The 144,179-nt window shown below is 46.2% G+C and overlaps 5 long non-coding RNA genes, 2 other non-coding genes and 3 pseudogenes across 8 annotated transcripts; 3 read left to right on the plus strand and 7 right to left on the minus strand.

The window, feature by feature from the left end:
- Positions 1-34,407: 34,407 nt before the first annotated feature.
- TRNAD-GUC lies at positions 34,408-34,479 on the minus strand. Its single transcript has one exon. It is a non-coding gene; the product is annotated as a tRNA-Asp (tRNA).
- Positions 34,480-36,176: 1,697 nt separating this feature from the next.
- On the plus strand, positions 36,177-38,028 carry LOC124664717 (annotated as a pseudogene).
- Positions 38,029-53,003: 14,975 nt separating this feature from the next.
- On the minus strand, positions 53,004-62,966 carry LOC124660280. Its single transcript, XR_006989831.1, has 9 exons — positions 62,915-62,966; positions 61,991-62,182; positions 61,623-61,833; positions 59,499-59,592; positions 58,853-59,091; positions 55,812-56,006; positions 53,763-54,163; positions 53,572-53,639; positions 53,004-53,387 (listed from the first exon to the last, which is right to left on the minus strand). It is a non-coding gene; the product is annotated as an uncharacterized LOC124660280 (long non-coding RNA).
- Positions 62,967-64,327: 1,361 nt separating this feature from the next.
- Positions 64,328-66,215, plus strand: LOC124664718 (annotated as a pseudogene).
- Positions 66,216-72,636: 6,421 nt separating this feature from the next.
- LOC124660276 lies at positions 72,637-116,990 on the minus strand (annotated as a pseudogene).
- LOC124660281 lies at positions 74,059-97,817 on the minus strand. Of its 2 annotated transcripts, none has more exons than XR_006989832.1 (5): positions 97,632-97,817; positions 95,946-96,039; positions 95,310-95,547; positions 83,984-84,117; positions 74,059-74,315 (listed from the first exon to the last, which is right to left on the minus strand). It is a non-coding gene; the product is annotated as an uncharacterized LOC124660281 (long non-coding RNA). The 2 variants fall into 2 exon arrangements; XR_006989833.1 differs by having other exon boundaries at positions 74,060-74,315; positions 95,310-95,544.
- LOC124660279 lies at positions 84,323-91,811 on the minus strand. The gene is made up of 4 exons (XR_006989830.1): positions 91,515-91,811; positions 90,855-90,957; positions 85,123-85,229; positions 84,323-84,559 (listed from the first exon to the last, which is right to left on the minus strand). It is a non-coding gene; the product is annotated as an uncharacterized LOC124660279 (long non-coding RNA).
- A 1,837-nt stretch (positions 116,991-118,827) lies between the features above and the next one.
- TRNAD-GUC lies at positions 118,828-118,899 on the plus strand. The gene has a single exon. It is a non-coding gene; the product is annotated as a tRNA-Asp (tRNA).
- Positions 118,900-125,736: 6,837 nt separating this feature from the next.
- Positions 125,737-127,108, minus strand: LOC124659433. The gene is made up of 4 exons (XR_006989580.1): positions 126,991-127,108; positions 126,408-126,515; positions 126,189-126,300; positions 125,737-125,957 (listed from the first exon to the last, which is right to left on the minus strand). It is a non-coding gene; the product is annotated as an uncharacterized LOC124659433 (long non-coding RNA).
- A 110-nt stretch (positions 127,109-127,218) lies between these two features.
- Positions 127,219-128,618, minus strand: LOC124668066. Its single transcript, XR_006991543.1, has 4 exons — positions 128,572-128,618; positions 128,069-128,128; positions 127,892-127,967; positions 127,219-127,340 (listed from the first exon to the last, which is right to left on the minus strand). It is a non-coding gene; the product is annotated as an uncharacterized LOC124668066 (long non-coding RNA).
- Between the last annotated feature and the right edge of the window lie 15,561 nt (positions 128,619-144,179).

Raw genomic sequence — 144,179 nt, forward strand, 5'->3', positions numbered from 1 at the left:
GTCCACCCCATCCTGTACGCCAAGATTCGCGCCCAAATTGGTGCCGAAGTCACCGCGGCATCGTGACCGCTACCGCCGGCGGGAGAGCGTTGGAGACCACCTCCAGGACTATAAAAACGTCGGGAGCATCTTCATTCCCTCCTTGTTCATCTCCACCAGCTCATTTTCCCTCGCACGCTCTCTAGCTCACACCATTCTCATAGTCTGGCCGCCGGAGTCGGAGAAGAAGCCGACGACTGGAGCCGCCCCGGCAACCGTGCGGTGGTCCAGCGGGTCCGCCTCGACGTGTAGATCCTTTGGGAGAAGGCACGCATCCGGGGAAGCTAGGGAGAGGCCCAATTTCACCAGCCCCTTCTGCAGCACCTCGCCGGAAATGGCGATTTCCTGGCCGCCTCCGTCAACGATCGACGCCATCAACCATACCTTGAGAACCAGGGTGAGCATGCGCGTTCATAGACATCTTATTTAGGCATTTTCATCAACCGTAGCTCGGATTCGAGATCCTACCGGAGCGCACCACCGCGGAGCTCATCACCGGAGCTAGCTCCGGTGGTCCTTTCGCACAAACAACACCACCACCAGCCTCAGTGCATAGAGACGGTTCGGAAAAGCCTACTCCCACGTCCCGGGGAACCTTAAAACGGCGGCGCCGTCTGCTCCTGCCCGCCGGCGTTGAGCCGCCGGCAAGGCCGACGTGGCAGTAGGGCCAACGCAGGTTCTTTGACCGGTCGTTGCCTGCGTGGCAACTGACCTGGTCAATGACCCCACCTGTCTGCGTCTGGGTACAAAACAAACCGGTACCTTTAGTATTTATAGCTATTTCAATATTCCTGAAAATAGTAGAAACTTTAGAAATTCATATCTAATTCATAAAAACTCAGAAAAATATAAATAAGACATCAAAATTCTTAGAAAAGTAAACTCTATCAAATAAAAATATAATATGAAATTTTTATTTTTAATAAAAATTCAATTACTTAATACTTGTTAATTAAGCCTTTTCCTTTAATTCAAAATGCAATTAAAACTCAATAATTAGAAAAACTTTCCAAATTAAATAAAAAACCAGTAAATAAATAACGAAAACATTAAAATTAATTTTCTTTATGTGTTAATTTGTTAAATCCTTATTAGAAGGATTTAAACCCTAATTAATAATTACCTTAATTATTAAATTCATTAAAAATAATAAAATGTAAAATCCAATATTATTTTTATTTCAAACTCATTAATAACTTCAACTTGATAATTAAGTTATTAATCCAAGAATTATAGGGTAATTAGAAAACCCTAGTTCCATATGGTAGAAAACTAGGAACTCATCATTTCATGTGTAATCCTAAACCCTAGGTTCATTTCGAAACCTAGCTTTATTATTACATGAGAACCTTAATTTGCCTCCAACCTAAACCCTAGGTTGGAACTTATGATCATAATACTTACTTTGTATCCGAGTGCTACATAGTAGCAACTAAATACTTGCCTTGCCACATAAAATGTAGAAGACCTAACACTAATATATGGGTATCCCATGTGTTCATCAGACCTAAATAATCAAGTAGGGTTAACCAAGTGAAAACCCTAGATCCTATTACCAAAGCCATCATCATTGTTTATCCCTATTTAGCATCACACCATTGTGATGAACCCTAATAGCAACCATACCTACTATTTGACATTACATAACCCTGTTCCACTAAACCCTACTAGTGTGAGATACTTGTGAACCATCCTATTTAGGAACCAACCATTCTCTACTCAGAGATCCAATAGCTAATACAAGACAACCTCAACCTTAATTGTAATACTCCTTATTCCTTAAGAAGTATGTTCTTCAAAAGTTATTCTTTTGAAGAAAGTAAAGAGTAGCCATCAACCCTGCCTTATAGGACCTGTAAACCCTAGCCAGCTATCACCATAAGATATACCAACCTTGATAGCAACCATGTATAAATAATTGCATAGAGTACATAGGCTTAACTCCACCCTACAAGCCCTAGGTGTTGATGAATCCAACATTATTGTGATCCATCTAATACTTACTTCGAGAGACCAAGCTGGAATTAAAGGAAAACATAGAACCTCACAAACCCAACTGTCATACTTATCTTATATTAAAGAACATGTTCTTCAAAAGTTATTCTTTTGAAGAAGATAATAAGAAATCATTAACCATGACATATAGTACTAAAACTGACAACTGTTCTTTATATATGAACAATATGCTGATTATAATTCCTTGTGTGCTCAATTGATTATTATGCTGTATTATATAACTTGTACATGATACCAAATAATCACACCTGAATAAGAACCTTGTTTGTGGAAACACTCTAAAAGTGCAACACACTTTGAACTAATCATTACAACTCACTAATCTAAAATCATCGGGGTTAGGTCACGCTTAGAGCGATTGCATCTCATACTTATGCATTATTGCATCCTTGCCAATCTTTTAAACATCGTCCTTACCGGACGATGACAGAATTTGGAGTATTGCGTATCGAAGACCTTGACTGCATAATCTTGCAGTCAAGAAAGGCAAGTTCATCGCTTGCTCATGTCATTTGAGTATTTTTACCAAATTACTTGCAAAGTACTATGTTTATCACTATTGCATAAAATGACAAAACCACTATTTTCATAACTATGAATATGACTATGTGGTGGGCAATGGAACCATGGATTGTGTTGATATGGTGGAGGTGTTGGAGATATGCCAAAGAGGCAATAATAAAATGGTTATTATAATATATCTTTGTGTTTATGATAATGTTTACATACCATGCTATAATTGTATTAACCGAAACATTGATACATGTGTGTTATGTAGACAACAAGAAGTCCCTAGTATGCCTCTTAAACTAGCTTGTTGATTAATGGATGATTAGTTTCATAATCATGAACATTGGATGTTATTAATAACAAGGTTATATCATTATATGAATGATGTAATGGACACACCCAATTAAGCGTAGCATAAGATCTCGTCATTAAGTTATTTGCTATAAGCTTTCGATACATAGTTACCTAGTCCTTATGACCATGAGATCATATAAATCACTTATGCTTGGAAAGGTACTTTGATTACATCAAACGCCACTCGCGTAAATGGGTGGTTATAAAGGTGGGATTAAGTATCCGGAAAGTATGAGTTGAGGCATATGGATCAACGAGTGGGATTTGTCCATCCCGATGAAGGATAGATATACTCTGGGCCCTCTCGGTGGAATGTCGTCTAATGTCTTGCAAGCATATGAATAAGTTCATAAGAGACCACATACCACGGTACGAGTAAAGAGTACTTGTCGAGAGACGAGGTTGAACAAGGTATAGAGTGATACCGAAGATCAAACCTCGGACAAGTAAAATATCGCGAGACAAAGGGAATTGGTATTGTATGTGAATGGTTCATTCGATCACTAAAGTCATCGTTGAATATGTGGGAGCCATTATGGATCTCCGGATCCCGCTATTGGTTATTGGTCGGAGTGAGTACTCAACCATGTCCGCATAGTTCACGAACCGTAGGGTGACACACTTAAAGTTGGATGTTGAAATGGTAGTACTTGAATATGGAATGGAGTTCGAATATTTGTTCGGAGTCCCGGATGAGATCCCGGACATCACGAGGAGTTCCGGAATGGTCCGGAGAATAAGATTCATATATGGGAAGTCATTTTATGTGAATTAAAATGATCCAGAAGGTTCTACGGAAGGTTCTAGAAGGTTCTAGAAAAGTCCGGAAGAAATAAGGATGGAAGGTGGAGTCCTGGGACTCCACCCACCTTGGCCGGCCAACCTAAGGGAGGAGGAGTCCCAAGTGGACTCCCCACCATAGTGGCCGGCCACCCCACCAAGGAAAGGGGGGAGTCCCACTTCCCCTTGGTTTGGACACTTGGAAGGTTTTGGTTGGGGTCTTATTCGGACTCTTTGACCTAAGCCTTGGGGCTTCCACCTATATAAAGAGGGGGAGAGAGGGGCTGGCCGGCCACTCAAGCCACCACCATGGCCGCACCCCTCAAGGGTGCTCTAGCCAGCGCCCTCTCCCCAAACCCTAGCGGTCTCTCTCTCCTCCACCATATCCCGCACGCTTAAGCGAAGCTCCGCCGGATTTCTCCACCGCCACCGACACCACGCCGTCGTGCTTGTCGGATTCAAGAGGAGCTACTACTTCCGCTGCCCGCTGGAACGGGGAGGTGGACGTCGTCTTCATCAACAACCGAACGTGTGACCGAGTACGGAGGTGCTGCCCGTTCGTGGCGCCGGAACCGATCGTGATCAAGATCTTCTACGCGCTTTTGCAAGCGGCAAGTGATCGTCTACCGCAGCAATAAGAGCCTACTCTTATAGGCTTTGGAATCTCTTCAAGGGTTAGTCTTGATCATCCCCTCGTTGCTACCGTCTTCTAGATTGCATCTTGGCTTGGATTGCGTGTTCGCGATAGGAAATTTTTTGTTTTCTATGTCTGCGTTATCCTACGAGTGGTATCGAGCCGTGTCTATGCATAGATGGTTGCACGAGTAGAACACAATGGTTTGTGGGCGTTGATGCTCTTGTTATCTTTAGTTGAGTACTTTGCATCTTTATGGCATAGTGGGATGAAGCGGCTCGGGCTAACTTTACATGACCGCGTTCATGAGATTTGCTCCACGCTTGACATGCAACTTGTATTGCATAAGTGGCTTTGCGGGTGTCTCGTCTCTCCTACTATAGTGAAGATTCAATTTACTCTTCTATTGACAACACTAGTATCACCGTTGTGGTTGATGTTCGTAGGTAGATTGGATCTTGCTCGAAAACCCTAAACCACGTAAAATATGCAAACCAAATTAGAGAACGTCTAACTTGTTTTTGCAGGGGTTTGGTGATGTGATATGGCCATAATGTGATGATGAATATGTATGAGATGATCATTATTGTATTGTGGCAACCGGCAGGAGCCTTATGGTTGTCTTTAAATTTCATGTTGAGTAGTATTTCAAAGTAGTTGTAATAGTTGCTACATGGAGGACGATCATGAAGACGGCGCCATTGACCTTGGTGCTTCGCCGACGATGATGGAGATCATGCCCGTTGATGATGGAGATCATGTCCGTGCTTTGGAGATGAAGATCAAAGGCGCAAAGACAAAAGGGCCATATCATATCACATATGAACTGCATGTGATGTTAATCCTTTATGCATCTTATTTTGCTTAGATCGCGACGGTAGCATTATAAGATGATCCCTCACATTAATATCAAGATAATAAAGTGTTCTCCCCTCGTATGCACCGTTGTACGGTTCGTCGTTTCGAAGCATCTCGTGATGATCGGATGTGATAGATTCAACGTTCACATACAACGGGTGTAAGCCATGTTGCACACGCGGAATACTTGGGTTTGCTTGACGAGCCTAGCATGTACGGACATGGCCTCGGGACAACGGAAACCGAAAGGTTGAACACGAGTCATATGGATGATATGATCAACATGTTGATGTTCACCATTGAAGCTACATCATCTCACGTGATGATCGGTTTTGGTGTAGTGGATTTGGATCGTGTACCACTTAACAACTATGAGGGATGTTGTATTAAGTGGGAGTTCATTAGTAATTAGATTAAAACATGAACTAATTATCATAAACATAGTCCGAGTAGTATTTTGAATTAATTTGTAGTATTGGCATCCGTTTTTCTACCAAGCGCTAGTCTTGTTATTGAGATAGAAATACTTGTTAAAATCTGAAAATAAACTTTACGGATCGGTACCGTATTGTTAAAGAATCAAGAAATGATTAAGTCCTATTGCAAACTTTTAGTAAACCTCACATTGTTGATTCAAAGAGCTATGGTTTAAATTAGTACCTACAATTATCTTGTCTCCGTGAAACTTGATGTTCAAATTCGTTTGAAAAGTAAGGAGCTGAAAAGTTTGTTTTCGAAATAAGCGAGGTATGAGATATATGCGATATCTAAGACCTTACCGCAAGATGATAGAATATAATCTAGTGAGACTACATAAACTCATAAGTTTTATGGGAATGTACGAAGGTTGAAGACGCCCGGCGTCCCAATCCTCCAACTATTGGGGCACTAACGATATTCGCATATCCATGAAGTGATCGTCCTTAGTATGCACCGTTGCTAAGACTCGTCGTTTCGAAGCATCTCGTGATAATCGGGTGTTATCGATTCTACGTGTGCATACAACGGGTGCAAGCCAGATTTGCACATGCGAATACTAAGGTTAAACTTTACAAGCCTAGCATGTACAGACATGGTCTTGGAAAGTCATCATGAATTGATGGATAAAATTATGAGTGAAATTGTTCATCATATTACATAGTTACTAATAGTGAAATCCGGAACACTTGTCATATGATGATCAACTTCAAAGAAACTCAAGGTTATTGGTATTTGACCAAAAAACCTAGAAGTTATTGATGTTGAAGTGTTTTTATGAATAATGAGGAAAGCTAAAAGAGAAACTACAAAGGATATTTTGGCAGAAAGAAAAGAAAAGACTAGAAAGTCTAGCTCAGGTGTATATAAATGATATACATGTTATGGTTGTATTTCTAGTTTGATCACACAATGAAATTCTTGGGTATTAGTACCATATTGGTTGGTATGAAGTGTCATACAAAACAACACAATACAAGAATACAATGGCCTAAGTGACTGACAAGAAATATGATAGAAATGCACGTCAAGAACAAAAATAAAGTGTTATTATGTTCGTCGTTGGCATTCTATCTAGCCCTTAGAATTTATAATAAAGAACTTAATAATTGTTATTTTGCTCTGGTCAAATGAAAACAATGAGTTGTTCAAATTATGACATTACTCCATGTACGATGGATAAGTTATTATAAATCTTAATGGTGAAAACACACATACATAAACACTGACGCTAAAATGCCATAAGGCAAATGATTTGAATTCCACTTATTTGTGGAACCGCCATTTAGGTCATGTTAGAAAGGAACGCATGAAGGAACTCCATGAAAATGGATTTTTGGAGTCATTTGATTTTTGAATCGGTTGACACTTGCAAATCTTTTCTAAAGAGAATGACTAAAATACCGTTCATAGGCCAAGAGTTGAACGGGCAACTAACTTAGTGGAAAAATACATGATGATGTATGTGGTTCACTGGGCATAGTTGTGTGCGAGAGATTCTTCTACTTCATGAAAACTTCCAACAATGAATTGAGTATATATGTATATATTTGATAAGGAAGAAGTTTGAAACATTTGAATGGATTCAAATAAATTTCAGCATGAGGTGGAAATCATCGTAATAGAAAAGTCAAATATCTATGATTGGATCATAGTGGAAATATTTGAATTACGAGTTTTAGCGAACATCTAAGAGAGTTATGAAGTTGTTCTACAACTCACGTTTCTTGGAGTATCATAGTGATGATGGAGTATCCGAGAGATGTATCCAAACCTTGTTGGGTCAATGATGATATAAAATATTGATGCCATTATATTTTTGTGGATTATGCTTTAGTGACTACCGCTTTTACACTGAATAGAGCGTCATCATGATCCGTTGAAATGACACCATACAAGTTATGGTATGGGTATAAACCCTAATAGTCTTTTCTTTAAATTTTGGTCTAAGAGTTTACAACCAAAATCGGATAAATGTCTTTGTTGGTTATCCCAAAGATTTAATTGGGAATTCTTCCCACAAGACAAAGACAAAAGTGTTTGTCAATGTTTCTTATTTCCGAGAAATTGTTTCTAGTGAAGTATTTGGGTGGGAGGACAATATAATTTGATAAGGTTTATGAACCTGAGCATAATGATCAGAGTAGCGCAGACATCGGAATTGGTTTCGGAAGCGGCCATAACGATCATGGCTCCCATGACTACAAAGTGTTTTAGCCATGGAGATCGAAATACATATTGAATCTTGTAGGTATGGTTTACTTTGTGATCAAATAAATGATTTGTGAACAAAGGATTGATTTTGAACAATGATAAACCAACTACAAACAAAGAAGTTATGATGGGCCCTGACTCCGTTAAAATGGCTATATACCATGAAATCCAAGATAGATAAATACTTTTTGAAAGTAAATGGATCTATAAAATTGATGGACTTGGATGCAATATCCTTGAATAAGCACGATTTGTCGAAAAGTGGTTTACGACAAAGTTCAAAGAGTTGACTACGATAAGATTAGATCTTTCGTAGCAATGCTTATAGTCTATGTGGATTATTCTAGTAATCACTACATATTTCTTTATGAGATATGCTAGTAGGATGGCAAAATATATTACTTAACAGAAGTGTGTATTAAAGGTGTATACAAGATACAACCAAGAGTTTTGCCTGTCCGTAGAATACTAGATAGGTATACAAACTTCAATTGGATGAAGTGAGTATCGCGGAGTTGGAATCTTCACCAGATGAAATAGTCAAAAGAGTTTTTGATTTCATCAAGAGACGATGAAGAGGCTTGTATTTGCAAGAAATTAAGTGGGAGCGCTGAGACATATTTATAATACTTTATGTAGGTGACATATAGTTGGTTTTAAATGATGTAATTATATACTTGATTAAAAAGGTTTCATTGAGAAATTAATTTCAATGAAAGGATATGGACTCGAAACATATTTAGTGTCAAGATCTATGAAGATAGATTGAAACACATAATAAGTTTAAGTCAAAGTACATAGAATGGATATTGAAGTAGTTCAATATATAAATATTAAGAAAATGTTCTTGTCATGTTAAGTTTTAACAAGACTTGAATGTATCCGACACTCAATGAGTAAAAACACATGAGTGATTATAGATCACGAATAATATGTACACAATCGGATGCCATGTGCTATAAAGTGTTATGAGCATATACCAGAATGATTCATATGATGATCATTGGACGACAGTAAGAATATCCTTGAGTACTTTAGAAGAACTAAGGATATATATATATAGTTTTGTATGAGGAAATGACAAACAAATCGCTGTAAGGTGTTACACCGATATTGATTTTGTCACATATAAAATATAATTTCAATCTCAAATTAGACTAAGTGCTTGTTTAAAAGGTAGCACAATGAGCTAGAAGTTGTCTATGCTAGATTTAGAAGAGTTCTAAAATATTGTGACAGATTCTACAAAAGAAGGCAGAGTATGTCATTGTTTTGACAATGACAAAGGATGTTAAGTCAAGAGGTTCTTTGAGAACTTGGTGTAGTTCCGACGAGTCGAACTTTGAAGCTATATTGTGTGTGACAATATTAGTGACATATTTCAAACCGCGGAATTAAGGTTCCACCGGAAGACCAAACATATTTAATACCGACTCATTTGGAAATGAGTGATGCGTTGAGACGCAAATGAATTACAAAATACATACGTTTCGAGCATGTCGGATCCGTTGACTAAAACCTCTCCCGTGAGCAAAACATGATAAAGCACCGGAAGGCCAAGGTGTTATATCTTTACAAATGTAAACTAGATTATTGACTCTAGTGCAAGTGGGAGACTGTTGGAGATATGCCCAAGAGGCAATAATAAAATGGTTATTATAATATATCTTTGTGTTTATGATAATGTTTACATACCATGCTATAATTGTATTAACCGAAACATTGATACATGTGTGTTATGTAGACAACAAGAAGTCCCTAGTATGCCTCTTAAACTAGCTTGTTGATTAATGGATGATTAGTTTCATAATCATGAACATTGGATGTTATTAATAACAAGGTTATATCATTATATGAATGATGTAATGGACACACCCAATTAAGCGTAGCATAAGATCTCGTCATTAAGTTATTTGCTATAAGCTTTCGATACATAGTTACCTAGTCCTTATGACCATGAGATCATATAAATCACTTATGCTTGGAAAGGTACTTTGATTACATCAAACGCCACTGCGTAAATGGGTGGTTATAAAGGTGGGATTAAGTATCCGGAAAGTATGAGTTGAGGCATATGGATCAACGAGTGGGATTTGTCCATCCCGATGACGGATAGATATACTCCGGGCCCTCTCGGTGGAATGTCGTCTAATGTCTTGCAAGCATATGAATAAGTTCATAAGAGACCACATACCACGGTACGAGTAAAGAGTACTTGTCAGGAGACGAGGTTGAACAAGGTATAGAGTGATACCGAAGATCAAACCTCGGACAAGTAAAATATCACGAGACAAAGGGAATTGGTATTGTATGTGAATGGTTCATTCGATCACTAAAGTCATCGTTGAATATGTGGGAGCCATTATGGATCTCCAGATCCCGCTATTGGTTATTGGTCGGAGTGAGTACTCAACCATGTCCGCATAGTTCACGAACCGTAGGGTGACACACTTAAAGTTGGATGTTGAAATGGTAGTACTTGAATATGGAATGGAGTTCGAATATTTGTTCGGAGTCCCGGATGAGATCCCGGACATCACGAGGAGTTCCGGAATGGTCCGGAGAATAAGATTCATATATGGGAAGTCATTTTATGTGAATTAAAATGATCCGGAAGGTTCTACGGAAGGTTCTAGAAGGTTCTAGAAAAGTCCGGAAGAAATAAGGATGGAAGGTGGAGTCCCAAAGGGACTCCACCCACCTTGGCCGGTGATGTCTACGTTCCCCCTCCTTTCCTGTAGACAGTGTTGGGCCTCCAAGTGCAGAGGTTTGTAGAACAGCAGCAAGTTTTCCCTTAAGTGGATCACCCAAGGTTTATCGAACTCAGGGAGGAAGAGGTCAAAGATATCCCTCTCATGCAACCCTGCAACCACAAAGCAAGAAGTCTCTTGTGTCCCCAACACACCTAATAGGTGCACTAGTTCGGCGAAGAGATAGTGAAATACGGGTGGTATGAATATATATGAGCGAGTAGCAATGGTGCCGGAAAATAGCTTGCTGGCGTGTAGTTGATGGTGGTAGTATTGCAGCGAGTAGTAACACGATAAAACAATAAACAAGCAGTAGTAACTCAGCAGGTATTTAGGAACAAGGCCTAGGGATTACACTTTCACTAGTGGACACTCTCAACATTGATCACATAACAGAATAGATAAATGCATACTCTACACTTTTGTTGGATGATGAACACATTGCGTAGGATTACACGAACCCTCAATGCCGGAGTTAACAAGCTCCACAATAATGCTCATGTTTAAGTAACCTTAAGTGTAAGATAGATCAAAACGACTAAACCAAGTACTAGCATAGCATGCACACCTGTCACCTTCATGCATATGTAGGAGGAATAGATCACATCAATATTATCATAGCAATAGTTAACTTCGCAATCTACAAGAGATCATGATCATAGCATAAACCAAGTACTAACACGGTGCACGCACTGTCACCTTTGCACACATGCGGGAGGAATAAAACTACTTTAATAACACATCACTAGAGTAGCACATAGATAAATTGTGATACGATGCACATTGCAATCATAAAGAGATATAAATAAGCACTTCACTACGCTCTTCAACAGTGAATAAGTACTTCGTGAAATATAGCCTAAGAGACCCACACGGTGCACACACTCGTCACCTTTACACACGTGGGACAAGGAGTCTCCGGAGATCACATAAGTAAAACCCACTTGACTAGCATAATGACATCTAGATTACAAGCATCATCATATGAATCTCAATCATGTAAGGCAGCTCATGAGATTATTGTATTGAACTACATAGGAGAGAGATGAACCACATAGCTACCGGTACAGCCCCGAGCCTCGATGGAGAACTACTCCCTCCTCATGGGAGCAGCGAGCGGTGATGAAGATGGCGGTGGAGATGGCAGCGGTGTCGATGGAGAAGCCTTCCGGGGCACTTCCCCGCTCCGGCAGGGTGCCGGAACAGAGACTCTGTCCCCAGATCTTGGCTTCGCGATGACGGCGGCTCTGGAAGGTTTCTGTGGGTTTCGTCGTATGCCATAGGGTTTTCGCGACGGAGGCTTTATATAGGCGAAGAGGCGGCGCAGGAGGGCTGACAGGGGGGCCACACCATAGGGCGGCGCGGCCCCCCCTCTGGCCGCGCCAAGGTATCATCTGGGGCCCCGTGGCCCCTCTCCGGCGGTTCTCGTGTGTTCGGATGGTTCCGGGAAAAATAGGAATCCGGGTCTTGATTTCGTCCGATTCCGAGAATATTTCGTTACTAGGATTTACGAAACCAAAAACAGCGGAAAACGAGAACCGGCACTTCGGCATCTTGTTAATAGGTTAGTTCCAGTAAAATGCATAAATATGACATATAATGTGTATAAAACATGTAGGTATCATCAATAAAGTGGCATGGAACATAAGAAATTATCGATACGTTGGAGACGTATCAGCATCCCCAAGCTTAGTTCTCGCTCGTCCCGAGCAGGTAAAACGATAACAAAGATAATTTCTGAAGTGACATGCCATCATAATCTTGATCATACTATTTGTAAACATATGTAATGAATGCAGCGATCAAAACAATGGTAATGACATGAGTAAACAAGCTGAATCATAAAGCAAAGACTTTTCATGAATAGTACTTCAAGACAAGCATCAATAAGTCTTGCATAAAAGTTAACTCATAAAGCAATAATTCAAAGTAGTGGTATTGAAGCAACACAAAGGAAGATTAAGTTTCAGCGGTTGCTTTCAACTTATAACATGTATATCTCATGGATATTGTCAACATAAAGTAATATAACAAGTGCAATATGCAAGTATGTAGGAATCAACGCACAGTTCACACAAGTGTTTGCTTCTTAAGGTGGAGGGAGATAGGTAAACTGACTCAACAATAAAAGTAAAAGAATGGTCCTTCAAAGAGGAAAGCATCGATTGCTGTATTTGTGCTAGAGCTTTGGTTTTGAAAACATAAAGAGAGCATAAAAGTAAAATTTTGTGAGGTGTTTGTTGTTGTCAACGAATGGTAGCGGGCACTCTAACTACCTCATCAACCGGACTTTCAAGAGCGGCTCCCATTTTATTTTATTTTTGGGTGGCACTCCTTCCAACCTTTCTTTCACAAACCATGGCTAACCGAATCCTCGGGTGCCTGCCAACAATCTCATACCACGAAGGAGTGCCTTTTTATTTTAATTTTGTTATGATGACACTCCTCCCCACCTTTGCTTTCTCAAGCCATGGCTAACCGAATCCTTCGGGTGCCGTCCAACAATCACATACCATGGAGGAGTGTCTATTTTTGTTAATTAATTTGGGACTGGGAATCCCATTGCCAGCTCTTTTTGCAAAATTATTGGATAAGCGGATGAAGCCACTAGTCCATTGGTGAAAGTTGCCCAACAAGATTGAAAGATAAACACCACATACTTCCTCATGAGCTATAAAACATTGACACAAATAAGAGGTAATAACTTTTGAATTGTTTAAAGGTAGCACTCAAGCAATTTACTTTGGAATGACGGAGAAATACCATGTAGTAGGTAGGTGTATGGTGGACACAAATGGCATAGTAGTTGGCTCAAGGATTTTGGATGCATGAGAAGTATTCCCTCTCGATACAAGGTTTAGGCTAGCAAGGTTATTTGAAGCAAACACAAGGATGAACCGGTGCAGCAAAACTCACATAAAAGACATATTGTAAACATTATAAAACTTTACACCGTCTTCCTTGTTGTTCAACCCAATACTAGAAATTATCTAGATCTTAGAGAGACCAATTATGCAAACCAAATTTTAGCATGCTCTATGTATTTCTTCATTAATAGGTGCAAAGTATATGATGCAAGAGCTTAAACATGAGCACAACAATTGCCAAGTATCACATTATCCAAGACATTTTAGCAATTACTACATGTAACATTTTCCAATTCCAACCATATAACAATTTAACGAAGAAGAAATTTCGCCATGAATATTATGAGCTAAGAACACATGTGTTCATACGAACCAGCGGAGCGTGTCTCTCTCCCAAACAATCATTTATTCAAACAACAACAAAAACAAAAACATACAGACGCTCCAAGTAAAGAACACAAGATGTGATTGAATAAAAATATAGTTTCAGGGGAGGAACCTGATGATGTTGTCGATGAAGAAGGGGATGCCTTGGGCATCCCCAAGCTTAGACGCTTGAGTCTTCTTAAAATATGCAGGGGTGAACCACGGGGCATCCCCAAGCTTAGAGCTTTCACTCCTCTTGATCATAGTATATCATACTCCTCTCTTGACCCTTGAAAACTTCCTTCACACCAAACTTCAAGCAAACTCATTAGAGGGTTAGTGCACAATTAATAATTCACACATTCAGAGGTGACACAATCATTATTTTCACTTCTGGACATTGCATAATGCTACTGGACATTAGTGGATCAAAGAAATAAATCCAACACAGCAAAAGAGGCAATGCGAAATAAAAGGCAGAATCTGTCAAAAACAGAACAGTCCGTAAAGACGAATTTAAAGCTGGCACCAGACTTGCTCAAATGGAAAAACTCAAAACTAATGAAAGTTGCGTACATATCTGAGGATCACGCTCGTAAATTGGCAGATTTTTTCGAATTTTCTACAGAGAACTGTGCCCAGATTCGTGACAGACAGCAATGCTGTTTCTGCGCAGCGATCCCAAATATAACATCAACTTTGACATAGAAACTTTACTTGGCACAAAAACATGATAAGGAGAGGTTGCTACAGTAGTAAACAACTTCCAAGACACAAATATAAAACAAAGTACTGTAGCAAAATAACACATGGGTTATCTCCCAAGAAGTTCTTTCTTTATAGCCGTTAAGATGGGCTCAACAGTTTTAATGATGCACTCGCAAGAAATAGTAGTTGAAGCAAAAGAGAGCATCAAGAGGCAAATTCAAAACACATTTAAGTCTAACATGCTTCCTATGCATAGGAATCTTGTAAATAAACAAGTTCATGAAGAGCAAAGTAACAAGCATAGGAAGATAAAACAAGTGTAGCTTCAAAAATTTCAGCACATAGAGAGGTGTTTTAGTAACATGAAAATTTCTACAACCATATTTTCCTCTCTCATAATAACTTTCAGTAGCATCATGAGCAAACTCAACAATATAACTATCACATAAAGCATTCTTATCATGAGTCTCATGCATAAAATAATTACTACTCCCATCATAAGCATAGTCATTCTTATTAATTGTAGTGGGAGCAAATTCAACAAAGTAGCTATCAAATATAGGAGGTATATTGTAATCATAATCAAATTTATCCTCCATAACAGGTGGTAACAAAAGACTACTATCATTATAATCATCATAAATAGGAGGCAAAGTATCATCAAAGTAAATTTTCTCCTCAATGCTTGGGGGACTAAAAATATCATGCTCATCAAAGCCAGCTTCCCCAAGCTTAGAATTTTCCATAGCATTAGCAACAATGATGTTCAAAGCATTCATAGTAATAACATTCCCATTATCATGCATATAAAGTTCCATGGGTTTTTTAATTCTCTCTTCAAACACATCATGTCCTAATTCAAGATAAAGTTCATAAAGATCTCTCATATTTTTGTTGTTTTCCATTATGCCTAACTAGTGTAAACAAGAAACCAAATGCCGCAATTGCAGAGTCTAAAGGAAATAGCTTCGAGTACTTACAATGGCGCCGGAAAATAGCTTAGTAGCCGAGGTCCGGAGTGTGAGTACCTTTTACCTTTCCTCCCCGGCAACGGCGCCAGAAAATTGCTTGATGTCTACGTTCCCCCTCCTTTCCTGTAGACAGTGTTGGGCCTCCAAGTGCAGATGTTTGTAGAACAGCAGCAAGTTTTCCCTTAAGTGGATCACCCAAGGTTTATCGAACTCAGGGAGGAAGAGGTCAAAGATATCCCTCTCATGCAACCCCGCAACCACAAAGCAAGAAGTCTCTTGTGTCCCCAACACACCTAATAGGTGCACTAGTTCGGCGAAGAGATAGTGAAATACAGGTGGTATGAATATATATGAGCAAGTAGCAATGGTGCCGGAAAATAGCTTGTCGGCGTGTAGTTGATGGTGGTAGTATTGCAGCGATAGTAACACGAGTAAAACAAGTAAACAAGCAGTAGTAACTCAGCAGTATTTAGGAACAAGGCCTAGGGATTACACTTTCACTAGTGGACACTCTCAACATTGATCACATAACGAGAATAGATAAATGCATACTCTACACTTTTGTTGGATGATGAACACATTGCGTAGGATTACACGAACCCTCAATGCCGGAGTTAACAAGCTCCACAATAATGCTCATGTTTAAGTAACCTTAAGTGTAAGATAGATCAAAACGACTAAACCAAGTACTAGCATAGCATGCACACTGTCACCTTCATGCATATGTAGGAGGAATAGATCACATCAATATTATCATAGCAATAGTTAACTTCGCAATCTACAAGAGATCATGATCATAGCATAAACCAAGTACTAACACGGTGCACGCATCGTCACCTTTGCACACATGCAGGAGGAATAAAACTACTTTAATAACACATCACTAGAGTAGCACATAGATAAATTGTGATACGATGCACATTGCAATCATAAAGAGATATAAATAAGCACTTCACTACGCTCTTCAACGAGTGAATAAGTACTTCGTGAAATATAGCCTAAGAGACCCACACGGTGCACACACTGTCACCTTTACACACGTGGGACAAGGAGTCTCCGGAGATCACATAAGTAAAACCCACTTGACTAGCATAATGACATCTAGATTACAAGCATCATCATATGAATCTCAATCATGTAAGGCAGCTCATGAGATTATTGTATTGAACTACATAGGAGAGAGATGAACCACATAGCTACCGGTACAGCCCCGAGCCTCGATGGAGAACTACTCCTCCTCATGGGAGCAGCAGCGGTGATGAAGATGGCGGTGGAGATGGCAGCGGTGTCGATGGAGAAGCCTTCCGGGGCACTTCCCCGCTCCGGCAGGGTGCCGGAACAGAGACTCCTGTCCCCCAGATCTTGGCTTCGCGATGACGGCGGCTCTGGAAGGTTTCTGTGGGTTTCGTCGTATGCCATAGGGTTTTCGCGACGGAGGCTTTATATAGGCGAAGAGGCGGCGCAGGAGGGCTGACAGGGGGCACACCATAGGGCGGCGCGGCCCCTCTCGGCCGCGCCAAGGTATCATCCGGGGCCCCGTGGCCCTCTCTCGCGGTTCTCGTGTGTTCCGGATGGTTCCGGGAAAAATAGGAATCCGGGTCTTGATTTCGTCCGATTCCGAGAATATTTCGTTACTAGGATTTCGAAACCAAAAACAGCAGAAAACGAGAACCGGCACTTCGGCATCTTGTTAATAGGTTAGTTCCGTAAAATGCATAAATATGACATATAATGTGTATAAAACATGTAGGTATCATCAATAAAGTGGCATGGAACATAAGAAATTATCGATACGTTGGAGACGTATCAGCCGGCCAACCTAAGGGAGGAGGAGTCCCAAGTGGACTCCCCACCATAGTGGCCGGCCACCCCACCAAGGAAAGGGGGGAGTCCCACTTCCCCTAGGTTTGGACACTTGGAAGGTTTTGGTTGGGGTCTTATTCGGACTCTTTGACCTAAGCCTTGGGGCTTCCACCTATATAAAGAGGGGAGAGAGGGGCTGGCCGGCCACTCAAGCCACCACCATGGCCGCACCCTCAAGGGTGCTCTAGCCAGCGCCCCTCTCCCCAAACCCTAGCGGTCTCTCTCTCCTCCACCATATCCCGCACGCTTAAGCGAAGCTCCGCCGGATTTCTCCACCGCCACCGACACCACGCAGGCGTGCTGTCGGATTCAAGAGGAGCTACTACTTCCGCTGCCCGCTGGAACGGGGAGGTGGACGTCGTCTTCATCAACAACCGAACGTGTGACCGAGTACGGAGGTGCTGCCCGTTCGTGGCGCCGGAACCGATCGTGATCAAGATCTTCTACGCGCTTTTGCAAGCGGCAAGTGATCGTCTACCGCAGCAATAAGAGCCTACTCTTATAGGCTTTGGAATCTCTTCAAGGGTTAGTCTTGATCATCCCCTCGTTGCTACCGTCTTCTAGATTGCATCTTGGCTTGGATTGCGTGTTCGCGATAGGAAAATTTTTGTTTTCTATGCTGCGTTATCCTACAGGAGGTTCCATTGCAAGGGTTTATATCCATCTAGGATTAAACAACAAATGTCGTCCAGTGATTCTTGTGCCGTAATACCCGTGTTAACCATAAGATCTGGAATGGGACGGAGTAGTCAAAAGTGTTTCCACCTCTCGTTCATCAACGGATGCGCTTTACCGTAGACACTTGCATCTGTCGGGGGCAAGCGGTAGGCTGGGGAAGCCTTAAGTTCCCCACGGCATAGTCCGTAGACACTTGTCGCCCGAAGAACAAGCGGTAGGCTGGGGAAGCCTTAAGTTCCCCACGGTATTGCGGTCTATGATGGGTTGCAGCTACCGGCGAAGGAGTTTGGTTCGATCCCAAACTGTTGTCGTGGTCGGGGTCCACCCGTGAGTGGGAATAATGGGACCGACGAGGACCCAGGGTCGGGGTATGCAACAAAGGGTGGGTGTTCGAGGTAGCGGAGGAACATGATTGACTAGGACCTTATACCGGGCCTCACACCAAAGGAAGTGTGGACGAGCCCGCGGCTCGGTTGGCACCAAGGTTAAGATCTCTTATGGGTAAAGCAACACACCTCTGCAGAGTGTAACGAACTGTGACCCAGTCACTCCCTGTTCCGGGATATGGAACTGCGAACGCTGCCGGAAAGGAACTCCATGAAGTTCTAGTCAACCGGTGAAGGCTGACGGACATAGTTCTTCTGAATAAAAGCAACCTTTTGAAGAAATGATTATGAAAACCTGCAATGGGATTAGACTTTCTGGTCTAATACCGTAGCTAGTGCATTAAACACCTCTTTCCTATAATGAACTTGTTGAGTACGCTCGTACTCATCCCACTCTTAAATCCTCTGCTTAGATATGGAGGCATCAAAGGAGGATCTACAGTGCAACTCGAAGGCCGAGGAGTCAACAACTACTTCAAGAGACAAGACCATGTCAGGAGAGTCAAATACCACATCCAACAAGGAGAAAACCTAGATTAGCAATAGAAAGGAACTAGCTTCCTAAACCTAACTCCTATTTAGCTAGAATCTATTCTCAGCCTCTATAGCTAGTAAATACTCTACAAATAGAGTTCGTGATAGGGTTAGAATACGAGTCGTTCTTCTCGGAGCTTATTTGAAGTTTTATCTCATTGTAAAGTACGAGACTATGCTAATCTTTTGTAACGAGTCCGTATGTAATTCTATAGACATGCCTTGGACCCGCATATGTTTCGTTGTACCACTCGAGCGATATAATACTAGTGGAACGGTGTTTCATTGGTGTTATATCAGACTTGCATACTACACCATGCAGTGGTATGTTGGGTCACCACAGTTGGTATCAGAGCAAATGCTTTAACCCTAGGATTAAAACCCTTTAAAGGAGACCTATAGGATTGGTAGTGTCTATAGGAAGTTGTCTTAGTTAAACCAAATCTTCTTATGACTTGAGATGGATATTCACTTGAGAATAATCCTGACACACTTGAGTCAAACCTTCTTACCTACCTTTCTTAAGTGAAATTAGTTAGCTAATCCCAAACAGGTAGCACACCATTGAAGTTTTAAAACAATAGATGAGTAGACCACAGTTGGTATACAATACCTGGTAGTCCAAAGAGAGGATACAACCATAAGGAAGATATCCTATTGGAAGATGTGTACCAATGCATGTTATGGTTAAGTAAGAGTTATCCAGACCTATAATAGGAGTAATATCAAGTGATGAAGATAAGTAAGATATCTTACTAGAAGATGTATAGCAAGACAAGAAATGGTAAGTAAAATTTATCTAAACTTGTGAAACATTGATAGTAAAGGATAAATATGAGTTATATTAGGTAGTATAGACCATGATGAGTCAATCATGGGGGGTAAGGAAGAGAGATAGGAATAAAGTATGTCTACTTACATAGTAGAATTAGTAGTCATATAAGATTCAATTAAGGATCATTATGTGATGAACTAGAATATCATAAGTACTTAAGATGAGTACAATAGGAAGTCAGTTGTTCAACGATAGTTCAAGATTATATTCTAAAACCTTGGCAACTGTGCCAAGTATGCCAGAACCATAGTTTATAGTCTGAAGTAGGCTTTATAGAGCATAGCTTATGGAGAAACCCTGGAATTATAGGTGATATACTCTAATAGTTATGAGTTTAGAGTAGCTATATTAGAATCTAGTGATAGTATGTGTAGTAGTCCTCAACCAAATGGAAGCTAAGTTAGCACTTCCAAAGGGAAATTAGGTTAACCTTAACTATCCTAGACCACTTCGTTTCAAGTTTATCTCATTGCAAATGTGCAATGAAGGTAAAGGTTGAGACAAATAGTAGAAATCCACATATTTGTGCTAAGTACCACGATACAAACCTATCTTATGTGGTGTTATATACTACACATCAGAGCCTGATGTTTAGAGATGTCTTAGTCAACTATTATATTCAGGCTTATGATGGTGTGTATTATATGCACAAAGCTGAATCTTCTTGGATTTTATTGGATTTTCATTGTTTGACTAGATCCATACATGAAGTTTGACTTCGATATGCAAATGCATGTTGCAATATCAAGTTCTTACTTGATGCTATAGATCTAGAGGGTAATGGTATCCGTGTGAGGAAGTGACGAATTCTAAAGATTCTGAAGACCAGATGAAGGATCGTCAGAAAAAGGAAGCGGAGTTTTGGGAAGTAACCACAATACTCTAATGGAAGTACCAATTAAAACTCATGCTTTACCTCAACATAGGAGTACTTTGGTACATAAGAAGCATGAAGGTGAGAAATCTGGTGATTATGGTGAAGCTGAAGCAGATCCATAATTAATATAGAAGAGGGAATGCATGGGAAATCACTTTGGATACTATATTCATAGTGGTTTTCTTGCAAAATAAACCCTGAAGAAAGGAAGATGATATAGGAAATCATAGCAGATATAAGAAGACCATAGTTGATACCAGAAGACCATAGTTGATATAGGATCAATACTGCGAGATAAAGTAGAAGGTGTCTCGCCCAGTTAATCAGAACCTGTAAAAGAATCCATTTTTTAGATATCAAATAGCCACAATTGGTATCAAATAGTCCAAAAATTGGATTATTCGTACCAAGGAGTTGTGAACAAATAAAATTTTGTCAGCCAAATAACCATGACCTATAATCATTTAGTCGAAGAATTAACATTGGATGTCCACAATTGAGTGGATGTACCACAGATATTCTTCACAAGACCTAGAAGAGTACAAACCATAAGCTATACTTAGACCAATATTCCAACCATCAATCCAATGGTTGGAAGAAAAGGAGTTGAAGACCATAAGAAAACTCTAAGGGGTAGAGTAAAGATTGAATTGGATGTACAATGACTCAATACTTTGAGTAAGATAGAAGAAGAAGGTCTGAACTGAGGGGAAGTTCGATCTTATTTTCATAAGAATAATGAACACTACTTTCAGAAGGATGTCAGACCAGAAGCCGAGGTTCATACCTCGAGGATGTAAGAAGTGGACTATAACTTGAGAAAGTGAGTAGTATTTACTCAGAAGTACGAAAGCTCAAGTAAGTTAAGCATAAAGAAGTTGGACGAAGAAAATACCATAGACTAAATACAGTTCAAGAAGGCCAAAGACCGAAGGAAATTGACGATACCGGAACCACGAAGTTAATAGAATGATTCCTTTGATGGAACCTAAATAACCCAAAATAGTTATAGGTATCAACTATAAACCATGATTGGATAGGCTAAATGAGTCTAACCTTCTTAGTAAAAGAAACCGTCAAAATCATTTCTATGGTAAGTACCTTACTAAGTACCATTATTGCAGTTTTGGTAGTAAGGGAAAACAAAGACCTATTTTTACCAATTAGGAGTTTATTATCAAATTAGCCTTCAAATAAGACTAGCAGCACCAGAAGAAGTCTCAATCATTGAATCTTCAATGAGAAAGGAAACAAGATTATAATAATGAAAGCAATCATGTAATTGAAGTAAGAAGCCATGGTTCAGAGACAAACCCTAATGGATTCCAGGAAGAATCTGGACAAGGGATATACTCAATTATATCCAGTAAGATCACCACGGAGTTCAAGAAAAGATGTAGTCTGCACAAGTCAGATTCACACTCCGAAACGTGAGAGAGTTCAAACTTCGAGGACGAAGTTTAGTTTAAGGGGTAGAGACTGTAATATCCCAGGGTTTGGGGTTACAAAAATAGAGGGAACAGATGTGTGTATTGCATTCATGCATAGAAAATCCGGGGAATTTTCGCGCTTTAAAGTAAAACAGTCACAGTAAGTGAAGTTTCACTTGACCTTGGTGGAATTGAAGTAGCTCATCAAGTCAAGCGCTATAAACCTCAATGTGACTTTGTTAAAACCTTGTTTTGGGAAAAGATGATTTGATCTATGGGGTTAGATCAAATGAAATTAAAACCAACACAAGAACATATGAATCAAGGATCAACTACTTGATCTTATTTAAAGATCACAACATGGTATTCTTTGCCATAACATATGAACACCCATTTAATTGGAAACCAAGTAACAATAAGATGGAGAAACCATTCTTGACTATCTTCTCCATGTCTTAAAACTAATCCATGATCCTACCATGAAACCTCATGGTATTCAATCCACTTCAACATTGGAAGTATAACAAGAAGTTCCATTCCAGAGATAGGTATTCTTCTCCATTCCAAATTATTACACATCAAACCTAGAGAGGTGAGAGTTCTATAGTATTTATTAGAGAAGCAATGGGAAATCTTAAGCTAAAACCTTGGATATACATACATGTATTCCAACCATCATTCCTTGAGAAAAACCCTAAGTAATTATCTCAGGCAATCTCCTGGGATATAAACTTAAGAGGTAACCATAGTAGTTCTATTCAAGAAAGTAAGATAGAAGTGATATATCCTAGTTGATCAAGACAATGCTTGATCATTGGAGTGAGAAACCAAATTCATCAGAGATACATTAGGAAGTTAAACCTTGATCATTATAAACTGAGTGATGATCATAAACCCTAAGATCTTGAGGTAAAGATATCAAGAACAAGTGGATCATGTCAAACCATGATCATGCTCTTGAAGTATGTGAGGATAAGTTAAACCCTACTAGAATAAATAGATTTCATTCCCACATGAAATTATAGGAAGATACCTAGTAAGCAACCCTAGGTTTATATCTTATCTTTTACTTGTGAACCATTTGGTGATCATAAGTAGAATCCTACCATACCTATATTTCATAAAGCAAAGAACCTAAGAAAACCTTAGAGTAAAACTCCATATTTAATATGGTGAGAAACCATTCATCCATAAGACCAAAGTTAACTATAAAAAGAACTATAACCAATGTAGTTAACTTAATGATAAATTAAGGATAATAATTGTAGTTATTGGTAGAAGATAAAACCAATTCTCAAATCCTTAGTAATTAAATGAGCACAGAAGCAATTAAGAAAGTACCATACCATCTTGGTTAGGGGGGATTAACCCTAGCACATGCAATATGGTGTCATCCCATCTCACAACCAAGAATTAAACCTCAACCCTAGTTTATGTATCGCTATGGTGATCATAATACAAACCAGGCTATGGATGAGATTCAAACCAATTGCCATTAGGTGAATCTCATTAGAACCCTAGAAATTTCTCACAAACTATATCTTTGGATTCAATTATGAACCAAAGATTAACCTTGTGCTATATTTAACAATTAAAACCCATAAGTGGTAATCAACCACTTATCATTATGACCAAGACCAAACCCCGATGAGAGTAATACCTACTCTAAGTATTTCAAGGTGTTATTAAAATAATAGTACAAGTAATAAACTTGAAATAGAAATTAAGATAAACCTCACAAGACTTTAACAAGCAAGTGCTCACATAAATTCCTGTGTAAGTGACCAACAATCTCAAATGAGAGATCAAGTCCCTAGTGACATTTTAGCACATGAAATTATGCCATCCAAATCACTCTCTTATTTTAAATTCATAAATAAACATTACTTTGGAATTGTTTCTTGCAAGATAAAAAAACCAAATAAAACTCTATATATCATTAAGTAAGATCAACAACCATTGGGAAAGTAATTTGGATAATTCCAAGGGCAATATTCAAACTAATGCATATATGGTTATTTGATTCAAATCCCAATAGTAATTAATAAATCAATGCTCTAGTATTCCTATTGAATTTTTATAATACACCACCATAATCTTTAAAGCAGCTGTAGTGTCTTGTACTAAGAATTATATGAATCAAATAAGCAAGATCTGCAAAATAGAAAGGAATTCAAATTAGAATTCAAAACAGAATTATAAAACAGAAAAAGAAAACAGAAAAGAAAATAAGAAAAAGAGGAGGCTTACCTATCGCGCCACCCCGATCCAGCGAGTAGCCTGCATAGCAGATCCAGCACGGCAGCCCAACAACCGGCCCGAGCAGGGAGTCCACTAACCGGCCCAAACCGCAGCCCAACGCTAGCCCGAGACACCGATTCGTGGGGCGTCGTCTTCGTTCTTCCTCCTGCGCATGGACAACACGGCGAAGGCGTACACCACTTCGCCGGCCACCTCACCGTCGCCGATAAGGACGAGTGCGGACGCCAACGACCACGCCAGAGCTGCCTACAATCTCTCTCGCGTCCACCCCATCCTGTACGCCAAGATTCGAGCCCAAATTGGTGCCGAAGTCACCGCGGCATCGTGACCGCTACCGCCGGCGGGAGAGCGTTGGAGACCACCTCCAGGACTATAAAAACGTCGGGAGCATCTTCATTCCCTCCTTGTTCATCTCCACCAGCTCATTTTCCCTCGCACGCTCTCTAGCTCACACCATTCTCATAGTCGGCCGCCGGAGTCGGAGAAGAAGCCGACGACTGGAGCCGCCCCGGCAACCGTGCGGTGGTCCAGTGGGTGCGCCTCGACGTGTAGATCCTTTGGGAGAAGGCACGCATCCGGGGAAGCTAGGGAGAGGCCCAATTTCACCAGCCCCTTCTGCAGCACCTCGCCGGAAATGGCGATTTCCTGGCCGCCTCCGTCAACGATCGACGCCATCAACCATACCTTGAGAACCAGGGTGAGCATGCGCGTTCATAGACATCTTATTTAGGCATTTTCATCAACCGTAGCTCGGATTCGAGATCCTACCGGAGCGCACCACCGCGGAGCTCATCACCGGAGCTAGCTCCGGTGGTCCTTTCGCACAAACAACACCACCACCGACCTCGGTGCATAGAGACGGTTCGGAAAAGCCTACTCCCACGTCCCGGGGAACCTTAAAACGGCGGCGCCGTCTCATCCTGCCCGCCGGCGTTGAGCCGCCGGCAAGGCCGACGTGGCAGTAGGGCCAACGCAGGTTCTTTGACCGGTCATTGCCTGCGTGGCAACTGACCTGGTCAATGACCCCACCTGTCTGCGTCTGGGTACAAAACAAACCGGTACCTTTAGTATTTATAGCTATTTCAATATTCCTGAAAATAGTAGAAACTTTAGAAATTCATATCTAATTCATAAAAACTCAGAAAAATATAAATAAGACATCAAAATTCTTAGAAAAGTAAACTCTATCAAATAAAAATATAATATGAAATTTTTATTTTTAATAAAAATTCAATTACTTAATACTTGTTAATTAAGCCTTTTCCTTTAATTCAAAATGCAATTAAAACTCAATAATTAGAAAAACTTTCCAAATTAAATAAAAAACCTGTAAATAAATAACGAAAACATTAAAATTAATTTTCTTTATGTGTTAATTTGTTAAATCCTTATTAGAAGGATTTAAACCCTAATTAATAATTACCTTAATTATTAAATTCATTAAAAATAATAAAATGTAAAATCCAATATTATTTTTATTTCAAACTCATTAATAACTTCAACTTGATAATTAAGTTATTAATCCAAGAATTATAGGGTAATTAGAAAACCCTAGTTCCATATGGTAGAAAACTAGGAACTCATCATTTCATGTGTAATCCTAAACCCTAGGTTCATTTCGAAACCTAGCTTTATTATTACATGAGAACCTTAATTTGCCTCCAACCTAAACCCTAGGTTGGAACTTATGATCATAATACTTACTTTGTATCCAGTGCTACATAGTAGCAACTAAATACTTGCCTTGCCACATAAAATGTAGAAGACCTAACACTAATATATGGGTATCCCATGTGTTCATCAGACCTAAATAATCAAGTAGGGTTAACCAAGTGAAAACCCTAGATCCTATTACCAAAGCCATCACCATTGTTTATCCCTATTTAGCATCACACCATTGTGATGAATCCTAATAGCAACCATACCTACTATTTGACATTACATAACCCTGTTCCACTAAACCCTACTAGTGTGAGATACTTGTGAACCATCCTATTTAGGAACCAACCATTCTCTACTCAGAGATCCAATAGCTAATACAAGACAACCTCAACCTTAATTGTAATACTCCTTATTCCTTAAGAAGTATGTTCTTCAAAAGTTATTCTTTTGAAGAAAGTAAAGAGTAGCCATCAACCCTGCCTTATAGGACCTGTAAACCCTAGCCAGCTATCACCATAAGATATACCAACCTTGATAGCAACCATGTATAAATAATTGCATAGAGTGCATAGGCTTAACTCCACCCTACAAGCCCTAGGTGTTGATGAATCCAACATTATTGTGATCCATCTAATACTTACTTCAGAGACCAACTGGAATTAAAGGAAAACATAGAACCTCACAAACCCAACTGTCATACTTATCTTATATTAAAGAACATGTTCTTCAAAAGTTATTCTTTTGAAGAAGATAATAAGAAATCATTAACCATGACATATAGTACTAAAACTGACAACTGTTCTTTATATATGAACAGTATGCTGATTATAATTCCTTGTGTGCTCAATTGATTATTATGCTGTATTATATAACTTGTACATGATACCAAATAATCACACCTGAATAAGAACCTTGTTTGTGGAAACACTCTAAAAGTGCAACACACTTTGAACTAATCATTACAACTCACTAATCTTAAATTATCGGGGTTAGGTCACGCTTAGAGCGATTGCATCTCATACTTATGCATTATTGCATCCTTGCCAATCTTTTAAACATCGTCCTTACCGGACGATGATGCTATTTCAGAATTTGGAGTTATTGCGTATCGAAGACCTTGACTGCATAATCTTGCAATCAAGAAAGGCAAGTTCATCGCTTGCTCATGTCATTTGAGTATTTTTACCAAATTACTTGCAAAGTACTATGTTTATCACTATTGCATAAAATGACAAAACCACTATTTTCATAACTATGAATATGACTATGTGGTGGGCAATGGAACCATGGATTGTGTTGATATGGTGGAGGTTCCATTGCAAGGGTTTATATCCATCTAGGATTAAACAACAAATGTCGTCCAGTGATTCTTGTGCCGTAATACCCGTGTTAACCATACGATCTGGAATGGGACGGAGTAGTCAAAAGTGTTTCCACCTCTCGTTCATCAACGGATGCGCTTTACCGTAGACACTTGTATCTGTCGGGGGCAAGCGGTAGGCTGGGGAAGCCTTAAGTTCCCCACGGCATAGTCCGTAGACACTTGTCGCCCGAAGAACAAGCGGTAGGCTGGGGAAGCCTTAAGTTCCCCACGGTATTGCGGTCTATGATGGGTTGCAGCTACCGGCGAAGGAGTTTGGTTTGATCCCAAACCGTTGTCGTGGTCGGGGTCCACCCGTGAGTGGGAATAATGGGACCGACGAGGACCCAGGGTCGGGGTATGCAACAAAGGGTGGGTGTTCGAGGTAGCGGAGGAACATGATTGACTAGGACCTTATACCGGGCCTCACACCAAAGGAAGTGTGGACGAGCCCGCGGCTCGGTTGGCACCAAGGTTAAGATCTCTTATGGGTAAAGCAACACACCTCTGCAGAGTGTAACGAACTGTGACCGAGCCACTCCCTGTTCCGGGATATGGAACTGCGAACGCTGCCGGAAAGGAACTCCATGAAGTTCTAGTCAACCGGTGAAGGCTGACGGACATAGTTCTTCTGAATAAAAGCAACCTTTTGAAGAAATGATTATGAAAACCTGCAATGGGATTAGACTTTCTGGTCTAATACCGTAGCTAGTGCATTAAACACCTCTTTCCTATAATGAACTTGTTGAGTACGCTCGTACTCATCCCACTCTTAAATCCTCTCGCTTAGATATGGAGGCATCAAAGGAGGATCTACGATGGCAACTCGAAGGCCGAGGAGTCAACAACTACTTCAAGAGACAAGACCATGTCGAGAGAGTCAAATACCACATCCAACAAGGAGAAAACCTAGATTAGCAATAGAAAGGAACTAGCTTCCTAAACCTAACTCCTATTTAGCTAGAATCTATTCTCAGCCTCTATAGCTAGTAAATACTCTACAAATAGAGTTCGTGATAGGGTTAGAATACGAGTCGTTCTTCTGGAGCTTATTTGAAGTTTTACCTCATTGTAAAGTAGGAGGCTATGCTAATCTTTTGTAACAGAGTCTGTATGTAATTCTATAGACATGCCTTGGACCCGCATATGTTTCTGTTGTACCACTCTGAGCGATATAATACTAGTGGAACGGTGTTTCATTGGTGTTATATCAGACTTGCATACTACACCATGCAGTGGTATGTTGGGTCACCACACCTCAGCAAACTCAAGACGTTCTAGCAACAAGAAAATGGTCCTTTAATTTCCATGTTCTCCTTATTTTTCTTACTATCCGATGAAAAGATGATTCCACACTGCACCCAATTTTTTTTACCGGAGCATGATTAATGTTACTCCATTCTAGATGACCAAAAATTCAGGCAGACGTATTTTTGTGCACAAAAATAAGAAGATCAGGGTATGGCTTAGCTTAGCTCTAAATTCGCTGCATTTTGATTATTATTTTATGAACTCCTTTATTACAACAAATTCGTCACTTTATTTATAGTCGCTTTATTCTAACAACACTTGAGAACGAAATAGTTCATGCTAAGAAATCAATCAATGATCAATCCATGCCAGATTTGTATTTCCCCAACATTACACACAGCCACATAGGTTCATTCATTTTGCTTGATTCAATCCACACAAACCTGTAGACGTGGATCGCGTCATGCATGATCTTCTTTTCCTGCGGGCCTCGTCTCTCACTCTCTCTAGAGGTGTGGTGAGTTTTGCGAAAGAAAACCTGTGTGTCCCAGGGTGGTATCCTTGTCCATGATCCCGTCCAGCCTCGCTACCATGGCCTCATGTGCTTACTCAAGGCGAAGGTCGATCTTTCAGCGGCACAGTTTTGTGTGGACGGTACTGTACGTTGTACGACAGTCCAGCGATCTCACGTAGACGTAGGAAGGAAAGCAATCCGGCTACCTAGAAAGTTTTGCTAGGCTGGCCCATACTGTGCTCACCGTCACAGTGAACGGCACACGGACGGATCCAATCGGGAGAGGGATGAAACCGGGTCACATACGGCAACGGGCGACCGGCTTTGAGGAAAGACTAGGAAAAAATCCGTGCGTTGCTACGGATTGATTTTAAAAAAAAATACAACATGAAAACAAATAAATAATTAAATAAAATGATCAGTACTAATAATCAAGTCAGACATAAGCAAATAATTTAATATACTTGATCATAGGTATACGTAGATTTAATGCTGAAGATGTGTCATCTCAAATGTCATCACGAGAGACAATACAACTTGCACACGCACACTTTATTTGTTTGTAAAATCCCCTTTTTTTAGTGAAGTGTTGTTTATCATAAATTTCTTACATTGCAAGAACTTGCTAGGTCCATAAGTTGAGGAAGCAAAATAGAATTCGTCAGGACTCAGGAACCTCCGTCCCAAGGAATAAGGCGCACGCGTATTCCAAGGCGAACTTTGACCACAAAAATTAAGCAACAAAATCTTGGTTATATTATATGTAATTAGTATCGTTGAATTCGTATTGAAAAACACTTTCTAATGGTGTTAATTTCATACAAACAATCTTTATATATTTGACATAATTCTTAGTCAAACGAAAAGCACGTAAAACGAGGGCGCCTTATTCCTTGAATCGGAGGTAGTATCTGGCATGAAACTCACAAATCAATGGGGCTCATAGAATATTATAGATACATGATGGTAGTCTCTCTCGCATGTTAATAAGGTAATAAAGTTCTACACCAAATTCAAAGTAGCAATCAACTGTCAGAAATCCTCATTTTGTAGCACACAACCATACTTTGTAACTGAATAGTTGCTTTCTTATTGCTAGATATTGAGTTCCATTAGAATTTCCATGCACTCCGTCATCTTTAAGTGAAGCATGTTCCATCTTTGAGGAATGATCACTTGAGCCTCCTGAGTCCTGACATCCAATAAGCATAGTACTGTATACTGTAGTAGCATCTGGTGCCCTGAAGACCATCGATGAGAAGTATCAACTGATGCTATTTTTTGTAGAGAAGCCAATTCTGACAGCCATACCCCCAAAGTGAACTCTCAAATGTAAGTTCAATGTCAGATACAATACAATCTGTACGATCCTCAAGTCTCAATTAAGATAAGGAGCCAATAACACCCAGGTTTTGGCGTCTGATCTCCACCCTCCTCTAAACTTCACGGCATGCTCCTCTCCCTTGCCCTGCACGTCCCGTACGTGGTGCTTCACTTAATCACTTCTCCAACGCTGCCGCTCCCCGTTGCTGCTATGGTGTCCCGCTCCTCCTTCTCAAGTGAGGCGTCGGCGATGAAGCACCACGTGGCCGACAGCCTCGAAACCGCTGCTGCTCAGATGAGGCTTCGCCGATGAAGAAGGCGCGCCCGACGACCTGTGACGCCGCTGCTCAGGTGAGGTGCCGACGATGCACTTGGCCGATCGTATTATTACGATCATGGTTGGGACGATCAGATCACTGGTCTCTGCCGGCATTGACTTAGAAGCATGCCGCCAAGGCCTTGTGGTCCGCCACCACTTTATGTCACTTGGACGCCGGCGAGCTAGACCCGGACATTGTCATTGGGGACTGCCGACGGGATATCCATGTTAGAATACGTATAGGATATAGAGATAGACTAGGACTCTAGAGATATCATCTTGTACTCCAAGTCTGCTCCCTCCTGTACTTCTATATATACCCCACGAGGGTCACCGAAATAAACAACGAAACAAAAACAAATATTAGGGTTCTACAACTTTCTACATGGTATCAGAGCGGTTAGCCTCGCGGCGCCGATCCTAGGTCCTTCCACCGTTTCCGCATCGCGCCGCCCCCGGGGAGATCTCTCCTCGGGGGCGCGGCACCCGGTTTTGATCAAAGATCTGATCGGTTCTTAGTTTAGTTTAGATCTAAATTTCGAATTCCCAAATTTTATAGATTAGATCCGATTTAGCCAAATAAAATCCCTATATACACGATCCTCAGATCCGGTGAAAATTCAGTGCAGAAATCTGTACGCCACCATCCGGCGTGAGATTGCCTTACTCTAGTTTCTGGTGTGAGATCGCTGTGTCAGGGCCATGGTTGTCCGCCGTCAAAGCGGCTGTCCTCGTCCAGATGCGCGGCCTCGAGGCCGCCATGCAATCTCTGCCGATCTACTCCGTACAAGAAGTCGCAGCTGTTTACGGTGCTTCTACGAAAGCACCAACGGAGGACAGAAGAATCTGGAACACGCGCAGGCACGTCCACGCGCGCGACACGGTCATCGTTCAGGAGTGCAAAGCACACACTAATCTACATGCAGGTTGGTGCACCTCCTCCGTTTATGCAGCAGCAATGACCCGAGGCTCTACTTCGACTACTCCTGTACATCACGCGGCATGCCGACGACCGATCTACACTGCAGCTGCAAGAAAGCAATCTGGATCAAGCAAACGAGAATCTACACCGCGACACCTTCGCCGACCTGTACGACTACGCCAGACTTCATCCACGAGACACGACATCTCCATCCACACGCCAGGCCGGTGTGGATTCATGCCGACTTCTCACGGGCAACACGACATCGACATCATCATCGCCACGAGGGACGCCTCCAAGCGACACACACCGTCGACACGCTTGCTGCTCCGACATTGCCGAGACATCATCGCCAAGGTCTACATCACCGTGGTCCTCATCAACATCGTCGTCCACACCACGCCGCCGCCACACAACATCGTCCACATTGTGGACATACAAGATACAACTACGACGCCCTCTGACAGTACAACTGCAAGGCACGACGCCGGCACTGACCGCGTCCCACGACATGACACTGACGGCGGCATTAACCGCGTCTGACGGATAAGACTGCATCGACAACCCGGTATCACTATTGTGATAGCCCCTACAACCGCGCGCACGGTTCTGGCAAAACCGTTGTGTGCTTGGTGGGCTTCCTCCAGTCCTGGCAAAACTGGTGGTCTCACCTACGACCGCGTCCTCTGACATCTGCAAGACGCCCGCGACGGTACCCCTCAGGGTGCAAAACGTCGCCCCCGACGGTACCTTTGAAGGTGCAAAACGTCGGCCTCGACTGCAGCTCCGTCCAAACAGAAAAAAAAAGGAAAAAAACCGCGCAATTTTTTGCGCCTCCGGCGAAGGCGGCTACACCACATACGACGACTACATCATCGACCACGACTACCTCGACCACGGCTACACCACGATCGGCTACCTCGACATCGACATCAAGGCTACGTCTACAGTGACACATTGGCAACAACTCCAGTCGACAGCGTCCGCATCGTCACTTGCGTCCACGACACTCCCGCTGTGACTGCGGGAGGGAAGAGAAGGAACCAGAAGGGGACGCCGATGATGACAAGGAGGAGAAGATGACGGAAGCACTGGACTTCAAATTCAGTCGCAATCGTCCGCTTCACTCCCGCTACGACTGAGGGGGAATGTTAGAATACGTATAGAACATAGAGATAGACTAGGACTCTAGAGATATCATCTTGTACTCCAAGTCTGCTCCCTCCTGTACTTCTATATATACCCCACGAGGGTCACCGAAATAAACAACGAAACAAAAACAAATATTAGGGTTCTACAACTTTCTACAATCCAACCATCATCGCCCCTTTATCCTTTTCCTCCATCGGTGTCCATTGTCGTCGCGCCGAGTTGTCGAGGGCTGGAGTCCTAATTGATCAATCCTCTCCTTGGATGCGATGGGACGACCTGATCTGGGGGATGCGGTACAAATTGATCAATCCTGTCCCTGGATGCGATGGGACGACCTGATCTGGAGGGGCGACCTGACCTGGAGGGACGAGCAAATATATAAAGAGACGACGCAGGGCGCCAAGCCCTCGCTAGATATGGTGTTTCAATCCAACACGATGCAGGGTTGCAGGCCAAGCCTGGCTTGCTACAGCGTTTCGGGTCGAATCAAACTCTGATTGAGGAGCATATTTGAGGTTGGACTCTTATTTGAGGTTGGACTCATACCTGATCGATCTAGAGTTTTTATCCTTCACGGTAGCCTAAACTGACTTGACGACATGGAGTACTTTTGGAAACGGACGAAAACGCATTATGAACGGACGAAAGCGCCTTCCGACGGACAAAACCAAGGAAACGTTAGCTCCTTTATTATTAGGTATATAGAGATGACTTTCGGGTTTTTTTAGCGATCGTTTGAAGAAACCACAGACGTACCACGGTCGCATCGCCATTTTATTAGTACAGATTTAAATTTCAAATGATAAATTTTAGTATTTCATTATCATATCTTCAACTACGAGTCCTTTAAATATTTGGTTGTTTTCCAAATGGCAACCAAGGATCATATCTTTCTGATTGCAAAAATATTTTATGTTGATGAACGCATTGAGCGTATATGTAGTTATGACTATGTGCACAGCTGGTTTTGCAGAAACCGCGCTGAAAAGCTGGTTTTGTAAATTAAAAAAAATCCGCCTCAAAGGACTCATAAATGGAATTAAAGATATGATAAAAAATCAAATTTTCCATTTGAAATTCGAATGATTTAAGTTTATAAAAATTTGTGACTAAGGGTGTTGTTGTATTCTATTCTTCTAATGGTTTCTAGGAAGGTAGAATTTATAAATTTTGGATAGACAAAATAAGATCCCAACAAACACATATTAAGATTGTGGGGTTTGGGTATACCATCAATTTTTTAGGAAGATTTGGGCCAGAGAATTGTACACATCACAAGCTAGGCACTAGACGAAAAGAAAGAAAACATAGGGGAACATAGGTTGCCCATCGATCATATGGCGGTGATTAGGATTTAGATGTTACAGCACAAAGGAAGAGATTAGCAGCTCGGTGCCAACACGATAAAAAAATAGCGGAGAAACACAGGTTGCAGCCCAAGATAAAAACATATCAGCAGGTTGCTGCGAGGAGGACGACGTGCAAAAAGATAAAACGCCGTTGCCGGGGATCGAACCCGGGTCACCCGCGTGACAGGCGGGAATACTTACCACTATACTACAACGACTTGATGGTAATTTCTCGTACTACAGCTATTTGTTGCGTACCACCTCAAATAAAGTTGCCGTGCGCGCATCCTAGAATGGTAGCACCTAGATCATTCCCCTGAAAAATAATGAAATATGTGCTCCTTTGCAAGTTTCACTCTTATTTTTCATTTGAATTGAGATCCAACCGTGCATCATGATCATGGCGTTACACCAGGGATTTCATAAAAATGGAACTTATGTACGTCTGGCACCTTGCTTACCATGCATTATTCCACTTCCCCAACAATAATTTGTCCATTGCTTAATTACCATGCAGCTAGAATCCACGACGCAGGGGTTGTATTTAATCAGACGATCAACCGATTGGAATAGATATGTAAGTAGGATCCCACTTAACTCGTCTCACTTATAGTTCATTTTGTGTTTTGTAGTGTTAAAATTTAAAAATTTACACCAAGAAACACAAAATGAACAATAACTAGGACTTAATTAGGTGGGATTTCATTTGATATCTTATATTAGAAGATTTCCCCTGAAGTTTAGAATAATTTAACACGATAAAAATAGTGTCGGCCTCCATGTGCATGGGCCACTTGACAAAAATGACATAGTGCGGCAGAGTACATCGTGGCCACAACAACGGCATGCCGGGGCATCTGGCTCTCTCGTCTACTTGTAGATCTTACCGGAGTGGAAGTAGCTCCGATGATACTCAAGGTGGACAACAAATCTGCAATTTCACTCTGCAGGGTGTATACCTTGATCGTAGGACACATGTCGAGGTACACTACCACTGCATCATGCAGTACGTCCACAAAGGCAAGGTCATCGTCGAGTTCACTAGCACGATGGAGCAACTCGCAAATACCGTGACGAATCCCCTTGGGCGTGTTCGATTCTAGGAGTTGCGCGACAAGATTGGCATTGTTAAAATAAAGTAGAGTAGCTGAGTTTACGGGGTGATTGATGATAAACCCCGCTGCTAGGTTTTAGGCGTTGTATTATGTCAGTATATACTTGCCGTTTCTAGACGTTTTCAGTTAGTGTTTAGCTATGGTTCTTTGTAACAACCTAGAGCGAGTCGTGCGGATCACGATCCGCACGTGGGATGGCACGAGCACCGCGGATCATGGGCCACGTTTTTTTTTCCTTTGTACTGAGAATAAAAGGAAATAAGAGATCGAAGAAAAGTTGCAGAAGTTTTAGCAACACAAAACCCCTGTCTATGTTCGTTGTTCATCAGAGTTGTTCGACCGTTGATCCTAGCTCTAGGGCGACAAAGTTTATACTGATTTAACACGGTAAAAAAATGGTGCCGGCCTCCATGTGCGCGCGTGGGCCATTCGACAAGTTAGCAAAAAAAAGGCAAAACATGATATATTGATGTAAGATTCAGTGAGTAATCTGTACGTGTAGCTATTTTGCGTGCATGGCGACGCTCAGTGTGGCTGGCCCGCGTGGGAAAGAACGGCTGGGAGAGCTTTGCCCGCGTGGCTACGTACATTTCGCAATTAAGTTTGCAGCTGAGCGCCCGTGATCCATTAACGCGCGCGAAGGACGCCACGGCGCGGTGTGTCCTCATCGGCGAGCTCAATCTCCCCCTAGATATAAAGGCGTTGCACAGGACACATAATATCAAGTAGCACTCACGAATATTTCTTCAGCTACTAGCTCTAGCTAAGCTCGCATTTGGTCAGTGTTCCGGATCGAGCCAATGGCGGCCACTCTCGGGAGCGCGGTCTCATCGCCGGCGGCCGCGGAGGAGGCGAACGCGAAGGACGCCGAGAAGCTCCGGTGCATCGAGGAGATGACCTCTGACGTGGACTCGGTGCAGGAGCGCGTCTTGGCCGAGATCCTCGCCCGGAACGCCGGCACGGAGTACCTCAGCAACTGCGGCCTCGACGGCCACACCGACCGCGCCGCGTTTCGGGCCAAGGTGCCGGTGGTGTCGTACGACGCCCTGCAGCCGTACATCCAACGCATTGCCAACGGAGACCGATCGCCCGTCCTGTCGACGCGCCCCGTCTCCGAGTTCTTCACCAGCTCCGGCACTTCCGCCGGCGAGTGCAAGCTGATGCCCACCGTCGACGACGAGCACGACCGCCGCCAGATGCTCTCCAGTCTCTTCATGGCAGTTATGAACTTGTACGTCCACTAAGTAATGAGCACACTCATTTCCATTAAGCAATTATATCAGCTGTGATGCCCTATTGCTTCGTACTCCCGTAGGTACATGCCTGGGCTTCACAAGGGGAAGGGGCTCTACTTCTTTTTCGTTAAGCCGGAGACGACGACGCCGAGTGGCCTCATGGCGCGCCCTGTCCTCACGAGTTACTACAAGAACGAGCAGCTCAAGAAGCGGCCGTACCGCAGCTACACCAGCCCGACGGCGGCCTTCCTATGCGCGGACGTGTTCCAGAGCATGTACGCGCAGATGCTGTGCGGCCTGTGCCAGCGCCACGACGTGCTCCTCCTCGGTGCCATCTTCGCCGCCGGCCTCCTGCGAGCCATCCGCTTCCTCCAGCTCAACTGGGAGCAGCTCGCCGCCGACATCGAGGCCAGCACTCTCACCCCACGCGTCACCGACGCATCCGTGCGCCAGGCGGTAGCCGGCATCATCCGGCCGGACCCCGAGCTGTCCCGGTTCGTACGGGACGAGTGCTGCAACGGCGACTGGGCCGGCATCGTCACCCGCGTTTGGCCCAACACCAAGTACGTCGACGTCATAGTCACCGGCGCCATGGCGCAGTACATCCCGATCCTGCCACACTACTGCGGCAACCTGCCGCTGGTGAGCGGCACGTACGGATCCTCGGAATGCTACTTCGGCATCAACCTCCGCCCGCTCTGCGACCCGTCCGAGGTGGCGTACACCGTCATGCCCAACATGGGCTACTTCGAGTTCCTCCCAGTGGAGGCCGCCGGCGACGGCGAGGCGGCGTCCAGAAAGCTCGTGGACCTCGCCCGCGTGGAGGACGGGAGCGAGTACGAGCTGGTGATCACCACCTACGCCGGGCTAAACCGGTACCGCGTCGGCGACGTGCTCCGCGTGGCGGGGTTCCACAACGCGGCGCCGCAGTTCCAGGTCGTGCGCCGCAAGAACGTGCTGCTGTCCATCGAGCTCGACAAGACGGACGAGGCGGAGCTGCAGCGCGCCGTGGAGCGGGCGTCGGCGCTGCTCCGCCCGCGCGGCGCGTCCGTGGCGGAGTACACCAGCCACGCGTGCACCAGGCGCATCCCGGGGCACTACATCATCTACTGGGAGCTGCTCGTCACCGGCGCCGCGGTGGACAAGGAGACCCTCGACGGGTGCTGCCTCGAGATGGAGGAGGCCCTGAGCATAGTGTATAGGCAGAGCCGGGTGGTGGACGGCTCCATTGGGCCGCTCGAGATCCGCGTCGTCCGGCCCGGCACCTTCGAGGAGCTCATGGACGATGCTATCTCACGCGGCGCCTCCATTAACCAGTACAAGGTGCCCCGCTGCACCACGCTCCCGCACATCGTGCATCGTGTCCAGCCACTCCAGCCCTGCCCTGCCGCACTGGACACCGGTGCGGCGTTCCTGATAAATAAAAATGAACTCCCAATGTGAAGCATCCTGAATAATTTGGGATTTTCTCTACTAGGATGAAGAAGAACCCTAGCTAAGATATTGTAAGAACAAGACAATAATTTTGGGTATTATGGCCTTCTATTGCTTTCCTTCACAACTCAGTTGGCTCATATAGTGTGATAGCTTTTTTTTTTTTGCGGGTAATATAGTGTGATAGCTTATAGAGCGGGTAAACTTATAACTTATCAAAGTGTCGTCCAGCGCTTAAACCCTAATCACTAACCGGTGTCATGTCAGCTAGAGATTTGAGGTGAGAGTTGACTGGCTGTCACCACTCATGGATGCGTGCCAATGATCACTGGTAAGTGTCAGGCTGTCACCACTCAGGCGCTCCTCCGCCATCTTATCCTTGGCGATCTTCTTCGGCTTCACCTTCTTCTTCCCGACGGTGACCGTGGCAGGCGTGTCGGCGGAATTCATCGCTACTTTCCACACCATTTTCATCATGCAATTGTGCGTCGCTCCGAAGAATTGGGCGTTGTAAGCCGAGGTCGTAGAGTATTCTCCACTAGAAGTTAGGTTTCAAACAATGGAGTATTCATTCTACTCAAGTTGTTGAGCTCCTTCCAAAGGCGGAGGTACTCCTGAATGTGAGTAACGGTCAAGTTGGCATCCATCTTGATTTTCGCGATCCAAGCGTTATTATGTAAGGCTTGCTTGACACTCCATTTTTTCCTCGCGGAAACCGTATAAACGAGGGGTGCAATATCTTTGGGGGCCTTGTTATATCCATGTTTTACAATGATTTATGTGGATTTACCAATGATCCTCTTTATCTAGGTTATAATGCTTCATCCCAAGCCTACCTACCCGGCGATGAGCCTCGCTCGGCTCGTTACAAGTTAGCCTTCCTTTAATATAAATTTGAAGCACAATATAACATAATCGATCAACAACAGTTGTGTTATGGCTGTGTTATGGCGGTGACCAATCCCATAAGACATGCCAAGGTCACAAGCACGTGTAGCTAAAATGATCCATCGGGGATGGAGTGCCTAAGAACATCTCTAGCAGACACCGCATCAGACTTCCATCCGCATAATAACCGGCGTTTTACTAGTTTGGATGAAAAAGGGTCAGTCCAGACACCGCATCAGACCCCCGTACCAAAAAAAAATTCCGGGCCATCTAGTTTCACGCCGCGGAAATCTCAAGTTCCCGGTTTCGTGAGGCTTTGCGAGCGCGAACCCCATCTCCTCCCCCGCGTTGGCGCGAAGGAACATTCAGCTCCTCCCTTTCCCGCTTCCGCCCCACCACCCGCCCTCGATTCCGCCGCCTCCACCCATCTTTGGTCTCTGCAGCAACGCACTCGCACCAAGATGGAAGCCCTCAACCCGCCGCCCCTCGCGGACTTGGCCTCGCCGCGCGGATTGACCACACCCACCGATGCTGGATCTAGCGCCGTCGCAATAGCCGCCACTGAGAAACTCGTGGTTGACAACGCACAATAAGCTGTCCTCCCTAATAGCAACCGTAAGCGGCTGGGGCAGCACATCGTCGCCTCCCCACCCGCTGTTGCTACTCCTCCCGCTCCGACCAAGCGGATGAAGAGGTCGGGAAACAAGCTGCCGGTGCAGAAGAAGTCGGTGCCAAAGAAGCCCGGTGCGAAGAAGCCAGCCGATGCTAAGATGCCATCGTTGACAGCTTTGACGGTGACGATGGCCAAGGCGCCGTTGGCATCGGATGTTGCGCACAAGGTGGTCGACAAAAGTCCCGTTGTTGATGTTGCGCCGGAGTCATACGTTGACATGCTCAACGACACGTCCATCGACATCGATTCGCCGTCGCTCATGGATTATAAATTGCAACAACGACATAGAGGAGGGACTCGAGGGCGATGAGTTTGGGGAAGATGAAGACGAGGAAGGTGACTTGGAAGAGATAGAAGAGGGGGTGTTCGATGGGGCGGTGACCAAGGCGAAGGGGAGAGCGATCTGGACCGGCAACTACATCGAATTTGAGGACGTGATCTTGATCAGGGCTTGGGAGGTGGTTTTGATGGATGTCGTGACCGCCACCGATCAAACCGGCAAAAGGTATTGTCAACGCATCGAGGACAAGTTCTTCCAATGACACCTCTCTCTTCTACTCCAACTCGCTCCTACCGTTCACTCCAAGGCCGATGGGATAGACAGCGTGCATCCGGTGGGCCGGTTGCATCGAGGCCGTGAGGAATTCACCACCGAGCGGCATGCGCCGAGGAGAGCCGGGCCATGGCGGAGCTCATCGTGGCGGAGAATTGACGATGATGATGAACCCGACTCACATGGATGCGTTCCATCTTGAGTGGTGGAATATGCGAAGATGGAGAGCTTGACACGAAGGAGGGAAGCTGCACGTGCTGCCATGTCTACCATGAGTGGTGCCCGAGGTGATGATGCTACGGCGAGTGGTGGCAGTCATGTGGATGCGCCGGCAACCGATGGTGATGCTTGATGATGTGATGTTTGATCCTCTTTTGGTGTCGTGTTTCATGTATGATTGAGTACTTTGAACAATTTGTTTGCATGATTATGTTGCTACATTTGAATAGTATCGGATGATTTGCATAAACCATGTGTTTCCGGTTTTAGTTTGCGGGCTGACAAACCGTCGCGCAGCCCAGACACCTACAGCTAGCAAAACGCGTTTAGGATAACCTGGATACGCATTGTGGTTTGGGGTGTGTGCTAGAGATGGTCTAGAGCAAACCTCTCGTGAGCTGAAGTAGCAAAGAGGTAATGGCTGGGAAATCAAATCCTGGCCGTGGGACGTTCAGCAGTGTGTCCGATTCGTATTGAAATCCAAAAGATACCGATTCGTGTTCATGTGGAACTGTATATGTGATCGACAGAATACGGTCTCTCTCCCCTGACCGAATCAGACAGCTTGTGTTATTTCATCCTTAAAAACTTACGAGTTGGCATTATTTCTGTGCGCAACGCTGATTTTTGACCTAGGGTGGGTCAGATTATAGTGCATAGCTTCTCCTTCCTGCCGCCAGACGACGTGGATACGGCAGCGCCATCATGTCCGGAGACACGTTGTCATCGTCCAGCGAATTCCAGATGCCGGAGCGAACTTCTCAGTCTGCGACACAGGACTGCAAGCAGCCGTCGGAGCCTCCATGGGCGTCGCTGCAACACGATTTGGTTCGTCTGGTGGCGTCTCGCTTGCTGGCCCAAGACTGGTTCGACTACGTAGGCTTCCGATGCGTCTGCGCGCAATGGCGCTCTGCCACGGACTGCCCGCGTGGCCGCGGCGTGGCCGACGTGCGGTTCCACCCACGGCGCTGGATGATGTTCCCGGAGGGCCGCGGCCTCTACCCCGGCCACCCCGACCTTGGAGACCACATCCGTTTCTTCAACCTAGACTCCGGGGCGTTCGTCCGGGCCAGGCTTCCGCTGTTCGAGGACCACAGCGTTCTCGACTCGATCAATGGCCTTCTCCTCCTCCAGCGGGACGACGACACGGCGATCCGGCTCCTCAACCCTTTCACGCACGACATCGTCGACTTCCCACCGCTCAACACCCTTGCTACCGTGCTGGGGCTACAGAGCTTGAGGTCTGTATCTACTTCGGCTACTTTCTTGCCACAGGGCATCACTGTCATGCTTGCCTTCAATAACTCAGTTTACGCCGCCGTTGCTACACCCCAAGATGAACAATGGACTATGGTAAGCTGGATGGCCCCGATTCCACAATCGTATGGGCCAGTGCAGATACAAGATAGACTATACGTGGCTAGTAACGTTCTTATCTATGGGAGCGATACGAATATTTACGAGATGGGGACACACCTGCTGGACGGGTCAAAGCTGATCACCGTTTGCCCCAGACAAAAACTTTACAGTCCTCTCTACCTGGTAGAGTATGACTCGGAGATCATAGTGATCGGATACACTGACGCGTATTCATCGAGCCTTGTGGCTTACAAGCTCACGGATATTGTCATGGGAGTGTTCACTACTCCTTTAACAAGCATCGGAGACAAGACTATCTTCCTAGGAGGAGGAAGGAATTTGTGTGTCTCTTCCAAGGCGCTGCCTACTGCCGTGGGTGACACTATTGTCTGCTACCGTCCAAGTCACCGTTGTTTTGGGCAATTCCACCTTGGTAGTACAACAATTGCCAAGTATCAAATTATTCAAGACATTTTAGAATTACTACATTTAGCATTTCCCGATTCCAACCATATAACAATTTAACGAAGAAGATTCAACCTTCGCCATGAATACTATGAGTAAAGCCTAAGAACATATTTGTCCATATGCAACAGCGGAGCGTGTCTCTCTCCCACACAATGAATGCTAGGATCCATTTTATTCAAACAAAAACAAAAACAAAAACAAAAACAAACCGACGCTCCAAGCAAAGTACATAAGATGTGATGGAATAAAAATATAGTTTCAGGGGAGGAACCTGATAATGTTGTCGATGAAGAAGGGGATGCCTTGGGCATCCCCAAGCTTAGACGCTTGAGTCTTCTTAGAATATGCAGGGGTGAACCACCGGGGCATCCCCAAGCTTAGAGCTTTCACTCTCCTTGATCATATTGTATCATCTCCCTCTCTTGATCCTTGAAAACTTCCTCCACACCAAACTCGAAACAACTCATTAGAGGGTTAGTGCACAATAAAAATTAACATGTTCAGAGGTGACACAATCATTCTTTAACACTTCTGGACATTGCATAAAGCTACTGGACATTAATGGAACAAAGAAATTCATCCACCATAGCAAAAGAGGCAATGCGAAATAAAAGGCAGAATCTGTCAAAACAGAACAGTCCGTAAAGATGGATTTTATTGAGGCACCAGACTTGCTCAAATGAAAATGCCCAAATTGAATGAAAATTGCGTACATATCTGAGGATCACGCACGTAAATTGGCATATTTTTTTGAGCTACCTACAGAGAGGCAGGTCGAAATTCGTGACAGCAAAGAAATCTGTTACTGCGCAGTAATCCAAATCTAGTATGAACCTTACTATCAACGACTTTACTTGGCACAACAATGCACAAAACTAAGATAAGTAGAGGTTGCTACAGTAGTAAACAACTTCCAAGACTCAAATATAAAATAAAAATACTGTAGTAAAAACATGGGTTGTCTCCCATAAGCGCTTTTCTTTAACGCCTTTCAGCTAGGCGCAGAAAGTGTGTATCAAGTATTATCAAGAGCTTGGTGAGCTGGGCAGCGACCTCGGCGCTGCCGTTTTCCCCTTCATCTGACGGCGAGCCAGCGCGCAAGGTATCCGGCACCACCTTGCCGGTATCCACGGCGCGCGCTCAACTGGCCCCTCTCCTCCGTCACCATCTCGCCGGTCTCCACGGATCCAGGAGCGCAGGCATTCGGGCGACCTGCGGGAGCGGCGCTCCACTACTAACGGTTTGGCTATTCCGCACTCCGATACGGATGAATATTACAACCTATGAACCAATTCGTTTGAACAGCATGAGGGGAATATCAAATAACTACCCGAAAGGGCACGACCCGAGCGCTCGAGGAACCACGCGAAGAGGCCGAGCGGGATCGGGAGGGGAGCAATGGCTGCTCCACCATGACCTGGTTGAAGAACTCCGGTGCGTCCTTGGCGTGCAGCTTCTTCATCCTCCTCTCGCCGCCGAGCGCTTCCTCCACGAGGCGTACACCTGGGCATCGTCGAGGAAAGATCGACCTCGCGGACGACCCGTCTAGGGCGGCAGGGGCACCGATGCAGCAGGTCAGCCTCCTCTCCTCCCCTCGCCGACGCCAAAGTCCAAAGTCACAAGTCACGCGATAGCCGACACGCGGCAGGGTGACCATGGACTTGTATAAATAGAGGTTGTCTGGAGGGACAACCGCTGAGCGGGAAGTTTTCCGTTTTCGATCCTCGCTGCTAGTTTGGTTCCTCGTTGTGATGTGCCTGTTGGGGAGTTGATGGGCGATGGTGATGCTAAGTGCCACGGATCGCTGAGGCGGATCACCAATTTCCTTGCTTGGGGATCGAGGGGATCGAGGTCTTGTGGAAAAGTGGGCAACCAACCATTTACTCCGCCTCCTAAAGTTACTCCCTAATTACTTTAACCAACCATTTACTCCACCCCCTAAACTTCCTCCCTGATTACTTTCCTTGTAGGTTATTGACAGTCCAGAAGCAGTGTGGCGTGTGTTTGTTTTGGAGATCTGCTGGGGCATTGTTGTTGATCGGTGTATTTCCTACTATTGTCCTTCATTTGATACCAAAATAATCTAGATGGATCCTTGCTGGTACCAAAATAATCTTTATGGATGGACCAACTCAACCGGGAAATCAATATTGGTGATCCAAAAGGTATAAAAAAAATAGTAGATTTAATAAGGATGTTTTGTGTCTGTGTGGGCGAGAGGAGAGGAGGAAGACGGATCGATGGGGGCTAATCAACACCATGTGGGCAAATGAGTTCAGGTATCGGAGTAGTACCTAGCTAACTACTCAATATTCTCCAGCTCCATCGGTTTTGCAGGGAATAAATAGCTTGTACCTTGCACGCAATGTTTGCTCCAGATCAGTTGCAAATTTTCCATAGCCTAACATCCCCAGCTGAACATAGTCTGTCTGCATACATACCAGGAGGTGGCATCACTTTCTGCTGCTAAAGCTCAACTATCGTTTAGGTTTAGGCAAGATAGACTATATAGGTTGTTTTTCTCCTAGCAGCAAATTCCTAAGAAAACCCATGGCAAATTTTGAAAAATGACACTAGTCAACAAATACATTGTTAAGCTAGTTAAGGAATAAAAAAGTTGAAATTCTGGCATGAACATAAGCATTTTCGGATGTTTATATCACAACATAATTATTGAACGGTACTGTAATAACTAGAATTGTAAAGACAAGAGGCAATGAACAAATAGTCCGAAGTGTGTTCTTTATTAATTGTTACCAAGCCTTATATACAAGGCGAACGGTCACCTTCAAAGGAGGCAACGGTTCAGAAGAATCGCTTCAAGATCAATCAACTAAAGGAGCAGGGATTATCCCCTAATTAACTGCTAGGATTAATTATTTTTACAATCGCTTCAGGATCAATCAATCAACTCAGACATCACGATGCCAAAAGCTAACAAGAGTGTCTGAATTTTATTGGCAGCACATGTATGACTCAGCCAACATATCGAACCAAACAGAGCACCCAATATGCATCACGTACAACACAAATATGACCAGGTTCTCAACATGCAGCCATAGCAAAAACGTCACCAGCAGAACAAAATCAATGGCACTTCCTCTGTCCAAAAACAAAGTCACAGCAAGACACCACCACCCGCCACCACCACCTCCGACAGTGGAAGTAGGCTGCAGCCAGCACAGACGGACCCAGCGACAAGGTCAGTGAGGCTCCATGCCATCTTTCGGCTGAAACGCCAGGCCCTCCACCTGGTTATATATCTTCCGATGGTTGGTTCCTGAAATGCACATAGCATATATAAGCAACACAAATATCAATTTATTTCCAAGGAAATACAAGTAGACTCAAGGCAACCAAAGCAAGTGTATTTATAACAAATCATATATAGAGAGAGGGGAACACGTACATTATGCTTTTAATTCAAAAATCTGGAGATCCCCAACTTAACATTAGGAGGCATAACCAAAGAAAGCTTCAGTTTTTAACTCCTGAGAATGAGAAAAATGAGGAGTGCATCATGGACGAACAACTTGGGTTGCACATCATAACAAAAAATGTTTATCAGATTCTGGTATGATCCTAAGTGAGCACATTGTTCCATCAGATCAGACTGCTACTAGATTCTGTCATCACGTTCACCAGAACAAGGACTCATGCAAATTTAATCTCAGCCTAACTTTTTGTTGCTCATCACTGCATCTCACTAGATGCTAATGAAGCAAATGAAGGAGAAAACTCAAGGAATGGAAGTTGAAGAGGACTCACGTTCTGCCAGTTCTTGAGGAGGGAAACAAAGAGGTTGACACTCATCAGGGTGTTCTGCGGGATCTGCCTCTCCTCCATCGGCAGGTTGCCCACAGCGACACCAATGCATAGGACCTTATCTAGCTAGAACTTGATTCTAGCTTTCATCTCGTTCAGGCTCCCATAGATTCCTGGTGAGAAACCAGAGCCGGGAGTTTGCCTGTAATTCCATCAAAACACGGTGATTAATTTGCTGGGCCAGGGTTCAGAAAAAGGATACTGAGAGGTGTTAATGCTACACAGAACAAGCATATATGCAGGGTAAAGAGTGCGATATAATGAGGCTAGGCTCTAAAAAATGTCGATAAACACAAATCCCAGTGAAAATGGATGGGGTTGCGTGCATGGTCAAATCACACATCTTGCAAAACGACATTTATCCATCTATATTGGGAATGAACTCTAAACAACATGCGTACGGGGTTCATCCAGCTGGCAGTTGTTAACAGAAACGATAAACACATCACTATATCAATGAATTAATCAACTAGACATAAGGCAGACATCTACATTGAGTCATGAGCGATGCAAGTTCTCATATGTGCCACAGAAATGTAAATAGGAAGGACCAGAGTTCAGAGTTCAGTAGCCTACAAATTCTCAAAACGGAAATTTATACTGCATTTACAAAAGCACATAAGTCTGAAAGTACGCTGAGAAACAGCATTGATGGTCTTATACTAGTCAAATTAAAGCATCAAGTATCAGCATTGATGGTCTTATACTAGTCAAATTAAAGCATCAAGTATCAGGTGTATGCAATGAAAAGAAAGGGCAGTGGAAGTTATTATCATAAATAAATAGTAGCAAAAGGATTTTACATCATTGTTAGAAGAAAAAGAAAAAAAGGGTACAGGAAATTATTATTAAAAGCTATTTCAGTTTGGTAAATTTGAAGGCCCCCAGTAGTGTAATATTTTCTCATGATATCAGTTTTCTAAAAAGGAGCTCAAGGGAGCACGCAGGATAAATCATCACGACAAGCATAGAAAACCATGTGTGGGCTGTGTTTAATTCTAACAACTAACCAGAATGCATTTCTTAATGCCATTTATAGAACCACTATAATTTTGCTTTCGATTTGGTTACTTTCACATAGAACCAACCTGAGCATTACATAATCAAGATTCGTTTTTTTTGCAGCAACAAATTACATAGAGTAAAACTGAAGCATATTTAGGATACAGATTCATACAGGAAACAAGACCTCCATAGCATAGTTCTTTTTTGAAGCAAACTTCCATTCCATGGCATGATAAAATTTGTAATAGACTATCAAGGAAAATAGGTTGGACAACAAATCTTCTTTTTTTACTCCCAATACAATAAGCCAAGATTAAATGTACTGATATTCTCTTCTAATCCATGCCATCTTAAGAATCAAATCAAAGCAAATAAAGGAGCTATTCTCTCTAAACAAAATGATGGAGATTACACAGTAATAACAAGAAAAGGCATTTTGACAGAAAATTTATGAATCAAAAAAAATTTAAAGAACCATCCCAGCATTTTCTAAGCAGCAACATAGAAAGTAGCAAAAAAAATTAACAAACAGGCTCAGCTCTCTGGTCGGAACACACAGGTAGTTCCAAAATCCTCGAGCTGCATATAAACAAAAGTTGTTAATCAATGCCTAAATTAAATTAAAACCACCAAGTTGAGTTGCAAATTTAAGGCTTTTACTACCTCCGATTCAAGGAATAAGGCGTCCTCGTTTTACGTGCTTTTTGTTTGACTAAGAATTACTTCAAATATATAAAGATTGTTTATATGAAATTAACATCATTAGAAAGTGTTTTTCAATACGAATCCAACGATACTAATTATATATAATATAACCAAGATTTTGTTGCTCAATTTTTATGGTCAAAATTTGCTTTGGAATACGCGTGCGCCTTATTCCTTGGGACGGAGGTAGTACATAAAAAAGACAAAAATACTTTTATAAAACTCATGAGATCTTGCAAGGGCAGAGGAGCGACAACAGTCAAAGACTCCAAGTCCCTGAATCAAAAGGTTCCTTTAGTTTTGAACTAGTCAATCATCAAGGAGAAACATCGCTTAAAAGAGATAACTAAATGAGGACATCGCCGGAATAATGGCGGCTGCATATAAGGAAGTCAAACATACTACGAACATTGAGATACTGCGAAAACCATAGAGTCAATGTTGTTCACAAGAAATAACTTAATCCGTGCAGGATCCTTTTCATGCATTTACACTTCCAAAATTAAACAGCAATATCCATAAAAAGTTAAAAGCATGTTCAATATAAGTGTCATCCTTATATCAGCAATGCATCACTAGATAGTATTCTCCCAATAAAAACATGCCAAGACAAAAAAAAATGACAACTACATCACACATCTCAGGAAGGTGTTGGATTGTTAATTATTCTTACATGCTGATGAAGAAAATGAATGGAAAATTCAGGGAACGAAAGTTCAAGAGGACTCACGTTCAGCCAGTTCTTCTTGAGCAAGGAAACCAGTAAGTTGACGCTCATTGAAATGTTCTGCTGGGTCAGCTTCTCCATCGACAGGTTGCCCACAGTGACATCAATGCAGAGGACCTTGTTCAGCTGGAACATGATTGTAACTTGCCTTCTAGAGATTCCTAGTGAGAAACCAGATTCAGGAACTAGCCTGTAGTGCCATAAAAGAATACGATGATTAATTTGCAGAGTCAGGTAGAGAACAAGGATAATAAGAGGTGTTTATTCTATTTGCACAACAAGCAGATATGCAGGGCATAGAGTGCGATATAATGCAGCAAGGCTCTAAAAACTATTGATGCTAGTGAAAATGAATTGGTGTAGTGTGCATGATCAAATAACATACATATCTGGCAAACGACATTTTCCATCAATATTTGGAATGAACTGTAAGTAAAGAACATACTTAAAAGGTTCAGTCGACATGCACTTGTTAACAGAAACAATAAAACTATATACATGCCGGAGATATGGCACACATCTAGATGAAGCCATGAAGAAAGAAAGGTTGTTCCAAGTTGTAATATGCCATCAAAACACAAGTTGTAATGTAAACAATCATTTCCTGCCACTATCAAACTCAAATGGCCATAGCATTGCAACAAGCAGGCATACATTATTTTTTTTCATCTTCAAGATATAAAACCAGCCGCTGACTAACCAAAGGGTGGGATGCCTAAATGATCAGAATAAAGACTCACCAGCCAGTGCCAGCCTCCAAGACCAGCAACCATCTTCACAACACTCCGCAGGACGACTGTCCAGTTGTCACAACTGACCATGACCTTAGTGAGCCAGGGTATTACCATGAGCTCCTCATCGCTACTCTCATACCAGTGCAGAAACAACATCCATGAAGAACACACGTCTGTTCCCATTATCATGCCACTTCGCTGGATTAATACCTCCCTGGAAATGGCACCATCAATAAATGGAGTAGGTCATGATCAAAACAATAAATGGCACCATCAATAAATGGAGTAGGTCATGATCAAAACAATAAATGGCACCATCAATAAATGGAGTAGGTCATGATCAAAACAATAAATGGCACCATCAACCTAGTGCCAGAGAAAACAAGTCCTACCGGTAGGAAATATTGAATTAACAGCAACAATACTACAAATACGTAATGACACAGCACATAAGCGATATAAGGTTCAAGCATAAAAGAAAATCATCAGATATCATGCAATTACTAAATTTGACAATAATTAAGTTCGTACACCATCATGGTAAATATTAGGAATTTGTTTCCTAATCCAATACCGCATACAGGAATAAACACTCACGTAGAGAGAGAGAGAGAGAGAGAGAGAGAGTTTCACATGTGTCACCGCCACCGAAGACCCGTTGGAGTGACCAACAGTTCTGCGCTAAGACTGGTAAGTGGTAACAACAAGGATGCGCCAGACCTAGCTGAGCCTTCTACAGGTCAGATGGCAGCAACCAAATAACTAAAAGGAATAAATAAACAAACAATAATCAAAGCAACACCGTTGATAAATCTATTATGCATAGTGCATACAGAAGTAGTTGCATCCAATGAACATGCCATAAATAAAAGAATCAAATAACCCAACTGCAAATATTAAAATTCAAAGTATATAGGCACACACTTACACTACAAAATGCTGTGTCAAGCAACAAGAAATGTGATCAAAGCCATGAAAAATCGTAGTTTTAAGATACAAACACATAGTGCTGTTTCAGCGGGTCTACATACTTCTCCACTGCAATGGAAACCTTTAGTACAAATAGACTTGTGTTGCATGGGAGCACACACAAGATAGAAACCCTGAAAAGATCTGCAATTTCCACAGCAGTAGAGAAGTCTGTACTCTGTAGTAGGCGAACTGTATGTACAATGCTTTCATGTATTATAAACCTTTTAATCTAATAATAATACTGGTCTGAAACTTAAAATTGCTTGACTAGCTACATTCTGAAAAGAAAAGTCATGAGATATAATTCTTTTCACTTGCATTGCAATTTTCAAGATATGGAACCAGCTACTAGGCAAAGCCTCAAAAGTTGATCAGAAATATAACAACAGTGAGAATGGGTATTCAGGTTTTAGAATACACAAATCATGACTTTGAGAAGCACCCGTACACATTTCTCTCTGAAAGTTCTAACACGCTGTGATTGCAATGGGACAAGTTTGTGCATTTCTCTCTATCCATCTACTACTAGGACCACACAGAAATGAAGAGTGAAATAGTTAGTTTCATAAAAAGACCAAATGGTCCTTTACCAGCATCCGGCCTGAACTATCTATATTCAACCGAGATCGAATAACAATGGTCTGTTTGCAGGGTTTCTGTCCAAACAAGCACTACCATCTACCACTCGCACATGGGGAAGCATTTGAATACTTTCAGTGCAACTTGGAGACAATACAATGATCATTTAAGATTTCATCAGCTTATTTGTTCTCAAACAAAATTGGTTACTCCAGCTTCAATGCAACAAAGACATGTAAGCGAGACATACTACCCTCCTAAAGACGGCATGATTACCTCTCTAGTAGCCATGAAGTACAGAGCAGCACCATGCAACAAGCCCATCTCAATGAATCATGCTCCTTAACATGGGAAGAAATTGTGAACAGAGTACTACAAGCATGCTCTTGGGCTTGGAAAGTTCCATTCACCTACAAAAACAGAATGGAGTATAAAGTACTTGCAGTGTTCAAGCAGACTTCAATCAACATATATATGTAGAAGCACATCAGATTGAGCAAAATCAGATTGAAGAGGTTTCATAACTAGAAGAGACAGCGCCGGCCCTCCACCCTCCACCACCGTCCCCCTCCCTCTCCCTCTCCTCCCTCCCCACCCGATCTTCGCCCCGGGTCGTCTTGTGCGAGGCGGCTTTGGGCGACGACCCAAACCCTAGAAAAGGCAGTTGATCTTCCTCTTCCCGGCCACTGCTGCCGTCGGGGTCGATGGTGGTGGCCGCGCCCGGCTGCCAAAGGCATCGTGCGAGACAGATACTTTATAATAGAAATCAACTCAATCTCATAATTATTCTTTTCCATGTGAAGAAAAAAAATTGGTTTACGGTGACACATAACTGTGAGGAAGAAAAACCATGCCACTTATTTTTAGGCACTACCTAAACACACTCAGGTCCTGAGCACAATGTTCCTAAACATCATGGAAAGCTAGGCATCAACGGGAATCTAGATAAGACCTATTTTTAGGCAAGAGACAGTGGCCTTCCACAGTCAGAAACCTTAATAGTAGAAGCTTGTATAAACAAAGAGAAGAAAAAGACATAAGCAGATGATCGCTGCTGCAATCCGACCCAACAGCGATCTAATACACATCAGCAATAGTACTTAATAAACTTCTAAATCCACAAATAAAGACAACATTACTAACGCACTGTAGTAACCCACAACTTCAGGGATATTGGTGGGTTCTTTTACTTACACATAGCTTGTAAGAAATTAAAACCTGTTGCATTCCTTGAAATAATCCAATTAACAGCAGTAATATATCAGGGTACCATGAAAATGTAGCCAAATCATGGAAGAAAACTAGCAGGCTAGTAACCAGCTAAAAGCATTAACATTTGGTTCCTATAAACAATTAAACGCTCTGTGTTGCCGATAGGAAGAGGTCCCCTGTCACCACATGTTCAAGCACCACGATGATTAATATTAGTTCCCAAACATTTTCTAGGAAAACCAATTGGATGTCTATCATACAGCCAAAAAAAAAAGCTACTGTAACTGAGAAATTTCTGAGAGCATGTTCTTTTGCCAACTGCAAAAACATATAGGCATTCTAGTCTTAGTAATTGCACACCGATTGTTTATCATGGCAATTAAATTTTGAATCCTACTGAACCTAGTCCAGACCACAGATTTCTTATCCTACTAGTACCAGATTTCCTCAACAAGCACACATCCATAATAAAGCAACTGCAACTGAGCAAATTCCTAAGAGCGCATAGTGGCTACTCAAACATATATGTGCATTCTACAATTACATCATTAGAGATTGAATGCTTATCGTGGCAATCAACCAAGCATCCCGCAACTTCAGGAATATTGGTGGGTTCCTTTTTACTTACACAACGTAGCCCCTTGAAATCAACCAATTAACAGCAGTAATATAACACGGAACCATGAAAATGTAGCGAACTCACGAAAAAAAACAAGCAGACTAGTAACCAGCAAAAAGCATTCACTTTTGGTTCCTAGAAATGTGACATTTTAGCATCTAAACATAGGAAGGTCTACAGCATTTTAATGTCTCAAACAAATAACCAACAGATCGTTTTATATTCATGAAGTACAAGTGTACAACAGTTGGAAATATTTCATCAAGCTAAGAACCAAGCCTACATTTGAAAGACAGTTTAAGCTCCAGATAACCCAAATGTAGCATTACAGATAGCTCAGGTGTTTTCAAAGACCAATGATAATAACAGAATATATATTTTGCATGCTGAAACAAGCAAAGCTCCAGCCAAACTATGCCATCATCAACACTAAATATTTTGAATACTTGGCCAGAACAAGGCCTTGGGTACATGTACATATAGACCACAGGAGTGGTTTGATTTAACTATACATCAATGCCTCAAAACTCATATAAAACACTGGTGATGTGATGTGAGAATGGTAGCAGTGGTAACCTTGCAATTGAGGGCCTCGTAGACTGGCAGGAACCAATGGCATATACCTCGTAGTCAATCCACAGCAGAAACTGGAGCACCTCCCCGCAGCGCTTGCAGATGCGCCTGCCTCCTCCCGCTTGAGCTCCTCCTCGTCCCTCAGCCGTCCGCCGTGCTAGGCAAGGTATCACGAATGGAAACATCGGCTTAGGTTTCTTCATCTAATTGAGCACTTGCATATTCTGGCTGCTGCACGTAAGCACAAGGACCAGCACAAGTTAGGTAGCCACATGAGAAGCAACAAGGAAGCTAGCTATTTTCTGTACAGTAACTAAGCTGCAACTGGATCAAGAGATGATGTGAAAACTTGTCTAGAATAGAGCACATCAGAACATGGGGAAAAAGAGGACCTTTACATGGGGAAAAAGAGGACCTTTTTGCGGAGCGTCATGGTGGTCGGGCACAACAGGATCTCTTCATTGAAGAACAATGGAACAGTGCCTGCATTGCAAAGACAGTTTAAGCTCCAGGTAACCCAAATGTAGCATTACAGATAGCTCAAGTGTTTCAAAGACCAATGATAATAGCGAAGTATATTTTACAACAAAACAATGCATTGCGCACCTTGAACTGGCCCAGCTGTAGAAGTCAGCGTTGATGCAGGTGCCACCATCCAGCACCCATGCCCAGGCGTTGATGACACCATCGGTGGAGACGCATAGCCAGTAAAAGCTGTGCAAGATGGTATTCTTTTACACTCGGGCAGCATCATGCAGAGGAGACTGTGAGGACAGAGCCCATGGGCTGCGTCAGCCTGTTGCGGCAGAGGACACAGGGAAGTAGAGCGCCAAGTTGTCTCTGGATCTTCCAGCCGCCCAGAACCTGATGGATAGAGCGACCCCGAGCTTCCCAGGGGCAAAGAAGATGAATGGGTAGTAGCACTCTGTGGCTCGTGTCGCCGTCATCGAGTTCTGCTGGTTGATGCTGCATCGCAGGCGAGCAGAACCCTCCCACGGCCAACCTCCCTGGTGAAAGGCAGTAAGAGCATGTCTAACAGGCCCCTTATTTCTCTGCCCCGTATAACGCTATTTTTTCGCCCCGTATCCCAAAAGTGCGTCTTGCTCAACCATTCCGTCTAGCAGACCCCGTATTTGGCCCCGTATTTTTAAAAATTAAAACCCCGGGAAAATGAAACCATAGTTCTTCTTCATTGATCATACATTGGATCATACATATACATAGCGATCCTAGCTACTCGAGGATGATGTATGGCACGAAATCAACGGTGGCGGCAGCCTCCTCCTCCGCCCTGGCGGCAGCCTCCTCCTCCGCCCGGGCGGCGGCCTCCTTCGCCTGGAATTCAGCCACGGCGGCGACGGCCGCCGCCTCTTCCTCTGCCTCCGCCCGCGCCTTCTCGGCGGCCTCCACCTCCGACTCGGCCAACGCCCGCAGTAATGCCGCGTCCTCCTCGCCGGCCTCCGCTTCCTCCTCGCCGGCCTCCGCTTCCTCCTCGCCTCCGCCTCCTCCGCCGCTGGTGCTGCCGATGCGCACAGCCCATGCCGCCTTCGCCGCGCGATCACGCTCCCACTCAGCGCGCCACGCCTCGAAGTCGGCGCCGCTCATAGGCTTGAGCGGCGGATCCTGTCGGTACCACCGCCCACCGGCCGCGAAGTCCCGGAGCTTCTCCGGCATGTAGTACGCGCCGGCGTACTTGCAGGCCGCACGACGGCTACCCGCGGCGGAGCGCTTGCACTTCAAGCGCCACGCGTCCACCACGTTGTCCGGCGAGCGGGATCGCTTCGATCCGCTCGCCGGAGAGCGCTACTGCGGCCGCGGGCGTCCATGGCGGAGCTGGGGTCGAATGCGGCGCGGGGGAGAAAGTAATTGCTCGCCGGAGCAGGGTGGAGGCGGCGGCGGCGCACGGCGGAGCTAGGGTAGCGAGTGAGGGGTTAACCCCTCACTCGCACCTGCGGCCAGTATAAATAGTGGGCGGAGGGGCCGATATCCTGGGCCCCGTATTCCGCCGAAACGGGGCGGCCCGAATACGGGGCCTGCTAGACGGCCCAAACCGCGCCTGCCCCGTATGTCGCCGGAATTTTACGGGGTGGGCGGGTTATAAGGGGCCTGTTAGACCTGCTCTAATATCCAATCAGTACACAACCAGCTCAGTTAAATTGATTCTAATCAGGGCAATATTAACTCTGTAGTCTGAACGGCAGAAACAACAAATGTCAGCAACAACCCAGCGCTAGAAAAATGTTCTCAAAATTAGCATGATGTTCAAGGTTTTTATAATCTTAACACAACACAAACAAAATCATCCTTACTCCTCATCTGGTGAATTCACTATGCACATAAAGCAAACATGCAGTATTGTGCGAATAGAAAGAAGCTACAGTAGCATGTCACGAGTCATTGCATACCCAAAAAAGTAAAATTATTTTCAATTCCTAAAGCGATTACTGCGAGGAATGCATTTAGAAACTAAGCTACTATGAAGATAGAACTCAATGCTGAATCAAAAAAAAATATCTAGATCAAGATATTGCTGAATAGAAAAATGGAAAGCAGAGCTTCAAGAGAATCGCAACAACATTTCCAGTAGTAGGCAGAATCGAATCAGCTGATGTACTAGGTTAGACTAAATCGAACTAGTAGGTTGATTGCACCCACCTGCTCATGAATGGGTCCGAATCGACCGGCAATGGATGGCTGCCAGACCAGGGAGCAGGGATCAGGGGAAAACGTTGAAGATTTCCAGCACTCATACAACAAGCACATCTCAATGAACCATGCTCTTCAACATGGGGAAGAAGTTGTCAACAGAGTACTACCAGCATGCTCTTGGGCTTGGAAAGTTCCATTCACCTACAAAAATAGAATGGAGCATAAAGTACTTGCGGTGTTCAAGCAGACTTCAACAACATATATATGTAAAAGCACATCAGGAAAGACAATGGAGCAAATCAGATTAAGGGGTTTCATAACTAGAAGATACAGATTCTTTATAACAGGTTCAACTCAATCTCATGATTATTATTTTAATGTGAAGCAAAACGAAATCGGTTTATGGGGAATTGGGGATACATCCCTGTGAAGAAAAAAAAAGCATGCCACTTTGCTTTTATTAGGCATATACCTCAACACACTCAGGTCCTGAGTACAATGTTCCTAAACACATGGAAACTAACTGAGGCATCAATGGGAATCTAGATAAGACTGATTTTTAAGCAATAGACAGTGGCCTTCCACTCTCAGAAACCTGAGTAGTAGAAGTTCGTATAGACAAACAGAAGAAATAGATAAACATAAGCAGCTGCTGCAATCTGACCCAGCAGCGACATAGGAGTTAATAACATTCTAAATCCACAAATAAAGACAGCATCACTAACACACAGTAACCCACAACATTAAGGATGTTGGTGGGTTCTTTTACTTACATATAGCTTGTAAGAAACTTGAACCAATTGTAGTTCCTTGAAATAATCCAAGTAACAGCAGTAATATATCGGGGTACCATGAAAATGTAGCCAATTCACGGGAGAAAATTAGCACGCTAGTAGCCATCTAAAATCATTAACATTTGGTTCCTATAAACGCTCTATGTTGCCTATAGGAAGAGGTCCCCTGCCACCACCAGCAAAGCAACACAATGATTAATAGGATGTCTATTATACACCCAAAAAAAAGCTACTGTAATCGAGCAATTTCGTAGAGCATGTTGTTCAGCCAACTGCAAACACATATGGGCATTCTACTCTTAGGCATTGCACACTGATTGTTTATCATGGCAACTAAATTTCCAAACATACTGGACCTAGTCCAAATCACAGATTTATGATCTTCCTGGTACCAGATTTCCTCAACAAACACACATCCATAATAAAGCAATTGCAACTGAGCAAATTCTTAAGAGCGCATACTGGCTACAAACATATATATATGCATTCTACAGTTACATCATTAGAGATCGAATGCTTATCATGGCAATCCACCAAGTATCATGGTAATCGAGCAACTTAAAGAATATTGGTGGGTTCTTTTACTTACACATAGGTTGTAAGCTTTTACGAAATTTAGACCTGTTGTGGTTCTTGAAATCAACCAATTAACAGCAGTAATAAATCAGGGTACCATGAAAATGTAGCCAATTCAAGAAAAAGAAGCAGCCTAGCGACATTTTATTAGTACCTAAAAATAGGAACGTCTACTGCATTTTAATGTCTCAAACAAAGAACCAACAGATCCTTTCATATTCATGAACCAGACCTGCAACTTTTTAGTGTGAAAATAATTCATATGCAAGTGAGACCAATGGGGCAGCATGCTTGAACAGAAGCACATATATCACAGGAAGAGTTATTGCCAAAGTATTCCCGCATGCATCAAAAAATGTTTAGAGCTGCTAATTAGAGCTAAAATAATATTAAGGATTAAGGAAAGAAGATAGAAGATAATACAGGATTTCAAGTAAATTAAGCTGCCATGAGTAGACATCTGCTTAGTGTCGTAGAATAATATGTTCATGATTAAAACATATTGAGATGAAAAAAATAGGCAGGTTGGCACTGTATAGGAAGGTATGAAAATTCAAGAAAGAGCACACATAGCATCTAAACATGGTTTTAAAGGCGTCCAGGCGTCCCAAGGCGAGGGGGGGGCGCCTCAACGCCTAGGCGTTCAAGGCGCGTTGCAAGGCGACGCCTTTGAGGCTTGCCAAGGCGAGGGGGGGGAAGCAAGGCACCAGCTAGGTAGGGATGGGCAGATGAACTAACCTGGAATTTGCTGGCCACATAGCATCCATATTTTCCATCCTTTTCCCCATTTCTTCTTTCCACAACAGAAATCTGCATAAAACATGCAATCTGCCGGAGTTGGGGAGGCCGGCAGATGGGGGAGCAGCAGCAGATCTGGCCGGAGCTGAGGAGGACGTGTGAGAGGAGCTCACTCCTCTCTCTCTTCTCTCCAGATAGTTTTTCCTGGTCAGTTCCCCTCTCTCTTCCCTCTCTTTTCCCTTTAGATGGCATCTTTCCCTCCCAGCCAGCCAGATTCCAGTTTTCCTTCCCGCCAAAATTTTCGTTTCCCGCCAAAAGGACATAGGCGTCCAGAATCATGAAAAGCGGCCATTTTTGCGCCTAGGCGACGCCTTTGGACGCCTCAGAGACGCCTCTGGACGCCTTTGACAGAAAACAAAGGCGACTTCGACGCCTTGCCCTTCTGGCACGCCTGGACGCTTAAGCGTCGCCTAGGCGACGCCTAGGCGACGCCTTTAAAACCATGCATCTAAAGAATGTGTTATACTTGTAAATTTTGTTTATTCAACCAAAACTTGTTTATGCTGGCATCATATAGTCCAAAAGAAAGGAAAGCAACCAAATTGTGTACAACCCATCTGGCTGGTACTACTCATTTATAAAGAACAATGGAACAGTGCCTGCATTTGAAAGATGGTTTAAGCTCCAGGTAACCAGTAGCAGTACAGATAGCTCAGGTGTTTTCAACAGCCAATGATAATATAGTAACTGAATAAATTTTCACGTGTTGAAACAAGCAAAGCTCCAGCAAGCACTAAACGTTTCAAATATGTGGCCAGATGAAAGCTTTCGGTACATATACACACGCAAAGAGAAGTGGTTCAATTTAAGTATACATCAATGCCTCAAAACTCATATCAAATACTGGTGATATGATGCGAGAATGGAGGCAGTGGTAACCTTGCAATTGAGGGCCTCGTAGGCTGGCAGGAACCGATGACATATAGCAGCTTCTAGTTGATCTGCAGCAAGCAACCGGAGCCCTCCCCGCAGCGCTTCCGAATGCACCCGCCTCCTCCCGCTTTAGCTCTTCCTCGTCCCTCATCCCTCAGCCATCCACCGTGCTAGGCAAGGTATCACGGATGGCAGCAACAACTATAGATTTCTTCATCTAATTGAGCACATGCATACTCTGGCTGCTGCACAGAAGCACAATTATCAGCACAAGTCAGGTAGCCATGGGAAGTAACACAAGGAAGCTAGCTATTTTCTGTACAGTAGCCAAGCTCTAACCTGATCAAGAGATGATGTGAAAAGTAATCTAGAATAATGGAACATTGCATGCATTACAAAGAAGGTTTTAAGCTCCAGGTAACCCCGAACATAGCATTACATATTGCTCAAGTGTTTCAAAGACCAATGATGATAGCGGAGTATATTTATGCGTGTTGAAACAAGCAAAGCTTCAGCCAAATTATGACATGGGCACTAAACACGTGTACATACACACGCACGCAGCAGTGGTTCGATTTGTACAACATTTTGAACATGTCATGGAACAGATGAGATACAGGTGTTGTGATGTGTGAATGGTGGCGATGGTAACCTGGCAATAGAGGGGCCTCAGAGACTTGCAGGAAGAAACGACTGTGTAGACCCTGTAGTGGATCCGCGGCAGCAACCAGAGCGCCTCCCCGCCACTGGTGAAAGGAATGACACCAAAATTCAATCACTACACAGCCAACTCAATTAATCTCTACTAATCACGGAATGATTAACTCTGAACAGCAGAAACAACCCAGTACTAGAGAAGTGTTCTCAAAATTAGCACGATGTTCGATATTTATTTAGTCTTTAACACGCAAAACAAACAAAATCAACCTTACAACTCATCTGGTGAATGCACTATGCACATAAAGCGAACATGAAGTATTGTTTGCGCATACTGAAGCTACAATAGCATGTCAAAATGCATTGCATACCCCAAGAAAGTAAAATTATTTTCAATTTCTAAAGCAATTCCTGGGAGGAATGCATTGAGGAACTAAGCTACTATGAAGATATAACTCAATGCTGAATCAAAAAAAAAATCCAGATCAAGATATTGCTGATTCGAAATTGGAGGGCAGAGTGAAAGAGAAACACGCTCAGGTCCTAAATACAGTGCTCCTAAACATCCTGGGTAGCAAACTGAGGCATCAATGGGAATCAAGAGACGGTGGTCTTCCACTGGTAGTAGAAGTTTGTATAAACAATCATACGAAGCATATAAAACATAAGCAGATGATCACTACTGCGATCCGCCCCAGTAGCGATCTAATACACATCAGAAATAGTTAATACCATTCTAGATCCGTGAATAAAGATAGCAACAGTAACCAATAGTGCACAAGTTCAAGAATATTGGTGGGTTCTTTTAGTACACATAGCTTGTAAGAAATTCAAACCTATTGCAGTTCCTGGAAATCATCCAAACAGCAGTAATATCATGGTACCATGAAAATGTAGGCAACTAACAAAAAAAAAACAAGGCAGACAAGTAACCAGCTAATCGTTTGATTCCTATAATTAGCATCTAAACAAAGAAAGGTCTACATCATTTTAATGTCTGAAACAAAGAACCAACAGATGGTTTCATATTTTAATGTTTAGACCATCGTGATCACCACATTGAACGAATTAAGGCCATGTACAAAAGAAGCACAAGTCAGGTAGCCATATTGGAGCAGGCAGATGCAGTAACACAAGGAAGCTAATAATTTCTTGTAGATTATCTAACTTTGCAAGTTGATGAGTGATTTGGAGATCATGTAGAAGAACCAGCTATTATGGTCACAGTGAACAATTAAGATGATGCTTTGAGCAATAAATGCAACCTAAAGTTAGTGATGTAGAACATGCAAAAGGAACTCGTATTTGTTCACTTCCAACTCAAAGCTAAATTATATTCTCTGAAAGAACACATATGGAGGCAGAGGCAAGCTGCTCCGTCCAATTTCATTGTTCTGCTTAATTTACAGTCCAAAAGAAAGAAAGGAAAGCACCCAAATTTTTAGGCAACCCATAAGATAGCTACTAGTTGCTCATTTTAAAGAAGAATGGATCAGTGCCTGCATTTGAAAGACAGATTTAAGGTACAGGTAACCAGAGTGTAACATTAGAGATAGCGATCAAATTAGTGTTTTCCTGGGAATGAGCACCTAAAGTTAGTGATGTAGAACATGCAAAAGGAACTCGTATCAATTCACTTCCAACTGGAAGCTAAATTATATTCTCTCCAAAAAAAACACAAATAAATGCAGAGGTGAACAGCTACGTACAACTTCTTTGTGCTGCAATATTATAGTCCAAAAGAAAGAAAGGAAAGCAACCAATATTTGTACCACCCATCAGATTGCTATGAGTTGCTCACCAAAGAAAAATGGGTTAGTGCCTGTATTTGAAAGACAGTTTTAAGCTCCAGGTAACCCGAATGTAAACATTGGAGATAGCCAAATTGGTGTTTTCAAAGACCAATGATAATAACTGAATATATTTTGCATCAAAGCTCCACCCAAATTATGCCATTATCAGCAATAAACATTTTAAATGTGTGGCCGGATGAAAGCTCTTTCCCGGTACATACACACATACACACAACAGGAAACGGTTTGATTTGATAATACAACAAAGCCTCAAAACTTGTATCAAATATTGGTGATATGATGCGAGGATGGTGGAGGTGGTTAACCTTGCAATTGGGGGCCTCGTAGACTGGCAGGAACAGATGGGGTATAGCAGCTTGTAGTCGACAACCAGAGCCCTCCCGCAGCGCTAGCGGATGCGCCTGCCTCATCCCGCTTCACCTCCTGCTCCTCCCTGAGCCATCTGCGGTGCTAGGCTAGGTTACGGATGGCAGCAGCAGTTGTCTTGATCTAAATGAGCACAAGGTATGCTGGCGTCTGCACAGAAGCACAAGGATTAGCACACACCACACAAGAAGTAAAACAAGGAAGCTAGACAATTTATGTACAGTAGCTAAGCTGCAACTGGATCATGAGATCAGTGGGAAAACAAGTGTAGAATAGAACACATCAGAACATGGGGATAAATGAGGACCTTTTTGCAGGGCATCAGGCTGGTCAGGCTCGAGATGCCCTAATGTCTTGGTCGTCTTCCCCATCGCCGTCCAGGTCGGCAAAGCTCATCCAACCTCACAGAAGCTCTGAGCCGTCAGGCTAGGTTTCACGTATGGTAGCAGCATCAGCAGTTTTGCTCATGTAAATGAGCAGCAGGTGCATACGTGTGGTGCTGCACAAAAGAAGCACAATGATCTGCACAAGTCAGGTAGCCATATTGGAGCAAGCAGATGCAGTAACACAAGGAAGCTAATAATTTCTTGTAGATTATAGTTAACTTGCAAGTTGATGAGTGACTTGGAAATTAGGCTAGGGCACATGAGTGATTCGGAAACCATGTAGAAGAACCAGGTATTATGGTCACAGTGAACAATTAAGATGATGCTTTCAGCAATACATGCAAGCTAAAGTTAGTGATGTAGAGAACATGCAAAAGGAACTCGTATTTGCTCACTTGCAAGTCAAAGCTAAATTATGTTCTCTCAAAAAACACATATAAAGGCCAAGGCGAGCTGCTACATCCAACTTCTTTGTTATGCTTACTTTACAGTCGGAAAGAATTTAAGGAAAGGACCCAAATTTTGTGCAACCCATCAGATTGCTACTAGTTGTTAATGTTGAAGAAGAATTGATCAGTGCCTGCATTTGAAAAGACAGTTTGAACCTCCAGGTAACCAGAATGTTTGTGGTAGATAGCCAAATTAGTGTTTCCAAAGACCAGTGGAAATAACTGAACATATATTTGAAACTAAACATTTCGAATGCGTGGGCAGATGAAACCTTTTTTTTTCTTGGTACATACACATGCACACGACAGGAAGCGGTTTGATTTAATTATACAGCAATGCCTCGGAACTGAAATCAGACAGTGGTGATATGATGCTTGAATGGTGGTGGTGATAACCTTGCGATTGGGGGCCATGTAGACTTGCAGGAACCACTGGTGGTGTATCGCAGCAGCAAGCGCAGCCAGGTTCATCTCCTCCTCCTACTCAACCATGTGCGGTGCTAGGCTAGGGTTTCACGGATGGTAGCAGCAGCAGCAGTTGTCTTGATATAAATGAAGCACAAGGATTATAGTTAGTCAGGTACCCACATGGGAAGCAAGACGAGGAAGCTAGAGTTTAATTTTAGTAAACTTGGTGAATGCTTCAAAATCGTAGTATCAAACATTGGTGCTGTGATGTGAGAATGGTAACCTTGGGGTTTGGAGGGTGCTCGGAAACTTGCAGGAAGTGGATTGCATAGTGGATCCGGATCCGCAGCAGCAACCTGAGGGTAGAAAATTTATGTAGAGTATGTAAGGTGCAACTGGATCAGGAGATGCAGAATTTAATTTTAGTAGTACATGGAAGAAAGGAGGAAAGAAGAAGAAAAGGAAAAGGAAAAGGACCTTGTGCTGGTGGTCATGGTGGTTGAGTTGGACGAGTTTTCCTTAGAGCTCGAGATTGGAGTGTAGGGCAGCCCAGGCGAACGGAAGTTGAGTGTTTTCGATCTGGCCGTCCTCGTCGTGGGTGTGGAGCATGGACGAGAGCTGCTGCCTCGAATCAAAGCACAAGGTGAGGGAGGGATGACCCGGGTGTTAGCAGAGCAGCAATGGATGGAAGAAGACTCGGAGGAGGAGGAGAGGTAATGGAGTTACCAGCCGAGGAGAAGTGGGGGTGGTCGACGGTGAATCCGTCCCTGGCGGCGCGCGGCCGGTGGGTGGGGACGACGAGTAGCGTCCCTATGTTCCACCGTCGGCGTCGGGGAGGAAATTGGGTGGGCAGCGTTGAGTGGACTCCCTGGCGGCGCGCGGCCGGTTGCTTGGGACGGCGAGGAGCGGCCCTGTGCTCCGGCGTCGGTAGAGGCGGAGGGAATCGGCGGCGAGGCGAGGCAGGGGAGTTTGATTTGATTGAGGGAGAAAGGGCATCCAGCAGCTAGACTAGAGGAGAGGAGGGTTGGGTGCATTGATGCGTTTTGCTTGGAGGAGTGGAGGAGACAGGCTAGGCAATTAAGTCTAGGATGCGTATTGCGTAGCTTGTGCTTCCTTGGATTTTTGGGGGCGCGAGGGTCGTTGGATGGGCTTCCTTCGCACGGTTGAGATGGACTTGGGTGGGTGATCCGCGCGGAGGCCGCTTCTTGCCTGCTGATTGGCAGAGTACAATCAAACCAAAGTTACCAAACCGCCATCCATCACACCAAACTGGCATACCCTCAAAACTAAACGAAACCGACCGTCGCATTGCATACGCCTTTCTTGAAAACAAAAACGAATATTTCTTCAGCTACTAGCTCTAGCTAAGCTCGCATTTGGTCAGTGTTCCGGATCGAGCCAATGGCGGCAACTCTCGGGAGCGCGGTCTCATCGCCGGCGGCCGCGGACGCGGAGGCGGCGAACGCGAAGGACGCCGAGAAGCTCGGTGCATCGAGGAGATGACCTCTGACGTGGACTCGGTGCAGGAGCGTGTCTTGGCCGAGATCCTCGCCCGGAACGCAGGCACGGAGTACCTCAGCAACTGCGGCCTCGATGGCCGCACCGACCGCGCCACGTTTCGGGCCAAGGTGCCAACGTACATCCAGCGCATTGCCAACGGAGACCGATCGCCCGTCCTGTCGACGCGCCCCGTCTCCGAGTTCTTCACCAGCTCGGGCACGTCCGCCGGCGAGTGCAAGCTGATGCCCACCGTCGAGGACGAGCACGACCGGCGCCAGATGCTCTCCAGCATCTTCATGGCGGTTATGAACTTGTACGTCCACGAAGGAGCGCACACTCATTTCCATTCAACAATTATCAGCTGTGATCGATGCCCTGCTCAGTCCATGTTTCGTACTCCGGCCCGTAGGTACATGCCTGGGCTTGACAAGGGGAAGGGGCTCTACTTCTTTTTCGTGAAGCCGGAGACGAGGACGCCGAGTGGCCTCATGCATGGCGCGCCCTGTCCTCACGAGCTACTACAAGAACGAGCAGCTCAAGAAGCGTCCGTACAGACCCTACCGCAGCTACACCAGCCCGACGGCGGCCTTCCTTTGCGCGGACGTGTTCCAGAGCATGTACGCGCAGATGCTGTGCGGCCTGTGCCAGCGCCACGACGTGCTCCTTCTCGGTGCCGTCTTCGCCGCCGGCCTCCTGCGCGCCATCGGCCGCGTCCTCCAGCTCAACTGGGAGCAGCTCGCCGCTGACATCGAGGCCGGCACTCTCACCCCACGCGTCACCGACGCATCCGTGCGACAGGCGGTAGCCGGCATCATCCGGCCGGACCCCGAGCTGTCCCGGTTCGTACGGGACGAGTGCTGCAACGGTGACTGGGCCGGCATCGTCTCCCGCGTTTGGCCCAACACCAAGTACGTCGACGTCATAGTCACCGGCGCCATGGCGCAGTACATCCCGATCCTGCGACACTACTGCGGCAACCTGCCGCTGGTGAGCGGCACGTACGGATCCTCGGAATGCTACTTCGGCATCAACCTCCGCCCGCTCTGCGACCCGTCCGAGGTGGCGTACACCGTCATGCCCAACATGGGCTACTTCGAGTTTCTCCCAGTGGACGACGACGACGACGGCGAGGCGGCGTCCAGAAAGCTCGTGGACCTCGCCCGCGTGGAGGACGGGCGCGAGTACGAGCTGGTGATCACCACCTACGCCGGGCTGAACCGGTACCGCGTCGGCGACGTGCTCCGCGTGGCGGGGTTCCACAACGCGGCGCCGCAGTTCCAGGTCGTGCGCCGCAAGAACGTGCTGCTGTCCATCGAGCTGGACAAGACGGACGAGGCGGAGCTGCAGCGCGCCGTGGAGCGGGCCTCGGCGCTGCTCCGCCCGCGCGGCGCGTCCGTGGCGGAGTACACCAGCCACGCGTGCACCAGGCGCATCCCGGGGCACTACATCATCTACTGGGAGCTGCTCGTCACCGGCGCCGCGGTGGACAAGGAGACCCTCGACGGGTGCTGCCTCGAGATGGAGGAGGCTCTGAGCATAGTGTACAGGCAGAGCCGGGTGGTGGACGGCTCCATTGGGCAGCTCGAGATCCGCGTCGTCCGTCCCGGCACCTTCGAGGAGCTCATGGATGATGCTATCTCACGCGGCGCCTCCATTAACTAGTACAAGGTGCCCCGCTGCACCACGCTCCCGCGCATCGTCGAGCTTCTGGACTCGCGCGTCGTGTCCAGCCACTTCAGCCCTGCCCTGCCGGCTGCCGCACTGGACACCGGCGCGGCGTTCTGACTAGACGGAGATAGGCCTGCCAAATAGAACGAACTCCTTGCGGAGCATCCGGGATAATTGGGGATTTTCTACCAGGATGGTAAGAGCATCTCCACCGGTGCCCTCCAAATAGTCGCCGGTAGGGGCGCCGGTACTGTCGTATGGGGGACGTTGGCACAACATCCTCCATTTAGGGGAGCTGCTCCCACACCGACGCACCTTATACGACAGCTCCAATAGATAATTTGAATTTGAAAACTCAAACAAAAGCATAGAAATTCGAATAAGTTTATAAATTTAAAGTTTGAGCCAACACACGATCACCAAACTCGAATAGGTTTTCGAATATGAAGTTTGGGCCAACACACGGCCACCAGATGAACGAGGTCATGGGTGGCTCAACCTCGACGACTTCCTCATCGGCGGCGAGCCCCTGCGGTAGCTCCGCCGCAGCCCCGGAGGCATGAACGTCGATGATGCCGGGGGAGACATGAACGTGGACAGTGCCGGGGGAGACATGAACATGGACGGTGCTGGGGGAGACGCCGACGCAGCTCGCGTCACCATCACCTCTTGGCCGATGCGCTCGCGGTACATCTTGTGCCATGCCCGCGCCAACGGGTCCATCTTCTCCATGTCGGCCATCAAGATCTTGGATTCTTGAGACATCTTGGCCAACGATAGCTGCGTCGCTTCGTTGGTGGCCTTCATGGCAGCGGCGTGAGCTTCCATCTTCGCCGCCTGCACCCTCTCCCTCTCCAACTCGATCTTCATGTCTTGCTTGTCGAGGATTGCAACCTTGTAGCTTGTTGTAGCAATGCATGAAGGGGAAGTCTTTGTCCTCGTGTTGGTGCTTGTACATTTCGAGGGTTTGGAGCATCTAACAATACATGATGCAAAACAAGATATGAAACAAGTTGGATCATCAAATAGATATGAAAATAGATGGATTATCTAATAGATATGTAACAAGATGGATCATCATTTGATATATGTAACAAGATGGATCATCAAATAGATATGTAACAAGATATATCATCAAATAGATATAGAACAAGTTGGATCATCATTTGATATGTAACAAGATGGATCATCAAATAGATATGTAACAAGATGGATCATCAAATAAGATGGGCGTAGATCATACCCAATCCACCATCGTCTTGCCGCTCTCCTTCCGTGCCTTGATCTTCTCATAGTAGCCATGGAACTTGCTACAAAGTTCCAACGGTGAGAGAGGGCACCCTCGTTCCGGTTCATCTCCATGTTGGCGTACTCACCATAGTTCTTGAGGATGGTGTGTTGACTAATGGCAAAGGCCGGACCGTAGATTGCAAGAATACTATCATCATCATGACCTCAAACCTAGGAGCAGAGCACCTAACATTAGGAATGGCTGGAGAAAGTACAATGGAATATGCAAGGAACCATGTGATGAAGAAGGTTTGTGAATACGACTGACATATGATGGTGTGTTGCTGTTAAGGCTCTAGTAACCTACTGACCGCCACTGTGCCACATACATATGTATCTGTTGGTGCAGGTTCATGGAAACTTTAAGCCTGAGTTTCTGAACAGATTGAGTGAGGTTGTGATATTTGAGCCTCTTTCACATGACAAGCTTAAGGATATTGTAAAAATTCAGATGAAGAGTGTCATTGATAGGGTAGCTGCCAAGAGCATCTCTCTATCTACAAGTAATGCTTCGTTGGACGTCATTTTATCGGAATCATATGACCCAGCAAGTGTGGTTTCTTTCCAAACTAATTTAATGATTAGGTGTTGTTTTCGTATAACCATGGGTTTTCCTTTTCTAAGAAGAAACATGTTAAATACTAGTGATTATATCATAATTGTTTACCATGCTCTAATAGATATATCTGAATATAATAGAACCATTTGGTCATTGATTAGCTCACGGGGTCGGCGTGTTTTGTTTGTCAGGAGCTAGGAAATTGACATTTATGCATTATATATTGTTAGCATACAATAGAGAAATATGAATAAGAGACTTTACCCCCTCACGGAACTCAACCTTGACCTTCCACTTGTACGACGAAATATCTTCCCAAGAATACATTGTCCCCTTATTCCTAATAAGAGGAAAAAGTTTTTTTAAAAAAAGATGGTACTTGAACGAACTAAATACCTGGATAATAATTACATTAGTTGAAGCAAAGACACATACATACCAGTACCTACGATAGCAACATGTTAATACATGACGGATAAGGCTCCAAGGACCATGCTGAATGCCATTTAGGCTGCATTCATCGAATGGTTGCGACCATGTGCCACTACCGAGGTGGAATTGCCCAAAACAACGGTTACTTGGACGGTAGCAGACAATAGTGTCACCCACGGCAGTAGGCAACGCCTTGGAAGAGACACACAAATTCCTTCCTCCTCCTAGGAAGGTAGTCTTGTCTCCGATGCTTGTTAAAGGAGTAGTGAACACTCCCATGACAATATCCGTGAGCTTGTAAGCCACAAGGCTCGATGAATACGCGTCAGTGTATCCGACCACTATGATCTCCGAGTCATACTCTACCAGGTAGAGAGGACTGTAAAGTTTTCTCTCGGGGCAAACGGTGATCAGCTTTGGCCCATCCAGCAGGTGTGCCCCCATCTCGTAAATATTCGTATCGCTTCCATAGATAAGAACGTTACTAGCCATGTATAGTCTATCTTGTATCTGCACTGGCCCATACGATTGTGGAATCGGGGCCATCCAGCTTACCATAGTCCATTGTTCTTCTTGGGGTGTAGCAACGGCGGCGTAAACCGAGTTATTGAAGACAAGCATGACAGTGATGCCCTGTGGCAAGAAAGTAGCCGAAGTAGATACAGACCTCAAGCTCTGTAGCCCCAGCACGGTAGCAAGGGTGTTGAGCGGTGGGAAGTCGACGATGTCGTGCGTGAAAGGGTTGAGGAGCCGGATCGCCGTGTCGTCGTCCCGCTGGAGGAGGAGAAGGCCATTGATCGAGTCGAGAACGCTGTGGTCCTCGAACAGCGGAAGCCTGGCCCGGACGAACGCCCCGGAGTCTAGGTTGAAGAAACGGATGTGGTCTCCAAGGTCGGGGTGGCCGGGGTAGAGGCCCCGGCCCTCCGGGAACATCATCCAGCGCCGTGGGTGAAACCGCACGTCGGCCACGCCGCGGCCACGCGGGCAGTCCGTGGCAGAGCGCCACTGCGCGCAGACGCATCGGAAGCCTACGTAGTCGAACCAGTCTTGGGCCAGCAAGCGAGATGCCACCAGACGAACCAAATCGTGTTGCAGCGACGCCCATGGAGGCTCCGACGGCCGCTTGCAGTCCTGTGTCGCAGACTGAGAAGTTCGCTCCGGCATCTGGAATTCGCTGGACGACGACAACGTGTCTCCGGACATGATGGCTGCCGTATCCACGTCTGGCGGCAGGAAGGAGAAGCTATGCACTATAATCTGACCCACCCTAGGTCAAAACTCAGCGTTGCGCACAGAAATAACGCCAACTCGTAAGTTTTTAATGATGAAACGTAACACACGCTGTCTGATTCGGTCAGGGGAGAGATACCGTATTCTGTCGATCACATATACAGTTCCACATGAACACGAATCGGTATCTTTTGGATTTCAATACGAATCGACACACTGCTGAACGTCCCACGGCCAGGATTTGATTTCCCAGCCATTACCTCTTTGCTACTTCAGCTCACGAGAGGTTTGCTCTAGACCATCTCTAGCACACACCCCAAACCACAAATCTCAAATACGCGTATCCAGGTTACCCTAAACGCGTTTGCTAGCTGTAGGCGTCTGGACTACGCGACGGTTTGTCAGTCCGCAAACTAAAACCGGAAACACATGGTTTATGCAAATCATCCGATAATATTCAAATGTAGCAACATAATCATGCAAACATATTGTTCAAAGTACTCAATCATACATGAAACACGGCACCAAAAGAGGATCAAACATCACATCATTAAGCATCACCATCGGTTGCCGGCGCATCCACACGGCCGCCACCACTCGCCGTAGCATCATCATCTCGGGCACCACTCATGGCAGACATGGAAGCGCGTGCAGCTTCCCTCCTTCGCGTCAAGATCTCCATCTTCGCATATTCCACCACTCAAGATGGAACTCATCCATGTGAGTCGGGTTCATCATCATCGTCACATTCTCCGCCACGATGAGCTCCGCCATGGCCCGGCTCTCCTCGGCGCATGCCGCTCGGTGGCGAATTCCTCACGGCATCGATGCAACCGGCCCACCGGATGCACGCTGTCTTGATGCTATCCCATCGGCCTTGAAGTGAACGGTAGGAGCGAGTTGGAGTAGAAGAGAGAGGTGTCATCAATTGGAAGAACTTGTCCTCGATGCGTTGACAATACCTTTTGCCGGTTTGATCGGTGCCAGTCACGGCATCCATCAAAATCACCTCCCAAGCCCTGATCAAGATCACGTCCTCAAATTCGATGTAGTTTTGGGTCCAGATCGCTCTCCCCTTCGCCTTGGTCACCGTCCCATCGAACACCCCCTCTTCTATCTCTTCCAAGTCACCTTCCTCGTCTTCATCTTCCCCAAACTCATCGCCCTCGAGTCCCTCCTCTATGTCGTTGTTGCAGTTTATAATCCATGAGCCACGACAAATCGATGTCGACGGACGTGTCGTTGAGCATGTCAACGTATGACTCCGGCGCAACATCAACAACGGGAATTTTGTCGACCACCTTGTGCGCAACAGCCGATGCCAACGGCGCCTTGGCCATCGTCACCGTCAAAGCTGTCAACGATGGCATCTTAGCGTCGGCTGGCTTCTTCGCACCGGGCTTCTTCGGCACCGGCTTGTTCTGCACCGGCGGCTTGTTTCTCGGCCTCTTCATCCTCTTGGTCGGAGCGGGAGGAGTAGCAGCAGCGGGTGGGGAGGCGACGATGTGCTGCCCCAGCCGCTTACGGTTGCTATTAGGGAGGATAGCTTATTGTGCACCGTCAACCATGAGCTCCTCGGTGGCGGCTGTTGCGGCGGCGCTAGATCCGGCAGCGGTGGGTGTGGTCGATCCACGCGGCGAGGCCTAGTCCGCGAGGGGCGGCCGGTTGAGGGCTTCCATCTTGGTGCGAGTGCGTTGCTGCAGAGGCCAAAGATGGGTGGAGGCAGCGGAATCGGCGGCGGGTGGTGGGGCGGAAGCGGGAAAGGGAGGAGCTGAATGTCCCTTCGTGCCAACGCAGGGGAGGAGATGGGGTTCGCCTCGCAAAGCCTCACGAAACCGGGAACTTGAGATTTCCGCGACGTGAAACTGGATGGTCCAGAATTTTTTTTGGTATGGGGGTCTGATGCGGTGTCTGGACTGGCCCTTTTTCATCCAAACCAGTAAAACGCCGGTTATTATGCGGATGGAAGTCTCATGCGGTGTCTGGTAGAGATGTTCTTAGGCACTCCATCCCTGAGTGATCATTCTAGCTACACGTGCTTGTGACCTTGGCATGTCTTATGGGATTGGTCACCGCCATAACACAGCCATAACATAACTGTTGTTGATCGATTATGTTATATTGTGCTCCAAATTTATATTAAAGGAAGGAGCGGAGCGAGCCTCATCGCCAGGTAGGTAGGCTTGGATGAAGCATTATAACCTACATAAAGAGGATCATTGGTAAATACACATAAATCAATGTAAAACATGGATATAACAAGGTCCCCAAAGATATTGCACCCCTCATTTATACGGTTTCCGCGAGGAAAAAATGGAGTGTCAAGCAAGCCTTACATAATAACGTCTGGATCACGAAAATCAAGATGGATGCCAACTTGACCGTTGCTCACATTCAGGAGTACCTCCGCCTTTGGAAGGAGCTCAACAACTTGAGTAGAATGAATACTCCATTGTTTGAAACCTAACTTCTAGTGGAGAATACTCTACGACCTCGGCTTACAATGCCCAATTCTTCGGAGCGACGCACAATTGCATGATGAAAATGGTGTGGAAAGTAGCGATGAATTCCACCGACACGCCTACCACGGCCACCGTCGGGAAGAAGAAGGTGAAGCCGAAGAAGATCGCCAAGGATAAGATGGCGGAGGAGCGCCTGAGTGGTGACAGCCTGACACTTACCAGTGATCATCGGCACGCGTCCATGAGTGGTGACAGCCAGTCAACTCTCACCTCAAATCTCTAGCTGACATGACACCGGTCTGTGATTAGGGTTTAAGCGTTGGACGACACTTTGATAAGTTATAAGGTTTTACCCGCTCTATAAGCTGTCACACTATATTACCCGCAAAAAAAAAAAATCTATCACACTATATGAGCCAACTGAGTTGTGAAGGAAAGCAATAGAAGGCCGTAATACCCAAAATTATTGTCTTGTTCTTACAATATCTTAGCTAGGGTTCTTCATCATCCTAGTAGAGAAAATCCCCAATTATTCAGGATGCTTCACATTGGGAGTTCATTTTTATTTATCAGGAACGCCGCACCGGTGTTCAGTGCGGCAGGGCAGGGCTGGAGTGGCTGGACACGATGCACGAGTCGAGAAGCTCGACGATGCGGGAGCGTGGTGCAGCAGGGCACCTTGTACTGGTTAATGGAGGCGCCGCGTGAGATAGCATCGTCCATGAGCTCCTCAAAGGTGCCGGGACGGACGACGCAGATCTCGAGCGGCCCAATGGAGCCGTCCACCACCCGGCTCTGCCTGTACACTATGCTCAGGGCCTCCTCCATCTCGAGGCAGCACCCGTCGAGGGTCTCCTTGTCCACCGCGGCGCCGGTGACGAGCAGCTCCCAGTAGATGACGTAGTGCCCCGGGATGCGCCTGGTGCACGCGTGGCTAGTGTACTCCGCCACGGACGCGCCGCGTGGGCGGAGCAGCAGCGCCGAGGCTCGCTCCACGGCGCGCTGCAGCTCCGCCCCGTCCGTCTTGTCGAGCTCGATGGACAGCAGCACGTTCTTGCGGCGCACGACCTGGAACTGCAGCGCGGCGTTGTGGAACCCCGCCACGTGGATCACGTCGCCGACGCGGTACCGGTTCAGCCCGGCGTAGGTGGGTGTGCCTGCTGTCGTCGGGGAAGAGGTGGCGGGGAATGCCGGTGCCGTCTGTCACGTGGCCCTCTGTGCGGCGCGGGTCAGGCGGCGAGTTCAGGTCGGGAAAGCGAAAGGCGCCGCTGCCCCTCGCCGTTGAATCCGACGAGAACGGCGCGTTGTTGTCGACGGTCATGTCGCTATCCGAACAACCAGTGATCATCGGCACGCATCCATGAGTGGTGACAGCCAGTCAACTCTCACCTCAAATCTCTAGCTGACATGACACCGGTCAGTGATTAGGGTTTAAGCGCTGGACGACATTTTGATAAGTTATAAGGTTTTACCCGCTCTATAAGCTGTCGCACTATATTACCCGCAAAAAAAAAACTATCACACTATATGAGCCAACTGAGTTGTGAAGGAAAGCAATAGAAGGCCATAATACCCAAAATTATTGTCTTGTTCTTACAATATCTTAGCTAGGGTTCTTCATCATCCTAGTAGAGAAAATCCCCAATTATTCAGGATGCTTCACATTGGGAGTTCATTTTTATTTGTCAGGATCGCCGCACCGGTGTCCAGTGCGGCAGGGCAGGGCAGGGCAGGGCTGGAGTGGCTGGGCACGACGTACGAGCCGAGGAGCTCGACGATGCGAGGGAGGGTGATGCAGCGGGGCACCTTGTACCGCACCTTGTATTGGTTGATGGATGCGCCGCTGGAGATGGCGTCGTCCATGAGCTCCTCGAAGGTGCCGGGCCGGACGACGCGGATCTCGAGCGGACCGATCGAGCCATCCGCCACCCGTCCCTGCTTGTACACTTTGCTTAGGGTTATTTGAATACTTTCAGTGCAACTTGGAGACAATACAATGATCATTTAAGATTCCATCAGATTATTTGTTCTCAAACAAAATTGGTCACTCCAGCTTCAATGCAACAAAGACATGTAAGCGAGACATACTACCCTCCTAAAGACGGCATGATTACCTCTCTAGTAGCAATGAAGTACAGAGCAGCACCATGCAACAAGCCCATCTCAATGAACCATGCTCTTTAACATGGGAAGAAATTGTGAACAGAGTACTACCAGCATGCTCTTGGGCTTGGAAAGTTCCATTCACCTACAAAAACAGAATGGAGTATAAAGTACTTGCAGTGTTCAAGCAGACTTCAATCAACATATATATGTAGAAGCACATCAGGAAAGACAATGGAGCAAGATCAGATTGAAGAGGTTTCATAACTAGAAGAGACAGATACTTTATAATAGAAATCAACTCAATCTCATAATTATTCTTTTAATGTAAAGCAAAAAAAATTGGTTTATGGGGACACATCCCTGTGAAGAAGAAAAACCATGCCACTTATTTTTAGGCACTACCTAAACACACTCAGGTCCTGAGCACATTGTTCCTAAACATCATGGAAAGCTAACTGAGGCATCAACGGGAATCTAGATAAGACCTATTTTAAGGCAAGAGACAGTGGCCTTCCACACTCAGAAACCTTAGTAGTAGAAGCTTGTATAAACAAAGAGAAGAAAAAGACATAAGCAGATGATCGCTGCTGCAATCCGACCCAGCAGTGATCTAATACACATCAGCAATAGTACTTAATAAACTTCTAAATCCACAAATAAAGACAACATTACTAACACACAGTAACCCACAACTTCAGGGATATTGGTGGGTTCTTTTACTTACACAACGTAAAAAGCTACTGTAACTGAGCAATTTCTGAGAGCATGTTCTTGTGCCAACTGCAAAAACATATAGGCATTCGACTCTTAGTAATTGCACACCGATTGTTTATCATGGCAATTAAATTTTGAATCCTACTGAACCTAGTCCAGACCACAGATTTCTTATCCTACTAGTACCAGATTTCCTCAACAAGCACACATCCATGATAAAGCAACTGCAACTGAGCAAATTCCTAAGAGCGCATAGTGGCTACTCAAACATATGTGTGCATTCTACAATTACATCATTAGAGATTGAATGCTTATGATGGCAATCAACCAATCATCCCGCAACTTCAGGAATATTGGTGGGTTCCTTTTTACTTACACAACGTAGCCCCTTGAAATCAACCAATTAACAGCAGTAATATAACACGGAATACATCCAAACTTTCTACATGCTTAAAGTACCCACCCAGTTTTTAGTCAATAAAAAAGTTAAATATAAGTAGTCCGCAGTCTTAAGTCGCGAATATTCACGCGAGCGCACGCGCTATTTGTGTGTACTCCATAGAATGGCTCTACTATTTTAGAAGACACTAGGAGGCCCTCCTTATAAACAGCTCTCCATGTTCTTGAACTAGCGAGGTGGGACTATTCTCAGTACCTCAATACTTGTCCAGCCATGTACACTGGTATGGGCCACTGAGATCCCAATCTTGGTGTGTGTAGCCCGATTTTGTCCGGATTAAGCAAGTAGTAGTGGGCTGCCACCTCTAGTAGTGGCTCTGAAAACAGCCACCAATATTAAAACCCTTGTGGGGCCATAGCATAACATGATGTTCCCCATACAAACATCCAGCAGCATTGAAGTTCTACTTGGGCCATAGCCTATTATTCTCCATCCAACCGATAATTATAGCAAGATAGCAAGGGAAATTAAGTGAGAGGTGAAACAACCGAATCTATCCAAAATCAACATTCATTTATTATGCAATCTCTAGTTTAAAATTTAGTTCCAAATTTGAATTAGAAATCACAAAATAAACTAGAAGTAGGATTTTTGGCGGGATTCCAAAAGTGTATGCCACGGCATTTTCCTCATGGGGTGAAATAAACAAAACGATTTAGAGTTTGTTGATGTGCTCGTCCTATTCGACCACTAGCAAAGAAGTCGGGTCACTCAGGTCGACACCTCTACTCGCCCTCGGTCCTCATATACCACCACCGTATTAATAACAAAAGCTCTAGCCATGACTCCTTGAATATATATAGGTCACCTCGGCTCCGCTTCATTGCAGCCTATTGCCTCCGTTCCCGTTTAATCGATGCTAGACATGCATACATGCTCTACTGTACTACCTAGGCATGGCTCCACCTTATTATATCCGAACAGATGGAGTACGTCTATGTCCAAGTTCATCTTCCTTGTCGCTGCCACCTCTGCATAGCTCGTCTTTGCCTCACCCACACATTATTGTTTTTAACTCACATTATCTCACGATCTAGAATTCAACTACAATTTAGTACAATAATGCTACCAAACAGATGCATCCGTTCGCTTGTGTGGCAATCTATCAGCAGCTAGAAAAATCAGACGCGGACATGTAAAAAGAGTGGGATGATGCGGACATGTAAAAAGAGTTGGATCAACACACTGTTCTGATTGGCAAACTACTTGGCTTTTGTATTTTCGTTTTGCACCTTTTTGCAGTCCAATATTGCAAAAGAATGTGTAAAATTTCCAAATTAAAAAGTATACAGTAATGTGCTGCAAAATATATGAAATAAACATGCATCATCGAAATGATATATATAGCAGATTTCACCCAAAGATAAACACCCATATTTGAGTTAATCTTCCAGAAAACACAATATTCAAGATAATTTGTAGCAATACTACTGCAGCCAGAAACAGTTCTACGATTTAGGCACTGAGGAAGCTGCAAAAACAACAAGGATATTGATGCACCAGCTGGCATACCATACCAAGAAGCATTACACATACACTGGGAATATCACGGAAGCACAACTGAGTAACTGTGAAACAAACAAACAAACAGTTTTAACATGACAACATTAACACATCAAGCAAGCTAGCGAATAGAGGCATGAACATCTCGTCAAAATATGAAGCTGCACCTACACCATCCCCTAAAAATCTGAAGCTGCACCTAGTACACCATACCATGGAAAGCTTCAAGCACCAGCAGGAACAGACAGATTAACAATCTGCACGAGAAAAAACGCATGTAAAGAGAGAGAGAAAGCAAGCAGTGACGCATGAATATTCATCAGAGCTTGTTCTGGGTCACGAAGTCCGAAAGATAGATTTTTCAGAACCTGGGAAAAAATTAACCCAGAAAATTTGAAATAACTCCTGTAGCCAATAACAACTCCAAGATTTAGGCACAGAAAAAGTAACAACTCCAACAATATTAATGCACCAGCTGGCAATCCGTACCAAGCCGCGTTACACATACACTGGGAACATCACGGAAGCATAACTGAGCAATTGTGAAACAAACAAACAGTTGTAACATGACAACATGAACACATCAAGCAAGCGCGCCAATATAGAGATAGAAATGACCATCCCCTCAAAATCTGAAGCTGCACCTACACCATCCCATGGAAACGTTCAAGCACCAGCAGGAACAGAGATATTAACAATCTGCAAGAGAAAAAAAAGCGCATGTAAAGAGAGAGGAAGCAAGCAGCGAAGCATGAGTATTCATCAGAGCTTTTTCTGGGTCAAAGATAGATTTTCCAAACCTGGACCATCTGTCCCTAATAAGTCGGAGGTACATAAATCACAGAAAGAGACATAAAGCTAAGGGCTCAATATATACTACAGTATAATGCAAACATGGTGAGCAAGAAAGCTTCAGTTTTTAACTCCTGACAATGAGAAAAATGAGGAGTGCATCATGGACGAACAACTTGGGTTGCACATCATAACAAAATATGTTTATCAGATTCTGGGATGATCCTAAGTGAGCACATTGTTCCATCAGATCAGACTGCAGGAAACCGCTACTGGATTCTGTCATCACATTCACCAGAACAAGGACTTTTTGTTGCTCATCACTGCATCTCACTAGATGCTAATGAAGCAAATGAAGGAGAAAACTCAGGGAATGGAAGTTGAAGAGGACTCACGTTCTGCCAGTTCTTGAGGAGGGAAACAAAGAGGTTGACACTCATCTGGGTGTTCTGAGGGATCTGCCTCTCCTCCATCGGCAGGTTGCCCACAGCGACACCAATGCATAGGACCTTATCTAGCTAGAACTTGATTCTAGCTTTCATCTCGTTCAGCCTCCCATAGATTCCTGGTGAGAAACAGAGCCCGGAACTTGCCTGTAATTCCATCAAAAAACGGTGATTAATTTGCTGGGCCAAGGTTCAGAAAAAGGATACTGAGAGGTGTTAATACTACACAGAACAAGCATATATGCAGGGTAAAGAGTGCGATATAATGAGGCCAGGCTCTAAAAATTGTCGATAAACACAAATCCCAGTGAAAATGAATGGGGTTGCGTGCATGGTCAAATCACACATCTTGCAAAACGACATTTTCAATCTATATTGGGAATGAACTCTAAACAACATGCTTACGAGGTTCATCCAGCTGGCAGTTGTTAACAGAAACAATAAACACATCACTATATCAATGAATTAATCAACTATACATAAGGCAGACATCTACATGGAGTCATGAGCGTTGCAAATTCTCATATGTGCCACAGAAATGTAAATATGGAGGACCAGAGTTCAGAGTTCAGTAGCCTCCAAATTCTCAAAACGGAAATTTATACTGCATTTACAAAAGCACATAAGTCTGAAAGTAAGCTGAGAAACAGCATTGATGGTCTTATACTAGTCAAATTAAAGCTTCAGGTATCAGGTGTATGCAATGAAAAGAAAGGGCAGTGGAAGTTATTATCATAAATAAATAGTAGCAAATGGATTTTACATCATTGTTAGAAGAAAAAGAAAAAAAGGTACAGGAAATTATTATTAAAAGCTATTTCAGTTTGGTAAATTTGAAGGCCCCCAGTAGTGCAATATCTTCTCATGATATCAGTTTTCTAAAAAGGAGCTGAAGGGAACACGCAGGATAAATCATCACGACAAGCATAGAAAACCATGTGTGGGCTGTGTTTAATTCTAACAACTAACCAGAATGCATTTCTTAATGCCATTTATATAACCACTATAATTTTGCTTTCGATTTGGTTACTTTCGCATAGAACCAAGCTGAGCATTCCAGCTAGCAACAAATATAAAATGATGCAGAATTACATAATCAAGATTCGCTTTTTTTGCAGCAACAAATTACATAGAGTAAACTGAAGCATATTTAGGATACAGATTCATACAGGAAACAAGACCTCCATAGCATAGTTCAATTGGTGTAGTGTGCATGATCAAATAACAAATTACATAGAGTGAAAATGAATTGGTGTAGTGTGCATGATCAAATAACATACATATCTGGCAAACGACATTTTCCATCAATATTTGAAATGAACTGTAAGTAAAGAACATACTTAAAAGGTTCAGTCGACATGCACTTGTTAACAGAAACAATAAAACTATATGCATGCCGGAGATATGGCACACATCTAGATGAAGCCATGAACAAATAAAGGTTGTTTCAAGTTGTAATATGCCATCAAAATACAAGTTGTAATGTAAACAATCATTTCCTGCCACTATCAAACTCAAATGGCCATAGCATTGCAACAAGCAGGCATACATATATTTTTTTCATCTTCAAGATATAAAACCAGCCGCTGACTAACCAAAGGGCAGGATGCCTAAATGATCAGAATAAAGACTCACCAGCCAGTGCCAGCCTCCAAGACCAGCAACCTTCTTCACAACACTCCGCAGGTCGACTTGGTCCAGTTGTCACAACTGACTGACCTTAGTGAGCCGGGGTATTACCATGAGCTCCTCATCACTACTCTCATACTTTGTCCCGTTATCATGCCACTTCGCTGGATTAATACCTCCCTGGTAATGGCACCATCAATAAATGGAGTAGGTCATGATCAAAACAATAAATGGCACCATCAACCTAGTGCCAGAGAAAACAAGTCCTACCGGTAGGAAATATTGAATTACCATCAACAATACTACAAATACGTAATGGCACAGCACATAAGTGATATAAGGTTCAAGTATAAAAGAAAATCATCAGATATCATGCAATTACTAAATTTGACAATAATTAAGTTCGTACACCATGATTGTAAATATTAGGAATTTGTTTCCTAATCCAATACCGCATACAAGAATAAACACTCACTTATAGAGAGAGAGAGAGAGAGAGAGAGAGAGAGAGAGAGAGAGGGAGAGAGAGAGAGTTTCACATGTGTCACCGCCACCGAAGACCCGTTGGAGTGACCGACAGGTCTGCGCTAAGACTGGTAAGTGGTAAGGGCATCTCCAACCGGGCGACCCAAACGGACGCGCTGGGCCGTCCGTTTTGGGCCGTTTGCGTGCCCGAGCGGACGCGCGGACGGAGCCCCGCGTCCGCGCGTCCGTTTGGGTCGCGTGCTGCGCCCAACGCAGCGGCCACCCATTTGGCCATTTGGCCATTTGGCCTATTTCTTTGGAAAATAGGTCCTCCGGCCACGAATTCACTTTGATATATAATAATATCTCGTAAACATAAAATAATATATAGTAAATAGAAAATATTATCAAATACCATACAATATTATCAAATGTACCATGATAAATCAAATAAAATGTGTCATAGTTTGAGACAAATATAAAAATTACAATTGAGATTGTCTAACTCAATTTGGGCGCTCGAGGATCTCCTTCTGTCTCTTCTCGAACCAAGCTCTCTTTGCCTCGCTCATGTTGGTCAAGTCGGCGTTCATGATGAGGTTGTCCTCGGCTTGGCGTTTGAGCTCAACTTCCTTCGCCTTCAGCTCCACCTCTTTGGCCCTTGCCATTGCTATGAGCTCAAGTTCTCTCTCTTTGAGCTCAAGTTCTTTAGCTTTGGTCTTCGCCTTGACCTCTTCAATCTCAAGCTTCTTCTCGTCTGGACATCAAAGAATTTCTTCCTGTCCTCTTCTTTCTCCCGGCGCCTCCTCTCATCCCTCTTGTCCGTGGACACCTCTCCGTCCGCATGCATCTCCTTCAAAGTGCCATACAATAGCATGGACGACGCATCACGCTTCATGTCGGCTTTGGTTGCCTTGTGGCCGCGTGGACGACTTGCACGAGAAGCGGAGCTGCCGCAAGGCTGCCCACCATCAAGGTCAATGACCGTGGCATCTTTGGCGGGATTGTTGCCGGTCAAGGTCGCCATGTAGCCCTCGTACCCCTCCCGGAACTTGGGGGTGCCGTGGAGTTCCTTCCAACAATGAGGGAAGGCAAAGGTCTTCTCTCCATTGTTGGCTTTGTAGAATTCCAAAGCTCGCCACACCTAGAGCAAAGCGAGACAACAACGATAAACATATGTGCAAACATCGGATGAATAAGTTGAGGTTATGAATCATACCAAGTCCTTCACACCCATGCCACTAACGGGAGCCGCCTCGCGTGCTCATACGCCGCTCGGAACTTGTTGCATTCCGTTTGAATTGCTCCTCACCTCTTTTGGAGCGATATTTCGCTGCGGTCGCTCTCAAATGGCTCCTGTCCATATTTGCGATGTTCATGGAAGTATTCATAGATCCGGCGCCGAATGCGGACCCCTTCGCTCGGCACCCGTCAACGCATCTTGCCCGATGGTCAACCATCCATCGACGAGCACCTTGTCCTCCTTCTCCGTGTAGTTGGCGGTTCGTTTGCTTACCGGCGACCTCGAGCTTGTGCGACTGCGGCTTGTGTGAGGCCCTCACCGAACAACGGCTCCTCCTCAATGTTTATGCTACGGGACGAGCGGTTGTGCCCGCTCGTGTGTCAATGGGAGGTGGCCGGGGAGCCTGCTGTGTCGAAGGATATGGAAGGGTCGTCGGCATTGTCCGCGCGAAAGACGGAGGGGCTCGCACGGCGGACGGTGACCGCGCGCGCGCGGCCGACATATCGTCGAACGAGGTTGCGTGCACCGGACGTCGCGAGCTGCTCCCGGGTTCTTCGGGCCTTTGGAGTTCGCCGGCGCACGGTTCGAGTCAATGGACGAAGGTGACGGCCCCGTCATGGACTCGCCCACCTCCGGTGACCCATCCCGTGGACCGGTACGCTCGCCGCCCATGCGCCCCCATTTCGTGCCCAAATAGGGCGGTCGGTGGGGCGATTGACCTTGGAGGAAGGGGCCGGGTCACGGAGGAGGCCGAGCTCCCCACCGAGGCCGCGCCGGTGCCGGGGATGATCATGTGCCGGCCGAGCGCCGGGTGGCCGTAAAATAGCATGGCCTCGCTGCTCTTGAAGGAGAGTGCTCTTCGCCTCCGTCCGGAGTTGGAGAAGCCGCTCCGCCGCCCGCCTGCCGCTCCGGCTCGGCGGCGGTTTCCCTCTTCCGTTGGTCCGGCCGCCCTGCGCCGGTCGGCCCTCTTCCTCGCTCTCGAGCTTCCTCTCGCTCCGGGGTGAGCTCGGCCTTCGCCTTCTTCGTCGGCGGTCCGGGGGAGCTCGGCCACCGCCGGTTCGAGAGCCGCCTCCACGGCGAGAGCGGCAACGGCCGCGGGTGCCTCCTCTTCGATGGCGGCGGTGGTGTCGGTGGCGGTGGCGGCGGCGGTCGCTTCGTCGGCCATCTCTAGGTTTTGGGAGTACAGTGGAGTGTTTTCTGTTTTGGGAGGCAGACAGGCGGGCCAGGGGCGGACAAAGGAGGACGCGAGCGACCAGCCTTTCGCGTCCGCGGCCACGCAAACTCGTCCAATATTTGGGCCGGGTTTGGGTCGTCCCGGACGCCGCGGCCATCCGTTTTAGGGATGGGTCCGCGCGCTGGGCCGCGGTTTTGTCCGTTTCGACCCATCCGGACGCGCGGGCGCGGGATGGGTCGCCCGGTTGGAGATGCCCTAACAACAAGGATGCTCCAGACCTAGCTGAGCCTTCAACAGGTCAGATGGCAGCAACCAAATAACTAAAGGAATAAATAAACAAACAATAATCAAAGCAACACCGTTGATAAATCTATTATGCATAGTGCATACAGAAGTAGTTGCATCCAATGAACATGCCATAAATAAAAGAATCAAATAACCTAACTGCAAATATTAAAATTCAAAGTATATAGGCACACACTTACACTACAAAATGCTGTGTCAAGCAACAAGAAATGTGATCAAAGCCATGAAAAATCGTAGTTTTAAGATACAAACACATAGTGCTGTTTCAGCGGGACTACATACTTCTCCACTGCAATGGAAACCTTTAGTACAAATAGACTTGTGTTGCATGGGAGCACACACAAGATAGAAACCCTGAAAAGATCTGCAATTTCCACAGCAGTAGAGAAGTCTGTACTCTGTAGTAGGCGAACTGTATGTACAATGCTTTCATGTATTATAAACCTTTTAATCAAATAATAATACTGGTCTGAAACTTAAAATTGCTTGGCTAGCTACATTCTGAAAAGAAAAGTCAGGAGATATAATTCTTTTCACTTGCATTGCAATTTTCAAGATATGGAACCAGCTACTAGGCAAAGCCTCAAAAGTTGATCAGAAATTTAACAACAGTGAGAACGGGTATTCAGGTTTTAGAATGCAAAAATCATGACTTTGAGAAGCACTCATACAAATTTCTCTCTGAAAGTTCTAACACGCTGCGATTGCAATGGGACAAGTTTGTGCATTTCTCTCTATCCATCTACTACTAGGACCACACAGAAATGAAGAGTGAAATAATTAGTTTCATAAAAAGAACAAATGGTCCTTTACCAGCATCCGGCCTGAACTATCTATATTCGACAGAGATCGAATAACAATGGTCTGTTTGCAGGGTTTCTGTCCAAACAAGCACTACCATCTACCACTCGCACATGAGGAAGCATTTGAATACTTTCAGTGCAACTTGGAGACAATACAATGATCATTTAAGATTCCATCAGATTATTTGATCTCAAACAAAATTGGTCACTCCAGCTTCAATGCAACAAAGATATGTAAGCGAGACATACTACCCTCCTAAAGACGCCATGATTACCTCTCTAGTAGCCATGAAGTACAGAGCAGCACCATGCAACAAGCCCATCTCAATGAACCATGCTCTTTAACATGGGAAGAAATTGTGAACAGAGTACTACCAGCATGCTCTTGGGCTTGGAAAGTTCCATTCACCTACAAAAACAGAATGGGAGTATAAAGTACTTGCAGTGTTCAAGCAGACTTCAATCAGCATATATATGTTGAAGCACATCAGGAAAGACAATGGAGCAAAATCAGATTGAAGAGGTTTCATAACTAGAAGAGACAGATACTTTATAATAGAAATCAACTCAATCTCATAATTATTTACTACATGCTGATGAACAAAATGAATGAAAAATTCAGGGAACGAAAGTTGAAGACGACTCACGTTTTGCCAGTTCTTGAGCAAGGAAACCAGTAAGTTGACACTCATTGACATGTTATACTGGGTCAGCTTCTCCATCGACAGGTAGCCCACAGTGACATCGATGAAGACGAACTTATTCAGCTGGAACTTGATTGTAGCTTAATTTCGTCTTGTTTACCTTGCCTTCTAGATATTCCTGGTGAGAAACCAGATTCAGGAACTAGCCTGTAGTGTCATAAAAAAGTACAATGATTAATTTGCAGAGTCTGGTTGAGAACAAGGATAATAAGAAGTGCTTATTATATTTGCACAATAAGCATATATGCAGGTCACGGAGTGCGATGCAGCAAGGCTCTAAAAATTATTGATCCTAGTGAAAATGAATTGGTGCTGTGCATGATCAAATCACACAAACATCTGGCAAACGACATTTTCCATCAATACTGGGAATGAACTGTAAGTACAAAAAACATACTTAAAAGGTTCAGTCAACATGCAGTTATTAACACGAACAATAAACACTATATCAATGACAGAGACATGTCAGAAGCCTACATGAACAAAGAAAGGCTGCTCCAAGTTGCAATATGCCATCAAAACACAAGTTGTAATGTAAAGAACCACTTCCTGCTATCCTCACACAATCTGGACACTACTCAACCTCAAATGGCTATAGTGTTGTAACGAGCAGGCATACATTTTTTTCCTTTTCATGATATAGAACCAGCCACTGAGTCACTGACTATAACCAAAGGGTGGGATGCTACATTATCAGAATCAAGACTCACCAGCCAATACCAGCCTCGAAGGCCAACAACCTTCTTGACTACACCCCGCTGGCCAGCTTTGTCCAGTTGTCACAAGTGATGATGACCTTGGTGAGCCGGGGTAGTACCTGATGAATAAGTCATTGTATTCTGGTCTTTGTGGAGCTACTGCAGCACACATGGTCCTTTGTGAAGGACTGTCTGTTAGGCTGTTAGGATAGGACTGCAGCACACATGGTCCTTTGTGAAGGACTGTCTGTTAGGCTGTTAGGATAGGATAGCATCCCCTGATCTTTGACTGCTTTTAGGGGCATCAAGGACGGGTAGTTAGCATCTTTTAGACTAGCATTTTCTGGCTGGCTAGCAGCTATAAATCTGTAACCCCGTGCCCTCAGTCTGGCATGGCATTGTGTGAGATGTGTGTGAAATAAACCAACGAAAATTGCCCCAACTCTCCTAGTGTCATCCTCTTCTTCATGAAAGTGAGGCTAGAGATACTAACAAGTGGTATCAGAGCAAGGTTGTCTTGCAGCCTGAGCATCTCCTGCTCCTCCCCTTCACGAGGAAGGGAGCAGCCCCAACCAGATAGCAGCCTCAACCGCCCCTGGTTACTTCCCTCCGTCCGGGTTGTCGAGCAGCAGCTCGTCGGAAGCAGCACTCAGCCCCCCAGCAGCGAGCCATGTCCGACGGCCACTCTCAGCACACGGCTACCTCCAGCACGCGGCGTCGGCAGGAGGCCGATCGCGCCGCGGCAGAGGAGCGTGAACGAGTGGCCGCGGCAGCCGCTGCGGCGAAAGCAAGGGCATCGAGGCTGGCAGCGGCGGAGCCGGCAGCAGCCAGAGCGGAGGTAGAAGCGGCGAAGGCGGCGGAGGCAGCACGTGCGGCGGCGGCGGAGGTCGAGGTGCTGCGCGGCAGCGCCAACGGCTCCGTTTCGCTGATGGCGGCGTCGACGCAGCGGCGCCACAGGCGGCGCAGCGGGCAGCGCAGCTGGGCAGCCGAGCACGCCCGCGCACCTCGGGATGGCGCTCCCAGAGGAGGCGCGCACGGCGGTGGCGGCTGGGATGACCAAGACCGCGGCCTCTACGGGGTCCGGACGGTGGTCGTGGATGTTGGTCCCGGTGTTGGGTGGCCTACCCTCACCAAAACCAACTACGTCGAGTGGGCCGCGATCATGAAGATCAGGCTCCGTGTGCGGCACATGTGGGAGGCGAGTCCACGACGGCGACGTCGACCATCATGAGGATCGACGGGCGCCGGACGCCCTCATCGCCGCGGTCCCGGCCGAGATGCGGTTCTCGCTCTCCCACAAGCGGATCGCCAAGGAGGCTTGGGACGCCATCGCCGCGGCACGCATCGGCGGCCGACCGTGCTCGCAAGTCCACACCTGCAGGCACTTCGCAAGGAGTGGGAGAACCCGGCCTTCAAGCCGGTGAGGACGTTGATGACTTTGCTCTCCGTCTTAACACTCTACCTGCGAAGATGGTGCAGTTCGGCGATGACGCCTACGACGAGGAGAGAGCCGTCGAGAAGCTCTTTCGCCGCGTCCCCGAGAAGTACAAGCGAGATGGCTCGCTCGATCGAGTCCCCGCCGGACCTCTCCACCATGACGATCGAGGAGGCGATAGGTCGCCTCAAGGTCGTCGACACCGACGAGCCACGCTCTTCGTCGGGGCCCATCACCACCGGCGGGAAGCTGCTCCTCACTCGGGAGCGGTGGGATGTCGGCCACGGTGACGGGAAGAAGGGGGAGCCTTCTTCCTCGGCGAGCGGCCGCAAGCGCGGCAAGCCACGCAAGGCGCGGAAGGATGGCCATGCCAAGGCGCAAGGTGATGCCGGCGAGGCGCCGCCGGCAAGCCCAAGCCGGCAAAGGACGACGCCTGCCACAACCGCGGCAAGCTTGGTCACTCGGGCCAACGAGTGCCGACAGCCCACGACGTGGCCAAGCCCACGTCGCACGAGCGGGGAGGAGGAGCCTGCTCGTTCATGGCGCATGCCGGCATCGAGCCGTCTCCGGCGGCACCGACCGCAGCGGCTCTCCACCGTACCACTCTCCTCCACCTTGACGAGCCGAAAGCACACGCCCTTCTCGGCGATTGCTCCGGCAACGACAAGGCTGGCGGGTGGTGCCTCGACACCGGCGCCACCCACCACATGACCGGCCGACGGGAGTTCTTCGCCGAGCTCAACTCCGACGTGCGAGGCTCCGTCAAGTTTGGGGATGCCTCCGCCGTGGAGATCAAGGGCGTCGGTTCCGTCATCTTCGCCGCCAAGACTGGAGAGCACCGGCTGCTCACCGGTGTCTACTACATCCCCGCACCGAGGAACTCCATCATCGCCCGGGGACAGCCGGATGAGAACGGCTCCCGCGTGCCGATCGAGAGCGGAGTTCCGCGCATATGGGATCGCCACCGTCACCCGCTTGCCAAGGTAACCGGAGGCATAAATCGCCTCTATGTTCTTGATGTGCAGGTGGCACAACCCCTCCGTCTCGCTCGCTCGTCGGGAGGACGAGGCGTGGCGATGGCACGAGCGCTTCGGGCACCTTCACTTCGAGGCCCCGAAGCGGCTCGGCACCATGGAGATGGTGCGAGGCATGCCGTGCCTTGACCATGTGGAGCAGCTCCGCGACGTCCGCGTTGTGACGAAGCGCAGACGACTCCCCTTTCCCCGGCGAGGCGAGCTTCGAGCCAAGGAGAAGCTCGAGCTCGTGCACGGGGACTTGTGTGGCCCGGTGACACCGGCCACACCAGGAGGACGACGCTACTTCCCGCCGCTCGTCGATGACCTCTCCCGCTACATGTGGGTGGTGCTCCTCGGCAGCAAGGGAGAGGCGGCGGACGCCATCGGCGCTCGCGGAGTTGTCGCGGAGGCGGAGCGCGGCCGCAAGCCGCGCGTGCTGCGTACCGACAACGGCGGCGAATTCACATCGACCGAGTCCGCGTCGTACCGCGCCGAGGAAGGCATCCGCCGCCACTACTCCGCGCCTTACGGCCCGCAGCGCGAACCGGCGTCGTCGAGCGGCGTAACCGGACGGCTGTGGGGATGGCTCGGGCTCTCCTCAGCGCAGAGAGATGCCGGCTGTCTTCCGGGGAGAGGCGGTGCCGACGGCCGTCTACATCCTCAACCGCTCGCCTACTAAGGCGCTTGACTGGCGAGGACGCCGTACGAGGCCTGGCATGGGCGAAAGCCGGCGAGCCTCGCACCTGCGGGTCTTTGGCTGCCTCGCATTCGCCAAGGAGCTCAGCCCACATCGGCAAGCTCGACGACGGGAGCACTCCGGGAGTGTTCATTGGCTACTCGGAGGGCTCGAAGGCCTACCGCATCCTCGACCCCAAGACACAGCGTGTGCGCACGTCGCGCGACGTTGTGTTCAACGAAGGGCGAGGGTGGGCATGGGGCAAGGCGGTGGAGGACAGCTTGACTCCGACGTATGACGACTTCATTGTCGAGTACGTCCACTTCGAGGCAGCCGGGGGAGTAGGCAGCTCTTCTTCAACAAGCTCGCCTACCTCGGTCCCCAAGTCTCCATCGACCCCGGTGGTTGCTACACCACCACAGCCGGGCGTCACCACGTACTCCAACGACCGGCGGTCACTCCTCCGGGCACGTCTACACCAGCTCATGTTGAGCACAGCCCGGTGGAGTTCGCTTCCCCGCTCTCTCACGATGGGGAGCGCATCGACGCGTATCATGGCGGCGAGCCGCCGCGGTACCGTACGATGGAGAACCTTCTCGGCGACCGGCCGGTGCGGGACAGTGCCACGCGACCCGGAGGCGCAGCTGCAGCCTTGCGCGTGACGACGGCGAGCCTCGGCCCTTGCGCAGGCCGAGAGAGACGCAAGCATGGCGCGCCGCCATGCGGTTGGAGATGGATGCGGTCGAGAAGAACCGCACCCGGCAGCTTGCCGACCTCCTCGTGGTCACCGCGCGATCACCCTCAAATGGGTGTTCAAGCCGAAGAGGGATGAAGCCGGCGCCATCGTCAAGCACAAGGCTCGCTTGGTGGCACGAGGCTTCTTGCGGCAGGAGGGGGTCGACTTCGACGATGCCTTCGCTCCCGTGGCACGGATGGAGTCCGTGCGACTCCTCCTTGCGCTCGCTGCCCGTGGAGGGCCGGCGCGTCCATCACATGGATGTCAAGTCTGCCTTCCTCAATGGCGACTTGAAGGAGGAGGTCTACGTGCGGCAGCCCGCCGGGATTTGCGATTCCCGGCCGGGAGGGCAAGGTACTTCGCTCGCGCAAGGCTTCCATGGCTCGCGGCGAGCACCACGGGCGTGGAATGCCAAGCCGGATTCCACACTCGAAGGCAATGGGCTTCGAGCAAAGCCCGCACGAGGCGGCCGTCTACCGACGGGGGAGTGGACGAAACACCCTGTTGGTGGGCGTCTATGTCGACGACTTGGTGATCACCGGCATCAAGGATGCGGAGGTGGCAGCGTTCAAGGAAGAGATGAAGGCCACCTTCCAGATGAGTGATCTGGGGCTCCTCTCCTTCTATCTGGGGATCGAGGTGCACCAGGACCACTCCGGGATCACGCTTCGGCAGACCGCCTACGCCAAGCGCATCGTTGAGCTAGCCGGGCTCACCGGATGCAACCCGGCCCTCACTCCAATGGAGGAGAGGCTGAAATTGAGCCGCGACAGCACGACGGAGGAAGTGGACGCCACACAATACCGGCGTCTTGTGGGGAGCCTTCGCTACCTCGCCCACACACGGCCGGACTTGGCCTTCTCCGTCGGCTACGTTAGTCGCTTCATGGAGCGACCGACGACGGAGCACCCGCAGCTGTGAAGAGGATCATCCGCTACATTGCGGGGACTCTCGACCATGGCCTCCACTACCCTAGGTGTCCCGGGGCGGCGCACTTCGTCGGGTACAGCGACGGCCGACCACGCCGGCGACATCGACACCGGCAAGAGCACGAGCGGGATCCTCGTCTTCCTCGGCAAGTGCCTCGTGAGCCGGCGGCCGATCAAGCGACAGGTGGTGGCCATGTCCAGCCGTGAGGCTGAGTACATAGCAGCCTCCACCGCTTGCACTCGGGCGCTCCGGCTCGCTCGACCGCTTGGTGATCTCCTTGGTCGAGACACTAGACCAGGTGCAGCTCTTGGTGGACGAGCAAGTCCGGCTCGGCCCCGGCAAAGAACCCCGTTTTTCATGAACGGAGCAAGCACATTCGGTTGAGGTACCACTTCATCCGAGACCGCTTGGAGGAAGGGAGCATCCATGCAAGCTACGTCAACACCACGGATCAGCTCGCGGATCTGCTCACCAAGCCTCTTGGGAGGGTCAAGTTCCTCGAGCTTTGCTCCCGGATCGGGATGGCTCGGCCGCTCCCGCAAGACGGCGTACAAGACTTAGGGGAGAATGATGAATAAGTCATTGTATTCTGGTCTTTGTGGAGCTACTCGCAGCACACATGGTCCTTTGTGAAGGACTCGTCTGTTAGGCTGTTAGGATAGGACTGCAGCACACATGGTCCTTTGTGAAGGACTCGTCCGTTAGGGTCATTAGGATAGGATAGCATCCCCGATCTTTGACTCGCTTTTAGGGGCATCAAGGACGGGTAGTTAGCATCTTTTAGACTAGCATTTTCCGGCTGGCTAGCAGCTATAAATCTGTAACCCCGTGCCCTCGGCTCCGGCATGGCATTGTGTGAGATGTGTGTGAAATAAACCAACGAAAATTGCCCCAACTCTCCTAGTGTCATCCTCTTCTTCATGAAAGTGAGGCTAGAGATACTAACAGTACCATGAGCTCCTCATCGCTACTCTCATACCAATGCAGAAACAACATCCATGAAGAGCACACGCCTATTCCAATCTTCATGCCACTTCGCTGGATTGATACCTCTCTGGTTATGGCACCATCAATAAAAGGAATAGGTCATGATCAAAACAATAAATGGCACCATCAACCAATTGCCAGAGAAAACATTCCCAACATCAAGATGAGGGTGTAGCTACATAATCAAGACCCCCCTCCAACAATAGGAGATGAAATATTTTCATCAGTCATACCAGTAGCAAATATTGAATTAACAGCAACAATACTACACATACATAATGACATAGCACATAAGTGATCTAGGGTTCAAGCATCAAAGAAAATCATCAGATATCAAGTTCATGATCAATTATACATATAGAGTCATGCAATTACAAAATATGACAAGAATTAAGTTCTTGCGCCATCATGGTAAATATAAGTAATTCACCCAATGCGACTATTCAAAAATAAAGGCATAATCTTTAATAGGGAGCTACAAAAAGTATATGCCCAGCGCATAAACAGTACCCAATTAAGGGCTAAAATTAAAGCTACTTATATTTTGCATGCACGCAACCATATCAAAAGTTTGCCAGGTCATTAACTTGAGTTGTCAGTAGCTGACTCTCCTAAGTGATTTACCTCATGCATGATGCAAATGATGGGCCATGCCAACCAAGAGCCGGCGACCTTGGCGGACATCAACCGATTGTTGTCACCCCCACCAGAGAGGTTCTAGTATGAATCCCTTCAGGTCATCTACGACCAGTGGGTGCAGCTAGCGGCACGAGGAGCTGGAAGCAATGACCACCGGATGAGTAACAGAGGTGTTTGGACCCATCCGCTAAAAGGAGGAGCCACTGTACACCACACCAGGATGATGACAAACTAGAGTCAACAACTTGCCTGTAATGCTATCAAGACAAACAACAATCAATATCAGGATCAGAGGTTCAGAACAAGGATAATGAAGGTGTTTATGAATGCACGGCGAGGAGATGATGCCACCAAGCAGGGCATAGTGACTTGTAAGACAGCTAGGCTCTTAAAATATCGATAATGCAATACCAACTTCTAGAGAGCTATGGATCACAGTGAAAATGATGTGACTTGCCTCTGTTGTAAATGCTACAGATAAAAACATTCTATTCAATACACAACAGAAAGCCTGGGGCACAAACTAAAAAAATTGATGCTTCCGATGTACTAAAATTATAAAATTAGAAGGCTACTGCTTAGCATATCTGGGTAGTCAAACTACTATCAACCCGGGAGAAAAAAATTGTAAGCTTTTACTCAAACCAAATTGAACTACCATGTGATTGCAGTCATGCAATAAATCTGGATATGTATCATATCTACAAACGAAAGCTCACGGGATCCAATTGAAATCAGTAAAAGCTGCTCAAGATGGTAAATTTTAAACTCGGGTAGCCTCATGCAAGATTGTTTCAGTCCAAGGATAGAGAGAAGACGAGATGTCTCACCAGCTGGGTGGCCCTGCTCCTGATCTCCCGGCCACTGGGGCCAGAACCTGAGGGATGTCGACCAGAAGCTGCACATGGCAAAGAAAATGGATGGGTAGCAATCAGTGGCTCATGTCACCAACATCGCATCCTGCTGGTTGACGCCCCATCGCCAGCAAGCAGCACCCTCCCTGGTGAAAGGCATGGCACCAAAATTCAATCAGTACACAGCCAGCCCACTTCCAATGCTACTAATCAGGGCATGATTAACTCTGGACAGCAGAAACAACAAACGGCAGCAACATCCTAGTGCTAGAGAAATGTTCCCAAAATTAGCATGATGCTCGAGATTTATTTAGTCTTAACATGGAGCTGAAACAAAATCATCCTTACTCCTCGTCTGGCGAATTCACTACGAATGTAAAGCAACCATGCAGTATTGTTTGTGCATATTGAAGCTACAGTAGTAGCATGTCGTAATGCATTGCAGCCCCAAAAAAAGTAGAGTAAAATTATTTTCAATTCCTAAAGCAATTCCCACTATGAATGCATTTAGAAACTAAGCTACTATGAAGATAGAACTCAATGCTGAATCAAAAACAAATATCTAGATCAAGATATTGCTGAATAGAAAAATGGAAAGCAGAGCTGCAAGAGAATCGCAACATTTCCAGTAGTACGCATAATCGAATCAGCTGATGTACTAGGTTAGACTAAATCGAACTAGCAGCTTGATTGCACCCACCTGCTCATGAATGGATCCGAATCGACCGGCAATGGATGGCTGCCAGACCAGGGAGCAGGGATCAGAGGAAAACGTTGAAGATTTCCAGCACTCATACAACAGGCACATCGCAATGAATCATGCTCTTCAACATGGGGAAGAAGTTGTCATCATAGTAATACCAGCATGCTCTTGGGCTTGGAATGTTCCATTCACCTACAAAAATAGAATGGAGCATAAAGTACTTGCGGTGTTCAAGCAGACTTCAACAACATATATATGTAGAAGCACATCAGGAAAGACAATGGAGCAAATCAGATTAAAGGGTTTCATAACTAGATGATACAGATTCTTTATAACAGGTTCAGCTCAATCTCATGATTATTATTTTAATGCGAAGCAAAACGAAATCGGTTTATGGGGATACATCCCTGTGAACAAAAAAAAAGCATGCCACTTTGCTTTTATTAGGCATATATCTCAACACACTCAGGTCCTGAGTACAATGTTCCTAAACACATGGAAACTAACTGAGGCATTAATGGGATTCTAGATAAGACTAATTTTTTAAGCAATATATATGCTGTCTTTAAGTAGTAGAAGTTTGTATAGACAAACAGAAGAAATAGATAAACATAAGCAGCTGCTGCAACCTGACCCAGCAGCGACATAGTAGTTAATAACATTCTAAATCTACAAATAAAGACAGCATCACTAACACACAGTAACCCGCAACTTTAAGGATGTTGGTGGGTTCTTTTACTTACATATAGCTTGTAAGAAACTTAAACCAATTGTAGTTCCTTGAAATAATCCAATTAACAGCAGTAATATATCGGGGTACCATGAAAATGTAGCCAATTCACGGGAGAAAATTAGCACGCTAGTAACCATGTAAAATCATTAACATTTGGTTCCTATAAACGCTCTATGTTGCCTATAGGAAGAGGTCCCCTGCCACCAGCAAAGCAACACAATGATTAATAGGATGTCTATTATACAGCCAAAATAAAGCTACTGTAATCGAGCAATTTCGTAGAGCATGTTGTTTGGCTGCAAACACATATGGACATTCTACTCGTAGGCATTGCACACTGATTGTTTATCATGGCAACTAAATTTCCAATCGTACTGGACCTAGTCCAAATCACAAATTTATGATCTTCCCAGTACCAGATTTCCTCAACAAGCACACATCCATAATAAAGCAATTGCAACTGAGCAAATTCTTAAGAGCGCATACTGGCTACAAACATATATGTGCATTCTACAGTTACATCATTAGAGATCGAATGCTTATCATGGCAATCCACGAAGTATCATGGTAATCGAGCAACTTCAAGAATATTGGTGGGTTCTTTTACTTACACATAGCTTGTAAGCTTTTACGAAATTTAGACCTGTTGTGGTTCTTGAAATCAACCAATTAACAGCAGTAATAAATCAGGGCACCATGAAAATTTAGCCAATTCAAGAAAAGAAGCAGCCTAGCAACATTTTATTAGTACCTAAACATAGGAACGTCTACTGCATTTTAATGTCTCAAACAAAGAACCAACAGACCCTTTCATATTCATGAACCAGACCTGCAACTTTTTAGTGTGAAAATAATTCATATGCAAGTGAGACCACTGGGGCAACATGCTTGAACGGAAGCACATATATCACAGGAAGAGTTATTGCCAAAGTATTCCCTCATGCATCGAAAAATGTTTAGAGCTGCTAATTAGAGCTAAAATAATATACAGGATTTCAAGGAAATTAAGCTGCCATGAGTAGACATCTGCTTAGTGTCGTAGAATAATATGTTCATGATTAAAACATATTGAGATGAAAAAAATAGGCAGGTTGGCACTGTATAGGAAGGTATGAAAATTCAAGAAAGAGCACACATAGCATCTAAAGAATGTGTTATACCTGTAAATTTTGTTTATTCAACCAAAACTTGTTTATGCTGGCATCATATAGTCCAAAAGAAAGGAAAGCAACCAAATTGTGTACAACCCATCTGGCCGGTACTACTCATTTATAAAGAACAATGGAACAGTGCCTGCATTTGAAAGATGGTTTAAGCTCCAGGTAACAGATAGCTCAGGTGATATGATGCGAGAATGGAGGCGGTATGTGGCCAGATGAAAGCTTTCGGTACACACGCAAAGAGAAGTGGTTCAATTTAAGTATACATCAATGCCTCAACACTCATATCAAATACTGGTGATATGATGCGAGAATGGAGGCGGTGGTAACCTTGAAATTGAGGGCCTCGTAGGCTGGCAGGAACCGATGACATATAGTAGCTTCTAGTTGATCTGCAGCAGCAACCGGAGCCCTCCCCGCAGCGCTTCCGAATGCACCTGCCTCCTCCCGCTTTAGCTCTTCCTCGTCCCTCATCCCTCAGCCATCCACCGTGCTAGGCAAGGTATCACGGATGGCAGCAACAACTATAGATTTCTTCATCTAATTGAGCACATGCATACTCTGGCTGCTGCACAATTATCAGCACAAGTCAGGTAGCCATGGGAAGTAACACAAGGAAGCTAGCTATTTTATGTACAGTAGCCAAGCTCTAACCTGATCAAGAGATGATGTGAAAAGTAATCTAGAATAATGGAACATTGCATGCATTACAAAGAAGGTTTAAGCTCCAGGTAAACCCGAACGTAGCATTACAGATTGCTCTAGTGTTTCAAAGACCAATGATGATAGCGGAGTATATTTATGTGTGTTGAAACAAGCAAAGCTTCAGCCAAATTATGCCACGGGCACTAAACACGTGTACATACACACACACGCAGCAGTGGTTCGATTTGTACAACATTGTGAACATGCCATGGAACAGATGAGATACAGGTGTTGTGATGTGTGAATGGTGACGATGGTAACCTGGCAATAGAGGGGCCTCAGAGACTTGCAGGAAGAAACGACTGTGTAGACCCTGTAGTGGATCCGCGGCAGCAACCAGAGCACCTTCCCGCCACTGGTGAAAGGAATGACACCAAAATTCAATCACTACACAGCCAACTCAATTAAATCTCTACTAATCACGGCATGATTAACTCTGAACAGCAGAAACAACCCAGTACTAGAGAAGTGTTCTCAAAATTAGCACGATGTTCGATATTTATTTAGTCTTAACACGCAAAACAAACAAAATCAACCTTACAACTCATCTGGTGAATGCACTATGCACATATTGCGCATACTGAAGCTACAATAGCATGTCAAAATGCATTGCATACCCCAAGAAAGTAAAATTATTTTCAATTTCTAAAGCAATTCCTGGGAGGAATGCATTGAGGAACTAAGCTACTATGAAGATTAACTCAATGCTGAATCAAAATAAAATCCAGATCAAGATATTGCTGATTCGAAATTGGAGGGCAGAGTGAAAGAGAAACACGCTTAGGTCCTAAATACAGTGTTCCTAAACATCCTGGGTAGCCAACTGAGGCATCAATGGGAATCTAGATAGACTTATTTATAACCAAGAGACGGTGGCCTTCCACTGGTAGTAGAAGTTTGTATAAACAATCATACGAAGCATATAAAACATAAGCAGATGATCACTACTGTGATCCGGCCCAGCAGCGATCTAATACACATCAGAAATAGTTAATACGATTCTAGATCCGTGAATAAAGATAGCAACAGTAACCAATAGTGCACAAGTTCAGGAATATTGGTGGGTTCTTTTAGTACACATAGCTTGTAAGAAATTCAAACCTATTGCAGTTCCTGGAAATCATCCAAACAGCAGTAATATATCACGGTACCATGAAAAGGTAGGCAACTAACGAAAAAAAAACAAGGCAGACAAGTAACCAGCTAATCGTTTGATTCCTATAATTAGAATATAAACATAGAAAGGTCTACATCATTTTATTGTCTGAAACAAAGAACCAACACATGGTTTCATATTATAATGTTTAGACCATCGTGATCACCACATTGAACGAATTAAGGCAAAGCATGTACAAGAATCAGCTATTATGGTCATAATGAACTGTTAAGATGATTCTTTTAGCAAGACATGCAACCTAAAGTTAGTGATGTAGAACATGCAAAAGGAACTCGTATCAATTCACTTCCAACTCGAAGCTAAATTATATTCTCTCCAAAAAAAAAACACAAATAAATGCAGAGGTGAACAGCTACGTACAACTTCTTTGTGTTGCAATATTATAGTCCAAAAGAAAGAAAGGAAAGCAACCAATATTTGTACAACCCATCAGATTGCTATGAGTTGCTCACCAAAGAAAAATGGGTTAGTGCCTATATTTGAAAGACAGTTTTAAGCTCCAGGTAACCGGAATGTAAACATTGCAGATAGCCAAATTGGTGTTTTCAAAGACCAATGATAATAACTGAATATATTTTGCATCAAAGCTCCACCCAAATTATGCCATTATCAGCAATAAACATTTTAAATGTGTGGCCGGATGAAAGCTCTTTCCCGGTACATACACACATACACACAACAGGAAACGGTTCGATTTGATAATACAACAAAGCCTCAAAACTCGTATCAAATATTGGTGATATGATGCGAGAATGGTGGAGGTGGTTAACCTTGCAATTGGGGGCCTGGTAGACTGGCAGGAACAGATGGGGTAAAGCAGCTTGTAGTCGATCTGCAGCAGCAACCAGAGCCCTCCCCGCAGCGCTAGCGGATGCGCCTGCCTCATCCCGCTTCACCTCCTGCTCCTCCCTCAGCCATCTGCTGTGCTAGGCTAGGTTACGGATGGCAGCAGCAGTTGTCTTGATCTAAATGAGCACCAGGTATGCTGGCGCCTGCACAGAAGAACAAGGATTAGCACACACCACACAAGAAGTAAAACAAGGAAGCTAGACAATTTATGTACAGTAGCTAAGCTGCAACTGGATCATGAGATCAGTGGGAAAACAAGTGTAGAATAGAACACATCAGAACATGGGGATAAATGAGGACCTTTTTGCAGGGATCAGGCTGGTCAGGCTCGAGATGCCCTAATGTCTTGGTCGTCTTCCCCATCGCCGTCCAGGTCGGCAAAGCTCATCCAACCTCACAGAAGCTCTGAGCCGTCAGGCTAGGTTTCACGTATGGTAGCAGCATCAGCAGTTTTGCTCATGTAAATGAGCAGCAGGTGCATACGTGTGGTGCTGCACAAAAGAAGCACAATGATCTGCACAAGTCAGGTAGCCATATTGGAGCAAGCAGATGCAGTAACACAAGGAAGCTAATAATTTCTTGTAGATTATAGTTAACTTGCAAGTTGATGAGTGACTTGGAAATTAGGCTAGGGCACATGAGTGATTCGGAAACCATGTAGAAGAACCAGGTATTATGGTCACAGTGAACAATTAAGATGATGCTTTTAGCAATACATGCAAGCTAAAGTTAGTGATGTAGAGAACATGCAAAAGGAACTCGTATTTGCTCACTTGCAAGTCAAAGCTAAATTATGTTCTCTCAAAAAACACATATAAAGGCCAAGGCGAGCTGCTACATCCAACTTCTTTGTTATGCTTACTTTACAGTCGGAAAGAATTTAAGGAAAGGACCCAAATTTTGTGCAACCCATCAGATTGCTACAAGTTGTTAATGTTGAAGAAAAAATGGATCAGTGCCTGCATTTGAAAAGACAGTTTGAACCTCCAGGTAACGAGAATGTAACATTAGAGATAGCCAAATTAGTGTTTCAAAAGACCAGTGGAAATAACTGAACATATTTTCGAAACTAAACATTTTGAATGCGTGGGCAGACGAAACCTTTTTTTTCTTGGTACATACACATGCACACCAGAGGAAGCGGTTTGATTTAATTATACAGCAATGCCTCGGAACTGAAATCAGACAGTGGTGATATGATGCTTGAATGGTGGCGGTGATAACCTTGGGGTTGGGGGCCATGTAGAGTGGCAGGAACCGCTGGTGTATCGCAGCAGCAAGCGCAGCCAGGTTCATCTCCTCCTTGTACCTCAACCGTCTGCGGTGCTAGGCTACGGTTTCACGGATGGCGGCAGCAACAGCAGTTGTCTTCGTCAAAATGAAGCACAAGGATTATAGTTAGTGAGGTACCCACATGGGAAGCAAGACGAGGAAGCTAGAGATTAATTTTAGTAAACTTGGTGAATGCTTCAAAATCATAGTATCAAACATTGGTGCTGTGATGTGAGAATGGTTGCGGCGGTGGTAACCTTGCGGTTTGGAGGGTGCTCGGAAACTTGCAGGAAGTGGATTGCATAGTGGATCCGGATCCGCAGCAGTAACCTGAAGCTAGAAAATGTATGCACAGTATGTAAGGTGCAACTGGATCACGAGATGCACAATTTAATTTTAGTACATGGAAAAAAGGAGGAAAGAAGAAGAAAAGAAAAATAAAAAGGACCTTGTGCTGGTGGTCATGGTGGTTGAGTTGGACTTGGACGACTTGTCCCTAGAGGTCGAGATTGGAGTGTAGGGCAGCCCAGGCGAAGGGAAAATTAAAGTGTTTTCGATCTGGCCGTCCTCGTCGTGGGTGTGGAGCATGGAGAGAGCTACTGCATCGAATCGAAGCACAAGGGGAGGGAGGGATGACCCGGGCATTAGCAGAGCAGCAACCCAAGGAAGAAGACTGGGAGGAGGAGGAGAAGTAATGGAGTTACCAGCCGAGGAGAAGTGGGGGTGGTCGACGGTGAATCCGTCGCTGGCGGCGCGCGGCCGGTGGGTGGGGACGACGAGTAGCGGCCCTGTGTTCCACCGTCGGCGTCGGGTAGGAAATTGGGTGGGCGGCGTTGAGTGGACTCCCTGGCGGCGCGGAGCGGCCCTGTGCTCCGGCGTCGGTAGAGGCGGAGGTGAGCCTCATGCAAGATAGTTTCCCACCGAGGGAATCGGCGGAAATCGGCGGCGAGGCGAGGCAGGGGAGTTTGATTGAGGGAGAAAGGGGATCCAGCAGCTAGCAAGAGGAGGGTTGGGTGCGGTGCGTGAGTTTTTCTTTTCTTTTTTGAAACTTGTGCGGTGCGTGCATTGATGCGTTTTGCTTGGAGGAGTGGAGGAGACGGGCAAGTCTAGGCTGTGTAGGATGCGTAGCTTGTGTTTCTTTGGACTTTTGGGGGCGCGAGGGTCGTTGGATGGGCTTCCTTCGCACGGCTGAGATGGACTTGTGTGGGGTGATCCGCGCGGACGGCCGCTTCTTGCCTGCTCATTGGCAACCCGGGCAGACTACAACGGTGATCAGCTTTGGCCCATCCAGCAGGTGTGCCCCCATCTCGTAAATATTCGTATCGCTTCCATAGATAAGAACGTTACTAGCCATGTATAGTCTATCTTGTATCTGCACTGGCCCATACGATTGTGGAATCGGGGCCATCCAGCTTACCATAGTCCATTGTTCGTCTTGGGGTGTAGCAACGGCGGCGTAAACCGAGTTATTGAAGGCAAGCATGACAGTGATGCCCTGTCGCAAGAAAGTAGCCGAAGTAGATACAGACCTCAAGCTCTGTAGCCCCAGCACGGTAGCAAGGGTGTTGAGCGGTGGGAAGTCGACGATGTCGTGCGTGAAAGGGTTGAGGAGCCGGATCGCCGTGTCGTCGTCCCGCCGGGAGGAGGAGAAGGCCATTGATCGAGTCGAGAACGCTGTGGTCCTCGAACAGCGGAAGCCTCGGCCCGGACGAACGCCCGGAGTCTAGGTTGAAGAAACGGATGTGGTCTCCAAGGTCGGGGTGGCCGGGGTAGAGGCCGCGGCCCTCCGGGAACATCATCCGGCGCCGTGGGTGGAACCGCACGTCGGCCACGCCGCGGCCACGCGGGCAGTCCGTGGCGGAGCGCCATTGCGCGCAGACGCATCGGAAGCCTACGTAGTCGAACCAGTCTTGGGCCAGCAAGCGAGACGCCACCGGACGAACCAAATCGTGTTGCAGCGACGCCCATGGAGGCTCCGACGGCCGCTTGCAGTCCTGTGTCGCAGACTGAGAAGTTCGCTCCGGCATCCGGAATTCGCTGGACGACGACAACGTGTCTCCGGACATGATGGCTGCCGTATCCACGTCTGGCGGCAGGAAGGAGAAGCTATGCACTATAATCTGACCCACCCTAGGTCAAAAATCAGCGTTGCGCACAGAAATAATGCCAACTCGTAAGTTTTTAAGGATGAAATAACACAAGCTGTCTGATTCGGTCAGGGGAGAGAGACCGTATTCTGTCGATCACATATACAGTTCCACATGAACACGAATCGGTATCTTTTGGATTTCAATACGAATCGGACACACTGCTGAACGTCCCACGGCCAGGATTTGATTTCCCAGCCATTACCTCTGCTACTTCAGCTCACGAGAGGTTTGCTCTAGACCATCTCTAGCAGAAACCCCAAACCACAAATCTCAAATACGCCTATTCACGTCACTCTAAACGCGTTTTGCTAGCTGCAGGCGACAGTTTGTCAGCCCGCAAACTAAAACGGGAAACACATGGTTTATGCAAATCATTCGATAATATTCAAATGTAGCAACATAATCATGTAAACAGATTGTTCAAAGTACTCAATCATACATGAAACACGACACCAAAAGAGGATCAAACATCACATCATCAAGCATCACCATCGGTTGCCGGCGCATCCACATGACCGCCACCCCTCGCCGTAGCATCATCACCTCGGGCACCACTCATGGTAGACATGGCAGCGCGTGCAGCTTCCCTCCGTCGCGTCAAGATCTCCATCTTCGCATATATATTCCACCACTCAAGATGGAACTCATCCATGTGAGCCGGGTTCATCATCATCGTCACATTCTCCGCCACGATGAGCTCCGCCATGGCCCGGCTCTCCTCGGCGCATGCCGCTCGGTGGCGAATTCCTCACGGCCTCGATGCAACCGGCCCACCGGATGCACGCTGTCTTGATGCTATCCCATCAGCCTTGGAGTGAACGGTAGGAGCGAGTTGGAGTAGAAGACAGAGGTGTCATCAATTGGAAGAACTTGTCCTCGATGCGTTGACAATACCTTTTGCCGGTTTGATCCGTGCCGGTCATGGCATCCATCAAAACCACCTCCCAAGCCCTGATCAAGATCACGTCCTCAAATTCGATGTAGTTGCCGGTCCAGATCGCTCTCCCCTTCGCCTTGGTCACCGCCCCATCGAACACCCCCTCTTCTATCTCTTCCAAGTCACCTTCCTCGTCTTCATCTTCCCCAAACTCATCGCCCTCGAGTCCCTCCTCTATGTCGTTGTTGCAGTTTATAATCCATGAGCGACGGCAAATCGATCTCGACAGACGTGTCGTTGAGCATGTCAACATATGACTCCGGCGCAACATCAACAGCGGGACTTTTGTTGACCACCTTGTGCGCAATAGCCGATGCCAACGGCGCCTTGGCCATCGTCACCGTCAAAGCTGTCAACGATGGCATCTTAGCGTCAGCTGGCTTCTTCGCACCGGGCTTCTTCGGCACCGACTTCTTCTGCACCGGCGGCTTGTTTCCCAGCCTCTTCATCCGCTTGGTCGGAGCAGGAGGAGTAGCAGCAGCGGGTGGGGAGGTGACGATGTGCTGCCCCTGCCGCTTACGGTTGCTATTAGGGAGGACAGCTTATTGTGCGCCGTCAACCACGAGCTCCTCGATGGCGGCTGTTGCGGCGGCGCTAGATCCGGCAGCGGTGGGTCTGGTCGATCCGCGCGGCGAGGCCTAGTCCGCGAGGGGCGGCGGGTTGAGGGCTTCCATCTCGGTGTGAGTGCGTTGCTGTAGAGGCCAAAGATGGGTGGAGGCGGCGGAATCGGGGGCGGGTGGTGGGGCGGAAGCGGGAAAGGGAGGAGCTGAATGGTCCTTCGTGCCAACGCGGGGGAGGAGATGGGGTTCGCGCTCGCAAAGCCTCACGAAACCGGGAACTTGAGATTTCCGTGGCGCGAAACTGGATGGCCCGGATTTTTTTTTTGGTATGGGGGTCTGATGCGGTGTCTCGACTGGCCCTTTTTCATCCAAACCAGTAAAACGCCGGTTATTATGCGGATGGAAGTCTGATGCGGTGTCTGCTAGAGATGTTCTTAGGCACTCCATCCCTGAGGGATCATTCTAGCTACACGTGCTTGTGACCTTGGCATATCTTATGGGATTGGTCACCGCCATAACACAGCCATAACACAACTGTTGTTGACCGATTATGTTATATTGTGCTCCAAATTTATATTAAAGGAAGGCTAACTTCTGACGAGCGGAGCGAGGCTCATCGCCGGGTAGGTAGGCTTGGGATGAAACATTATAACCTAGATAAAGAGGATCATTGGTAAATCCACATAAATCAATGTAAAACATGGATATAACAAGGCCCCCAAAGATATTGCACCCCTCATTTATACGGTTTCCGCGAGGAAAAAATGGAGTGTCAAGCAAGCCTTACATAATAACGCTTGGATCGCGAAAATCAAGATGGATGCCAACTTGACCGTTGCTCACATTCAGGAGTACCTCCGCCTTTGGAAGGAGCTCAACAACTTGAGTAGAATGAATACTCCATTGTTTGAAACCTAACTTCTAGTGGAGAATACTACTCTACAACCTCGGCTTACAACGCCCAATTCTTCGGAGCGACGCACAATTGCATGATGAAAATGGTGTGGAAAGTAGCGATGAATTCCGCCGACACGCCTGCCACGGCCACCGTCGGGAAGAAGAAGGTGAAGCCGAAGAAGATCGCCGAGGATAAGATGGCGGAGGAGCGCCTGAGTGGTGACAGCCTGACACTTACCAGTGATCATCGGCACGCATCCATGAGTGGTGACAGCCAGTCAACTCTCACCTCAAATCTCTAGCTGACATGACACCGGTCAGTGATTAGGGTTTAAGCGCTGGAAGACACTTTGATAAGTTATAAGGTTTTACCCGCTCTATAAGCTATCACACTATATTACCCGCAAAAAAAACTATCACACTATATGAGCCAACTGAGTTGTGAAGGAAAGCAATAGAAGGCCATAATACCCAAAATTATTGTCTTGTTCTTACAATATCTTAGCTAGGGTTCTTCATCATCCTAGTAGAGAAAAATCTCCAATTATTCAGGATGCTTCACATTGGGAGTTCATTTTTATTTATCAGGAACGCCGCACCGGTGTCCAGCGCGGCAGGGCAAGGCTGGAGTGGCTGGACACGATGCACGAGTCGAGAAGCTCGACGATGCGCGGGAGCGTGGTGCAGCGGGGCACCTTGTACTAGTTAATGGAGGCGCCGCGTGAGATAGCATCGTCCATGAGCTCCTCGAAGGTGCCGGGACGGACGACGCGGATCTCGAGCGGCCCAATGGGGCCGTCCACCACCCGGCTCGCTCGTACACTATGCTCGGGGCCTCCTCCATCTCGAGGCAGCACCCGTCGAGGGTCTCCTTGTCCACCGCGGCGCCGGTGACGAGCAGCTCCCAGTAGATGACGTAGTGCCCCGGGATGCGCCTGGTGCACGCGTGGCTGGTGTACTCCGCCACGGACGCGCCGCGCGGGCGGAGCAGCGCCGAGGCCCGCTCCACGGCGCGCTGCAGCTCCGCCTCGTCCGTCTTGTCGAGCTTGTGGATAGCATCATGTTCTTGCGGCGCACCACCTGGAACTGCGGCGCGGCGTTGTGGAACCCCGCCACGCGGAGCACGTCGCCGACGCGGTACCGGTTCAGCCCGGCGTAGGTGGTGATCACCAGCTCGTACTCGCACCCATCCTCCATGCGGGCGAGGTCCACGAGCTTTCTGGACGCCGCCTCGCCGTCGCCGGCGGCCTTGTCGTCGTCGTCCACGGGGAGGAACTCGAAGTAGCCCATGTTGGGCATGACGGTGTACGCCACCTCAGACGGGTCGCAGAGCGGGCGGAGGTTGATGCCGAAGTAGCATTCCGAGGATCCGTACGTGCCGCTCACCAGCGGCAGGTTGCCGCAGTAGTGTCGCAGGATCGGGATGTACTGCGCAATGGCGCCGGTGACTATCACATCGACGTCACTACTACACGGTAGGGTTTTAGGGGCACTTTGCCCTGGGGCACTTTTCAAAGTGCCCCTAAATACCCCCCTTTAGAGGCACTTTGGCCAAAATACCTCTAATGCCTTACCTATTGGGGTAGTTTGGAGAAGTGCCCCAATTGGTATATACATATTGAGGCAGTTTGAAGAAGTGCCCCAATTGGTATATACCTATTGGGGCAGTTTGGAGAAGTGCCCCAATTGGTATATATCTATTGGGGCAGTTTGACAAGTGCCCCAAATTCTATAGACCGAACAACAAAAAATTCAAGTGCTCAGTTATAAATAATATGATTGCCTACTAAACAACATCAAATTATGTCGAAACTACAGAAACAACAGGCATAAACATCTGGTAATAAAAACAGATAATTGAAACACTTAAATTCCTACAAACCACACTACTGCAGAAATGCTTACCAGTGACGGGCCCTTTTGCCTTACCAGTGACGGGCAAGCTGCCCGTCACTAGTATGCAGTCACTGGTAAAAGGTTACTAGTGACAGGCAGAATGCCCGTCACTGGTAATGTTATCAATGACAGGCGTAATCGTCTTGCCCATCACTACAATATCCGTACCAATGACAAGCACATTGTATTGCCTGTCACTACTAAGTTCTTACGAATTAAAAAAAATTATATAACCAGAATTTATTTGTATATGCCTCCAGAAAATTGCATACATTCAATATAAACTCAAAAACTATTCAATCTTCAATAATGTAACAGAATTAATTCATTTATATACGATGCATCCAAAATTGCATACATTCCACATAAGCTCAAAAATTGTTCACTCTTCAATATATGTTTGTACATTTATATCGTATATCCTTCGTAAAACTACGACTGATAATTGAACCAGAATAACTAGTACTAGACAAGTGAGGCCGATGACCAATGAAAAGCAAATCAAATTAATTAGCTACATCATTGGATAAACAAATTGCATAAGAACGAGCACAGATATAACACTTCATGTAATATAAGAAGCTCGACATAGGCCTCGAGCATGTTGTTTTTCATAACATCAAGATATTCTCGAGTTCTGATTCCAATAATGACATCCTCACTCTGTCGTGACCTATACAATATACATACAAGCTCAAGTCAGTAAGACTAAAAGGACCATAACATCAGAACAAATCAGCAAACATGTCTAATGTATCTCATTCTCTACTTCCTGTGAAAAGGCACGCCATGTGAGTTCAGTTTGGCTAGATTGTAAAATGTGCAGGTTACAATTAACGAAATAAGCAAACTAAGCATCAATCATGTTGGCCAATCACATAGTCGGACCCTATAAAGTCTACAAGCAGATTGCATCATAAAAACTTAAATAGGAACAATACTACATATTTATAATTTATCAGTACAGATGGATGCTTGAGGACCTAATGTGACAGGCTTAGCTAGCAATTTTTAAATACAAAGAGAACACTTCTATTATGGAAAATAGATATCCATGTCCTAGGTGCACGAGAACACTTCTATTATGGAAAATAGATATCCATGTCCTAGGTGCACGCTCTAAATATGACGCCGCAGAGTTGTGGAGGTAACATGGCGATAGATAATCAAACATTTAGCTCTGCAATTCAATAAGGTCCAACCATACCATATAGAAAAGCAAGGACAATATCGTACCTTGGTAACGAAGTATGTTGCCTATCAAGCAGCCCAACTGTTGATCCCTTCTCAAATGCTCTTCAAGGAATGTAAATTGCTTTTTTAAATGATCTAATGAACTGAAATCCAAATAGAGCAACCAATGTTAGTTCAATGAATTTCTCAGTGGCTTATGTACAACCTGACTGACTCCACACAACAAGTGACAAATCGTAGAATGGGTAAGTAGTACATGATACACATCAAACAAGAACAACTGCCACATGCTTTGTTTATCAATTATCAGCATCATCAGAAGAGTAGAAAACTAACCATAACGAACATATATACATAGATTCTATTTTATATACTGAACATTGACAATACTGAAAAATGCATACCATGTTTCACGCAGAAGTAAACTGGCAGGTAAGATAGTGTCAGTAGAATCATCTCGGAACTGAAAAAGGCCCTCCACTTCAGTTGAGGATATTAAACAAAGTAATAAAAGAGACTTTGCACCTTGGGTACATGAAGCCAGTTGGCTCAGCACCCTCAAGGAATTCCTGCAGCATACTAGACGGACATGCGCGCTTCGCCGCGCCGGCTGCCTCCCGTTGTTGCATGCATGGGCTAGCACGTTGCATTCCTATGCGTACGTTCTATATGTTTCTGTTTCTGTTTCTACGAAAGCATCTTAATGGCACAGGTAACAGTGCAATGGATCCGAGTATAGATCATCTAAACAAAGACATCAAAGCCAATTGGAACATAGTCTATTTGGTATGATCTTTTGAATTTTGCCAAGGAATCATCCATATTGTATCCAGATTTTGACCATGTGTTTCTTTATTACAGCATGTAACCTATAGCCAGGTACACTAGAACATAACCAAACAGGAGGTCGTAAAATAGAGTACTGAATCTGTAACCTAAAAAAGGGGCATCTTCCAAGCTGTTGTCGCCCGGGCTTTCGCCATGGCCCATATGTTTCCTTATTAGGGCACATGTAACCTATAGCCAGGTACAACCAACTCGTGCTCAAACTATGCCTGGTTGCTTCCTTTCTGGTTGACTGATTCTTACGGGGGATTTTTTTTGTTTGCTGCAGGAATTGGTTCCAGAAGATTGACAAGATCAAGGACTCTAACAGGCAGTCCAAGCAACTGGAGGAGCTCACTGGGAAGATGAGGGAGTGCAAGCGGTAGGTCTGGCTGAAACCTGCCATCTGCTTTGATAATGCACCATCGTTGTTCCTATTTCAACATGTCTTTCTCAGATCTCTGCATGTGGCATGATGAATTTTTGGTTACCTCTTTACATGGAGAATGTAACACTGCTGAGTTCTCATAGGATGTCTTAAATCTGTGCGACTTCTTGCAGCTTAATCGTAGACCTCGCAGGTGTTGGTGACGCCCTTGCCAGGCCTCGGATGCGGCCGTTCGTTCAGGAACACCACGCACGCTCTGTTGAGTGGAGGCCGGTGGGCGAGGCAGAGCGGGCAGCAAGGGAGCTGCTAGATGCAGGGGCCGGCCCGGCCGCCCGGCCGGTGGGGGAGCTCGCCTCTGCTCCATGGAGGCCCCGCCTCCTCTGCTTCTGGTTCTGGAGGCCCTGCCTCCTCTGGTCCTGGAGCGGTCGCGGACGGAGAGCATGCGATTGCAGCTCCGGCGCGGCGCCGGACGGGGACAGAGCTCTGGCGCGGGACGTGGACGTCGGGATCAAGATTGATTTTGATTTGAGGACCACAGCTGAGAAGAATTGAACTCGCGAGGGGGTTTTGACAAAATGATAATTGAGCATAGGCTGAGTCATCTAAATTGGGCTGGAGGGAGTACAACTTTTAGTTGAAAATCTGATATTTAGAATGTTGTGAAGTTACATGTATTACAAATTTGTTGTGGTGTGATATATAGACTTCTGGATTATGTATATGTATTACAGGATTGAATACTTTAGAGGCAAAACACTAAGTGCCCTAAAAACCTTTAGAGGCAAATTTCAAATTGCCTCTGAAATTCTTTTGAGGCAAATCTCAAAGTGCCCCTAAAAACCTTTAGAGGTAAATCTCAAAGTGTCCCTAAAAACCTTTAGAGGCAAATCTCAAACCGCCCCTAAAAACCTTTAGAGACAAATCTCAAACTGCCCCTAAAAACCTTTAGAGGCAAATCTCAAACTACCCCTAAAATCCTTTAGAGGCAAAATTCAAACTGCCCCTAAAAATCTTTAGAGGCAAAATTTAAACTACCCCTAAAAACCTTTAGAGGCATTTTTCAAACTGCCCCTAAAAACCTTTAGAGGCATTTTTTAAACTGCCCCTAAAACCTTTAGAGGCATTTTCCAAACTGCCTCTAAATGTATTTGGAGCATTTCATTCAAAGTGCCCCTATTTCAATTAGGGACACAAGCTTTCGAGGCACTTTTCATAGTGCCCCTAAAAATAAAAATAATTAGGGGCACTTTGGCTGGGGCACTTTTGAATGCCCCTAAATATGGACCGTACAGTAGTGCGTACTTGGTGTTGGGCCAAATGCGGGTGACAATGCCGGCCCAGTCGCCGTTGCAGCACTCGTCCCGTACGAACTGCGACAGGTCGGGGTCTGGCCGGATGATGCCGGCTACCGCCTGTCGCACGGACGCGTCGGTGACGCGTGGGGTGAGAGTGCCGGCCTCGATGTCGGCGGCGAGCTGCTCCCAGTTGAGCTGGAGGAAGCGGATGGCGCGCAGGAGGCCGGCGGCGAAGACGGCACCGAGGAGGAGCACGTCGTGGCGCTGGCACAGGCCGCACAGCATCTGCGCCACTGGTGGAAAAATGGTCATCGGTCGCGGTGCGCAACTGCCATTAGTCGCGGTTGCGCAACCGCGACCTATTGTTCGCGACTAAAGGTACCCCCCTTTAGTCGCGGTTCCTTACGAACCGCGACTAAAGGCCCGTCCACGTGGGCGGCAGGCGAGCGCCAGGGCGGAGGACCTTTAGTCGCGGTTCTTCTCGCCAACCGCGACTAAAGGCCGCCGCAGGTTTAGGGTTTTAGCCCCCCCTAACCTGGTTACCTTTTAAGTTGTATTGTTTTATTTCTTTTGTGTTTTATTTTAATTTTGAAGGAGTTTCACATATTCTACGGTATACATGCATATGAATGTACAATTTCAAACAAATTTGATATTAGAACCAAAAAGAATTCAAGAGGAATATACAATATATATTCAATATCGGATGACCACATATACAATTTTGAACAAGTTTCTATACATAATTTATAAGTGCATATAAAGTTCATCGTCCTCTACATAGTGTTCTCCTTTAGGATCGATGACTTGGTTCGCCAACCATCCAGCTAGTTCCTCTTGAAGTGGTCGGAAGCGAGCTTCTGGACTAAGCGTCGCCCGGAGGTTAATCCTCTTGAGGTTGTTCTCAGACGGCTCCCGCTCAGTGGTGTATCTCCGGATCCTCTCACAAACATAGTATCCACATAGATTGGTCCCCGGTGGCTGAATATCCCCAGGCGTAGGCTTTGCCTTTTTAAAATGTAGCTCTTTTTTTAATTCACCGACCTTTTGATCTACGAACCGTCTCCAAACCCTACGAGGCAAAGAAAATTAAATGAACAAGAGAGTTATTAATAATTACTTTTGATATTAGGAAATGATGAACTAAATAGGCCGATCGATATAGAGCGCAAATGAATGAAAATAATTACTTTTGCATCATTTTTCTCATGTCGGCCCAAAGCGCCGAATCCATATTCGGAGAGTCGTGGACGAGAACTCGTGGAGTTCTGAATTTGAATTACTAGCAGAATCCGAGTGGAACCTGCGGACACGATACACGCACAGTCATGCATAACTCATCGATTAGCCACATACCATGCATGGAGTAAACAAAAGAGAATATGCTCAAGACAGAAACACTCACCCAAAATGGTAAGGAAATAGAATATCACTTTTGAGTTCCTGTTTTATAAGAAACCGCCACAGGTCTTCCTCCACGTCCTTGGGGTAGTGTTCTAACACATGTGAATTAACGATGTGTGGGTCAATGAACCCAACATCATGGATGAGCCTTATTCGCATTTCCCGCTTCTTCAATCTGCATAATAGCGTACACAACAAGATAGTTAGGACAATATATATATATATATATATAGTGCAGGCAATGAACGAGATGGGGTAGAAATTAATAAATCACTTACAGAACATAGCAACTGATGATAGATTTGTCGAGCTCGCGCAGATTGAACAGCTGGAACAATTCATTCCGATGAATTGTTATAGAGTAATGTTTGAAGTGATGCTCAGGTCTAACTTCCGCATAAATATAGTCTTTGGCGTTTTTAAGTTTTATGTAACCCTTGTACCAAATTAGCAGACCTTTCATTCGTGGAGGTAGATCCTTTTCCTGCGCAGGCTCGACGAGAGGCCCATTCTCCACATATGTAAATACTACGTCCTTCTTTGGCGCCTCATCAAGGCCTAACACTGCACGAAGAGTGATACCTAAGTTGGCCGCTTGTTCTGTGGCACTCGCTACAGTCAATCCATGTGCTGCCGCAGCTGCTATGATTTCGGGGTCATCCGGATCGGCGGCTTGCACTATGAGCGGGGCGATCGATTGTTTACTTTGTTCCCCGAGCTGGGCAACTTCTTTCCCACTTTCTAATTTTTGCTTCTCCTGCGCCCTCCTGAATTTGAGTGCTTGCGTACGAAGTTCACGCTCATAGTCGTCAGGGAGATTCTTCGCGGCTTGGGACGGTGTGTTCAAAAATGAGTTAGCCCACTGCTTGTCCTTGTCAGAATATACTGGCTTGGGCTCGCCCTCTATTTTCTTCTTGACGCTCGCCTTCCATTTCTCTAAATCAGCAGCCGCGCCCGCCTCGACTTCCTCGGCACTACTTTCCCAAGGCCTCGTGGGGAGAGGCTTCGATGATACCTCCGGTACCTTTGTTTTCTTAGGTACGTAAGGGTCCGGGTTAATAACCCAGGACTGCTTCGCTTCTTCGCGGAGGTGGATTGGGGGGCGGTACCGGTGTCTGATCACCCGCCGGACGAGGACTGGGGGGCGGCGTCGGCTGACGTGAATGAGGTGTATTAGGTGAAGCACCACCACCACCACCGCCACCGCCACCGTCACCGCCACCGCCACCGCCACCGTCACCGCCACCGCCACCACCACCACCGTACGGGGGTGGACTTGTTGGCGCCTCGCCTGGAAACTTGATAAATTTCTTCTGCCACCGTATGAGGAGGACGGTCTGCCTCCTGGAAACTTCCACGAGGCCGGCCGTCGGCTATGGTGGTACGGCCGGACTCTGCAGAGCGTCATGGACTACATCACGGCCGGCGATATCCCTCGCCTGCGCTACCCTCAGTTCGAGCCACGAGCGCCGCCCGACGACAGCCGACGACGAGCAGCGACGACGACGCCGGCAACTTAGAAGGCGACGACTACCGGTACAACGGCGGCGGCTATGAAGACTACGAGTATGCATATTATACGCCTAGGCGGGAGTATGACTAAATCACTCCAAATTTCATGTATGCGGGAGTATGACTTAGTCGTCACTCCAAATTTCCTATATGCGGGAGTATGACTTAGTCACTCCAAATTTCATGTATGCAGGAGTATGACTTAGTCACTCCAAATTTCATGTATCATCGGTGCTATCTCGAGTCAATTGAATCATTCGAAAATGGACACCAAACACATCACGGGTAATATAATTCACATGATTCATTCAACAAAGTTTGGTACAATAAATTATTACACATCATTTCTTCCCTTGTGTCCCTGCTTGCTTACGATTGTGCCGTATCCATGGAGCATCCTCATCATTTAACTTAATGCTTGGGTCGGTGTTCACTTTGAAGGGCGGAATTTCAGCAAACATATTATAATCTTCCGACATGTCTGTCTTGTCCTCCACTCCCACGATGTTTCTTTTCCCCTGAAAGAACAATGTGGCGCTTTGGATCATCGCATGATGTACCGATCGTTTTCTTATCTTTCCGTTTCCTCGGTTTGCTACTCATGTCCTTCACATAGAAAACCTGAGCGACATCTTTCGCTAGGACGAATGGTTCGTCAAGATAACCAAGATTGTTGAAATCCACCATTGTCATTCCGTATTGCTGGTCCACCTTTACCCCACCTCCTGTTAGCTTGAACCATTTGCACCGGAACAAAGGGACCCTAAAGGAGGGTCCATAGTCAAGTTCCCATATCTCCTCTATGTAACCATAATATGTGACCTTTTGCCCATTCTCGGTTGCTGCATCAAAGCGGACACCACTGTTTTGGTTGGTGCTTTTTTTATCTTGGGCGATCGTGTAAAATGTATTCCCATTTATCTCGTACCCTTGGAAAGTCGTTATAGTCGAAGATGGTGTCTTGGCCAACATGTACAGCTGATCTACAACCTTATTGTCACTCATTAAATGTTTTCTCAACCAACTGCCGAAAGTCTCCATGTGGGCCTTCCTAATCCAGGATTCTGGCTTCCCAGGGTTGTCCGAGCGTAAAATATTCTTGTGTTTCTCAAAGTACGGAGCCACCAAGCTGGAATTGGTCGGAAGCTGTGTGGTGTGCTTCGGTCGAGAGAATGGCCGTCCATACATATCATTGATTTCCTTCCGATCGTGCCTTTTCCACTTAGTCTCCCCTCGTGCCGCGATTGAGGAAGACCAATCGGCTTAAGGTCGGGAACAAAGTCAACACAAAACTCAATTACCTCCTCATTTCCATAGCCCTTGGCGATGCTTCCTTCGGCCTAGCACGGTTACGAACATATTTCTTTAATACTCCCATGAACCTCTCGAAGGGGAACATATTGTGTAGAAATACGGGACCGAGAATGGAAATCTCATCGACTAGGTGAACCGGGAGGTGCGTCATAATATTGAAGAAGGATGGCGGGAACACCAACTCGAAGCCGACAAGACATTGGATCACATCGTTACGTAACCGTGGTAGAACTTCGGATTGATTACCTTACGAGAGATTGCATTGAGGAATGCACATAGCTTCACAATGGCTACTCGAACATTTTCCGGCGAGAGCCCCTCAAAGCAATCGGAAGCAATTGCGTCATAATCACGTGGCGGTCGTGAGACTTCAGGTTTTGGAACTTTTTCTCCGCCATGTTTATTATTCCCTTTATATTGGACGAGAATCCCGACGGGACCTTCATACTGCTCGGGCATTCAAAAAAGATGACCTTCTCTTCTTTGGTCGGAGCGTAGCTGGCACGACCTTGAAACCGTTCCGGATGCGGGTCATCGGGGTCTTTCAAACTTTGCTTGGTCCTGCCGTGCTTCCTTTGTATCATTTGACTTCCCATACACGCCCAAGAAGCTTAGGATGTTCACGCAAATATTCTTCGTAACGTGCATCACGTCGATTGCGGAGCGGACTTCTAGGACTTTCCAATATTCTAGCTCCCGGAATATAGATTTCTTCTTCCACATGGCTACGTGCCCGTCGGCTCCCTTCGGAACCGATTGTCCGCGAGGACCCTTTCCAAAGATGACTTTCAAACCCTTGACCATATCAAATACCTCGGCACCGAGTGTGTTCCGCGAGGCTTCGGCCGGTGATCTGCCTTGCCGTTGTAATGCTTGCCTTTCTTTCTTACTTGGATGACCTTTCGGAAGAAATCGACGATGCCCAAGGTACACGTTCTTCTTACAATTTGGCAAATGTACACTTTCGGTCTCATGTAAGCGGTGCGTGCATGCATTGTATCCCTTATTTGACTGATCCCGAAAGGTTACTAAGAGCGAGGCCAATCGTTGATGGTTACGAAAAGCAACGCTCGTAGGTCAAATTCCTCTTCTTTGTGCTCATCCCACACACGGACACCAGGTCTGCCCCACAGTCTGTAAAAGCTCATCAACTAATGGCCTTAGGTACACATCGATGTCGTTGCCGGGTTGCTTCGGACCTTGGATGAGCACTGGCATCATAATGAACTTCCGCTTCATGCACAACCAAGGAGGAAGGTTGTAGATGCATAGAGTCACGGGTCAGGTGCTATGGCTGGAGCTCTGCTCGCCAAAAGGATTCATGCCATCCGTACTTAGACCAAATCTTATGTTCCTTGCGTCAGCTGCAAAATCTTTGAACTCTCTGTCGATCTTTCTCCATTGCGTTCCATCTGCGGGGTGTCTCAACTCCCCGTCCGACTTACGGTCCTCTTTGTGCCATCGCAACAACTTGGCATGCTCTTTGTTCTCGAACGGACGTTTCAACCGTGGTATTATAGGAGCATACCACATCACCTTGGCGGGAACCTTCTTCCCGGGTTTCGGCCCTCAACATCGTCACCGGGGTCATCGCCTCGATCTTATAACGCAATGCGGTGCATACCGGGCATTCATTCAAATTCTCGTATTCACCGCGGTAGAGGATGCGATCGTTGATGCATGCATGTATCTTCGAGAACCTCTAAACCTAGAGGGCGGACAACCTTCTTTGCTTCGTACGTCGTCGGCGGGCAACTCGTTATTCTTTGGAAACATATTCTTCAACATTTTCAGCAAGTCTTCAAATGCCGAGTCAGCTACACCTGCCTGTGCCTTCCATCTCAGCAAATCCGGTGTGCAGCCCAGCTTTTTCGGACCATCATCGCATCCGGGGTACGGCGCCTTCCTGTGATCCTCTAACATGCGATCCAAATTCTCCCTCTCTTTTTCAGTTTCGCAGCGTCTCCGTGCATCGGCAATGGTCCGACCAAGATCATCAACGGGATCATCACGTGCCTCTTCTTCACCTTCCCCTTCACCTTCCCCTTCACCTTCAGCATCCTCCATGAAAGTATCACCGAAATGAGCAAGATAGGTTTCATCGATGAAATCGTCCCCTTCTTCATCATCTTCCATTATAACCCCTCTTTCTCCATGCTTGGTCCAACAATTATAGCTTGGCATGAAACCGTGCCGAAGCAGGTGCAGCTGAACATCTCTTGAGGAAGAGTAACCCTTCTGATTCTTACATTTAACACATGGACAGATAACAAAACCCCCCCTGCTTGTTCGCATTAGCCACTACGAGGAAATCTTTCAAACCCGTACTGAACTCGCCGGAGAGTCGGTTACCGTACATCCATTGTCGATTCATCTGCATTATTATAATATAAAATATATAATTAACCATCATGCATTTGTTAAACTAACTAGCTACAAACAATATAAATTAAACAATGAACTACACACACATGCACATTTTATCAACGACACATCAAAGGTTCAAGTTGCTAACCGCGATCGAGGAGGAAAAAATAAATGAGAAAGCTCAAGTGTGGCTCCAACACTTCATATCATGTTTGTTTCATGCTCTTGGGGCATTTCATCAAACACCTTATGTGCATAAGAGGAACCAAAAGCAAACCTAACACCCACTTGTGAAGCTTGTGAAGAGAATGGCACCAAATGGCTAAGTGTTGGCTGCTGGGTGGGTATATATAGGGGAGGGTTTTAGTCCCGGTTGGCTCTAGCCAACCGCGACTAAAAGCCTTCGAGCACTTTAGTCGCGGTTGGCCTGGCCAACCGCGACTAAGCCCCACGTGCAACGGCTGGCCACCGAGCGCCCTGGGCCCAGGCCTTTGGTCGCGGTTCGCCTCCCGAACCGCGACTAAAGGTACCATTAGTCGCGGTTCCTGCAGCGTCGCGACTTATGGGGCTCACCCGAAGCCTGTTTTTCTAGTAGTGCGCGTACATGCTCTGGAACACGTCCGCGCAAAGGAAGGCCGCCGTCGGGCTGGTGTAGCTGCGGTAGGTTCTGTACGGACGCTTCTTCTGCTGCTCGTTCTTGTAATAGCTCATGAGGACAGGGCGAGCCATGAGGCCACTCGGCGTCCTCGTCTCCGGCTTCACGAAAAAGAAGTAGAGGCCCTTCCCCTTGTCAAGCCCAGGCATGTACCTACGGGAGTACGAAACATGCATTGAGCAGGGCATCTGGCGGCGGTCGTGCTCGTCCTCGACGGTGGGCATCAGCTTGCACTCGCCGGCGGACGTGCCCGAGCTGGTGAAGAACTCGGAGACGGGGCGCGTCGACAGGATGGGCGATCGGTCTCCGTTGGCAATGCGCTGGATGTACGGCTGCAGGGCGTCGTACGACACCACCGGCACCTTGGCCCGAAACGTGGCGCGGTCGGTGTGGCCGTCGAGGCCGCAGTTGCTGAGGTACTCCGCGCCAGCGTTCCGGGCGAGGATCTCGGCCAAGACTCGCTCCTGCACCGAGTCCACGTCAGAGGTCATTTCCTCGATGAACCGGAGCTTCTCGGCGTCCTTCCCGTTCGCCGCCTCCGACGCCGGCGGCGATGAGACCGCGCTCCCGAGAGCCGCGCCGATAGCTCCCGATTCATCGGTCGTGGCCGCCATTGGCTCGATCCGGAACACTGACCACGAATGCGAGATTAGCTAGAGCTAGTAGCTGATGAAATATTCGTGAGTTGCTACTTGCTAGTATGTGACCTGTGCAACACCTTTATAACTACTAGGGGGAGATTGAGCTCGCCGATGAGGACACTGGAGTACTGGACACACCGCCGCAGCGTGCCAGCGATTAATGGATCACCGGCTCAGCTGCAAACTTTATTGCGACATGTACGCAGCCACGCGGGCAAAGCTCTCCCAGCCGTTCTTTCCCACGCGGGCCAGCCACACTGAGCGTCGCCATGGACGCGAAATAGCTACACAGCTTACTCACTGAATCTTACATCAATATCATGTTTTGCCTTTTTGGCGAATTTGTCAAGTGGCCCACGCCCATGGAGGCCGAAACATTTTAGTCGCCCCCTAGAGGTAGGATCAACGATCGAACAACTCTGATGAACAACGAACAGAGACGGAGGTTTTGTGTTGCTCAAACTTCTGCAACGTTTCTTCGATCTCTTCTTGCCGTTTATACTCAGTACAAAGGGAAAAAAACGTCGCCCATGATCCGTGGTTCTCGTGCCATCCCACGAGCCGACCGTGATCCGCACGACTCGCTCAATGTTGTTACAAACAACCTAAACACTAACTGAAAACGTCTAGAAACGGCTTAGTCTAATCTGACGGAATACAACGCCTAACACCTAGCAGCAGGGTTTATCATACTAGCAAGTAGCAAATCACCAATATTTCTTGTCGCGCTGTTGCTCTGGTTTATTTTAACAATGACAATCTTGTCGCGCTACTGGAATCGAACACGCCCAAGGGGCTTCGTCAGGATGTCCGCAATCTGCCCGATCATGCCGGTGAACTCGACGATGATCTTGCCTTCAAGGAAGCATTGTCTGCTGTAGTGGTTCCTCGATGTCTTCGTTGCGATCATGCTACACCGGGTTCTTGTAGAGTGAAATGACATTTGTCGTCCACCTTGATTGTCGTCAGAGCTACTTCCTCTCTGGTGAGATCTGCAAGCAGACCAGAGAGCTAGATGCCTTGTTATGCCGCTGTCATGGCCACGATGTACTCTGCCTCGCAATGTTCTTTTTTTAAGTGGCACACAACACATGTCGACCGGCACTCTCTTTATCGTGTTAAATTATTCTAAAGTTCACGGAAACTCTTATAACATAAGATATCAAATGAAATCCCACCTAATTAAGTCCCAGTTATTGTTCATATTGTGTAACTTGGTGTAAATTTTGAAAATTTAGCACTACAAAAGACAAAATAAAATGTAAATGAGATTTAAGTGGGATCCCACTTACATCTCTATTCTAATCGGTCACTCATCTGATTACATCGACTCGTTGGACAACCCCTATGGAGTCGTAGATTCTGGCTGCATAGTAATTAAGCAATGGACAAATTATTGTTGGGGAAGTGGAATAATGCATGGCAAGCAAGGTGCCAGATATAAGACCAATTTTCCTGAAATCCCAAGCAGGCCAGCCCAAAGATAAGGAACTTTTAAAATCTTTCATAGGCTAAAATAGTTCGAACCCTTCACTGTTTGAGGCTGAGTTGGGCGGGCTGTTGCCCAGGTTGGCTACAATAGAGCTCCGCCACTGTGTAACACCATGATCATGATGCACGGTTGGATCTCCAATTCACATGAAAAATAAAAGTGAAACATGCAAATGAGCACATAGTTCATTATTTTCATGGGAATGATCTAGGTGCTACTACCATTCTAGGATACATAATGCTGGGAACATGCATGGCAACTTTATTTGAGGTGGTAAGTGTTTGAACAAATAGTACCAATTCGTATAGTAAACATCAAGTCGTTGTAGTATAGTGGTAAGTATTCCCGCCTGTCACGCGGGTGACCCGGGTTCGATCCCCGGCAACGGCGTTTTTCCTGTTTGCACGTCGTCCTCCTCGCAGCATCTTGCTAATCTTTCTCCTTTTTTTTTTGTTATCTTGGGCTGCAACCTGTGATTCTCCGCTATTTTTTTCCTCGTGTTGGCACCAAGCTGCTAATCTCTTCCTCTGTGCCTTAAGAGCATCTCCAGTCGCGTCCCCCAAACCGCGCCGGATTGAGCGTTTGGGGACGTGTTTCGTTCGTGCCGCGTTTGGGGGACGTCGCGTCCCCCAAACAAAATTTCGCAAATTTTAAACTTGACTAGATTCGATTAGATTCGTCCAAATTTACATAGATTCGAACGAAATTTGACTAACTTTAAAACTAAACCTAATCTAGAACCACTTGCGGCGGCCGGAGGCGTCGTAGTACTGCTGGGAAGTTGTACATCTCGTCGGTGACGACCTCCACCTGACGCGCTCGTCGACGGGCTCGTCCACGGGCTCGTCCTTCACCAAGCCGCTTGGTCTGCCTCGCCGTCGTTGGTGAGGTCCACCAGCGGCTTGCCGGAGTCGCGGATGGACATGGCGATCGCCGCGTCCGGGTTGCCCCTCCGGGCGTCCTTGTCGTCCATGGACGCCAAGAACGCCGCCCGCAGCCACAGGCGGTCCTCGGGGTCGTCGGCTGGCGCGATGAGCCGCTGCCGCCGCTCGTACTCCGCCGAGCGAGCGCCGCTGCGGCGCTTCCTCCGGCTCCTCCTTCACCTCCGGCTTCGGGATGAGGAGGGCGCCGCCGCGCCTCCCTTGCTGCCGCCCGGCTGCCGCTACCGCCACGCCTCGTGTTGACGGGCGTCGCCGGCTCCTCCTTGACCTCCCGTTTGGGAACGGTGTACGGCGCCGACCGGTGCGACGAGGACGGCGTCGATCGCGCCGGGCCCGAGGAAGAAGAGTGCGAGGAGGACGAGTACGTCGTCCTCCTCGGCTGGCGTTGAGGAGACGGCGGCGGCGACGGCGGCAGCTCCAGCCTTGGAGCGCCGTTGCGGAGGCCGCGGGTGACGTTCTCGAGGGTGCGCCCGGAACGCCCCGAACGAGGCGCGGCCTTCCCCGTTCCAGCTGTTGGGCCCGCCGATGAGGCCGGTGGTGCTGTGCATCTCGACGTCGTACTTGGCCTTGAAGTACGTGACCCACCAGTCGTCGTTGTCCTTGGCCGCCCATGTCGGATCCGCCCGCTCCTCGGCGGTGAGTTGAGCCCGACGGGCCTTGATGGCGTCCCGCCATTGCTTGCGTGTCCGGCTTCGGCGGCGGCGGGATGCCAATGCCGTTCACGGCCATCTTCCGGCCGCCGGCCGCTGGCAGCCGCATGTCCGGCGGGGCCGGATACCGGGCGTGGTACGGCGCCCACGCCTCCGCCACGGTGAGGCTGCCGCGGCCGAAGCCGTTCGCCGCGGCGATCTTGCGGGAGGACGAGCTCGACATTTTTTGAGCGGCGAGGAGAGGATCCGGGAAGGGGAGGCGGCGGCGACGAGAAGGATTATGATGAGCGGCGATAGCCGGAGGGCGTCTTAAAACAGCGGCGGCAGCGGGTGGTTGCACGCAATAACTCCGGCGCGGACGACCACGCAGCCATGCACGACGAGACGTGTCCCTGCGTCGCCCGGGAAAACAGGGACGTCATTAACGTCGCTTGACTAAAGGTAGGCGACGGGGTTTTAGCCTTCTGTGCCGCTGACGGGTCGGCCCCGCCACTCCCCACCTCGCTTTCGTTGTGTCCGGCGTCCCCGGAGCGTCCCCTGTGGGACGGGGACGGGCTCGGGGCGCCGGACACCGTATCGGGCCGCGCCGGACAAAAATGGGCTTTGGGGGACGCGGCTGGAACGCTTTTTTTGTCCGGCGCGCCCCAAATCGCTTTGGGGGACGGTTTGGGGGACGCGACTGGAGATGCTCTAACATCTAATCCCAATCACCACCGCATGATCGATGTGCTACCTATGTTCTCTTTCTTTTCGTCTAGTGGCCTAGCAGCTTGTGATGTATTCCCCCATCTGGAATTGTGTTCTTCATATTAACTAAGCTACGCCGGTCAATAACTAACATTTACTAGATTTAGATGTGCGCCTTGGCGCACGACCCCGTAAAAATCGTGTTGATGCAGACTAAGTAGATAAGAAAACAGAAAGAAGAAAATCGTGAATTCACCTCAATTTTTATTTTGTATAACGATAATTAGAAAACAGGAAGAAGAATAATAATTTGTTTTTAAAATTTTACAAAACCAAGTAGATAAGTGTAATTAGGATAAGAGCAAACAAAATCACGAACTGGATAGCAAACACTTACACAATCAGAAAATTAGAGAAATGTATTACAATGACCAACACCCTATGGTTCTGTTAAGAGAAACAACATATGTAAGTAAGTCACAATTGGCTGCGCGACCCCAAGCAAACACGATAAATTACGCTGTAAATATCACACCATACAATCACAGCTACATTCGGTGGTATGTACATTTGCGTGAATCTAAGTAACACCTAAATGTATGAACTTGCCAAAAAATACCTCTCTTCGATTGTTACACCAGATACATACGGATGCTAATTTGTAACAAATATACCTTATTTAATATTGTTGGTTTTATAAATAAAGTTTTAAGTTGGTTCCTAAACTCAAAGTTCCTAGGCAGTCAACACCAATCAATATCTTACAGGTATGCTACATATGAAGATTTTTTATTAACAGGGAACAACAGCCCCGTGGAAGAAGTAATTAAAGACAAAATTTGACTTAACCGTAGACCTTAGCATTCACATATAAATATATTTAAGAATTCACATAACAATAACAAATGTACACGTACAGAGGCTACATGAGCCCCCACCAAGGTTCACTAAACATGAAGCTTGGGATCATAGTGCACCGAGGCTACATGTTTAGTTTCCACCAAGGTTACCAAGTCTCCACCAAGGTCCATTAAGCATTCATGTTTAGTTTCAGCTCAGATATAACATGCAAGACCAGAAGACTGGATCATATTACATTAGCCTAAGATATTCTATGAAATAGAAATAGGAGCTCAAAATTGAAGTGAACCATTAGCCCAGGACAAATTCTTCCACAAAATAACATGATACCTTCGAGAGGAGCAGACCCTTCATCGCATCCCATAGAACCAAAATTTTATCACGTGCTCCTCGGCGCACCATCCTGACAATAATCTGTTTATGAATTTTTTTTATCGCAACTCACACGTAGAGATCCGAGAATAATGGGCGCAGGAGTTGCTTTATTAAAAAAAATGTAATTTATTTGGATTGAGGACATTCCTTACCAGCTGGATCTTATTATATGGGTTGTATCATAATATGTACACAAACACAAAAAGGCAAAGGAGTTCAATAACATTGTGCAATCATGGTATTTTGTAAAAAACCATCAAGATATGTGTCTTTTATTGGTTTGTACCTCAATGGCCCCATCTATAACTCATTTTGCACATCACTCCTACCATGCGGCCACTGCTCATCGGCTAATGGAAATGAAATTGGAAGGAAAAGAAATATGGCAAAGGTGATGCAGTGTACATTCTCCAACGGTGCCAACTGGTGAGAGGAAGGAGTAGGTAGGTAATGATTACAATAGGTTGAACGGTCCATCGGCTTCCACGTACACGAGCAAGCGACATCCACACACGCGTCCTGCTCCAGGTACTTGGCTCCGCATCGCATGGGTGGCTCAGACCACCGCACATCACGCCTGTCCAGTGTCGCAGCATGGCCGTCATGGTCAGAGCATGCATGCCGCTCCGGACCCCTCCAGCCGTCGCGGCTGATTCATTCTCTGCAGCCACCATGGCCGCTTGAAGCAGGTCATGCTTGAGCGCCCGTGTGCTCGTACTCGACAGCACCGGCCACGTCAGCTGTTGCAGGGCGACTGCACTCTTCAAGCTCCACCCCGACTTAAACATCCTCATCAGCGGCGGTAACCGGTAATTTCCACATCATTCAGTTCAGACCTTTTTTTGAACATGGGGAGGCAGCGCCCTTAATACAGTTTTTCCATTTAGCCACGAATAATGTGAGCTTAAGTTCTGAAGAGGTAAAGAAATAGTATTTTCATTCAACTCACGAACAGTGTACAACCAACAAATCCCTGTTAGCTTTAGTTCTGAAGAGATACAGAAATAGGATGAGCTGAATTTGTATGGCTGAAGATAGGCATAGAAAAATTATGTCCAATAGCCCTGATGTGCACAGTTATGTGATGCGAGCTGCCCCATCAAGATCCCTCGAGATGTGACATACTGCCAGTGCAAGAGCCATCTGAATTTACTTGCCAATTGGTTGTTGAATTTCCCATTAGACCGCTGGCTAGAAGGATTCCTTGTGTTGTTGGTGTGGAGTGTAACCTGCTGTGGATGAAGCAGCTCTGCAATTGTCGCCGCAAGAAGAGATGAAACCTCCGCTTAGAGTGGTGAAAGCGACACTACGATTGAGGCTTGAACGAACATACTGGTGCTGGTGTGCTATCTGGAAGTTGACTGAAGACACCAATCCCGTACCTGTTGATGTAGCAGAACCTGGGATGTTTCTTGTGTTCCAAGTAGCATTTGAAAATAATTTGAACAAGTGATTAATAAGTCATAAAATTAACTAAAAAAGCAATTGACCCACTTAATTTGTGAACAGATAGCATATATCAATGCTTGTGATGATATGGACTATTCATGGAGAGCCAAAGCTTACCATGTAGAAGCCAAAGCTCAAGGAGTACCAGCTATTACAACTATCTCCATATATCCTGGAGTGAGCAATGGTATTAATTCACATTCCTGTCATATAACACCTCAATTTGGCTTGTCTCCACTTGAGATATTTTCTCATGGTTAGGACCTAAGAAAGGAGAGCATAGATCATACAATTAGTTTGCTAGGTTAATACCAACTTGAGCTGACTATTGCTCAACAACACAAATCAGTTGTATGAAGCAAAAAAAAGCTCATTGCTAGAATCTACCAACCAGTGTATATAATGCAGAAGGTATACGCAGCTTATTTTTGCAAGAATTCAACAATGTATGTATAAAAAAGTCCTTGAAGGACGGAAATATAGCAATACGTACAAGACAATATTTCTGTCCACGGAGAAGACCCAATTTGTGTCTAGCAGAAGAGACTTTAGTATCAAAAGAAAGTTTAGAATTACCGTCAATATTTATTCATGAACTGAGAGCCAATCATAATTAAAAAAAATCTCAGCTGATTGGGTTGTTTCATTACCACCAGTCTGAAACAATGAAAATGATTATGACCACTGATCCTCAGCTGCGCTTGAGTTGAGTCGACGTAGTCGAGGAGAAAGGTGTGGTGCCATATCAGGAGCAGCCGGAGGAAGTTGGCACCATCTGAACGGGCCAGATGTAGCTTAAAATAATAACTAAAGGCCTATATCATAAAGAAATCATCTATTCAATCATTCTTTGCAGATTTTAATACTACAACTTTTAGCAGCAAAGTATTAATCCATTTTTTGACTTTAGCGAGAGGAGGCTCATAGCACTACATTAGCAAAATAAAACTTACAGCTACCATGAATTTCTGTGAGCAAGGGACATCGACACTGATCATTGCAATACTGCACCTATGAGACCACAAACTATGCAGCTGGCAGACAGCAACGCACAGATCTCTGTACCTAAAGGCCAAGTGGATCACCTCACCTCCCACGATACAAAACCTATATTATCTCTAACATCAAGCTTAACTTCATTGTTATTTCACTGCAAACTAAATGTAAGTGCTGCAAAATTAACCTAGAAAATACACGATATATGTCTTACGTTTCACCAATACAAGTATTCACAGTTGGTTCCTTGGGCATTATCCTTGTCAAGTTGAACCCCATGAGAAAACGCTAATGCCAGTTTCTATAGCAAGTTTCAACTCAGTGTCAGGATTAGGCTAAAACTTAAGCCTCTTGCCTGAACACACACATTGAGTTCACATAAATGTGAGAGTTCATCGTGTATAAGATGTTAGGTGCAACACTTCCTACAAAACAAACATCACCCTTAAATTATTAGACAGACAATAAGAAGATGAATGGTAACATGATGATAAAAGGAGCAGATATGGACAACTGTAAAGTATGCTTTGCTCTTTGCCTTTGGCACCATATTTACATATAGAACTGATTTCGAATTAGATAAATGACAAGAATATGGGAAGATCATTTGCCAGTTAGGATGAGCTGAAGTACTTTCTTAGTGGGTGGCTTCTACCAGAATGTAAATGCGATTGTATTGTAAAAAGAGCTCTTGGATTAAAGAACTGAACTAAACTATCTCTTTATCCAGAAACAGAAATGTCTTACAGTATCTTCAATTGCTGGACTAATGGTAGCAGTACTGATACATGAACCCTTCTCTTTTGGTAATAAATAAGGAAATAACCACCAAATATGAACATATTCTGGTCCAAAACTTGGTAATGAAAAATCAACTATAATGCAAGAGTGCTATATCATATTAGCATGATAGTTCTATATCAGATTAGCATGAGACGGTACACTGGATTTGCTCTGTTCAGCTGGCTAGGAGAGGATCACTAATCTGAACCATATAAGATCGTAGTGTACAAGCAATCATGAAGCAAACATTCCAAATTATTCCATATAGCAAAATATCCTTTTCATTTTACAAGTTATAAATAAGTAGATGCAGCATTATCTCATTAAAAATATTACTTTCTCTGCATTCTACACAGCAGGACCCTAATAGGTTTACTTATTCGATCAAATGGCTAAATCAATTTGAAAATCTGGTAGGGTTGTTTCCTAAAACACAAACCTGCAACCCAAAAAACTTCTAGATACGATATATTAATGACCATGTACATGAGAATACAGAAGATGCTCAGTTTTTCAGCTCATTAAATAAAATTTTAAAATCTAGTAACTGTAGATAGCATCGAACAAAGTACAATTATTGGGTACCTTAGAGGATTAATTCTTTCGATAGCCCATGTGAGACCAGACATATATAATGGTAAAAAAAATCTTCTAATATTAGTGGAAAACCACACCATGTGACACCAAATGCCACTTCCTCGGTTGCCTCCAGAATCAGAGCTTTTAATGCGCAATCAATAGAGAACTGAAAAGTACAATCACTTCCACTATTCTGAGAATTTAAACATTAGATGACAAAATATCAGTGTATAATGATTAACTATCTATCAAAAAAGGATTTGATTAAATTTGAAATCTTTCAAGCTATCTTTCATCCAATTTATATAGGATGTTATTTTAATATTGATGCATATGACAAAAAAGCTAGGGAACACACCTTGGTATCATCTGATATATGTTGCACACCATCAGTGCCCAATAAATCAAAATCACACCTCAACCATGGCCAAAATAGAGAGCTTGCCACATAATCATACGACACTCTAAAACTGAAAAGATATGTTAAGACTCAAGAGTAAGAGGCAGTGTGGTGCCAACAGTGATCAACCAAAAATTGAAGGCAACTTACAAAAGCAAGCAACAAATATTACCATACCATTTTTTTCCATTTGATGAGCTCATGGATGTATCCATGACTTCCTTGTAACTCCATCTTGATAATTGCATCAAGTAGCTCTCAGCGAGAATCTCAAGGCCCGAAAAACTGTCATGAGAAATTAAAACTGTTATGATTTAAGCATATTTCACCAGGCACTTGCCTACATGTAATAAATGATGATATCTAAAAGTATCCTTTAAATATCTATGAACATACTCTCAAGATTCTCTAACAGAAAGATTGTCTTCTTTTATCTACAATAAACCCGTATTCCCAAGAGATTCTTCATCACATACCTCACACGCAAGTGAACAAGAGTGTGATGATGATGGTATTAGAAGACTGCACTTTATGTTTTTATTAGCCAAGGTGGAGAACAATAAAGAATGACGAGTACATAATTGGATATCCGTCATGTATTAAGTACTGGCAATCTAAGTTTTGAAAAGCATGTGAAAACAAGAAAGAAAGAGAAGTCAACAGAAACTTCTAAGAACCAAATCATCGTCGTAATCATCCATACACTATCAAGAACTGAAACTCAGCCACATCACACATGTTTGGAGCTACAGAAGCTCACTTTCGACTCCGCTCATGTTGTCTATCTAGACTGCTGTGCTGCGTCCCTGCCACCCTGCATCTCTCGAGCCGCCAGCATGGTCGATGTTTGCCGGGATATTCCGTTCCTCGTCCAGATCCAGGCCCTACCAAAACAGATCAAGAAATACAGTTTCTGTAATTTATACACACTGGAACCATATTAAACCTCTGAACAATCTATTCTTACCTGCAGTACCGATCCTCCTTAAAACAAAAAATTCACCAGCTGTTGGGCAGTAACGGAGGGGCATAGATCCAAATGAGGCATTTTCATACTCCAAGTGTGCCACTGAAGGTATCAATTATCTTAAAAAAATTAGTTTCTGCCTCCTGTAAATAGACATGGACGAAATGTCATGAAGAGCAAGTATTTGCACTTGACAAAGAAAGCATTCAAAAAACAAAACGACTTGATTATGTCTTAGTGCACACAATCTGAACCTCTTCTAACCTGCAGGTAGTAACAAAGTGCATAAAGCCATAAGCCTTTGCCTTGAGTTGTTGAGATGAAGTGCTCAACCCGTAATAACAAAATGGAAAGAAGCATTCAAAGTATAACTTAAATCCAATAGTTTCATCAAGCGTATGGTTCGGTCTTTGTATCTCCACATCTACAGCTAGCTTATCTACCATAGTAAAATTGACTATAATTGCATATAAAGCCCTATAACCAAGCGAAAGCACAAAAATGGTGTCGTAAAGAAAGGGAGGCTATATGCCAACTATTGGTTGAAAGAAGCATACAAACAACCTTCACCAAAAAAATGACGGGCAACCATCTCAGAAAAGAGTGGAGTACCGATTATATGCACACAAGCAAATCAAAGGAAGTAGTCAAATAAATGGAGCAGAAGTAAGATGAGTTCCACAAAAATGCAGACCTAATAGTTCGCTGAAGCACCTTCCTATCATAATATACATAAAATTTCATCCAAGCTTTGAACTGTTATTGAAGATCTGTAAACAAACATTCCTGTTATGTGTCTCCACCATGTTATGGTCTATAAGTTCTGAAAACATTGTAGCAATTTAGAGAATATAAGAAAGAGGATGGATACCTTGCGTGCACAAAACATTTCCACAATAGTCGAAGGGGGGAAATCTCTAGAAAACAGAAGCTGCGCATCAAAGAAAATAATTCGAATTAAAGAGAGGGCATAACTGCTTTGTCAGACCATCTTTACACAAAAACTCAGATAATTTCTCGCCTTTGGTCATTACATGGACATGTTTCTTTGCTCAATCATTCATGTGCTCCATGCCTACAGAACCAAACAACAAAGAACAATACGTTGATCGGTCAGTGAAATCGGATAGAAGTAACCAACTTAAGCGCATATAAATCTCTCTCTCCTTAACATCATGGTACCTTAACTACAAAACTGCAACCAGCTAGATGCATCTAAGGTATTACCAACATTAGTCTTAGCTAGGATTTTCGTCAAACACTTTGCACGCGCACATAAAAATAGATGCTGGACAAACCAAGATGATATGTTCTAGGGGCTTTGTCTCCACTTTGCCTCGAGGATAGAGAGATCTAGGAGAGAAGAGAAATAACCTGTAGGTCTCCGAAAAAATGAAGAGGCAGAGGAGGGCCGGCCGTTGTGCTGTTGGCCGACGTCTTTCCGGCCAAACCGAAGCCAAGCACTGCTGAGTTACGTCTCACCCGCGAGCTGCTGTGGCGGCATGATCTCGGCGGCAAGGGGGAGGAGGGCGGTGGTGGAGGCAGAGCCCCCATCGGTACTCATCTTTCCTGCTAGCTTCCACACGTCATGCTCCATCTCCTCCAGCCAAATTGCCTTGCTGCTCGTAGCATCTCTTTCTTCGAGCCATGGAGAAGATCAGTAGCTGGGCGTGAGCGGCAGCGATGGCGGCGGCGGCGGCGGCCAAGCAGGATGGGCATAGGGAGGACGCGAAGGGGAGGGGATTTTTTTCGGTCACAGCTTCCAAACATGAAAGAACATCTCTAGTTCTCTACCACCTACGCACGTACTGATGAGAGACAGAGACAGACAGCAGACCATATACGTACCTTGGCGGCGTACCGCTGCGGCCAGCGTTGCCGCGCCTCGTTATCCGGCACGGGCTCGCCCACGAAGTGGTCCGGGACGGCCTTCCTCCTGGCGCTCGTCCTCGCCGCCACCCTCTTCTTCCCGGCGCCGCGCGTCTCCGCGGACCCTTCTCCCCCCGCCTGGACCGCCTCCTCCTCCTCCTCTTCGCCCACCTGTAGATCCTCCGCGTCCGGCTCCTCCGCGCAGATGTCGTCGTTGATCGCGCTGCCCGCATCGCCCACCTCCATCATCCCCGGCGCCCGCGCCGCCCCCACAGGCTGTTTCGTGTCCTTGGCCGCAATCCCACGGGTAGCAGGTGCCGCGTTCCCCGCCGCTTTGCGCTGGCGCTTGCCGCGCGAGCGCGACGCCCCGCGTTCGGGCTCGGCGTCGGGGTCCGCGTTGGCCGGTTTGCGCTGGCGCTCGCAGCGCGAGCGCGACGACCCGCGTTCTAGCTCGGAGTCGGGGTCGGGGTCGGCGTCGGCCGGTGTGGACCGCAGGCGCGTGGAGCGCCTCGGCTCGGCGTCGGCGTCGGCCGGTGTGGGGCGCAGCCGGACGGAGCGCCTCGGCTCGGTCGCCGAGGAGGGCGTCACCGGCGACATGGGCGAGGTGAGGGAGCAGAGAGTGGAGCTCGGGGAATGCTGGCTAGGGCTAGGGTTTTTGGGGAGGGTGGGGTTTGGTGGAGACGAGATGGAGGGAGGCGGAGAGGGAAAAAGGTGGAGGATTTGAGGAGAGCGGCGGGCGCCTCGGATGCTTTGGCGATGGGAAAAGGTGGATGGAGATAGGGTTGGGTGCGGGGAGATATTTTTGGGTCGTCCCACTCCCGTTACGACGCGTGTACCCAATCACTACAACGAAAGCGAGCATCGCCCAGCCCTCACGCGCCTGGTGGCATGCCGTGGATAGCCTCTCCATGCCCCATGGGCATGCGGCAATTATACCTTTAGATACTGTGCAAATTTAAGTGCATTTGTATGCTGGTAAGCACCACCAGACCAGAGGCTCACTGAGCAGGTATTCTGCTAATTGTATTTTGTATCTCGTTGTGCTATTTTTTTGGGGGGTTTCCTTGAGAGGATCTAGAACTAATTTAGAAGTTCACTAGAAGTACACAATATGTGAAAAATAATAAAGATTACACCAAGGTACTTGGACCACCTAATGATCACTCTTCCCGCCTTTCGCCGGTCCCCTACCGGAGCCGCCTGACATTTTTTATAACAGTTAGGAAGTCTTCGTGCATGTGTCCCTAAGGACTAGCGCCCCAGAGCTAAATTCATCGCCATTGAACCCTTGAATTAATCTAAATCTTCTAACAACAAATCTATTAGTCACATAGACTAGACGTCACATAGACTAGATGATTTCCCACCCCCTCAACGCCACCTGTAAGATCGCCGCCAACGAGGAGGCAGATATACCTTATTATTCATATCTACTAATTCGAAACTTAGTTTGAAAGATCACCTTGCCAAGAAGAAGAAGATATGTGTTCTATTCCGGCCCGCCCACTTAATTTAGTAAACTACTATGATAAAAAGTTTAGTATAGTTAATTGTCTAACTACTTATATTTAATTAAGTATTAATTAGGTGCGCTTCAGATTCTCTACCTTGCCATTCACAAGTTAGAGGTGAACGGTACCTCTAACTTGTGCTCATTTTCTACCATTAGATTTAGATCTGATGGTTTGAAACAGTGCTATAGTGTAACAAATAGTACCGTGAACAGTTGATGCCATTGTAGCGCATCAGTACATTACTACTTGTACAGTGTTTTAAGTGATCTGGGCCTTAATTTTGATCTCACGGCTCCAACGTCAAGTCAGAGAACTGTAGATCACCAACTTTGAATGTAAGCTATTATGTTTGGGTGGCTTTGTAACCATGACTTCCATGACGCAGAACACTGCACGAAAGATGCGGCGGTTAGCCAACTTGCTAGGTTGCCGCGACGACGAAATTGCTACATTCTCTTCTGAAGAGCCGGAGGTATAGACTATTTTGTTGCTGTCAAACATGTGCTTACTAATTTCAACTTCTGTAATCTCATGTGTTCATGTTTGTGAAGATTCCTGATGACAACACCATTCTGAGTCAAGGCATTTGGAGTCAAGGCAAGAAGCAAGCCCCACGGTCAGCTTACCAGTTGAAGCCAAGGGGCAAGGCTCCAAACCGGTACACTCCGGAAGATTATGTCAACCGAGGAAAGAAGGTTGTCATTGAGGAGGATGAGGCGCCGCCGCAGAGATTATCTTTGAGGAGGATGAGGAACGATGAGCCGTTATCTTCAGAGGAGGAGGAGCAGGAGGAGCAGGAGGAGGAGGAGCAGCAGCAACAAGAGCCACGGCAGCGGACGAAAAGGATGACCGTCCGGAAGCAGCCCGTGAGGACGGCACGTCGAGGACGATACTAGGATTTGCTACGTGTTGTTGTGAACTCTATCTTCATAAGTATCGTGTTGTGAACCCTATGTCATTTCGAACCATGTCTCTAATGCTACTTGTTGTTTGAATCTATATGATACGATGTGAGCTATGATGTGTTATATGTGTATGTTCTATGTGTATGAAATTGCTACTGTTGTGTTGAAAACTGGTTAACTAAGGAAAGGATTTTCATGGTTTTAACACAAGTCAACAAGTGGCGCCCCTCACGCTGGCGCCACACCTCACTATGTGGCGCCCACGGCATCGGCGCCACAGATGTTGTTTATATGTAGAAAACATCCAGGGGCTCCGGACGTCTGGGACTTAGCCGTTTTGGCGAGGCTCTATGTGTGGCGCCCGTGGCGTCGGCGCCACACTGGCATCGGCGCCACACAAACAGCGTCGCCAAAACGGCTAAGTCCCAGACGATTTGTCTTACAGTATGTTTTGGGCAATTACAAGTGCATGTGTGGCGCCGATGGGAGCGGCGCCACACATCCTGCCACGTCGGATCGGCGCACCAGCTCAGCGTCGAGGGCGCCACGTCGGCTGGGAGAGTGGCGCTGGGGCGCCACACAAAAGGGTTAGATGAGTGAAATAGTTTGCCGGAGGGTCAGTCTATGCTATAGTTGCAACGAAGGGTTATTTTTGTGTAAATCGCCACGCTAGCCCGCGTGCCTCAAAGAGGAAAAGGCCCAGTCTACTGCGGGCCCTGTTTTGGGCTCGTGCTCGTGCTTCAGTTCGTGCCTCCAGGCCCGAAAAAGCCCGGCCCGATGGCCTGGATTAGCTCGTCCCATTCATTTCGACGGCAAAACCACAGTGACAGCTAGTCCCAAATCCGTCCGCACCAAAACCCTACCTATCCCCTGAGACTGAGACCACTCTCTGCCGCCGCATCGATGGCGAGCAGAGCGGCCTGCTGGGAGGTCGACGTACCACAGGACGCTGCAGCCCCTAGCTCCGCGAACAGGCGAGGGGAGAGATCTCTGTAGCGTTGCTCGCTCGGCGCGACGGAGCGGATCTGCACCGAGGTGACGACGTTTCGATTCGGGGGCTGTAAAAGATGGCCGGCGATGGCAGCGGTGCTCGGCGGCTGCCTCAGTACGACGGCGGCCCCGCGACAGTGGCCACGCAAGGAGGCGGCGACAGCATTCCTGATGCTCTGTCAGTTGCCGGTTCGACACGCTCCCCCAAGCGACAGCGCCGTCTGCCGCTCGTCTGGCTCATCCTCCGTGACGAGACCTATCTCACCCTCCCCGACGGCGCAACCCACGAGCTGCCCGTGGACTACGAGAGCATCGATTTCTGCCTCTCCACCGGCAGCTTGCTCTTCCTGGTGTACTGCGACCGCAGCTGCTGCTTGATGGACCCTTCCACCGGGAAGACCACCCGTCAGCAGGTCAGCCTCAACAGCGAAGACACGGACATTCGTTACGCCAACTATGATAGGATAAGCAAGGTGGTCGTGTCTGATCAGATTGTCGCTCTTCTGGCCAAAGACAAGGTCAAAATCTTTCCCAGGGGACCGCCACGGCGCTCCAGATCGTGCTCAGCCAAGGTGTGGGTGCCCCCTGGAAAGAAGCATGTTGTCGACATTGCAGTCTTCCAAGCGAAGCTTTACGTCCTCGTTGCCGCATATGGTGATGGCTGTCTTCGACCACCCGAGCTTCATGTCTTGGACATCAGCGACAAGCAGACTGGTGTCAGGTCCGTCCGATGCATATGTGCCACACGAAGAAATGGTGTGGCCCCTGACTCAGCTGCCAGCAACAGATTGGCCATCTTCTTCTATCTGGTTGCTTCCGACCATCGGCTGCTTCTGGTGGAACGGCAGATTGATGTGGAGCTCTCTGAGGACCCATTTAATGTGAGTCCCATACGAAGCCGGTTTGAGGTTTCAGAGGCCGTGGACCTGATCGGCGGTGGCAGCCCTGGGCACTGGAGCAAGGTGGATACGTTGATGGGCCGTGCTCTTTTTGTCAGCCGGGGCTGCTCTGAGTCGCTCCCTGCCCAGTATGGAGCTCGAGAAGATTGTGTCTACTTTATGACCGAACGAAAATGGCCTCTTCCTGAAGGGCAAGAGAGGAAGCCTGAGGATGACCTTTTTGACTGCGTCATGTACAATGTGAGAGACGAGACAGTGACACCGTTGTCACTAGAGACGGCGGCGACGGAGGCAACTCACGATGGTGGATGTCTTCCGACATGGTTTTTCCCTGCCAACGTCTGAGTTACATATGCATGTGGAAGGTACCACACTAGTATTTGGGACATGCTGATGATGGTGTATATCCAGCAGTATCTATTCTTATCGGCATATTTTGGTAACTAATGTACCTGTCTTGACTAATATGTGTTAAGTTAAATGACTGATGTTGCTAGATTTCCCTTTTGTATTGTCCTATACATTTATCTTGAGTATGGTTGTCTGCCCGGGATATACATTTTAATTTCAGGTTACAAGGGTTTATGCATCTATGAGGAAACTAGGCAACAGATATATGAAGGGCTTGATGACGTATTAAATGTTTAAGTATATTGTAGTTGTTCTGAAATCGTCTTGAGATGTTTGATTATATTACTTTGCAATATACTATAATATTGTTTGAGCTTGTAGCCTTGCTGCTGCAAATTGTAATCTTGATAAACTGTGCCGATGCAGGTACTTGGTGGTAGCATTGCTTGACTTCCTTTTATTTTTGCTTTGTTTGTTCTAGTTCTGAGGCTCAAACAATGTCTATTGGCAAGCTGGTTTTCGAATAGTTACCCTTACTACATGAAGATACACATATATTGGCACATTTTATTCCTGTTCTCTTTTTCTTTTGTCTTGAAATCGCATGTCGTTGCTACTACTCAGTAGCCACATTCTTTAGAGTATATGTTTGTTATTCATTCTGCTTGAAGGAGTTTTTAACTGAAAGTGGCCATGTAAATTGACACGTCTTATATTCCCCAAAGTTTTGAAATTTTGAGCTTCTTTGAACCAGCTGCTAGCTCATGCAGTTTTTCCTAAGTTTTGAGGAATTTGAAATTTACAGTGTATGACACTTAACATTTCGTTGCCGCTTTGGTCGAATTTCTATTTTTGAAACTTAGGTTGATTTCTGTTAGCTGCATGTAGTCAGCCTGTGGTGTGGCATGAAGTGATGAACATATGATGGGAAGGTTTGAACGTGATGAAGATTTTTTCTCTTGTGAATCAAACTGCTTATTTTACTACCTGGATCAATCTACACCCTATATTTCTTCATGTATTTGAATTTAAAAGCATATAAGAAAATACATTTCCTATAGATGTATATCAGGGCATAACTTTTTTCTTTGTAAGAAAATGGTAGTATTTTGTGCAGACTTCATGTCAGCATATGTACTATTCGTTGTTCAAGCTGTCTTGATTCCTTTCCTTTTTCTGTGCAGAAACTGTTTGGTTATTTTGGCACCAATTCTTACAAACATATCTATTATAGCACGCCGTATATCTATAATTGATCATGTCAGGTACTATGGCAACAGAAATATGAACAGTTTGACACTGTAATGACTATTTAACGTTCTTGCATACTGTGACTATACATTGCACTTGTTCTGAAATCTTCTTGACATGTTTGATTATATTGCTCTGTAACATACTCTGGTATTGTTTGAGCTTGTAGCCTTTTTTGCCACAAACTGTGATCTTGATAAATGTGCCGATTCAGGTACTTGGTGGTAGCATTGCTTCAGTTCCCTTGTTTTGCTTTGTTTGCCCAGAGTACCATGGTCAACTGATCTTTATACTGATCATTAAATCTGAAATTGTAGCGCTTTCCATGGTTTAGAATAACATTTCATGATGTGGACATGCAGTTCTGTCATTGTTCAGTGAATCATCATGTAATGTGTCGATTTGGTAATACTTTGACTTGCACCTCCTTGAATCTTAATCAAGTGAAGTTTCTTCATGTGCCTATGCTAGTCAATTTGTTCAGGTAGACTTGCCCATTTCTGGACTTGACATTCCTTCCAGCACCTATAAGGTAAGCTCTGCTTGAGAAAAATAAGTACTTTCTAGTTCCGGATAGCATTTTTTGCATGTCGAGCTACCACATACTAAGTAATTATGCAAAAAAAATGGCTACTACATAAGTAAGCAGACATCATTGCACTGAATCTAGAGTTCTAGACGTTAGATGGAAGTAACACTATGATAGATGGAGCACAGAAATACTTGTGATACTTATAATTCCAAGGATGAACTGTTTTTCAAGTTTGATTGACCCATGTTGCATGAGCACCTGAAGAATTTTATTCGAGATGTTCGATTATAGTGCTTTCTGAAATACTCAAGTACGGAGTACATAGTTTTAACTGGAAGCATTTGTGATGTCCACCGATATGCATAAACTACATGTACCCTTGCCAGGTACTTGGTGGTAGCATTGCTTCTCATCCCTTGCGATGCTTTGTTCCCCTAGTTCTGAGGCTTAAAATATCTCTGCTGAAGATAACTATGCAGTGGTACAACTTGTTTCCAATTTTTCTTGTCCTGAAAATTACATGAAGTGCTGCTAGTTGCTAGCAATTCCTTGTGCTCAAAGGCACGAGCTCTTTGTGCGGTATTTTTCTCAGGCAGGCATGTGAATTCACATGACATATTTTTATATTATCCCCAAAAGTTTGCATGTTTCATAGCTCAATCAAATATGTGGCACTCACTCACCATTTTGTTATGCCAGGTTGGATTTCTGCTGCCATCGTGTTTTTGCTTTAGCAGTTACCTCTAGCAATGTTTTTGGTATATAAATCATAAAGTTGTGAAATAAGACACCAGATATTATGTCCAAATGATATCCGAAAGGTTTTTTATTTTAAAATGAAAATAAAGTTTTAGATAGATGAGCCATTCAACTTCCGTCCGAGAAAATCCACAATGTATGCAGTACAACAAGGTAAATATGTTTGACTCATTAATTGTGAATCTGCAAGTATACATGCATGTAGTTGATTTTGGCAGCAAACTTTGCCAGGATATTATTTACAGCACGAGGTATATTTGCAAGGAATCATAGTGTATGTTTTTCATCAATTTGTCTTTAATAAAATTGTACTGGTTTGGATATCTCTGCTGGTCTCACACAAGCACGAGCAGTGGCACACACAGCGTTATTCCCAAAAACCTCTTTTTAAAGACAACTATACATACATGAGTGATATCAAATCTAAAACATAATTGAAATGTAACTGAAACACGAATATTTTATGAAACAAATTTCAGTGATGTCAGAAGTGACATCATCAGTTTAACTTTTTGTTAGAATGTTTCACAATTTTCATGTATCATTTTAGTTTCATAAAAATTTCACTTGTGTTTCAATTATTATTTTTATATTATACAAATGTCAAAAGCCACACTAATTTTAAAATAGAGAGTGAATGGTAGATATGACACCGGTAGTTACAGATCGAACAAAACCCTCTCCAAAGTCCACACCAAAATGGCAAAATCTTTCAGCTGAGCTTTGCCCCGGATCCCCGCCTCCACTCCGCCGCCGCCGTCTCTCCCCAGGCCACGATCCCTTCCTTGCACCTCCAGACCACCGTTGGCCACCGCGTCGGAGCGGATCTGCGCCGAGGCTGCGAGTGCGCGATGCTTCCGCTCAGGAAATTCGAGGCGCTGTTGTTGCGATGATGCTCGGAGCAACGATCAGCAAGGCGGTGGCGGCCCTTCTCCGGTGGCTAGGTCTGGCCCTCGGCCAAGCTGGGAGGCGGTGGCGACGGCTTTCGTGCTGCTCTGGCGCCGGCTGCTGTCAAAAAGAAAATGAACTCATCAGCCTTTACTATCAAAAGTATATGTCAATCCACCACCGTCCCAAATGAGTGCCCAGCTCCAGCATATGAGAGACAAGACCAGGCGAAGCAGTCCAGAACTCCAGATTGGTTTGTCTCTGTAGATTTTTACAAGGTGATGATCTTCCTTTCCCCATCACTCCAGATTACAGAATATATTAGAGGACATTGACAGGTGAACAAGGCGCTATATTGCTAAATTTTGACAGCACTACTCAACCACGTGCAAACAAAATTGACTCCAGATTCCAGAAAACAGGTGCCAGGCAACACTGGAAGCTAGCTGAGAACTCCTTGGAAGCAGAGCTGAATGACTAACGGGCAAATTTCGGTGTTCCTAGTGAAAATCTCTTGTAAGACAGAACATATAACAACCATGATATTCAATATCATGGATTTACAAAGTTTTATAATTCAGCAATGTTGAAGGTTGACAGTGCAAACTTTTCAAGTATCTCAAAAGGCACAAAAATCTATTTACTAATAAAATAATAGAATATAAAGTTAGTGTCTGGTTCTTATATTGTATCATCCGTTCCCTTTCTTTTGGGTTAGAAATGATAGTTCCTTTGCTTGCCACATTTTGGATGAGATAAGGAAAACATATAAGGTGATTCTGGGTTTTGGCTAAATTTTGCTTTAGATTCAAAAGATACATACCACGTGTTCACTTCACTTCGGTTCAGATTGAGCATTGCAGTTTGGAACCAACAAAGTATTCCCATTGGTGCATTTATTATTTGTAGTTTCTTTATTTCATAGAGATCTTTGTTGATGTTCACACATTTAAATGGCTATAGGATCATACTACTGTGGAACTGTTTCGTGTTGGATCTGGAGAACACACTGCATAAATGAACCATATTTTGGTATTTGCGACCAAATGCAAGGGAAATCAGTAAGTAATTGGTTTGAATCGAACATGTGAACATAAATTCTGTAGGATTACGATCCTATTTCTCCCACCCATGCTTTTTTTCTAATCGTGTGAATCAAAGGAAAACTCGATTGAGGCTAACATAATGGATTTTATTGTTTCAATAACCCAAGCCTCGTTGGCACATAAAAGTTTCATAGAGGATGCTCCACATTGGTAGTTCGTCTTATTAATGAGAATCCGTTCGCAGCTTTGGCTAATGGAACATTGTTACACTTGTTAGTTGTGTTATCAAATTGTATTGGCAAAGTTCAACATTGCAGAATTACAAAATTTTATAAATCCACGATGTGGAAATTCACTAGTGTGTATTGTTTTTCTCAAGGGTTAAAAATTCTTACAAGAGATTGCACGAGGAACGCCAAAATTTCCAGAGCCCCGTGGTCATTCAACTCTGTTTTTAAATAGTTCTCAGGCTCTAGAGTTGCTTGCGAAATGCTTCTGGGATTGATTTTGTGTTGCATTTTTCTGTATCTGCTTGTTCAGTTTTTAAACATTTTTAGCAAGATATATAGCACCTTGTTCACCAGGCAAAGTTCTCTACTTATTCTATCTGGAGTGGTGATGAAAAGAAATAACTCGGCAATTTCTTGTGTAGAGTCCAACCAATGTGGACTGCTTCAACTGCTTCTATCTCTCATATGGAGGAGCTGGGCACTCATTTGGGATGGCGTTCGATTGATACATGCCCCTGATTGTAAAGGCAGGTGAATTCGTTTCTTGGTGTTATCCTCAGAAGCTCTAATTTCATCAGTGCATATCCATGAAAATCCCTTCCCCTCTGATATGCTAGGCAGCATGCACGGTCAGAGAAACTTCAACTTTCTCAGGAATAGAATTGTAACATAGAAATCATTCCCTTGAGCAGAAGAACATTCAAATTATTTCTTGACCAGTCAAAAAACTCAGTCGAAAATCTTCAAAATGACAAACAAACTAGGCTATTGCTCCGGTGTCCCCCCCTCTTTAAACTTTATTCTATTTAGACGGCTAGGATCTGCTTATACCCCTTCGTGGATTGACTTAACATGTGTGTTTGGTTCATGGGCAAACATGTACAGGATGGGATGGGATAAAATATGTTTAATTAACGATTAATAGAAAAATATAAATATGCCATTAACACACCGGTTAATATGTAATTAACGGGTCCTTTTCCCTTTGTGGTGGAGGCCGGACCTAGCGGGCGGCCGCCTACCCGTGCCTAGCAAGGTCACTACCCGCACATACTTAGCGAGGCCGTTTCTTCGACTGGGTGTGGCGTAGACGTAGCAAGCTCGTTGCTCGCCACGCCATGGAGGCCGCCGCCGCCGAGCTAGGGAGCCATGTTGAAAATCAAGTCCGCCGCTTACCGCGCCCTGGAGGCCGCCGATGTCGAGCTGGGGAGCCACGCGGAAAAGCAAGCCCACCGCTCGACGTGACATGGTGGCCGCCGCTGAGCTGGGGAGCCACACATACGACGGTGACAGGTGTCGAAGTCGCGTCGACGGCCATGGATTCTCAGGCGGCTAGTGAGATTAGTCATGAAATTCACGAATCATATGGTTCAGCCTTTCTCAGAAATATTCGACTTTTGGGATGGGATCATCCATATTTTCTGGTCACGAACCAAACGCACGTTTACCACCTGAACGTCGTTCGCCAAGGGGGGGACACCGGAGCACAGCCCAACAAACTAAATTCAAGCTTAGCTTATGGATTCTCACTCATTCATTATAGCATCGTCAATACATGCTTACAAACTAAACCACTGGACTGGGTTACAGACAACCCGAATCCCTCTTATTCAAGTTGACGCTCTTTTCGCAAAGGTGACCTTGTTCTGCTTACCATACCACGTTCTACAAGGTAAGTTCCCAACTGATCAAGCACATTGTCAAAGCAATATAATTACTAAATTAAGCCAGTGATGATAGATACTACTGGATATACACCAGCATCGTCACACTCTCTATGTCACTCAAACATGGGATGGGAAAAACCAACTCGGATTCCATGGACCGCCCCTTCTTGCTGCATCCGTCTCCCATACCAATGGCTCCACTGTCCTGTCTCTCACATTGTACACAACACAGTCCAGGAGATCATCCCCAGGCTCCATCTCCTCTTTAGGTATCAAATCGCCACGATCGCGCTCCGTCATGAAGTAGATGCAATCTTCTCGAGCTCCACACTGGACGGGGAGCGACACGGAGCATTCTCGGCCGACAAAGAGCGCACGCCCCATCAAAGAATCCACTCTGCTCCAACGCCCGTGGCCACCGATGAGGTCCACCCCTTCGGAGACCTCGAACCGAGTCCGTAGAGGCCTCGGGGCGTCATGCATGGTAATGCCGATTGCCGGACGCCGTAATACACCGTAGGATACCGACATAGTAATATACCGTTCCACCATTAGAAGCCGATCGCCGGACGCTACGAGGTAGACGAAGGTATAGGCACTTGATTCGATGGCACAGGCCATGGCGGGTATGCATTGGATTGATCTTACGCAGTTATGCTCATGGTTGATGTCCAAGAGATGGAGCTCCCATTTGTGAGGACCGGCGTTATTGCATCTTCTGATGAGGACATAAAGCTTCCCTTGGAAGACTGCAATGTCGCCGATGGTGGCGCCAAAGCCGGAGGGGGGCACCCACGTCATGTCCCTCGCACCTTGCCGCGGTTCGCGATGAATTATATCGAGCCTGGATTCGGACAGAATAGCGAGAATGTTGTCGGAGAGTACCACCACCTTGCGGATCAATCTTAATCTGTGGCCGGGAAGGTTGACGCTGATTTTCAGAGGGGTGGTCTCCCTGGAGGAAGGGTTCACCAAGCAGCAACGGCCGTTGAGGTGACGGACGAAGAGCTTGCTGCCAGTGGAGACACGGGCTTTTACGGTTTCGCCGCAGCAGAGGTGCAGGCAGTGGAGAGCGCCGTCGGGGAGGGTGATGAAGGTGTTATCGCGGAGGACGACGATCCACGGGAACTGCGGGGGCAGCGAGGCGGAGCGCCACGTGCGGCAGACCGCGCGGAGGTGGTCGCGGTCGGCTTGGGAGGGCAGGCGCCACAGCACCAGGCCCAGCAGCTCCGGCGGGAGTTCCGTCCATGGCGCGGTGTCGCCCGTTGAAGTGCGTCCACGCAGCCGGCGCCAGATAAGCAGTAAAGCCGTGGCCGCCGCCTCCCTGCTTGGACGGACTAGGCCAAGTCGACGGAGCCGGGCCGCCACCGCCTTGCTCACCGTTGCTCCGAGCATCTTCGCAACAACGCCGCCGTGTACTTCCTAGCTAAGCGGAAGTGGAGCTCCCTCGCAACCTCAGCGCAGATCTGCTCAGACGCGGCTCCAGACGGTGGAAGATCGTGGATCTGTGGCCTGGAGTCTGGAGAGAAGACGGTGGTGCCTGCCGCCTGGCACTCTGTTTTTTTTAGTATTTGACTAGCAGACTGCTGTCTATTTTTGACTTTGACTAGCACAGTGTTGTCTTGACTTGGCTGGCACTCCTTTTTTTCTTGACTGACACTATGTTTTTTCTTTTAGGGCATCTCCACCGGCGCGACGCATTTCGGACACCCAAAATGTCCGCGGGCGTCCGTTTGCGTCGCGAGGCGGACGCGGAAATGGTCGCGTGTCCGTTTGCGTCTGGGGCTGGCTCCAGCGGGCCGACGCATTTTGGGCGCAGGCCAGAATTCAAAAAATAGAAGCACGCATAAACTTTTGCACCAAATTAACAGCCGCATTTTGAGGGCTGAAACAAGTTCACCCCACTTTGCATATCGGACTGCGCAAAGTGGAGACCAAAAGGGGCACAACAAGGCTCGTGCGGCAATAAAAATGTCCAAAAGGAGGCCAAGGTGCTTGGGCGCATGGCGCCGGCGATCGAGCGTTTCGCGCGCGGATTTCGGCGCGCCTCTTCATGAACCAGGCCCTGGTGTCGTCGTCGACGCTGCTCAAGTCGGCTAGCATGATCCTAGTGTCCTCCGCAAGGATCTTGGCCTTGGCGTCCATCCTCCTAGCCTCGGCGTCAAGCAATTTGGCCTCGGCGTCTGCCTTTTGGACCTCAATTACCTCTTTGGCGAGGTTATGGTAGATGGCAGCTGCGGCCTCTTTTTCCAGACGCCTCTTCTCGTCCCTAGCAGCCATGGCGGCATGATTGTCGGCCATCATCTTCTCCATGCTCATGGTGAACGCAAGGGCCTGCGCCTCCCGCTGTAGATCGGCCTTGGTAGCCTTGTGGCCTCGTGGACGAGGTGGAAGGGCTGGACGGCCTTGATCGTCGTCCTCGCCGTCGAGGTTGATCGCTGTCCCATTCCTCACAGCTTCGTTGTAGGCCGCATAGCTTGTCATCCACTTGTTGGCGTTCTTGAGCACGTCCCGAGCAATGGACCATATGGAAGCCCTTCTTATGCGTCGCCCCGAACTTCTCCAAGGCGCGGGATACCCGCATTCATAGCCGCCAATGATGTACATACAATGATGCACATAGTGTTGAATGATGATGGTTCTATCGTGTTTACCACGGTCATGACGCCAGCGCCGCTTACGGGGTTGTTAATAGCATGTTCGACCGCCGAGCAAAACTTGGCTGTCTCTTGCTTGATGTAGTTCCATCTTTTTCGGAGGGACTCTAACGTCCGAGGGCTTGTGATATTGTAGGGCGGGTGGCGCCTGGTCTCGTTGTACTGCTGCGAGACCTTGGCCCAATAGACCTTGCCCTTTTGCTGCGCGCCATTAATGCAATCATTGCTCGATGCAAGCCATGCTTCACACAAGCACTTGTCCTCCTCGTCGACGAAGCCTTGTGTCCTGTGGCTCTCCCCCTTCTTCTTCGCAGGCTTTGTTGGCGCGTCGTCGAAGTCGTCCACCGACACGGGTGTTGGCTGCGTCTGCTGGGTGGCGAACAGGCGTGCGGTTTCGATGTCCTCCGCGCGTTCATCCGCCGTTGGCTCCCGAGTCATCCAGCGGGGTCCCGGCCGGATCACCGCGAACGAAGCCGCCGCCGAAGATAATTTCCTGGATGTCAGCCTCACGGCGGTCCTTCCAATACTCCTACGAATCACCGGACGTCAGACGCATGAAACACGGCGAACGCACACATTGAGAGAGCTCACGTACCGGGTCGTCCATCGTCGGGGCAGCCGGCGCCATTTCGTCGAACAGGGTGCGAGGCTGTGGCATGCTCTCCTCCGGCAGCTGGCGCGTCTTCTGTGTCGCGCCCGAGCTGGAGTCACCGCTTCTAGGAGTCCGGTTGAGGTCGGGAACAGCCGCCCCGTTGAACTGCTCCGCCGCCCCGGTCAACTCCACCGGCGGCAGGCCGGACGCGAACCGCGACGCCGGGTGGCCCTGTAAGGGAGCGGGAGTTCCGGGACGCAAGCGGGAACTTACCGAGCTGACCGACGAGGACGGAGGAGCGACGCCGGCGATCCCTCTCTCTTGACGAGCATGTAGCCCTCCGCCAAGGTCGGATGGAGGGCTACTTGCGCGACGCCGGCTTTGATCCGCATCCGCCACGCCTGCTGGTTGGCGGCCGCGGAAATCTTCATCTTCGGTTCCCTGCGCCGGCAGCGACGTTTCGCGGCCTCGATCACTTTCTCCTCCGGGGAGAGCACATTCTTTGCAGCCTTCGCCTTCGTCTCCCGGCCGCCGCCGGTGCCGGCCCGCTTTGCTTCCGGCGGACCCTCCATTGTGGCTACGGTCGTGGCTACGGGGGAGTGTGGGGCGGCGGCGGGTGCGGCGGCGAGGGTTTGATCCGCATCCATGGCGGTGGCTGCGGCGGCGAGGGCGTCCATCGCTTCTGGAATGTTTCTCTTCTGGAATGTTGCGCGCCGGTCTAGTTTGCTTTTTCGCGCGGGGAATGGCCACTAGCGGGAATTATATCGGCCTCGCTGCCACTGACGCGCGGTTCCTACGTCTTTTTCGGCGGTCACTCGGCGCGACCGCCGAG

This window comes from Lolium rigidum, chromosome 6 (genome assembly GCF_022539505.1).
Source record: "Lolium rigidum isolate FL_2022 chromosome 6, APGP_CSIRO_Lrig_0.1, whole genome shotgun sequence".
NCBI classification, from domain to species: domain Eukaryota; kingdom Viridiplantae; phylum Streptophyta; class Magnoliopsida; order Poales; family Poaceae; genus Lolium; species Lolium rigidum.